The sequence below is a fragment of the Abramis brama genome, assembly GCF_963993115.1.
Source record: "Abramis brama genome assembly, chromosome: 1".
NCBI classification, from domain to species: Eukaryota; Metazoa; Chordata; class Actinopteri; order Cypriniformes; family Leuciscidae; genus Abramis; species Abramis brama.
Window position 1 is genome coordinate 47,717,009 of NC_139963.1, and position 120,526 is coordinate 47,837,534.

At 38.9% G+C, this 120,526-nt stretch overlaps 7 protein-coding genes and 1 long non-coding RNA gene across 10 annotated transcripts in view; 5 read left to right on the top strand and 3 right to left on the bottom strand.

The window, feature by feature from the left end:
* Nucleotides 1-11,301: 11,301 nt before the first annotated feature.
* LOC311081099 (von Willebrand factor A domain-containing protein 7-like) lies at nt 11,302-14,731 on the bottom strand. Its single transcript, XM_084111507.1, has 7 exons — nt 14,660-14,731; nt 14,126-14,285; nt 12,840-13,118; nt 12,551-12,644; nt 12,264-12,380; nt 11,851-12,028; nt 11,302-11,646 (listed from the first exon to the last, which is right to left on the bottom strand). Exons 2-7 carry the CDS (start codon nt 14,282-14,284, stop codon nt 11,532-11,534), a joined length of 942 nt encoding a protein of 313 aa, XP_083967633.1. The 5' UTR covers nt 14,285; nt 14,660-14,731; the 3' UTR covers nt 11,302-11,531.
* Nucleotides 14,732-16,019: 1,288 nt separating this feature from the next.
* Nucleotides 16,020-21,074, top strand: LOC311083679. Of its 2 annotated transcripts, none has more exons than XR_014606339.1 (5): nt 16,020-16,523; nt 16,752-16,783; nt 16,892-17,173; nt 17,615-17,779; nt 20,456-21,074. It is a non-coding gene; the product is annotated as an uncharacterized lncRNA (long non-coding RNA). The 2 variants fall into 2 exon arrangements; XR_014606340.1 differs by having other exon boundaries at nt 16,944-17,173.
* Nucleotides 21,075-24,492: 3,418 nt separating this feature from the next.
* LOC311097448 (uncharacterized protein) lies at nt 24,493-47,025 on the top strand. Its single transcript, XM_084137119.1, has 15 exons — nt 24,493-25,111; nt 25,220-25,315; nt 28,423-28,653; nt 28,732-28,754; nt 28,836-28,954; nt 30,318-30,840; nt 37,926-38,361; nt 38,454-38,493; nt 40,426-40,484; nt 40,588-40,683; nt 42,328-42,558; nt 42,637-42,659; nt 42,741-42,859; nt 46,301-46,801; nt 46,857-47,025. The coding sequence occupies exons 1-14, from the start codon at nt 24,716-24,718 to the stop codon at nt 46,798-46,800; spliced, it is 2,892 nt and encodes a 963-aa protein (XP_083993245.1). The 5' UTR covers nt 24,493-24,715; the 3' UTR covers nt 46,801; nt 46,857-47,025.
* Nucleotides 47,026-50,707: 3,682 nt separating this feature from the next.
* On the top strand, nt 50,708-62,516 carry LOC311079805 (nuclear factor 7, brain-like). Its single transcript, XM_084109526.1, has 6 exons — nt 50,708-51,152; nt 51,261-51,362; nt 52,110-52,340; nt 52,444-52,466; nt 52,548-52,666; nt 61,186-62,516. The coding sequence occupies exons 1-6, from the start codon at nt 50,757-50,759 to the stop codon at nt 61,677-61,679; spliced, it is 1,365 nt and encodes a 454-aa protein (XP_083965652.1). The 5' UTR covers nt 50,708-50,756; the 3' UTR covers nt 61,680-62,516.
* Nucleotides 62,517-63,232: 716 nt separating this feature from the next.
* LOC311081539 (uncharacterized protein) lies at nt 63,233-65,485 on the bottom strand. Its single transcript, XM_084112085.1, has 2 exons — nt 65,399-65,485; nt 63,233-64,080 (listed from the first exon to the last, which is right to left on the bottom strand). The coding sequence occupies exons 1-2, from the start codon at nt 65,412-65,414 to the stop codon at nt 63,275-63,277; spliced, it is 822 nt and encodes a 273-aa protein (XP_083968211.1). The 5' UTR covers nt 65,415-65,485; the 3' UTR covers nt 63,233-63,274.
* A 9,590-nt stretch (nt 65,486-75,075) lies between these two features.
* On the top strand, nt 75,076-85,406 carry LOC311097456 (alpha-2-macroglobulin-like; the record flags this gene model as incomplete). Its single annotated transcript, XM_084137131.1, has 33 exons — nt 75,076-75,113; nt 76,040-76,223; nt 76,265-76,454; nt 76,570-76,622; nt 76,748-76,768; nt 76,856-77,021; nt 77,102-77,186; nt 77,272-77,386; nt 77,466-77,586; nt 77,663-77,772; nt 77,845-78,012; nt 78,086-78,310; nt 78,384-78,596; nt 78,675-78,807; nt 79,591-79,735; nt 79,846-79,905; nt 81,968-82,193; nt 82,284-82,407; nt 82,479-82,600; nt 82,676-82,727; nt 82,822-82,905; nt 82,992-83,168; nt 83,279-83,354; nt 83,446-83,602; nt 83,686-83,760; nt 83,828-83,990; nt 84,068-84,252; nt 84,321-84,542; nt 84,620-84,741; nt 84,855-84,936; nt 85,019-85,102; nt 85,178-85,283; nt 85,366-85,406. The coding sequence occupies exons 2-33, from the start codon at nt 76,047-76,049 to the stop codon at nt 85,404-85,406; spliced, it is 4,080 nt and encodes a 1,359-aa protein (XP_083993257.1). The 5' UTR covers nt 75,076-75,113; nt 76,040-76,046.
* Nucleotides 85,407-103,009: 17,603 nt separating this feature from the next.
* Nucleotides 103,010-109,524, top strand: txn2 (thioredoxin 2). The gene is made up of 4 exons (XM_084112867.1): nt 103,010-103,160; nt 104,394-104,716; nt 106,166-106,289; nt 108,922-109,524. The coding sequence occupies exons 2-4, from the start codon at nt 104,394-104,396 to the stop codon at nt 109,036-109,038; spliced, it is 564 nt and encodes a 187-aa protein (XP_083968993.1). The 5' UTR covers nt 103,010-103,160; the 3' UTR covers nt 109,039-109,524.
* Nucleotides 109,525-115,899: 6,375 nt separating this feature from the next.
* LOC311082803 (uncharacterized protein) overlaps nt 115,900-120,526 on the bottom strand; it is an 11,964-nt gene continuing 7,337 nt past the window's right edge. Inside the window, exons 3-5 of one of the 2 annotated variants that reach the window (XM_084113901.1) lie at nt 118,212-118,851; nt 117,047-117,282; nt 115,900-116,852 (exon numbers count right to left, since the gene is read on the bottom strand). In XM_084113901.1, coding sequence (XP_083970027.1) covers nt 116,834-116,852; nt 117,047-117,282; nt 118,212-118,277 — 321 coding nt within the window. In that variant the 5' untranslated portion in view covers nt 118,278-118,851 and the 3' untranslated portion in view covers nt 115,900-116,833. Of the gene's footprint in view, nt 116,853-117,046; nt 117,283-118,211; nt 119,687-120,526 lie in introns of those variants that run through there. The other variant, XM_084113900.1, reaches the window with a different exon arrangement.

A 120,526-nucleotide genomic window follows, 5' to 3' on the forward strand; every position in this document is an offset into this window, starting at 1 on the left:
ATGTAGCTGTTAATCTTCATGGATGACCGTGAATTGGCGGTAGCCTATTGTATTATTATCTCGTAGTAACCTATGGGCTACATTTTAATGCATGTTCACTGTATAATAAGCCAAGCTCAGTCTGTTGTTAATGAAATCGAAAGAAATGAATGTTGTATGAAATCATCAAACAGGTCTATTGCCACTTATGATCGGATTTGATTGAAACTGTCAGGCAGTGTTGTTGATCTGTATTGTTGAAAACTTAAAACAATTAAACAGAATTGTGAAATATTCGGCCTCATGTTATACGAGCTAAACTATGTATTGGGGAAATAAAGTCCCAAAAAGTCGGCGTTTACTAACTCAGACTTTAACTCAAGTTAGTTAATGCCCCATGTGTACCTGTAGAAGGTGGGATCATCATTACTCTTCCAGATCTTCTCCAGCAGTTGCACACTGGCAGCGATGGCCACATCTGCAGCTTTTTTATGCAGTGAACCGTGACTGGAATCAGTGCCATCCTTATTTATACCGTCCCAGCTTCTCCTAAAGCCAGTTGTGAGGTCTAGAGTACCTCCATGGCTGCACTTTTCTGTCAGAAAATAATAATATTCAGTATGATGAGTTGATGTCCTAGACAGCAATATAGTGTCTGCCCAGATCCGGCCCACATCTGGTACACAAGGATTCCACACGTACCAGATGTGAGCGGATCTGGGCCGACACTATGTTGCTGTCTGGGGTATAAGTTGCTGATGCTAGCTTATAATTGTTCCTGTTTGTAGCCTATCTGATGATTTTAACCCTATAAAGTAATATAAATAAAGAATAAAGATTATTACCTTTTTTTTTTGCTTAATCCAAAGTATCCTGATGTCAGAATCTTATCTTGTAAAATTTTATCCTTAATTTTTGCCCCAGTGTTTGTATCTTTAGTGTCAGTTTCACAGGTTTCAGTTTTCTCATCTGGATGGAAGACATACTCATTTTATTGTATTTTACATGCTTCATAGGCGCACAGCTGCACACGCTAGGCTAAATAAATTGTATAGTTTTATAGTTATAAATACTACACCTTACCCTGATCTAACAGAATACACACACACACACACACACACACACACGTGTACCTGCAGGGTTGGGTATGTTCTCTTCTAAATTGATCAGGGCAGTGCAGGGTTCTGTGTTTTCCATCTCAATCCAGTTACTGTGACTGTAGAAATCCTTTAATTACGACACATGTGTGAGTTAATAGATGTTCAAGCTTTCAGTTCATATGATCAATTTAGTATAAATCAAACTTTTGAGGTGTAACTGAAATCTGTCAATCATAATGATCTTATATTAATGACCCACCTGTAAAGTGTGCAGGATTTGACCAAGCGTCTTTTGTGCATCTTCAAAATTCCCACTTTTCATATAAGTTGTGATTGCCTCCAGTCCCTTAATTATGAGTAATTTACCGTCCCGAAATGTCTCGCTGTCAAAATGATGTTTCGCACTCATCGGATGGTCAGTGTCTGTTTGTTGATTGTAATAGGAGATGATTTTTATGCCTGTTTCAAAGTTACTAGCAAATGCGTCTTTTTTGCAGGACCTTGCCAGTGTCTCTGTATTCAGTGGTTTTGGCTAAATAGAACACACAAATTGTCTCGTTAGTTGTCAGATTGATGTGAACATCAGATTAATTTTAAATAAGTGTACTACTTTGTTTGACAAATTGCACACCTTTTTAAAAATACATCGGTCAGCATCATGGTCAAAGTGTCTGGTATTGATTTTTTTTATTAGATTTTTTATTTACTTAATTATCACTGGTTGTTTGTTGCAATCACAGAATGCTTGTGTATTTTATACTCAACATTTGGTTGTTTTTTATTTATTTTCTCTCTTGGGATCAGTAATGCCTGGCAATAAGACTACACAGTAAAATCCCCAGTGTTAAAGGAGAACTCCGGTCAATTTTAACATTGAGCTCATTTTTTTGTACATTTGGAGTGCTGTCAATACAGAGAACAACGACAAAAATCGGTGTTGCCTACACTGTGTTATCCTCTTTTTAAAATTTGCACCCTGTTGACTTCAATGGGGCAAGTTTTAAACCTGCTTTTAGCCTCTTAACATCCTTGATGTGTCATTACAAGTGCACAGCCAATGTGAGTGATTCCTTCAGAGTGAACACGGTGAATCTGACTGCAGTAGATGTGAAAGATATGAATAAAAATGATAATAATTCAGCCAGCGCTCATACCTGTAATTACATCCTGTTTTCGGTCGAAGTCCATAGTAATCGATTGTCGAGTTCACGCGCATAGGTTTAGTACCTATGATCACGCGCATGAACTCGATAATCGATTACTTTTTTTTTGCAACTTTTTTACTCGGACAAGTGAAAGCACATGAAAAGGCTTAATGTCGAGCCCTGAGTGAGTCGGAGTTGATAGCAATGACAAAGTGCCAAGGTTATTATTCACCTTATTAGGGCTAAGGGCTATGGTTAGGATAACTCAAGGGCTAGGGTTAAGATAAGGACAACTGAAACTCAACTCGACACTACAAAAAAAAACATAATTGACAATGACAATACTTAATGATCACAATTAAACATTAGTGTACCTAATATGTAGGATGGGTAGTAAGTGGTGCTTTGCATACACCTGTAAAATCGTACAGTTATGTGTCTGTTCCTTTAAATGCAAATGAGATGCTGCTCCCAGCACAGGGGGCGGAGCTTCAACAGCTTCCACTCACACAGACATGCACTGAAAATTTCAAAAACTTTTAGCCTTTTATGTTCAAACCGGAGTCAGACAATGACGGAGAGACTCAAGAAGAAGAGACAACATGTAGAAGCAACAGGACATTTCTAAATGGTTAGTTGGTGAATTTATGGAGCTTATCTGTAGTTGTCTTCTAGTCATTGATTAGCATATTCTGTCTTTATAATCTATAAATCATGTTCAGGGGGCGGGTTTATGTAAATTTTAGGGTTGGTGATGTCACTAACCCGGGAGGAAGCTTGTGTAGTCCCTACCAGCCGTTTGTTGTAGTCCTTAAAAAGCTATTTCTTTAAAAGCAAATATCTCCTTTTGCTTTGAACTTTAAACGTTGTAACTTTGCAGATGTTGTTTATGCTCAAGCAGCAACATTACACACTAAATAAAGTTAGAAAAGTGAAATCATAATCAAAGCAATATATATAACCAAGTTATGTTCAAAATTTGATGTTGATATCACAAAAAAATTAAGTTCCTATGAGACTTTGTTCAGGCGCTGTACCACAAATATCCACCAGGTGTCACCCACATTTTTTCATTGCATTTTCCTTAAACAAATTAATAAATTATTGTTGAAATATCACTTATATTACAAACTAGTGTGTCACAAAGTAGTGTCAGTGTTCCAAGCCTTTCTGAGTATATGTGTTTTGTTAAGATTTGAAAAGGTTTTGATTATAAAGTAGTTTAAAATATGAAACCTGACGTGCACTAAGGGAGGAGCCTGATGTGATACACACAAAAAAAGGCAATAAAAAAAGATCACCAGGCGTGAAGTTTGAACATCTACTAACCCACACCTGTTTCATCTGGCAAATGAAAGGATTTCTACAGTCACAGTAACTGGATTGAGCTGGGAAACACCCAACCCTGCACTGCCCTGATAGATCCAAATGTGCCCATACCCAACCCTGCAGGTAAGTAAGTGTGTGTGTGTGCTTATATATATATATATATGTATATATATATGCACACACTGTATTTATAATTTAATTGTTTTCATATTTTGTCCAGGTAAGGATACTAAAACGTGATGAATGTACAAAAGAAAAATGTGGGGCAACAATTCTGAAGGACATTATTGACAAAAAGATACTGACATCAGGATACTTCGGAATAGATAAACCACAAGGTATTATTTTTTCATCCACAGATAGAAACTCATTCACATACAAACAGAGACAAGAATATTTGTAAACAACATGCACTTCAAATCATCATGTTTACTATTATAATCATAATAATAATTATTATTATTATTATTTCTTCTTGACAGGTAAATGTAGCCATGGAGGTACTCTAGACTTCACGACTGGCACTGGGAAAAGCTGGGATGGTATCAATAAAGACTACAGTGGTTCCAGCCACGGTGGTCAACATGATGCTGCTGCAAACCTTGCCATTGGTGCCAGTGTGCAGCTGCTGGAGAACATCTGGACGAGTATAGGCACAGAGGTGGAAACAACTTTCTCAGGTACAGAGAGGCGACATAACTTGATCTAAAGACGTCCTAGAGGACTTTTTGCCCCAAATCTTGATAGGAGATTTTGTGAAACACTTTAGTTTAGGGTCCAATTATCACTCACTCTAAACAAAAACTGTGCTAAAAAGCACTAATGGTTCATTCATTGGCTTGTAATCATAGAGGAACCACTTTAAGTGTATAGCACCTATCTATCTTTAAAGGTGAAATACAGCATCTTTGTCAAATGGTGCTATGAAGAACCATAAAAGTCTTGTGTGGGACTGGAATAATTTCCTTAAGCTACCACGTTATCTTCAGGAAATACACTGTACACTGTAAAAAAAACAAAAAAAAACAACAAAAAAACACGGTTTTCTTTTATTTTAAATTGCAGTCAAAACTATCTAATTTAACTGTAGTAAAATTAAAACAACTTGGCTGTTATTTTAAGTATTATAACATTAATGACAAATTACAGTAATTAACTTTTTTATAAAAAATATTGTATTTTATATTAATATTTTTTATATTTACACCCTCCTAATAATCCCCATCCACTGAATTGGCTCTATCACTCTCTCTCCTCTCCACCTATAGCTGGTGTGTGTGTGAGCGCACTGGCGCCGTTGTACTGTGGCTGCCGTCACATTATCCCAGTGGATGCTGCACACTGGTGGTGTTGAGGAGAGATCCCCTATGATTGTAAAGCGCTTTGGGTGTACAGTAGTATATATGAAGTGCTATAGAAATGCCTCATTCATTCATTCATTTATTCATTCATTCATTCATTCAATACAGCACTAGAATTGGTTCTTGTACAAAACTAAACAAAAACAGCCTTAAAAGTCAAATGTATCAACAATATGATGAAGTTACCAAATAATATACAAAAGTGTTAACATGTGAAAATACCATTTTGGATATTAAAGGTCTCTTGAATTTCAGTGGTTTCAAGTTTTCTGCAGCCAATAAATCACCAATATTTTTAAAATCTGATAAGCCTATTTATCTATATACACAGCCATATAGTTGCATCAAGTATGTTCTTTTTGTTTTTGTTTTTTTTGCTGACCATGGCCAATCAGGACTGATCTATTAGTTACTGTGTTTGTTCCTCTTTTTCTTTTCTTTTTTTGCAGACTGATGGGGCTTCATACGGAAATGCCAAAAGGAGAATGGAAAGCTCATATTCCTTTCATTAGCTTCAATACAAGATATCCAGATGCAAAGGATGATTCAAAAGTAGAATTTTAAAAAGAATGGTTTCAAATATCTATGTCGCTTCCTTTTATTAACCTTTTTTTTTTTTTTTTTATTTATCCGGGCCCATCTGAAATGTTCTGTGTATGTATGTATGCTCAAACTGTCACAAGTGCACAGTCCTCCTGCCCTCACACACACTCTGGACTCAATTTCCCAGCATGCCTCTTGGTTTTCACCTGCACCCAGTCAGCTCACCTGCACCTGCCACTGATCATCACCTCATCAAGACAATCATATGCACACACCTCGCCGACCCTCGTAATGCGATTATAATGGGATTTTTTTTAGCAATATTGCAACAACTTTAACTCATGAAGACACAATACTTCGATCACATGAATGCGAATAAGCTCATAGTCGTAGTTACCCTATTTGAATCGCAATTAACAGGCATGTATACACTTTAATCGCATCATTACCACTCTGACGGTGTGCATGTGCTCGTTTCTACATGGATGCTGTGTATTTTTCACACAACTTCATGAACTCTGTGACATTATTCTGATGTTTTCTCTTCTCCAAATCGCTAAACTCTATCAACACCCACTCGCTGCGCAGTCTCTGCTCTCCTATCTTCATTCAGACGGCACGAAGAACACAGCGCAGGCAATCCCGACACTGCGATGTTCCTCATGGCACTGAATAATATCCAGGACATCCATAGCAATTTATTTTGAATTTAATATGAGTAGATAAAAAAGCATATCTGAGTGTGATTATTACCATACTTGTTAGCGAATAATCGGAATAATGAAAATTGCATGTAAACTGGAGTGAAGAGTTCTGCTCGTGTCATGTAAACATCTTACTCTGATTATGAAAAACAATCTCATTATTGGTGAACATATAAACTGTAAACGTCTCGTCTCATCATTCACTACTGGTACCTGACTCCCTCTTCATCTGTGTAACCGGCCTTCCTTCTCCTCAAGCCTTTAGCCTATAGGCTACCTACAAAGACCAAGACTCTCTAAGTTAAGTCTGCCATTCTGCCTGCCATCTACTTAATCTGTTTAATAAACATCGATTACCTGCATTCCTGTTGTCTGCCTCTCTGTTACACCAACACACCTTAAATGAGCTGTCAAACACACGACTACTCATAGGGGAGAGCGGGGCACAACCTAACGATTTTTGACTTTCTCAGTTTGTGTAAACCTACTCAGAGTTCAGAGTATTGATTTTTTCCCACATCAATTTCCCACATGTCTAGTAGCCTCCAACTATGTGGTTTTGTTTCATTAATACACAGTGTATACTTTTTTCTTGAAAGAATGGAAGTGAAATGTGACAACATGCCCCATAGGTGGGGAACATTGTAACATGACCATATTACAGCTTAAAATGTTATCTGATCTAATAAAAAAAAACTAAAACTAAACAGACAAACTAAAATATTTTCTCAATAAAATACAATTATTAACTTTTTCATATAAAAAATGACATTTTTTAATAATTAAAAATAGAATTTTTTTTAGTTTGACAACAAACACACTGGAAAACACAACTATACAACATAGTTCAAAACATAATCATTAATCATTTCTGAACATTGACACTCAATCTTTGTTCACCCTTTTCTCATGATTTCTCAATAGAATTATAATCAAGTATAGAATAGCATAGTTCTAATAGGGGCATATTAAGCAAAATTAGGAACCTTTAAAATAGCATAATAGGAGCAACTTTATTTACCGAACGACCAAGGCAAAAAATGGTAAAAAAGTAAGTCTCTAGAAATCTGGTAATGATTTCAGGCCAAGTGGTTTAAAAGCAATAAGCAAACAATTTTTTGAAATCATAGTTAGTGACAATCAAACCACTAGGTGGCGCTATTATCACATAAATATGCTACAAAGTTTCATATCAATATGCTGAAGCCTTTTAAACATTTATTTATATTTTTGTCATGTCACCAACCTTCCTTTTTTACATATCAGCATGTCATGATATTCTATTTTATTAATAATTGTATTAGACAATAATATTTTGTTTTATTGCCAACACTACAGTAGGATACATTGGGGCTAAAGGTGAATTTTAAAGCTGCAGTCTGCAGTTTTTCCTCTTTGTCGCTAGCCTGGATGCCAGCCGAACTTAGCCCCGCCCACAACATTTTTAGGTCGGGAAGTTCGATCTTGACTTGATCCGTTGTGGAGCTATTATGCTCGAACCAGAGCTGTTAGGACCAATCAAATTGTCAGGGCGGGCTTTATACTAGGGCTGGGCGATTTAAATCGCGATATTCTTATGCGCATCTCATCAGTAAAGCCGGTTCCTTTATTAGTAGTAAATCACCATCACCTGCTTTCAGATGGAGCGGCATTTAGGGCTGAGGAGATAATTAAGTGATTAATTTAGTGATGATTGAGCATTATTGAAGACACCTGATGTTAACAAGCAGAATCACTGAAGAAGAAAATCACAAATTTGTAAGTTACCATTAAGGTGATGGGTGTTTGCTTTAGTTGGGCTCTAGACCATTATATGTTTACTTTAATATTTACTGTTGTTTGTCTGCTGTTATTGATTTATAACAGTTAAATGAACAAAGTTAAATGTTATCTTATAGTGTTGGTTATGTTTTGACATAATCATGCTGTGATCTGAAAAATGAAACTTATTGAGATAGTTTGATTTAACTTGTTAGCAGCAGTTTTGTGATTCTTCAGCCTACGATTATCAGTACTTTAATTCAAAATATTTAATAAACATTGTTCTGATCAAAAGATATTCAGATAAATTCATTTAAAACACAGACATCAATAATCAGCCTGTGAATCTCAACAATGGTGACAATAATAAAGCATGTTGCAGTGGCTGCCACCAATCACAACTCATTAATGGCTCCCATCATGCATTGCGGTATGAATAAATTATGATCTGAATTGTCTATGTAATTTACTTTTCCTAATTTAATATTCTGCTCCTCACCATTGTTGAGATGCATAGGCTGAATCTTGACATCTGTGTGTGCCTAAAAGAATGATTTTTTTTTTTTAAACAACTTTTAAGAAATTCTTTATATTATATATCAAAAATTCTGGGCATTTATGCAGATTCACAGTTATGCTTTAACCAACAACATAAATCGAAGTCAGAAAGAAGTTCAGTGATCTTAATCAGTTCAGTGATCAAGTTCAAATGATGATTGTCATAATATAACCAACACCATCAGATCACTTTTTTCTTTGCTCAACTGGCGATTATAAGCCAGATACAACAGCCAAACAAAATCTAAAGTTAATAATATATGGGTCAAGAGTCCAACTAAAGCAACCATTGATCGTCATAACGGTGGCTTACAATTTGAGATTTTCTCCTTCAGTGATTCTGCTTGTTAACATCAGGTGTCTTCAATAATGTTCAATCATCACTAAATTAATCACTTAATTATCTCATTAACTTAAACACTCTTGAGTGTGGACTCATACACTCCCAGGAGTGTTAATTTAACACAGGAGTGTTTGCTGTGTACAAAGAGCCGTAGTTAACTGACAAGCTGAGCCATATCGCATTAAATATCGCTGGCGATATGTCCGCGATATTGATGTGATTTGGCTCAGCTTGTCAGTTAACTACGGCTCTTTGTAGTAAATGCCGCTCCATCTGAAAGCAGGTGATGGCGATTTACTACTAATCAAGGAACCGGCTTTACTGACGAGATGCGCATAACAATATCGCGATTTAAATCGCCCAGCCCTACTTTATACGATGATGAACAGTAACGTAATCATCCACGTCACCAAAGAGCGCTTGGGTTGAATTTGTTTACAACAAAGATGACTGCCGCTGGAGAATTGAGATTTCACGAGTTCACACTTACAAATAAGTCAGATAGAATAAATGCGTATATGGCGTGCTGTCCGAGGAGAGGCTCCGGGTTTGGTATTCGGCCCGAACCCAAAGTAGCCTACTCCCCCCGTATTCCAGGCTGTGGAAGAACAAGCCGAGAGTGAGGAGACAGGGTGGTGGAGGGATGCTGAAAACTGAAAAGTGAATATATATGCTTCCTCACATGCTGATAGGGTAGACATGGTAATAGTTTGATGACTGTTTGAATAGTTGATAAAAGTTGATTGGATTGAGTATTTGAACGTGCTTCTCCCGAACTTTGTTTATGAAACATCATATGTAGATTTCGCCATCTGTTATAGAAGATATCGACAGCGCATTCATTTTAAAAGAGGAATAGAGAACCGCGATCAAGGCATTTGTCGATCGGAAAGATAAATGAAGAACACAGGTCACTTACTCCGTTGCTCTGATTGGTTGTAGGTCTATCCAATTGAGTGCAGAGGCATTTTCTTTCCTGGTTTCGGTTAAAACACGCCCCATAATCAAAGCCCAGTGGAGCAGTATCAGACTCACATTCTGACTAGAATCTGAGTATGACGACGTCAGGCTACTTTGTCGCCATCTCTGTTCGAAATCTGTATTTGCAGTTATTCGTGGAATTATCAATTTTACGTGCGTTGTGCCTTGGCATGGCACAGCGCGGATGAATCCAATGTTGTGAGGAGAATGTGTGGCTGTCAATCACCGTGTCGGTGTGGAAACTGTCATTCGGAATCACAGATTCTACTTTTTGGAAGTATGACCAACATAAGAATTTTCACCGGAAAACGTCGTCTGAACAAGTAAGTAACATCCACTTTTGTTCTGACCAACTAAGGGGAAAAACTCTGGTTTTTCCTGCACTCTGGTGCGGGTCTCTCAGCCCGTGGACGCCATTCCAGACGCTTGGTCTGAGCCCAGGTAGTTTGTACCCATTCCACGAAAAATAAACTGGTACGGCTCCCTTCTTCAGCCTCCTCAACCCCCGTCAGTCACATTAAAATCAGACTGCTTAAAATGACGACTACAGACCCGGGTGTTTTTGGTCGGGTTGAAGTCATCCCTCCGGATCTTCTGCATCCACCGCAGCGTCAACGGAGAATGCATGAAAGCTGACTTCTTTTGTTGTAATGTGACGAAACGGTACATAACGGCACAGAACAATGAAGTGCTGAGGCTGTCACCTCTAAAGGCAAGTCGCCTCTCTTGAATCCTAAAAACACTCATTGTGAAAAATTATCTCTCTGGTAATGGAACTCGGTCGCTGTTGTCTCTCGCTCTCGCTGTCAGATCACCGGAAGTTTTCACCGGAAGTACTGGCCCACACACTCAAGTTTGAATGTCAACGTTCGCCGCATTGTGCACGGAGCGATCATAAGCTTACCATTTTGAATCGAGTTAAGGCAAGCAGATAGTTTTGAACACTGGCTGGTTATGTACTTGCTAAAAAAAAAGATTTTGGATCATTTTTAACCCAAAAAAGCTACGGACTGCAGCTTTAAGGAAAATGTGCTTCTCACTACTTTTTTGAACATTAATAGAGCCACACATTTTATGTAAAAATAAATCATAAAAGTGGTTTGTTCATTAATCAATTTTTATGGTTTGTTTTTATTTTAAAGCTCTATGGTTCAATCTCTGAAATGGGATCTCAATGTGCATTTTTTATTATAAATCTCTACAATGTATTTTTGCTGGAGTCGAACCGAGTCGAACAGAAACTGTTCATCTAAAACGGAAAACAGTTATAAAGTAAAGAATATTTCCTATTGTTATAAAACAAATTAATCTAATAATATCCATGTTTTAGATTGGATCAGAGTAATATTTAAACAATTTGGCATTTTTCTTGGTGTTACTTTGTGCAGCTTTGAACAGACCTTGTACTCTTTAATATTTGCAAAGCCAATATCAATCACCTTTGCATTCAAGGAGCAAGATTAATATCTGAACTACATTTTCCCAAAAAAAAAAAAAAAAAAAAAAAAAAAAAAACACAATAGTGGAAGAGTCTCCAACGCAATAACATTTGACCTCTGTGGTATTCATGTTACCAAAAAAATTTGCCATTTTTTTTGTTCTGATTTAAACTTTTTTTAATTATTTTTCCATTGATCACATGAGGAAAAAGATGAAGACAGGAAACACCACATTTAACATATGTGCATTAAATAATATTTTCAAATGTGTTGTTTCACACACTGGCATTAAACCTCCACATAGTCATCCTCAGTTGCATGCGGATATCTCAGTATGAAGTCAAAGAAAGAAATGTGAGGTTTCCATTCACTCTTTGGCTTTTCTGAATGAAGCCCCATCAGTCTGAGAAAGAAGAAACAAAGAATGTCAGGAACAAGTAACAGGTCTGTATAAATTTTCAATTAATAAAATGTAACTAACTCTGTAAAGGAGAATGAATAGACTTTTTTTAAATATCATTGATTGTCAGATTGCCTGTATTGTCCTGATAGGATTTGCATCATTAATAAAATGGTTTTATCTCCTTAAAGTTGATAAATCCTCCACCTGAAGAAGTTGAGAGCTGGGTCCTTTTCCAAGCTCCTCCAGATCTTCTCCAGCAGCTGCACACTGGCATTAACGGAAACATCTGCAGCTTGATTATGAAGTGAACCGTGACTGGAATCTCTGTAATCCTTATTTATTCCATCGGGATAATCAGGAAAACCTCCATGGCTGCACTTTCCTGTCAAAATGAAAGTCAGGTTTTAAGAGGTCGGTCAAAGAAGCTCCTCGATTTACTAATCTATTCTCAGACTTGTGATACCTCACAGTTTTCATGACTTTCTGATGATTACTTTATACACTTCACACATAATAACAAAGAATAAGTATGCACCAAAACCTCTGACTGTGTAGTTGATATGTAGTTGTAAATGTCACTTGATTCGATACCTGTAATCTGTGATCAAAAGTCTTACCTTTTGGTCTGGATCTTCTAGTGTATCCTGATGTCAGAAACTTTCCCTTAATAACGTTTTCCTTAATATTTTCAGACAGTCCATTGGAAGAGTCATCACATGTCTCCATTTCCTCATCTGGAAGAAAGATAAAAAACGTTTTATTGCTTTACATGTTTCAGACACACACACACACACACGCACGCACGCGCACGCACGCACGCACGCACGCACGCACGCACGCACGCACGCACGCACGCACGCACGCACGCACACACACACACACACACACACTTTTACTTACTTACTTGCAGCGTTGGGTATGTTTTCTTCTGGATTGATCAGGGCAGTGCAGGGCTCGGTGTAATTCAGCTCAATCCAGTCACTGTGACTGTAGAAATCCTTTCATTTATCAAACACCACATGTGTGAGTTAATAAAGGTTCAAACTTTCAGTTTATAGAATCACTTTAGTATAAATCAAACTTTATCTCTGCAGTTTAACTGAAATTGGTTGGTCATATGATCCCATAAATGAATACTTCTATATCATATTTGCATGATTCTCATTCAGAGCAATGATGAAGCGTTTGCTCACCTGTAAAGTGTGGAGGACTTTCCCAAGCTCCTCTCTCGCGTCGTCAAATTTCTTTTTTTCTATGCATTCTGTGATAGCCTTCATTCGTCTGGTTATTGATTGTTTTCCCCTCTGAAATGTTTCATTGTCAAAATGTTCTTCCGGATTATTACCAGGAAGATTTGCTATATCTCTCATCACATTGTAATATGAGATTATTCTTATGCTCGTTTCAAAGTTACTTGCTAATTCTCTTCGATTGCAGGCCTCTGCCAGTGTATGCGAGTCCAGTGGTAGTGGCTGTGTTCAACAAAGTAAAACAAACACAAACACACATTCTTACTATACGTTCATATTGTTCATTGCCTACTCCAAGCTTATGAATAAATTTCATATTTGTCACCAATGAAATCTGACAACTTGACAATCTGAATTTATTTACAATCCATTTAAATACTTTCTTCTTTTTTTTACACAGTATTTTGTATTTGTATTTCAAATACATTTTCATGTATTTATGCCCATCTCTGCCTATAGGCACCTACAAATGACAAAAAAATGGACAAAAAACAGTGTGCATTCGACTGACACATTACTGTCTCAAGAGGCCACGGGAGAGGATTTATGAATGGAGGTGAAAGGATGCAACTGTCGCTGGTAGGTCACACGATAATGTCATGTGATAATAATAACATGGCGGATGTAGTGCATCCGGATTACATTCATACTTCAAGCATTCATGCTGTATAGAACATACTTTTTTTTTAACATTTTTGTTCAAATTCAAATATAGTACCTACTCAAACAGTACGAGATTTCGGATGCAGTTTGACTGTTCTCCAGCAACCAGAGCCTCTAAGGCAGCTGATGACTTTACCAATCAGTGATTGGCTCTTTTACTTAGAAGGCGGGACTTATTCCACCATATTGCAAGTAACACTTTCTCCCATTCATGAGTGAACCATCTTTGTACATCTATAGTCTTTGGAAAAAATCCCTTTTTTTATGATGATGATGATGATGATGATGATGATGATGATGATTCAAACCAAACGTGTTGGGTTTCTGTGGAATCTTGTTAAATAGGGCATTAAACCGTCTTAAACAGTAAAGGTGACCAGGAATATATAAGCTAAAAAGAATTATAATATTGATGCAAACTGACCTCTTCTGCTATCAAACAGTTTGAACATTATGATAGAAGCTTATGTCTATTTTAACTTTAAAAACAAAATGCAATCATTGTTAAAATGTCACACGTGTGGCTCTGCTGGAGCACAACAGATTTCTGTACAATATATTCGTACCGGATTGAAGCCTGGGTCAACACTCTCGCAGACCTTTTCAGTCACACGTAGGATGGCCAGTCTTGTGATGTCCTGATGACTTTTAGAGTTTGGCTTTTGTAGAATATGAAAGGTATGAGCACCAATCAGAAGACTCAACAGGAGAAATGTGCTCCTCATTCTCAGATGATTACGAATATGAAAAACAATTCACAATATCACAGATCTTCTGAGAAACAACATATGCAGGACGGGGTTTTTAAACAACAAAGAAAAATGTATCCATTAATTTATATTTACACTGTTGGTGCTCCTTACACATTGTAAAAAGTTGTAGATAAAACAAAGATTTGGTAACATTTTACAAGAAAATACTACTACTTTCTACTTAAAAAAAAAAAAAAAAAAAAAATCAATGTTATTTGCAGTTTCATTGTAATTATTTGTGAAAAATACTTGCAATTTCTGATTTTAAGTGGTTTCTACTTCAAAATTGTTTTTTTTTTCAGTGCAGGAAAATGTGAAAAATAATATTTCAAGAGTATTTATATTTACCTCAACACAGCATTCTCAACTCTTCCTCACACAGCAAAATCCCCAGTGTTAAATTAACACGGCTTTGTGTTTATGGGAACCAGCAGCAGGGTGTTAAAGTAACACTGAAGCAGTGCTAGAGTTAATGAGATAATTAAGTGATTAATTGAGTGATGATTGTTTGATTATTGAAGACATCTGATAATAACAAACAAAATAACTGAAGAAAAGGGAAAAAAATAAATATGCTAAATTGCTGAGTAATAGAATAATTCTAATATCAGTAAATAAGAAGCAGCAGGAAATGATTCTGAAATGAATAACCTTGGGGGTGGAAAGATTAAAGTGCACATATCAGGAATGGCAGCTAAATTAAGAGGAGTGATTTCACATGTGCTGCTGGAAATGTCCATAGAGGATGTGAAGAATGAGATAAAAGGTACTAGAAGCTAAAAGACTCAGACTAAAAGAAACAGATAGCTTGTCTGTGCTACTTGTTTTTGAAAAGATAATGCCTCCTGAAGTCCAAATGGGATGGATTAACTAAAGTTAGGCAATATATTCCACAACCGCTAAATTGCTTCAAATGTCAGAGAATGGGACATACAGCACAACAATGTAAATGGGAGACAAAGGTGTGCGAAAAGTGAAGGAGAACACGACTATGGAAAGTGTAAAAAGGATGCTAAGCTAAAATGCTATAATTGTGGAGGTGAGCATATGCTGGATATGTAGTTCAGAAACAAGCTAAAGACGTACAGCGGTACAAGGTCGTGAATAAGGTGACATGCAGAGGCATTAAAGGGTATTGGCAGTTACATAATCAAACAAAATAGAATAATTGAAATAGAGAATCAGGAAAATCTGAATGACAACGCAAGGTATTTAGTACCCCAGAGTTCAGACACAAGGACATCTCAGCCAGAAAAGCCAGCAAGCCCAAAGCAACAATGCAATCACAAGTGTAAAGTTGAGGAGAACACATTGATTGTAGAAAAGAAGAGCTTTATATATTTTATATGTAAAGTTGTTAATGTTGCTACACGACAAGAAAGAAAAAGTGATAAGATTAAGACAGTGGTGGAAGCTGCAGAGGAGTTTCTAGACATCAAAAATATAAAAGCTGCAGATATACATAATTATGTTGAGTGCTAACAGTGATGGGGGCTTTCAGAGTGTTATTTAATATGGTATTCCATCTCTTGCAATGGATATAGAAGCTTGATTGCAAAATGAGCAAGAATTAAAAAAGTTTGTTGCAGATTCTGAGGTCAAACCTGATATTGTTTGTGTTCAAGAAACCTGGCTTTGGCCTCACCTTGATTTTAATTTATTTGGGTATGAGTCTGTCAGGGTTGATAGAAGTGGAAACCAACACTGTAAAACTTTACTGTAAATTTACAGCGAATTTCCTACAGAATTGTACTGTATTTCCATAATACAGTATTAGGCTGTATATTTTACAGAACTGCTGTAAATATACAGCACATTTCTGTTTTCAACCCGATAAATTCGTAATACAGTATCATACTGTAAAAGCACTGCATTGTGGGATTGATTTCTTTCCGCGCTCAATTCAGTTCAAATGTGACGCGAACCGACAGTACAGGCAAACTTGATTTGTCAGCGGGATTCAACTGAACAGAATAATCATTCCTGTTAACAAGATAAACGTGTCTGCGAATCTGTGAGCAATTTTTAAGCTTTTGTGAGCTTCGGTTCGTGTTTCAAACATAAATTGCCTGTGACGCAGCAGAAAATGGGCGACATTAACGTGCTACATGAAGAAGGATGGAAGAATTTGTCATCTGAATAACCTGCGCCTGTGACGATTATTGGGATTTAGAGTTTGAGAAGATGGAAAATTGTTTAACTGAGTGATACGGTAAGCCAATATATTTTGTTTTTTTGCGTTCGCATTTCTACATTGTTTTCACAAATGCTTATTTGGTTTGATTTTGCGATCGCGGTTTTCTACCGCGGCCGCGCAAACAATTCACTCTGTTCCACCTGTTTACCAAGTAACGTTAACGTTAACTTCGATATTTCACATAATAGGCAACATATGCCATGTTATTTGCATGACCTGCTTTTGATATATTTTTCGTTTCAGGCTTTGTAATCTGATGACAGTACAGTGCTAATGTAAGTGCTTTTAAGTAGTGAACAGGTTTTAGTCTAACGTTATGTGGTAAAAAAAAAAATGCTGTCAAATGCTGTCAGTTCTGTGATCGTGCTTTTGAATCGTTGCAGAATTTTGCTAGCACAAGAAAATCCATGTTCCTAATGCTGTTTTCAAATGTAGTATTCCTGATTGCCATGCCATGGTCCTACAATTCAAAGAGAAGTTAGACGGTGTTATCCTTCAAGCAGATAAGTAGATGATATTCAACAAATCTCATTAATCTGTAATATGTTTTATGTTTTGGTTCTGTTGATCATGGTTGTGCTGTTCTTTTAAAAAATTGTTTCAGGAATTTGCAACCTGATGTCCAGCAATCTACATTTGCCAGAGAGTCCACGCCTTATTTCTTGGTATGTAAAGATTAAAGGGGTACTTTAAACCTTAAATTAAAAACCATCATTTACTCACCCCACTGCAAAATATGTTTTTCTTAATTAGTGTTTTTTTCTTGTTTCCAGCCCAGATATCTAAAATTCTTACATGAAGAAGCATTTAATTGACAAGTAAAAATTGTCTTGTTTTCTGAAAGAATAAGTAAAAATTTAGTGAGTTTATGCTTAAAACAAGCAAAATAATATGGCAGTGCGTTTTAGTGTTCTAACTCTAATCGATTTTTAGGTTTAATTTATTTTTAGGTTCGATTTTTAGGTTTAATTTTTAGGTGAAAATTTTAATTTATAGAACTATGAATAGATAGACAACTACATCTAACCACAGTGGAACCCACAATAGTTATTTTAATTATTAATATTATTTATTAATTCATTTTATTTTATTTTTTTCAATTACAGGTCAATCTCTAAGCAACCAGTGCTGGACATTACGTTTGTAAGGTCAAGGTGTGTGTGGAAAGGATCACAGCCTAACTTCATCACTGGCCTGGCAGCGCTGTTTGCCTCCTCCTATAACTTCAGCTTGCAGTACAGGAAGAGGCAGCACCTTGAGTTTGTTCAGAGGTTAGTCATTAGCATATTTGCCATTCATATAAATATTAGACTGAATTGTGACTTGTCTTGACAGTATTTATTAAGCTGACTACTGGTATGAACAATATGGCCCTGGTTTCCATACTGGGCTTAGCTTAAAGGGTTAGTTCACCCAAAAATGAAAATTATGTCATTAATGACTCACCCTCATGTCACTCCAAACCTGTAAGACCTCCGTTTCTCTTCTGAAGACATCATAAGATATTTTAGATTTATTCCGAGAGCTTTCTGTCCCTCCATTGTAAGTCAATGGACGTGTCACTGTTCACGTCCATAAAGGTAAAAAAGACATCATCAAAGTAGTCCATGTGACATCAGTGGGTCATTTAGAATGTTTTGAAGCATCGAAAGTACATTTTGGTCCAAAATTAACAAAAACTACGACTTTATTCAACATTGTATTCTCTTCCGGTCTGTTTTGCATCCGCGTTCACGAGTCCACATTGACGCTGCTGATGTAAGACGCTGCTGACGTGTTATCTGGTGCGTCAATGTGGACTCGTGAACGCGGATGGAAAACAGACCAGAAGAGAATTTTGGACCAAAATGTATATTCGATGCTTCAAAACATTCTAAATGACCCACTGATGTCACATGGACTACTTTGATGATGACTTTATTACCTTTATGGACGTGAACAGTGACACGTCCATTGACTTACAATGGAGGGACAGAAAGCTCTCGGAATAAATCTAAAATATCTTAAAATGTCTTCAGAAGAGAAACGGAGGTCTTACGGGTTTGGAGTGACATGAGGGTGAGTCATTAATGACATAATTTTCATTTTTGGGTGAACTAACCCTTTAAGACAGGTCTAGGCCTTAATAAAATTAGGGTATTTAAGCAGCTTTTATAAAAATGTCTAATAAAAAAAAAACATTACTGGTGTGCATCTTGAGACAAAACAGTGGCAGTCACATATTTAAGATATGTCAGTGCAAGTTGTTTTCAGTTGAAGGATTAGTGAAAATTCTATCAATAATTACTCACCCTCATGTTGTTCCAAACCTGTAAGACCTTTGTTAATCTTCAGAACACAAATGAAGATATTTTTGATGAAATCTGAGAGGTTTCTGAACCAGCCATAGACAGAAACGTCTTTGCAACATTCAAGGCCCAGAAAGGTAGTAAAAACATTGTTTAAATAATCCATGTAACTACAGTGGTGCAATCTTAATATTATGAAGCGATGAGAATACCTTTTGTGCACAAAAAAACCCCAAAATAACGACATTCAATAAACTGTACTTTTTCACATCATTCTCCTACGCTGTTGACGTAGTGTAAACAGTGTCAAGTCACCTTCATTTATATAGCGCTTTTAACAATATAGATTGTTTCAAAGCAGCTTTACAGTGATAATAGGAAATTACAGTAACAGATTGTTTTGGCTTTACAGCAGCTCTAGAATAAAGTTATTAGATCGACTATTTTTGACTGTCAAAATGCAGGCGGACACAGCTTCCGTGAGTTGTTCAAAATCTTTATTTTTGGTAAACTCTGTGTACACAAACAATGTTCTCAATGCTGGAGTTCATGTGTAGAGCCCCTGGTGATACTTCGAGCACAGTTTTATGTTGTGTCGAGCCTCCTTAGTGTTTTAAAAAATAGCGATTTTTAATGCTATCATAGTCGTGCCCCAAGCACTCCCATTCAAAAGGCAATTTGACCGAAAACGAAAATACGGTCAAACTTAAAAGTGGCGTTTCCATCCTAATTATGCTTTTAAACGAAAGTTTGCCTCGGGTAGATTAACAAAAAGACCCTAGGTTGCATTTTGCCGAGAGTTATCCTTTAATACACTCCGGCCCACTCATCCTCACAAAACAGTGTAGGAGAATGACATGTAAAAGAAGAGATTATTCAACAATGTCGTTATTTTGGGGTTATTTTGCGCACAAAAAGTATTCTCGTCACATCATAATATTAAGGTTGAACCACTGTAGTTATATGTACTATTTACTGATGTTTTTACCACCTTTCTGGGCTTTGACAGTTGCAATGACATTGATGTCAATGGAGGGACAGAAACCTCCCAGATTTCATCAAAAATATCTTCATTTGTGTTCTGAAGATGAACGAAAGTCTTAAGGGTGAGCAATAATGACAATTTTCATTTTTGGGGGCAAACATGCATTTTAGTCTGGTAAATGTCATGTTTAACATTATCATGTAGTCATGTATGCAATAAACATTGGAAGGCTTGCAATTAAAGTTAAATTATTTCTGTCACAAAGGTTTGGGCTGGATTCTGGCAATGTGCGCTCTACATAAACAGAGTCTATGGCTGCCTTTCCACTGATACTCTGATGGGACCTGATGAGGGGATGATATTAAAAGTTGTAGAATAAAACTTTAAATCTGGCAACCCCACTTCCAAAAGTTTAGTTAGTTGACAGTGCACATGTAAACAGACACATTGAGTTGATGTATTTTAACCAGGGCAGAAAAAATATCAGTTATTGATCACAACATCCAACATTGCATTTTTTTTCATGTTGTTCAGTTTTAACCAAACAGATTAGTCGTTAAAACCGATATCTGTTTTTTATTTACACATCTTTTGTGCTGTCTCTCTCTGTCAAAATATATAAACTCAGTCCATAATATTCATTGTTTTTTTTTCCTTTCTTTTCTGCCTTTTAGACGATTTCCTGACATCAATCCTGAACGTGGATCAAAAACAAAGAAAGGACAAGTAACTTCAAAGAAAACCGGCCAGGTTGTGCAAAAAAAGTACACCACTGAAAGCCTACAGGTTTCCTCACTTCTGCGAAAACTTGAAGACTTTGAATGGGATTTCATTTGCACTTGTATGGACTTCAAAACAGAAACAGCAATTCACTGCCATTATAAAGCTTGGAAGAGCCAGGACATTTTGTAATATATCTCCGATTGTATTCGTCTGAAAGAAGAATGTCATATAGACCTAGGATGACTTGAGGGTGAGTAAATCATGAGCTAATTTAAATTTTTGGGTGAACTATCCCTTTAATTAAGTGCTAAGTGTTACCTGTTTGTTGTTAAGTGTTAAAATTGCATTTTATGTTTAAAACAAATTCAGCCAACATGTTCACATAAGGCAATTTTCTGATCTTTGCTTTTAACCAAAATAAATGTTTTAAAACCCAGAAAATGTTGTTTTCTTTTTCCTAGTGTGACTACTATACAATTTATTGCTGTAGACAAGTTTAATATTGTAAAAGTATGTGGTATATACTGTATTTGGTAATTACAGTGGAGTACTGTAAATGCTGTTTACTGTACTAGTGCTGTAAAAATACAGTATGTGGCTGGCAACCCAGCTGCCAGTATTTTACTGTAAATTTACAGTACAATGTTTTACAGTACAATACTGTAAATGCTGTTTACAGTACTAGTTCTGTAAAAATACAGTATGTGGCTGGAAACCCAGCTGCCAGTATTTTACTGTAAATTTACAGTACAACGTTTTACAGTACAATACTGTAAATGCTGTTTACAGTACTAGTTCTGTAAAAATACAGTATGTGGCTGGCAACCCAGCTGCCAGTATTTTACTGTAAATTTACAGTGAAAAGTTTTACAGTGAAGGAGGAGGCTGTGCAACATTTGTAAGGGATGGGATATCATTCAGAAGAATGACTTCAATAGAAATAGAATGTGCGATTAAGTATACAAATCAGATGGGAACTTGTAATAATCAACTTTTATAACTTTTATACTTTTATAACTTTTATAATTGTAAATCATTAAGCCTAGAAATCTTAGACGAAAAAATTGTGAGACAAAGAAACAGGAAATTTGGTGTAGAGACTTCAATGCACATAATACTCTTTGGGGAAGTAAGTGCACTGATAATGCTGGAGAAGTAGCGGAAAAATTTATGGATATTGGGAAGCTAGTTTGTCTAAATAATGGAAAGGTACAATAATTGGCATACGCTCCAACACAATGTCTTGTATTGACCTTACTATAGTTTCTAATAAACTGGCAAATTCTTGTGAGTGGGAAATTATAGACAGCACAAGAAGTGGGAGTGAACACTTTCCAATAATATGCTCTATAAATGTTGAAATACATTTTTCAAGAAAGGCCTAGGCATAAGAAGTGGGACTTTTTTTTAAAAGAAATATGTTGTGAATCAGCAGAATCGATTAAAATGGAGGGAGATATTGAAGAATGTGCATTTGAAGTTTCAAAGTTAATATTAAATGCAGCATTGAGTAGCGTACCACTCAAGACAATTGGAGGAAAAAAGAAAATGGTCCCATGGTGGAACGATAAATGTACAGAAGCTATAAAAGAACGAAATAGTGCTCTGAGAATATTAAGGAATAACTTGAACCAAGAAAGTCAAATTAATTATCAGAGGAAAAAGGCTCAAGCTCGAAGAAGGATAGTAAATGAAATGCATGGAGGAATTATTGTTGTACTATAGGGAGAGAATAGGAGAGATATGGTCAACACTGAAGATAATGAGTGGAATAAAGTATACGTTAAAATACCAGCATTAGAGGATGAGGGAATAATGGCAATAACAGATAAGGAAAAGGCAAATGTGTTAGGAAAGAAATGTTCCAGTGTGCATAGTGATGACCATTTACATGATCAGACAAAATAAAGAACATTTTCTAAAAGAAAACAGGGATGTGTTTAATAAAAAAAGATTATATAAAAAGCACAATAGATGCAGAAATTAATATGAATGAACTAATGATAAATGGCATTAGAAATACTGCTACAGTAGAAGATCAATTGAGTTATGTCATGTTCCAGGAATTACCTGAAAATTGTCTGGAGATAATATTGTATTTATTTAATAAGATATTAGCCAGAAGATTTAACTGCTTCCTTGAACACAGAGGTTTATTTGCGCCATACCAAACTGGTTTCAGAAAAGGACGCTCTACAATGAATGCTGTTGTGAAAGTAAGCAATGAGAAAGAGAAAACATTTAAAATGAAACAAATAATGAATATGGTATTCTTTGATATTGAAAAAGCCTATGACTCTATGTGGAGGGAAGAGTTATTCATTAAATTAAGTAAGATAGCAATTGGAGGTAGGTTTTATAATTGGGTCCTATACTTTTTATCAGAAAGAAGATTTAGAGTTAAAGTGGGATCAGAAGTATCTGAGGAATTTGAAATTATTAATGGAATTCCACAAGGAGCATTATAAGTCCAGTTTTATTTAATGTTATGATTACTGATATTTTCCTGAATCTGGACAGAAGAATTGGGTCAGCTCTGTATGCAGATGATGGGGCCATCTGGGCAAGAGGACGAGATCATACTGGTGTGAACAACTCCACAAACAGCATTACCAGCTTCACTTATTCACTTATAACCAGATTGACAGTCTTTTTTAGAATTAGAAGAGGTTAAGATGTTACTGTTTTATTTAAAATACATTATTGGCTTCCAGTAAACATTGCGGCATGACACATGTCATCATTGTTGAGATTAAAGTCCAACTGAAATCAAAATTGACCCTATTTACTTTGTTAGCGCATATTACTAGTCTTGTGGTGAACAATTAATCCATGCAAGTTAAAACACAGAAAAAAATTGTTTGCCGTCGTAATCTTTAATCAAAGTCTGAAAAGTTACTTCCGGTCTGGAATGGCGTCCCTTCTCTGATGACGTAGGTTTGAGGACTTGGGTTGGGAAACCCTTAACCACTCCCCTCAAACCGTTAGTCTGCTATGAGTGAGAGATGGAGAGGAGGAGCGCTAGAGTAAAACCCTGCTCTCTGTTCAATATTCCGTTTCACTGGGAAATACGTCACAGCACTGGAGAAAAGTCGTTTGCAACTTCCGGTTCACGCGGACTTTAATATGTTGATTCTTGATGTCTGTGGGTGTCTTAAGGAAAATAAAATCCTACAATCTATTTAAAAATCTAAATTCAGAATGTATGATATGTTGCAAGAACATAATTATTGATGAATAACATTTATTAACAAAAAAAACAACCACTTTTGGTCAAGAAAAATATTAGTGTATTATTTTACCTTACAATGCTGAAAAATATATCACCTGATCATCTTTGTTTCTGGCTTTATTTGCAGCAAATTATGTGTTTTGGTAAACACTGTTACAAAGACCACAAACTCACATGAAAAGCCAAGAGTCAAATTGTCCAACTAAAGGAAACACAGATCACCATAATGGTGACCAAAGTCTTCAATAAAACATCAACATCTAAACCTCTGTTAATTCACTATAAGAGCTTCGGTAGACGTCTGACAGAAATAAAGTCAATCTGGTTAGTAATAAGTGAAGCTGGTAATGCTGTTTGTGGAGTTGCTTAATCCTCCTCTGCTGAGATCTTCACATATTTAATGTCTTCTTTTCTCTTCAGTTGATTTCATCTAAGTCTTTGTCTGAAGTCATTCTTGTGTTTCTCTTTCCTTCGGTGATTCTGCTTGTTAACAGCAGGTGTTCATCACTAATGCTCAATCATCACTTAATCACTGAATTATCTCATTAACTTTAACTCTGATTCAGAGTTACTTTAACACTCTTTAGAGTGGGACCAAATGTTTCTCTGAGCAGAGTTAATTTAACTCTGGGGATTTTGCTGTGTGTGGCTTTCTGTGAACAGGGATGATAGTAATAGACTTTAAGCAGAAAAGGAACTGGTCAGTGTGAGGGGAAAGATTGAGCAACTCCAGGGTCTTACAACACTTACCAGAAAGAGACTGACTTCTTATTTCTCCTTTCTGTCACTGACTTTGTCTTGACAAAAGTAATAAAGAATCAGTAGTCACTGAAGAATGAAGAAGAACAACTTTCAACAAGGATTTATGCTTGTTTCTGAACAGATATTTGTGATTCTCATGGTTATTCATTTTTGAAACCTTAATTTTGAGACATTGATTCAAAAAAGGAAGTGAAGGTTGCTGGAGCTCTAAGAGAAAATGGCTTCACTATCTGAAGATGATTTTTCTTGTCGCATGTGTAATAAAATCTTCAAGGCTCCTGTTCTTCTGTCATGTAGCCACAGTTTCTGTAAAGAGTGTCTTCAACAGTTCTGGAGAACCAAGAAAACTCAGGAGTGTCCTGTCTGCAGGAGAAGATCCTCAAGAGATGATCCTCCATGTAATCTTGTGTTAAAGAACTTATGTGAGTCGTTCCTGAAGGAGAGAAATGAGAGGCGTTCATCAGGGTCTGAGAAGATCTGCAGTTTACACAGTGAGAAACTCAAACTCTTCTGTCTGGAGGACAAACAGCCTGTGTGTTTAGTGTGCAGAGATTCACAGAAACACGTCAATCACACATTCAGACCCATCGGTGAAGTGGTTTCATCATATAAGGTAAAACGGATTTACAGATGAGGATAAAACATTTGTTAAAGCTTATGTATTATATAGTATAAGATCGTAATTATCTGGTATCTTATAGATTTTCTCTTTAAATTCTAGGAGGAGCTCAATACTGCACTGATGTCCTTACAAGAGAAACTTAAACACAATGAAAACATTAAAGGAGTGTTGGAGAAAACAGTTCACCACATTAACGTGAGTATTGATTCTTTTTACATATTCACAAATTTGATACTGACATAATTGTCTTTCTATATTGACACAAAATATATTCACACACACCCATGTTCGTAGTCTTTTGCATATGACAATAATCAAGCGTGGACTCTGTCAGCTGGTTATTCAGTAGTGGGTGGGACTAATGCGCCAGTGCTAATCCCATTGGCTAGTGCTCAGTTTCTGTGTTTTCATTTGAGGGATAGTTGCACATCGAGTAATGGTTGTCAAAAGGTACGCTGTTAAACCTTGCTGTAAAAAAGGCCACATTCTGACAGCCCAGCAGGCACCTTGACGTCAATTTGACATCAACAAACCATCATGTATGACATGCATGAATATGCATATTTTCATTATATTTTGTAATTATTTCTTTGTGGTTGTAAAGCATTTGTTAAAGCTTTGCAAGGTATCAATCTGACATGTTTTTTCTGGTCCCTACATCTCAGGTCAATATCATTAACATTAAATTGATGTTGATTTGATGTCAGGAAATAAGACGTCAAATTGATGTGAAATTTATGTCAAAACAATGTCTGCAATGTCTGAAAAAAGTATATTTATTACTCATTGTAAATCAATGTGACTCATTTTCAACATCTAAAAGACCTAGTCTGAATGATCTTGAAAGTTGTAGACCTAGGTCTATGTATTTTGCATGTGTGTTTTTATTTATTTAAATCCTAGCATATTTACCTTTAGTTCACGTTTAAAATGACAGCAGACACTATAATTGCATATACTATAAAAGGTAAATTTAATCTGATATTGGAGCTTGATATTGAATGATATCAAAATAGCATTAAAATGACATCAACATCATGATATCCTGATGTCACATGTCAAACAGGATATGGACTACAACGTCGGTCAGTCGTTGGATTTTGGTTAAAAATGAAAGTCGGGTTGACGTCTAAATCCAATGTTTGTTTGACGTCAAGCTCCAACGTTGGGCAGTCGTTGAATTTTGGTTGGAATAAACCAAACAAAAAGGTGAAATGCATGGCCGTACACTTATTACCAGCTTCACTTAAAACTAACCAGATTTACTTTATTTAATTTCCGGTTTAAAGAAATCATATTTTGCATTTTAAATTCACCATGATGGTGGTTAGTGTTTGCTTTAGTTGTGCTCTTGACCCTTGACTCTTTAAATTAAACTTTTCTCTGGCTGCTATAATTGTGTGTTTATAAAGCACAATTGTTGTAGCTAAAAAAGCCATGAAAAAATGAGATCAGATGATGTTGGCTGTTTATTGATGATGACGACGATATCATCATGTAATTGCGTCAATCCCTGATCTTATTCAGTGTCTAATGCTTTGATTATATAGGACATGTCCCAGCAGGCACAGTACGTCAATGTGACGTCAGGAAGACGTTGGACTCCAACTAATCCAACGTCAGTCAGACATCATATTTTGGTTGAAAATGAAAGTTAGGTTGACGTCTAAACCCAACGTTTGTTCCAACATCAGACAGATGTTGAATTTTGGTTGGAATAAGCACAGCAAAAAATGTGACGCATGGCAGCACATTAAATCTGTGAAGATCTCAGCAGAGGATTAGTAAACAACTCCACAAACAGCATTACCAGCTTCACTTATTACTAACCAGATTTATTTTATTTTATTTCTGTTTTAATGAAATCAATAGTTGTATTTTAAAGTCACCATGATGGTGGTTAGCGTTCGCTTTAGTTGGACTCTTGACCCTTGACTTTTCAGTATAAAGTATTCTCTGGCTGCTATAACTGTGTGTTTATAAAGTGCATTAGTTGTGGCAAAAAAGCCATGAGAAAGTTAGATCAGGTGGTGTTGGCTGTTTATTGATGACAGAACTATCATCATGTAATTACTAGTATCCCTGATCTTATTCAGGGTCTAATGTTTTGATCATATAGGATTTGTGTTTTAAATGTTGCTTTATTATAGAAGTCGTTTAATTTTACAGCATGAGAGCAATGTTGTTTGTTAAAAAAAAAAGGATTTTAAAACATTTAGCGCATGCATTAAACTTTTTCTTTTACATGATTATTTGGCATCAAGAATCAGTGTATGACTCTCAACAATGGTGACAATCAATGAAATTGCTTCATGGGTACCACCAATCAAAACTCACCCATATCTCCCAGCATGCATTGTGGCTTTAATAAATTATGCAGCTTTGATTTTCTGATTATCTGGATATTTTGTTTGATTGTCACCATTGTTGAGATTCATATGCTGTTTCTTGATGTCTGTGTGCATCAAAGTAATGCCATAGATTAATGGTTTTTGTGCACTAAATAGTTTTTAAGAATCAAGTATATTATTTGATAAACAACACTGCTAGATATGCTGTAGAATTAAATGACTTCTATTATTAATGAAACAACATTAAAACCACAAGTTCTACGTATTCAAAGCATTAGACACTGAATAAGATCAGCGATTCATCATGTTCAATAAACAGACAACATCATCTGATCTCCTTTCCTCAAGGATTTTTAAGCTTTAAAAAATTGTGCTTTATAAACACACAATTATAGCAGCCAGAAAAATGGTTATATTAAAGAGTCAAGGGCCTAGAGCACAACTAAAGCAAACGCTAACCACCATCATGGTGACTTTAAAATGCAAAATAGGATTTCATTAAAATGGAAATTAAATAAAGTAAATCTGGTTAGTTTTAAGTGAAGCTGGTAATAAGTGTACGGCCATGCATTTCACCTTTTTGTCTGGTTTATTCCAACCAAAATTCAACGACTGCCCAACGTTGGAGCTTGACGTCAAACAAACGTTGGATTTAGACGTCAACCCGACTTTCATTTTCAACCAAAATCCAACGTCTGACCGACGTTGTAGTCGATATCATGTGCCTGCTGGGGTAGTTTTAATGTTGTTTAATAATAGAAGACATTTAATTTTACAGCATGAGAGCAATGTTGTTTATCGAATAATATAAAGGATTTTAAAAACATTTATGCATTAAACTTTTTCCTCTACATTATTACTTAGCCATCAAGAATCAGTGTATGACTATGTATGTTATAAGAAACGAACCACTGACCCTTGAAGTGAATGTGAAAGTGATTTTGATTTCAGTCTCAAGCTGAGCACACAGAGAGTCAGGTTAAACAGCAGTTTGAGAAGCTTCATCAGTTTCTCAGAGATGAAGAAGAAGCTACAATCACTGCACTGAGGGAGGAAGAGGAGCAGAAGAAGCAGATGATGAAGGAGAAGCTGGAGGAGATGGATAGACACATCTCAGATCTTTCATACACAATCAAAGACACGGAGGAGATGATGAAAGCCAATGACGTCTGCTTTCTGAAGGTCTGATTTCACATGATTGATTGATTGATTGACTCATTGATTGAGTTCCTGATGATAAATGGTGTGTTTTTTCTGCAGGAGTTTCGAGTCTCAATGGAAAGGTGAGTGATCTGCTGGTGTCTCTGGTCTCTCTGGTTCTGATCCAAAGCCACTGCAGTTCTGACTCCTGAATGTTCTTCCAGAGTCCAGATCTCACAGCCGGATCCACAGATGGCTTCTGGAGCTTTGATTCATGTGTCACGATACTTGGGCAACCTGCCGTTTAGAGTCTGGAAAAAGATGCAGGACATCGTCCAAAACAGTGAGTCTGGAGAAGATCTGTGCTGTTACACACTGGAAATCACGCTGAGGTGGCAGGTTTTTTATGACACGAAAGTACTAGATTATTTCAATTTGTAGTAAGTGAATATCATAATATGTCTGGTATATATTGAATATGAATATTTTGTCCTCCCAAAATTAGTTCTTAAGATTTTTTTTACTTCATCGTTTTTGCTTTAACGTTTGATTGGGTTGACACTTGGTGACTTTTGTCACATAAGCCATGTGAACACACAAAAATCATGGACATGATTCAGATATGTTAAAGGGTCGTGAAAAATAGTCACACTTGGCTCCTTCGTGGTCAAAAATGACTGACATAGGAAATGAATGTGAAAAACAAATAAAATACAAAAATTCAGAGAATCTTTTGGTGGTATAAACTAAAAATGTCTGCACAGCTATGAAGAGGTGACACTCTAAAATATTTGTGAAATTAATAATATGAGTGCAAAATAGACACATTATACCCCCCCATATATATATATATATATATATATATATATATATATATATATATATATATATGAAATAGCATGACTATAACACAAAACAAGTTTTTGTAAATGTGTGGGGGAAAAAAAATCAGTAATTCAGCCACACACACACACACACACACACACACACACAAATGAACTGGTCTGACAGACCTAGATTGATTAAGCTGTGATAAAGCATTACTTTTGTAAAAAAAAATATTAAATTGTGATGTTATGTGTAAAAACATAAATAAATAAATCTAAACCGTGACAAAAAGTATAAATCCAAATCAACAGTTTAATAATAATAAGTATTTATGTCTAAAAACCACTAGATGATTTATAAGCCACTCTATAGCTATATCTATTGGTCACCTCATGACATTACATAAGTTTTTATTTTTTACTTCCACCCAATGGTACTAATCTACCTTCAAAAATTGGATTTTAAAGACATTGTATCTATTTTAACATGGAATACTGCTTTAATTGAAAAATTATTTAAAATTTTTTTCTTATTTTCGATGAGGAAAAATAGCTTGATAAATATTGCATAGTATCATAAAATCCCCTCAAAATTCTAAATAATAATCAAAAAAATGTATTGAACAAAAATATTACATTAGTTTTCCTGAAAAAAGTTACATTTCAATGCTTTTACATTAGAAGAAACCAAGTGTGACCCCTAAACGAAGAGGACCAGGGGTTAAATATTGTTCTTAAGACAAAAAAAAAAAAATCTTTAAAAAAGAGAAGTTCTCTGAAAAAACAAAACCCAGCAATGAACATAATTTTGTACCGTTTTATCGCCTAGGCCTAATATGAGGATCAGAATAAAATAATCTGTTGATTGTGTCTCATCAGCTCCTGTGATTCTGGATCCAAACACTGCTCATCCATCTCTCGTCCTGTCTGATGATCTGACCAATTTGAGATACAGCTGGGACGAACAGTCGCTTCCCAATAATCCAGAGAGATTTGACTTTCTTTGTGTTCTGGGTTCAGAGGGTTTTAACTCAGGAACACACTGCTGGGATGTGGAGGTCAAAGAGAGTTCATACTGGAGTCTTGGAGTAACTACAGCATCAAACCAGAGGAAGGGAGGTGTTTTCTTTAACACTGATGTCTGGAGTGTGTGGTACCAACAGAATGGACTGTCTGGGTCTGGTTTTCATGTTGAACAGGATCTTGAGCGTGTGAGAGTTGATCTGGACTATGACAGAGGAACGGTGTCATTCTCTGATCCTGTAACTAACACACCTCTACACACATTCACAACCACCTTTACTGACACACTCTTTCCATTCTTCAATTGTGATTGGTTTTCTCGTCTGAGGATCTTACCAGTAAATAGTCAGAAAAGGTCACACCAAAATATTTTTGTATGAGCTCGCCATTATGGTGATCAGTATTCCATTTGGTTGGGCACTTGGAACTTCATTATTTTTTATTGTATTTCTCTTATCTCCTATCTCTTCTGTAAGCCCGTCTAAATCGGTCTAATGGCGGTATCCGATAGAACGCATTACTGTCTTTTCCCCGTGGCAAAGTAATTTAGTTCCAATTAAACTTATCTGACTCCATTTTATCACAACCTCAAATTTGGGTTAGATTGCCAATTGGTTTTTGGTCAATTATATAGTTTAGCAAAACATTTGATTGTTCTATTTAACTCTTTACTTTATATTTTACTTGTTCATTAGGAATCTATGTTGCTCAGAGGTCCTCACGCCTTCTGTTAAACGTGGGTCTCACATTCACAAGCTCATCAGTTTTGGTCACTAAACAGAGGTAAATGCTATATACCTGAGATTGGTTGCATTCACGCTTACACAATCAAAGATACTTTGGTATAGCTCCTATATAATTACATACACTTGAATTTAAGGTAACGTTTACTTCAGGCAGAGGTATGATTACTACTGCAGATATAAGTCAACCAAATTTACTTCTCTTATAATAGCTTTGGATTGGCCATGCCGTGGTTTCCCACGTACACTTATCTAAAGTAACATTAAATTAAAACAGAGGTAAGACAGACTCAGATTTAGGTTGGTCAAGCAGCAATTTTGCTGCCCTAAACGGAAATTCTTCTTGTCTTTGCAACCACGTACACTCGAAATAGTGCCAAATATACAGATTTTGCGGTAACATACAAATCCGTTTAATCTACTTGGGGACTGTTCATTTTTTATTTAAGGTGCCACCGGAGGAGTTTTGAGATCTGTAGTCAAAAAAGACATGACCCTCCCTTCGCCAGCAATACATTTTTCTATGACCCTCCAAAATGATTGTGAAAAAAGGCATGACCCTCCCCGATAATTTATTGATTAGCCTACTTCTGTACTGGTTTGCACTTGGCAAAGATGTTCAGATAGCCATTGTATTTTTTTTTACAACCATAAACTCTTGCTTTCTCATCTTACTAGAGCTGTAACGATAGACCAAACCTACAATTCGGTTCATATCACGATTTTTGATTTTAGATTTGAAAAAAAATCATGTTTTCAGTGCTGATGCGGTGTGACGCGTTCAACATGAGTGGTGCTGCCAACAAAGCATCTAAAAGCTGTCACAAAGAACCAGCAAAAGTAATGATTATTAATATGTCATATATAGTAAGGAGACATTTTAATTGTTTATTAATAAACAAGTGTTTTCTGTGTCGACTGCAAAGATGAAGTTGACGATGCGTCGCAATCTTCTCAGAACGTGCCAGAGAGAAATGCACATTTCATAAGCAGAAAGCAGTCTGTTATATTCCTTCGTTTTGAATTGTTCTGTTTAAAAGTAGACATTTCAAGCTTTCTATATATTTCTCAGGTCTGTGAGGCAAGTAGCCTACCTTACGCTGAGTTTCGGTTCATTTATGAGACGAGTCCAGTTCACTCGCCGGCGCCTCCGTTATCTATTTCTACTATATTTCTACTATACTTCTTATTTATTAAATCCAGGCAAATGGTTGATGAAACATTGATTAAAATTAAGATACAATTAATAAAAAAACTAAATTCACTTTAAAGAAAGGCTGTGCTTTCTGTTTGAGGTCTCTGTGAAATTTTTAAAGTCGCTTTCAGAGCAGTCATGTCCATAATGGAGAACTGACACGCCCGTAACATTGTTTTTTTTTTTTTCACATAAATGCGAACACGAAAAATAAAATAAAAATAATATTTTATGTTCTGGGGAGGCCGATCTTTATTCATCCGGTGGGTAGCCTATATATCTTTTGGTTTGCACAGTGTAATTCATAGAATTAGCCTACTAAAAAATATTTTGCCACCTAAAAGTTAAAGATTTTTTGTGTCACGTCACATGTGTATTTCCCTCATATTAAATATAAAACGCATGTGTAGACTGATATTTTTCTAATGTCTTGACTCCTTTATGAAGGGAGTATGGATATATTAACAGACGTTTCAAAATATTGGTATTAAATGCATTTTCTGAGAATTTATATTTCAAGTTTTGACTGCAAATGTCATGTCCATAACGCTGGAATTGCCCAATTTTAACGAATTTATCCTCAACTAGTTTTTGGGTGTAGGCCTAGGTCTACGTATTTTATGTTAACTTAAATGATACTAATAGTAATTTAAAAATGTGTGTAGCCCTACATCTTACACATCACACTCCACTGTTATGGTGGCAATTTCAGTAGATTTACTCACTAACATTATTGTGGAAACAAAATAAGGATGGAAACTAAAATATGTATCACGCTTCAGTGCACATCAGCTGCAGTTCTGGCGCCTCAGTCCGATACTGTAAAACTCGACGTACATTCACATCATACATGTTAATGCAGCAGTAGAGTTACACTCACAGGACACTGTGCACTTATTCGCAATCACAAAAGTTCATTATTTGCTTGTGCTTCAAAGCTTTGCCGGGTAAACATTTCATTGGCGTTCTGTTCTGACATGATGCACTTTTTCTGAGCGCGAACTGAAGTGCGCGCACTGTCAAACAGGATTTTTTTTTTGATTTTCAAACTGGATTTTTGTTGGGTCAGACCCATCTGATATCGATGGGGGGCTGATAACGCGAGATCAACATGGAGCTAAATGGAAAAAAATAGCACCAAACAAGCCACTTTGAAATGTTACTGTTTTCATGAATATAAAAGTTGGATGACCCTCCCCTCAACAAAGAATAAAAAGACATGACCCTCCCCTATTTTCCTCCAGTGGTCCTTTCCATAAATACCGAACGGTCCCTTGGGAAAACAATTTCAGAGTCAGTCAGAATAAAATCAAATGTAACAATTTATTATGTCAGGTAAATGTATCATGCCAATTTAATAATCAGTTCAAAGATAATAAATACAAAACATCAAATGCTCTGGAATAAAGAAAAAAGATGTGAATCTGACATTAGAAAATACATAATGCTGAAGTCTTGGAGGTCCTTCAACATTATGGGCTGATCTGAGTTACTGAGTTCCTCAACCAGACTGCCCGGCATTTTCTAATTTCTCAATTCTTACACTTCCTAAAAAAAATGCTAAAATGTAGGTCATACACACCTTGTGAAACTGGGTTGACAATCCCTCTATATTTGTGACAATATCTCACAATTGACCATACTTCAACATTCAGCATGATCTCAGCAGAAGATTAAACAAACCGCATTACCAGCTTAACTTATTACTAACTAATTAAGACTTTTTGAGAATAACAGAGGTTTAGATGTTGATGTTTCTTTTTAAATAATAGTTTGGTTTGAAGCAGTGGCGAGGCCAGAAATATTCAAGTGGGCCTTCATACAACAGGGTGGTCAGTGTATGAAAACTGCATGCCAAATCATCAACAAAAGATACAGCGTAGCAGCATAACATTCCATGACAGCAAATAACAACATTTAATAATAGCAAATAACAACATATAAACTCACTATATATATACTATAACACACACAATACTCATCCTATTTTCTGTCAAGTAGGCCTATAAATATTTGCCTATATGAATTAATGTTTAGATTTACTTTATAAAAACGTTGAGAAAATGTTTGTATTTACATGTAAATTTAGTACCTTTACATGTCTTCCTACAATAGTCAGAGACGACGGGGCTTTTGATTAAAAACGGAGATGATCTCATCGTAATCAAATGTCAAGGAGAATCAAGAAGAGAATAGATAAATTGTTTAGGAGAACAGTACACTGTTAACCCTTGCTGTAAAAAAGGTCAAATTCTGACAGTATCATACCATTTTCTATTAAAACAGTAATATACCGTAGAAAACAATGCATTCTGGGTAATATTTCTCATTTTCGAGAAAGTAGCCTACAGGATTATCAGCGCTCCAAGTCAACACTCAGAGGATGTGTTCCAAATCACAGCCTATACCGTGATTAGGAGGAGAGTCAGATTCAGCTGCAGGTGGTCTGGCTTTATTTGTAAATTGCCCAAATTCATTGGTAGACTTGGTTTCTTCAGGTAGTACACTTGAAATATCCAATTTCCTATTATTATTATTATTATTATTATTGTTTATGAAATTATTTTATACATCAGTTTGGAAAATTACCAACTTCTGATTGTGTGGGCCACTCACCACTGGTTCGAAGTCACCATTATGGTTGTCAGTGTTTGATTTATTTAAATGTATTTTTTTTTCCTCTGGCTGTTGTAATTGTGTTTGTTATGACAAGAAAAGCCAGAGAAAATGTGATAAGACGATGTTGCCTACTTACTGATGAAAAAGATGTAATCATCATGTAATAGTCTCATTAACTGATTTCATGAAGTATAGTTTATTCTAAAGAGAATATTAATATTTTTGTTGCATTATGAAACTGACCAGAATGCTCTTGATTGACAATAATCCAAGATATTTGAAATGAACCAAGACATTTGCTTTCCTGTTTTTCTCCCCCCTCTTTCTACCACAAGGACCATTTGGAGTTCCCATAGACACAGATAGTGATCAAGGCCTGTACTTTGGGGGTCTATGAATTGTCACACATTTACTGAGGTGGGGGAAGTGTCTCACTCACTGAATGTCTCACAATTGGGTTTTAGTCACATGGTCGGGAAAGGATAAAAGAAGATTGAAACTGTTGCTCTGTCTCTTTGGTGCTCTGGCTCTCTTATTCTCTGGGTCCCTTTCTTGGGGCAATTCCTTTACCTCCTCTTTCCTCTTACTCTCTCTCTCTCTCTCTCTCTCTCAGGTGACATGACATTTTTCATATATGCTGGGTACAATTAATGGTATAAGCTCATCAGCTGATGAGTTGAATCGGGTGTGTTTGATTAGGGAGACAAAGAAAATGTGCAGTGTTGGGGTGCCGGCAGGACAGGTTTGGGAACCACTGCTCTATAGCAAAGCTCTCCCACATATTTAGGGCCCGAGCACCGATGGTGTGAGTACCTTCTTGGAATTGTTGGTGTCCTCACTGTTGTTGAAGACGATGTGGCGACAGTTAACTGCAATTCGAACATAAGGAGCATAGATGTGGTGGTGGAAGAGCAAATTGCACTTTTGAAGTTATTCAGAAATTATTCATGCAACTTGGTTCTGCAACCATTCATTCACTCAAATTGGATTGGCACTTCTTTGCTGAATGTAATAGTTTAGTTTGGTTGGACATTAACACCAACTTTAAGTTTGTCAAAGCAATACAAATGAGGTTGAGTAAACTATAAAAAGTTCTGAAGGTGGTTGCCTTAAACTTAATAATGTCTATGTAAACTTAAATTTCAATGTTAGGAAAACACCATATTTCTGGCCAACTAAAATTAAACATGTAAGTTTAATTAAGTTTGTTCAACTTAATATATTACGTTTATTACTAACCAGACTGACTTTATGTCTGTCACATCTAGAGAAGTTCTTATTGAGAATTAAGCCTTAGGAATTGAAGCATTATTGAAAAATATGAAAAAAGAAAATGTATAAACATTGTGTTTCAGATGCTGAATGTTGATTTATGAGAGTATGTATAACACTTAAACACTGTTAACTTTGTTTAAAATATTTTTTGTATCATTTATACACTCACAGATATCAACAATCTGCATATGAAACACAACAATGGTGACATTCTTCATGCCATAAAACACATTCATTCATTGCACATTCATTGCTGCATGAATAAATTATGCAGCTGAATTATTTTTTGATTGTCACCATTGTTGAGGTTTGTATAACGAGTGCTGCTGTAAATAGTTTTGGACAATCTTACACAAATGTCTTCAGTGTTACAAATGATTTTTATCACATCAATTGAGTTTATTACTTTCTTCAATAACATTACAATTTCAAAAGTGAGCAAAACTACAGTAAAATAGGTTGTTTAATTGCTTAACCACATTAATTGTGGTAAACTTGATGATCTGCTTTATCAATGCAGAAATGTTCTCCAAAACTTCTTGCAATTGCTGATAAAGCACCATATTAATGAAAGTAAAGGGTCAAGAGCCCAACTAAAACAAACACTGATCTCCATGATGGTGACCTCAAATGAAACATTTTCAATAAGGCATCAGCATCTAAACCTCTGTAATTTCTCAATAAGAACTTCTGTAGACGTGACAGACATAAAGTCAGTCTGGTTAGTAATAAGTGAAGCTGGTAATGCTGTTTGTGGAGTTGTTTAATCAGATTTTAAGAGAGTTAATGTATTTCATCTTCAGTTCATCTAAGGCTTTGGCAAAAGAAAGTTGTAGTTTGTGTTCTTATTACTCTTTCGAAATATAATTGAAAGAATGTTTCAGGAACATCACACTAACCTTTAAATAACCTTCCTGTTTTTCTGTGTGTGACTTGTGCATTTATTTCCATACATTTTCTTTTTGTGACATAATCTTTACATATTTCTCTGTATGCAGGACATGTTCGGTTCGTTCATGTTTGCATCCACATGTTGTGTATTCTGCTAGTGATCTTTTTTCTTTTTCACTTTTCACATAGCCTACATGCTTCATTGATTCACTAATGATTCACCAATCATTATTATCTTGCTTTTTTTGATTGGATACTTTTTTACTCTTACTCAAGTAGTTATTGACATTATAACTTTTGCATCTGCTTGAGTAATTATGAGTTCTTTTACTTTTACTTGAGTACAGTTTTTGTTTACTCTACTCAGCTCTGCTTGCGTCTCCAAACACTGACAATCAGCACGATAAGCAGACGTGTGTTTATTACTTGATTGTGTCAGTGTAAGTAAATTTTGAATGCATTTTGTTAAAATTTAACCTGAAGAAACCTTGATGTTCCTTTGTGACCTGTTTAAAGGTGATCATAAACTCCACCCTCTTACAACACTAACCAGGAAAAGACTGATTTATTTCACCTGTCATACTGACTCTCTTCTTTTCCAACAAAGGCAAAAAAGAATCAGCATTCAATGAAGCAAGAGAAACTCTTTCAATCAGGATCTTTGCAAAGTTTGTTTCTGAACAGACAACAGATCTTTATGATTCTTGTGATTATTAAATTTTGAAACCATCGTTCACAAAGTGAAAGTAACGTTTATATTGCTGGAGCTCAAATAGTGAAAATGGCTTCACTATCTGAAGATGATATTTCTTGTCCCGTGTGTTGTGAAATCTTCAACGCTCCTGTTATTTTATCATGTAGTCACAGTGTCTGTAAAGAGTGTCTTCATCAGTTCTGGAGAATCAAGGAAACTCAGGAGTGTCCTGTCTGCAGGAGAAGATCCTCAAAAGATCGTCTTCCATTAAATCTTGCATTAAAGAACTTGTGTGAGTCGTTCCTGAAGGAGAGAAATGAGAGGCGTTCATCAGGGTCTGAGAAGATCTGCAGTTTACACAGTGAGAAACTCAAACTCTTCTGTCTGGAGGACAAACAGCCTGTGTGTTTAGTGTGCAGAGATTCACAGAAACACGTCAATCACACATTCAGACCCATCGGTGAAGCTGTTCCAGCTTTTAAGGTAAGACAGATTTACAGATGAGGATAAACACTTGTTTTAGCTTATGTATTATCCCACATAGCAAGCGATCTTGGCTTGAATGTGTCCTCAAGCCGACACTGCTGGCCTCCTGTCGGCAACGGCATGTCTCCTGTCAGCCAGAGCTGGTTCATGTGTGGCAATGATGGCAGAGCATGATCACGGCAAACAACATGAGGCTGATTGTTGGTGTGAGGAGTGTGTGTCTCAGATCAATCCAGTGCTCCAAATCAGGATTGAGACCTTGAGCCGATTAAGTGCACTTTAATGCAGTTGACTTGACTGACTTACAATTGACTTCATTTGAAATGAAAACATTTCATCTGTTATGACTTGGCATTTCAAAGTTTAATTTTAAACAATACTAGGGGAGAGCCAGGACGATTGAAACGCAGGACGGATGAAACACTGCAATTTCCTTGAAAACCACTCGCGTCATGTACGCCAAATTTCGTTAGCACGTACAGCACGCAATGCCTACCATACTCGCGAAAATATTTCTTCTTTACGTCGTGCCGTTTTGGAGTTAATGCCGCAAAGCTGTTTTTGAGTGCGGTACTTTTTTTTGACTGACGAGTTGTATTTATTGTTTCATGTGCCATTGTAATGATAATACGGCAGGTGTATTAGTACTGAAACACACCCTTAAGTGTGCATTATCAGAGTTTTTTAGTTTAAGGGCAAAAGAGGTTTAAATGACAGGAGGCGCGGTCGGGACGGTTGAAACAAGTGTTTCAACCATCCCGACCGTGCCTCCTGCCAGTTAAACCTGGTCATAGCCTATACTGTTCATAGATTAATATACTGTTCCTAGACTTGTGTTTCTTTTAATGCAAATTCATTTTCAATTACGCAACACATGTTATCTCTTTAATAATCATCAATTGTCCAATCTTCAATCTTCAATAAATTTCATTTATCGTCTTCTGGTTGACATAGTTTTCTTCATAATAACAGGCTATTCAACTAGCAAACGCTCAATATGACTCAAGAAAGAAATGTGAGAAAATTAATTGTAAACGGATTTGTCCGTCTTCGTCAAAATAGCCTATTAAAAAGATTACAAAATGCGCATAGGCTTATCGCCTATTGTTTATTGGGCGACAGAACAAAAATGGTTAATATGAACCTTTAAATTAAAATAAATTACAAAATATGTTTGGAACAATATGTACATAAGTTACTTGTCAGGTATTGTTCACAAAAACAAGCAATAGATGAATAGTTGCCGTTTAAACTGTTATGTTTCATCCGTCCCACCCGTGTTGCAGAGCACAACTACCGTTCAAAGTCAAATTTTACTTAAATCATTCTATATTTGTACCGAATAACACATGATACTAAGAGAACACATATGTGATTTGTTGATCACAAAAAAATAAAAAAATCTATCTGTAACCTTATCTTTGAAAACAACATTTATCTGAAAAGTGTTTCAACTGTCCTGGCTCTCCCCTACAGTTACAGAAATATTATGCTGTACAAGGACAGTGTTGCTATAATTAATAAAGTTAACCTAACTCAGAATTTGGGCTCTATATGAGTTCATTGATTCAGGTCAAATGATTGTGAAATAATGGTTATGTTAAAACACAACCAACACCATCAGATCACCTTTTCTCTTTGTTCATCTGGCTGTTATAACTCAGGTATAGCAGCCAAACAAAATAAAGTAAATGGTTTAAGAGTCAACAGCCCAACTAAAACAAACACAAAATTATGGTTTCTCCTTCAGTGATTCTGCTTGTTAACATCAGGTGCCTTCAAGGTTGGCAATAAAAAATAAAGAGTTATTAATTCATCTTTGACGTCTGTCTGTTATTCAGATATTTTTGTTTAAAAAAAATTGTTGTAAATTTTACTCATTTTAAATGGTTAACTTTTAAGGAATTAATTTGATTAATTTTTACTCAATTCTAATTTGTTACATTTAATTAATAATATTGCTTGTAATCTGTTGCCACAATTTTATTGAGTAGATATAACGTATTCATTTTTACAATTGGGCCAGTTATGGCTCATGTGTGGCCCTTGTCTTTAATTCAGATCTTGGCCACTCCAGGGCCGTCATTCTTTGCGGCATGTGGGCCGAGGGAAAAGGGGCTGTGAGTACTGGAGCTGAGCCAGAAAAACATTGCTATGTGGGTACATCTAAGATCATATTACAGAAATCTCTGGTGTCTAATAGATTTTCTCTTTAAATTCTAGGAGGAGCTCAATACAGCACTCAAGTCCTTACAAGAGAAACTTCAACACAATGAAAACATTAAAGAAGAGTTTGAGAAAACATTTCAACACATCAAGGTGAGGATTGATTCTTTTGGCATAAGTAAAGTTTGATTAGAACAACTGAATTGATTTGTTGGGCATAATTACATGTTCCTTTATTGACTGAAACACACAAACGTTTGTGTATAAAGATGATCAAGCACAGTACGCCTGGTTATTCAGCAGTGCTAATGCTCAAGCACTAATCCCATTGGCTAGCGCTCACCTTCCATATTTTCATTTTAGCTAATTAGTTTGGGCAAATGCAGACGAAGGGCCCTATTTTAACGATCTGAAACGCAAGTGTCAAAGTGCAAAGCGCAAGTAACTTTGTGGGCGGGTCTTGGCGCTGTTGCTATTTTCCCAGTGGGATAAATGACTCTTGCGCCAGGCGCAAATCTAAAATGGGTTGGTCTGAAGTAGCTTCATTATTCATAGGTGTGGTTTGGGCGTATCGTGAAATAAACCAATCAGAGCGACATCTCACATTCCCTTTAAGAGCAGGCGCGCTTTGTTCTAAAGCGGATTCCTATTATAACGGCGTATTTGCCAGGCGCGCGCCAGGAGCGGTTCACAGCCAAGGAGAGCAACGCTCTCGTCAGGGACGTTGGGGATGGAGAAACCCACCCAAATTAACTTCGGTTAAAAAGGCGTATGATAATTTGGGTAAATGTGTAAGCTAGATGTATGCTTTTATAATAAATTGTCTATCTATCTATCTATCTATCTATCTATCTATCTATCTATCTATCTATCTATCTATCTATCTATCTATCTATCTATCTATCGTAATAATATATGATTTGCAAAAATGAAAACTGCTGCTTCTGTGTAGATGAGAGAATCAAAGTGTATGCCCAATGTGATTAATATTCATGAGCACAACAAACTTTCAGCGCAACTGAACTGCTGACATTGGCTGCGTTCCAGTCCAAAATTGTCATGCCCTTCACTCTCTAACTTTCCTCCGTCTCGTTTACTCGGATGTACGTCATTGCTTACGTTGCATGAGTGCTCACTACTGGCGTAACCCTTGCAATAGGCTGAATTGGAACATGCTAAGCCCTTGATCACTTAGAATCCACTATAGGGTTGATTTATTTATTTATTTATTTTTCCCTTACGAAATTGTTTAATGCAGCATTATATATGTATATAGGTGTGTTTGAGTTGTTTAATTAAAAAAAAAAAAATTATGATATATCATAGAGTTGTTTGTGGTGGGTAAAATAAACTCAATATGCATTGATGTCACAATCATGTTGCATTGTGGAATATGGAGCTGCCTGAAGTGTACATATGAAGTAGACTCGCTCCCTCTTTCAAAATCGAAGGAGCGAGCAGCGAGGGTCTGTCCATACAAACTTCCCTCGTCCACTTCATGAAGTGGAACACACTTCAAAATGGCGGCAGGGATTCCCCCAAGGGGAAGTGCTTAGAGAAGTTTGCAAGTGCGTGTCTAAAAGTGGACAGGAACGCAACCCATATGCTTCTACCTGATGATTCATTGATAATGTGTATTTTCAAACTACAGACACAGAACATCTACTACTACTGTACTAGTACTTCAGAAATGTAATGTTGTATTGAACTAACCCACATTTCCCCACTCACTCTTCAAGCTGCTCCAGAAACAGTTGCGTCTTTGAGATGATTGAAGTGAATGTGATTTGATTTCAGTCTCAAGCTGAGCACACAGAGCGTCAGATTAAACAGCAGTTTGAGAAGCTTCATCAGTTTCTCAGAGATGAAGAAGAAGCTACGATCACTGCACTGAGGGAGGAAGAGGAGCAGAAGAAACAGATGATGAAGGAGAAGCTGGAGGAGATGGACACACACATCTCAGATCTTTCACACACAATCAAAGACATGGAGGAGATGATGAAAGCCAATGACGTCTGCTTTCTGAAGGTCTGATTTCACATCATTGATTGATTGATTGATTGATTGATTGAATTCTTGATGATAAATGGTGTGTTTGTTCTGCAGGAGTTTCCAGTCTCAATGGAAAGGTGAGTGATCTGCTGGTGTCTCTGGTCTCTCTGGTTCTGATCCAAAGCCACTGCAGTTCTGACTCCTGAATGTTCTTCCAGAGTCCAGATCTCACAGCCGGATCTACAGATGGCTTCTGGAGCTTTGATTCATGTGTCACGATACTTGGGCAACCTGCCGTTCAGAGTCTGGAAGAAGATGCAGGACATCGTCCAAAACAGTGAGTCTGGAGAAGCTCTGTGCTGTTACACACTGGAAATCATGCATGGGGTTTTCATGACACAAAAGTACTAGATTATTTCAGTTTGTAGTAAGTGAAGTTCATTCTAGTTCTGGCATATAATGAATATTAACTCTTTTTTGAGAATGTTTATCTTTTCTTTATCTACTCAAGTCCAGAACAAACTCAACAGAGAAAAAGCGAAAAGATACTTGAGGCTCCATTTGTGATTCTTCAGTTTGAAACACTGAAGCTCAAATATAATATTGTGAACTCAAGAACTTAAATATGTATTTCAAGATCCTCAAAGAGTTTACATTATGTGTTACTAGAGGAACTATTGACAGTATCTCAAGTTAATGAAGAAAATAATTAATTTCATAATCTCCTCAGAAAGGCAATTTTGGTTGCCAGTAAGCCTGTAAATTTTACAAGAGTACTGTAAAACATCAACTACAATTTAACAGTAAAAATACAGCACACCTGTAAAAGCAGCAAATCAAGAACAGCTGTGCATTTACAGTTCTTTACTGTAATCTTTACAGTATGAATTAACAAACCAATTTTGGTTGCCTGTAAGCCTGTAAATTTTCCAAAAGTACTATAAATCATAAACTACAATTATACTGTAAAATTATACAGCACACCTGTAAAAGCATCAAAACAAGAGCAGCTGTGAATGTACAGTTCTTTAGTGTAATCTTTACAGTATGTTACTGTTATTAATAATGTACTGAATTAAAACCTGAAAACTCATTTCCTTTGAGGAAATTGATTGGTCAATTGCCATTAAATATTTATACTGTGAGATTATTTAATTTGAATCCACTAAGAAAAAGACTTTATGAGTTAACTAGAAACATCAATTTAACTAAATCCTACTAGTGATCATAATTCTGCTCATCCTGGACTGAAGCTCAGGCTCTACTCTTCAGCACAATGGTGACACACAAAACTCAACAGAAACCCTTTAAAATCCCAACAGATCATTAAACACTAACAGATCTCCACTATAGCATTATGTGCAAAAACACATAAAATCACACAAAGCAAATCACAGAACTGTACTTTTTTGTTTAGTAAATTCGAAAGTGAGATTTTACTGTAAACAACGGACTTCTTCTAATTTTGTAACTTTTGTAACTGTATAAAGTTAAGAATATTTTGTATTCCAAAAGTTACTACATGTGTTTTTAAGATTGTCCTCAAGACAAAACTATTTGAAAAGAATGTTTATAAAATCATAGTTATATTATAAAATAAATTGTCCAGATACACTGTGAGCAGGATAGTTCAATCAGCAGTCATTATATCCCTTTATGATCAATATATTAAATGGTTTGAATATATTAAAAATATATATGGAATAATACTGTCATGAACTGCTCTGAGACACAAGGGTTGAGGATCAAAATGCAGTTTAACTGAAGGGCAATCCAAAAACATAATCCAAAAAGAAGCGATAGGTCAAAACACAAGGTAAACAGTCTAAACAATAACTCTTAGCTGTCAATCGTGAATGATGATGACACTTGCTCCAGGGATGGAGGGGGGATGGGGGGGTCAGCAACCTTGCCGCTGGTGCCAGTTCACATGGGCGTCGAGTCCAATCCTTGAGCCGCACACTCGACCGCAGATGGAGCAGGGGAAACCAGATACCAGGGGGGTACCAGCAACCCATTGGTGTCTCTTAATTCGCCTCTTGGATCGTCGGTCTTGGTTGGTTTGATGTATTTGAGAGACTGCAGTGGCACAGGTGACCTGCCAGGCTGAATTGTCGAGTGCCAGAGATTTGAGCAGTGTGAGGGGGGATGTTCGCACGCTTCAGGAGGTCCCTGGTGTAGTACTTGTAAACAGTGACCTTAGTACTGACCTTCAGGTTACGGTTTTAAAACGGTTCAGGTTACGGTTACAAAACACAGGGTAAACAGTCCAAACAATAACAGGGTCAAAGGAAAACACAAAGAAATCCAAGAATAACAGGCAGAAGATAAAAAAGGAACAGGTTACAGGAAACCAGGAGAATACTCAGAATTGCAGTATGACATTAGACAAGACTTCACAAAGAATGACTGAGATAACCAGAATTACATAGGGTGAGCTAACAAGGCTAATGAGACACATCTGAGGAAAATCATGGATGATGAGACCGAACAGTGAGTACTGGGAAATGTAGTCCTTGATTGAGTGGCAATAGTCTGGGGTAGAGCGTGCTCTGGTGACTATCGAGGGCACTCCAGCTGCTGATCGGGAAAAATTTATTGGGTTAATGCAAGGGTCCAATGCGAGATCCACTTTCCTGCAGAGTTTAGCTCCAGCCCTAACCCCAACACAACTGAACAAGCTAATCAAGGTCTTCATGATTACTACAACCTTACAGGTACACAACAAAATCCCCAGTGTTAAATCAACACTGCTCAAGTACGCATTGTCCCAATCTAAAGAGTGTTAAAAGTGTTAAAGTTAATGAGATAATTAAGTGATTAATTAAGAGATGATTGCATTAGTGATGAACACCTGTTGTTAACAAGCAGAATCTGAAGGAAAGAGAAACACAAGAATTACAACTGTGCTTAACTACAAACACACATACCTAAACACGTGATGAGCATGTGCACGCCGTCTGTGTTTTTGAGGTTTGCGCAAAGATAATCTTTTTTTCAAAAATGTCAAGGCTTGGAACCTATTTTAGGGTTTGCGTTCTCGAGCCACCAGGCACTGTTTTGTGTGGATGAGCGGGCCGGATTGTGTTGAGTGTTTTCTGTTCGAACGGTGTCTTGTAAGCAGCTCCTTAGTTAATAACTAATTATCTTTGCAACGGAAGTGAATCAATCAATCAAAACTAACTTTAGCTGGACAATAACTTTATTCTAGAGCTGCTTTAAAGCCAAAACAATCTCTATTACTTTAATTTCCTATTTTCACTGTAAAGCTGCTTTGAAATAATCTATATTGTTAAAAGCGGCATATAAATGAAGGTGACTTGACACACACACCGTGAACAAACACACCATGAACACAGACTCGTAGTAGTGGCAGCCATATTTGGTGCGGCGGGACTGACTGAAAGTTAAAGTGCCTTGCTTAAGTGAGAGTGCTGTTCATTCACTCTGATTTAAAAGTATCTAAAACAAATACACACACATCAAGACCCATTTTAATGAACATGATAAGATGATACTGAACAGAATTTTTACAGATATGTTTTTCATCTCAACAGCTCTGATTGTATGTTTGTGATTTTAACTCGCTGATCTCATTAATAAACACTGATAATACAAAGGAGTGTGACACTAAAAACACTGACAGTGATCAGAGGAAAATGTCTGATGTGTTTGATCAATAGGATGATTTAATAATTTATAATAATCTGTGTTCGGTTCACTCTTGATCATTATATGGACATTAGAATAAAAGCAGCTGTTGATTGTGTCTCCTCAGCTCCTGTGATTCTGGATCCAAACACTGCAAATCCATTCCTCGTCCTGTCTGATGATCTGACCAGTGTGAGATGGAGTGAGAATAAACAACCACTTCCTGATAATCCTGAGAGATTTGACTGGTATCACTGTGTTCTGGGTTCAGAGGGTTTTAACTCAGGAACACACTCCTGGGATGTAGAGGTCAAAGAGAGTTCATACTGGTGTCTTGGAGTAACTACAGCATCAAACCAGAGGAAGAAACGAGTTTTCTTTAACACTGATGTCTGGTGTGGGCGGTACGGTCTGACTGGGTCTGGTTTTCGTGTTGAACAGGATCTTGAGCGTGTGAGAGTTGATCTAGACTATGACAGAGGAACGGTGTCATTCTCTGATCCCGTAACTAACACACATCTACACACATTCACAACCACCTTTACTGACACACTCTTTCCCTTCTTCTGCTGTTCTTCCTCTCTGAGGATCTTACCAGTCAAAGTTACACCTGTAGGTCTGGATTGAGTTTCTTTCTTCTTTTACACTCATCATGTTTCCAATATTTGTATGTGTAAATATTCTCAGAAATGCTCTTAAAGGGATTGTTGATTCAAAAATGAAAATTCTTTTATCATTTACTCTCATGTTGATCCAATCCAGTATGAGTTTCTTTCTTCTGTTGAACATAAAAAAAAAGATATTTTGCATCTCTTCTCCTCTGGATGTGAGGAACAGATAGAGGAAGGAACAGGATGTCTGACAGAGAGCAAGGTGACAGTGGCGGGGAATTGTCCGGAAGGAGCAGAGGGACGTGAGCGGTAGGAAGTGTGGGCGTGGGTCTCTCCTTTTTTGCTCCTCCCATTTACATACTGGCTCCGCCCTGAAGCCACGCCCACCAGAGTCATTCCAGTATCGTTCTGTGTTTTTTTCCCTCTTCCTGTCTGTTATTTCCAAACTCTGTATCCACTGGAGTTTTGACGCCTCGTCTCTGATTTTTGCATGTTTATTTTAGATTTTTTGTGTCTCCTTCAGCGTCTATCTCCTCCAAACGTCTTCAAACAAGTACTCTTCCTTTTCAGTCCTAATTTCCACGTCTCTGCCGTAGGGTCCTTGCTGTAGCGTTTAGCCATCCGCCATGATTTTTTAAATCCAAATTCAAATGATGGGTTCAGCCTGTTGTGTCATTTCATTGGTGTTACATACACACTATATTGCCAGAAGTATTGGGACACCCCTCCAAATCATTGAATTCAGGTGTGTTCCAATCACTTCCATGGCCACATTTGTATACAAGTATGAACCTAGGCATGCAGACTGCTTCTGCAAACATTTGTGAAAGAATGGGTCACTCTCTGGAGCTCAGTTAATTCAAGCGTGGTACTGTAATAGGATGCCACCTGTGCAGTAAGTCCATTCATGAAATTTCCTCACTACTAAACATTCCACGGTCAAGTGTTAGTGCTATTATAACAAAGTGGAAGCAATTGGGAACAACAGCAATTCAACCACGAAGTGGTAGGCCACGTAAAATCCCAGAGCGGATTCAGTGCATGCTGAGGTGCACAGTGCGCAGAAGTCGCCAACTTTCTGCAGAGTCATTAGCTACAGACTTCCAAACTTCATGTGGCCTTTAGATTAGCTCAAGAACAGTGCGTAGAGAGCTTCACAGAATAGATTTCTATGGCTGAGCAGCTGCATCCAAGCCTTACATCACCAAGTGCAATGCAAAGTGTGGGACGCAGTGGTGCAAAGCAGCCGCCACTGGACTCTAGAGCAATGGAGACGTGTTCTCTGGAGTGACGAATCACGCTTTGTCTGGCAATCCGATGGACGAATCTGGGTTTGGCGGTTGCCAGGAGAATGGTACTTGCCTGACTGCATTGTGCCAATTGTAAAGTTTGGTGGAGGGGGGATTATCATTTGGGGTTGTTTTTCAGGGGTTGGGCTTGACCCCTTAATTACAGTGAAAGGAACTCTTAATGTTTCAGCATACAAAGACATGTTGGACAATTTTATGCTCCCAACTCTGTGGGAACAGTTTAGGGATGGCCCCTTTCCTGTTCCAACATGACTGCGCAACAGTGCACAAAGCAAGGTCCATAAAGACATGGATGAGCAAGTATGGTCTGGAGGAACTTGATTGGCCTGCACAGAGTCCTGAACTCAACCCGACAGAACACCTTTGGGATGAATTAGAGCGGAGACTGTGAGCCAGGCCTACTCGTCTAACATCAGTGCCTGCCCTCACAAATGCACTTCTAGAAGAAAGGTAAAACATTCCCACACTCCTAAACCTAAAGACTTCCCTGAAGAGTTGAAGCTGTTATAGCTGCAAAGGGTGGGCCAACTCCATATTAAAACCTACAGATTAAGAATGGGATGTCATTAAACTTCATGTGCATGTAAAAGGCAGATATAGGCAATATAGTGTATGTTTGGTTTTGTTTGTACTGTGTTCTATCCCTGTTTTGCCTGCCTGTGTTCTCTAGTTAGTTTCCTTGGTTGTTAATTAGCTCCACACACCTGTTTCCATTGAGTTGATTACCTTCCAAATGTAAGTCCTCAGTTTCCTTTGTTTCATTGTCTGGTATCATCTTATGTGGTTGTGTGTAAGTTTGCTCCTCGATCTGCTCTGTTAATTTGTGGAATAATAAAGACGTGTTTGTTTGGATTCTCCTGCTTTGTGCGACTATTACAGCCACCGTGTGACAATTGGGTTAGTTTTAATATTTTTACTCGGGTGCTGGTTGTATATAAATAACCCAGAAATGTTTGTTTTACCCAGCATTGTTTTAGTGATGTTTAAAGGAAAAGTGATTATGTTAAAAAGAGATTATGTTATTATATTAAAAGTGATAATGATTATAAATGAGTCACACATTGAACATTAAAAAAATAGTAAAACTTACTAAAGTACAGTACTATAACAGTACGTAATGATGAATATATTTACCAAATAATATTTAGACATATTAATAATATGAATTTTTCACAGTATAAATTGGGTCTTCTTTATACACAAAACTAAATGTCTTTTTAATTTTAGGATGGGGGTCCGATTAAGAGAATAATCATGTTTGGCGTCTAAAAGATTAAAAACTCCTGTTAAACTGTCAGCAACATCCATAACTTATTTAAAATGACTGTGGTGTCCTCTGTCAACTTTATGATGACGTTGCTCAGCTGGGCAGCGACACTTGTGTGTGAAGAGAGTGAACAGCATAGGGCCGAGTACAGAGCCTTGAGGTGCGCCTGTGTTCATTACAAGGGTGCTGGAGGAGTTTTCTGATCATGATGGGATCTGCCATGAGGAAACTCAGTATCCCGTTACACAGTGCAGGAGGTTATGTAGCGCCAGGTTATGCAGCTTGGTTATTAGTTTTGAGGGCATGATGGTGTTAAATGCCAAACTGTAAACTGTAATAAATAATCAGGCACAACTGTCCTTATTTTCCAAATGGGTTAGAATTTAGTGAATGGTAAATTAAATAGCATCTGTGGTGGATTTTTTAATTAATCAACTTTAATTAATCAACTAACATTTGTTTTTCTTGCAGGGACGACATTCATATGCTTTTAAATGTTTCCAAACTCTTTGGGGAAAACTTGTGACTTTGAGTGTGTGTGTGTGTGTTTAAATAACAATTAGGGGAAATGAAACTAGACAGATCGATGACTAGTTCTCAAACCTTGTGATAAGTAATCATAAAAACAGAGTTTGCTTGTGCCAGTGACAGAGGAAAAAGGTTGGGGCTTTTGAACCAATTGAACCAATCATATTGAAGGTGACGTCTTATTTGTTTTCTCGATTCTATAAAAACTGTTGTATCCGTGTTTTCTGGTGGGATTCTCAATGGAATTTGTCTGAGATCCTCCGGCCTTGCTTCTTGGGAGAGATTTTGAGAGATCCAGGGGACGTCGATTTGTAGACGAGACCCAGATAGACTAAACGTTGACTAAACATTTGGGGACGTTGATTTGTAGATGAGACCCAGATAGTTAGGTTTAGGGAAAAATCTACCACACATCCTATGTGGATGTATTTGTGCTGTACATAACCTGCAGTGAGTCAAAGGATTCTGGATTGGTGCTCAGGATGTGTTTCTTAATAAAACAATTCATGAGATCCGTCGCGAGAGCCGCTGGTCTGCAGTCATTAAGACAAGATACTGTGGCTTTCTGTGAACAGGGATGATTGTGGTGGACTTTAAGGAGAAAAGGAACTAGTCAGTGTGAGGGGAAAGATTGAGGAAACAAACTCACATGATCAGAACAGACTTATTATATCTCCTGTCTGTCATACTGACTTTGTCTTGGCAAAAGCAATATAGAATCTTGGATCAGTGAAGAACAAAGAGGAAAAACTTTGTGATTCTCTTGGTTATTCATTTTTAAGACCTTGATTCAGAAAGTAAAAGTAATTTTTTTATTATTATTATTGTTTTTTTGTTTGTTTTTTATTGTTGGAGCTCAAACAGAAAATGGCTTCACTATCTGAAGATGATTTTTCTTGTCGCATGTGTAATGAAATCTTCAAGGATCCTGTTCTTTTATCATGTAGCCACAGTTTCTGTAAAGAGTGTCTTCAACAGTTCTGGAGAACCAAGAAAACTCAGGAGTGTCCTGTCTGCAGGAGAAGATCCTCAAGAGATGATCCTCCATGTAATCTTGTGTTAAAGAACTTGTGTGAGGCGTTCCTGAAGGAGAGAAATGAGAGGCGTTCATCAGGATCTGAGAAGATCTGCAGTTTACACAGTGAGAAACTCAAACTCTTCTGTCTGGAGGACAAACAGCCTGTGTGTTTAGTGTGTAGAGATTCACAGAAACACGTCAATCACACATTCAGACCCATCGGTGAAGTGGTTTCATCATATAAGGTAAGACGGATTTAAAGATGAGGATAAACACTTGTTTAAGCTTATGTATTAAAAAGATCATATTAAAGAAATATCTGGTGTCTTATAGATTTTCTCTTTAAATTCCAGGAGGAACTCAATACAGCACTGAAGTCCTTACAAGAGAAACTTCAACACAATAAAAACATTAAAGAAAAGTTCACTAGAAAGAAAACCGTTCAGCACATCAAGGTGAGGATTGATTCTTTTGACATACTGTATTTACAAATTTGATTAGAACAACTGAATTGATGTGTCTGACATGTTCCGTTACTGACTGAAACACACACACACACACACACACACACACACACACACACACACACACACAACCATTTGTGTATCAAGATGATCAAGCGCAGTGTCAGCTGGTTATTCAGCAGTGGGCGGGACTAATGCTTCAGCCCTAATCCCATTGGCTAGCGCTCACCTTCCACATTTTCATTTTATCTAATTAGTTTGGGTGAATGCATTACTTCAATGAGCTCATTGTTTCTGCACTAAATTATTACATTGTTTAAATAAAAAATTTCGCCAACTGCGATTTTGTATATGTACATTTCTGAAAGACATGATTACTCTAAATTGTAATGTGGCATTTCTGTAAAGCTACTTTGAAACCATGTTTATTGTGAAAAGCGCTATACAAATAAATGTGGATTCAGTTGAATTGAATGCAGATAATATGATTCATTCATTAGCGCAACAAACTTTTAGCGCAACAGACACTGAGCTGCTGACATTATGCTTCTACCTGATGATTTGATTGATAATGTGTATTTTCACCCTACAGACACAAAACATCTAGTACTACAGTACTAGTACTTCAGAAAGTTTAAGTTGTACTTAACTAACCCACATTTCCACACTCACTCTTCAAGCTGCTCCAGAATCAGTTGCGTCGTTGATATGATTGAAGTGAATGTGATTTGATTTCAGTCTCAAGCTGAGCACACAGAGCGTCAGATTAAACAGCAGTTTGAGAAACTTCATCAGTTCCTCAGAGATGAAGAAGAAGCTACGATCACTGCACTGAGGGAGGAAGAGGAGCAGAAGAAGCAGATGATGAAGAAGAAGCTGAAGGAGATGGACAGACACATCTCAGCTCTTTCACACACAATCAAAGACATGGAGGAGATGATGAAAGCCAATGACATCTGCTTTCTGAAGGTCTGATTTCACATTGATTGATTGATTAATTGATTGATTGATTGATGATTGATTGATTGATTGATTTGAGTTCTTAATGATAAATGGTGTGTGTGTTCTGCAGGAGTTTCCAGTCTCAATGGAAAGGTGAGTGATCTGCTGGTGTCTCTGGTCTCTCTGGTTCTGATCCAAAGCTACTGCAGTTCTGACTCCTGAATGTTCTTCCAGAGTCCAGATCTCACAGCCGGATCCACAGATGGCTTCTGGAGCTTTGATTCATGTGTCACGATACTTGGGCAACCTGCCGTTCAGAGTCTGGAAGAAGATGCAGGGCATCGTCCAAAACAGTGAGTCTGGAGAAGATTTGTGCTGTTACACACTGGAAATCACATATGGCTGGGCAGGTTTTTCATGACATGTTTTTCAAAGAAGAATGTTTCTTCTTTCTTCATCTCCTCAAGTCCAGAATAACCTTAACAGTGAAAAAATACTTGAGGCTCCATTTGAGATTCTTGTGGTGTTGTGCTGATTGAACACTAAAGACATATATCCACAAAAAACTTTTAATCTCAAAAGGTGAATACAGAAGATTACAGTTTAGCACTCACTCGGAAGAGTAAGCTAACTAAAAAAACCAGCCCATTTATAATAATATAGTCCCCTCTTGTGGCCATTATGTGAACTGCACTCCGATATAAAGTATTGTAGTAAGGATACCACATTTACTCCCCCCTCCCCCATTTTGATGGTAGGATATTACTAAATATACTAAAATACCCACCAGAAGTAACTTTACAATTTGAGAAATAAAAGGAAATTATTTTCCTATAACATTTTAGAACAGAACAGTTTTTCAAGACGTAAGAATGCAAAAGCTTCTCAGAAACATTCTGATAGCTCGTTACAGCTATGTTTTAAGCTATTTAACATAGTCCTGGAGATGAATAGGTGTGTGTCTTTCCCTTGTAGAACGACGCAACTGTGGTAAAGCTGGTGTGTCTAACTTGTCAGGCGAGTAAAGCTCATCCTCAGCAACTGGCTCTGTTGTATTCTGGCTTGAAATTACTACTTTGGGTACTGTCTCTGTTTTAGTAGAAGAGGGAATATCAGGTAGCTGGGACCCTTTGTCAGAGGGTACTGTTAACTGGGTGGAGTCCTGAAACTTGTCCATATGTCAAATTTGGATTTGATCAACATGCCGCTTCAGGATTTCTCCTCTTCCAACAGCTACTGTATAGGAAACTGGACCCGAGGAATTCACAATAACAGCAGGGATCCACTTGGGACCGTAACTGTAATTACCCAGTAACACATCATCTCCAGTTGTGAAAACTCTCAAATGTGCATTTTTGTCATGAATCTCTTGTTGTTTTTGCTGCACTTTGGCTTTACTGTCTGGCCAGAGAAGATCAAAAGTAGATATCCGTTTCCTTGCTATAAACATCTAGGCTGGCGACACGCCTGTTGTAGCATCCGGGGTGATGCATTAGTTAAACAAGAATCGTGACAGCCTAGTTTCCAAGGTGTCCCCCTTCGCTTTCTTCATGCCTTCTTTGAACGTTTGGACAGCTCGCTCTGCTAATCCATTAGAAGAAGGGTGGAAGGGTGCAGATCTCAAGTGACGAATCCCATTGTTTTTCATGAATTTTTCAAATTCTGTGCTTCCCAGTGGGCATTTGATGTCAATTTAACATCAATGTGACATCAAACATTGATGTCAAAATTACGTCACGAAATAGGTCAAAAATGAAAGTCATACTGACGTCAAAGTGTCGATGTCAATTTGATGTCAAGATTTTGACCTCTGCTGATGTCATTTTGATGTTATTTTGATGTCATGCTTTGTTTGTTGGTATTTGATGTCAATTCAACATTTATTTGATGTCAAGATGTCATGATGTTGTAAACTGATTTAACTGATTCTATCTTAAATTGATCAATTGCCATTTCATTTTTATACTGTAATCTTATTTCATTTGAGTCCACTAAAAAAATAGGTTTCTAAAAAATGTAATTCATTTAAATGAGTTAACAAAACATCAAATTAATTCAATCCTCTTGCAGATAAGTGTTAGTTAACAACAGCGCACATGAATGAGTTGAAGACCTTAACTAATAGATCATCAATGCATCAACAAGTATACAATCAGGGTTTCTCTGCTCATCCAGAACTGAAGCTCAGGCTCTACTCTTCGGCACAATGGTGACCCACAAAGAAATAATGACAAAATATAATGAAAATATGCATATTCATGCATGTCATACATGGTGGTCAAAATCTTGACTATTTGTTGATGTCAAATTGACGTCAAGGTGCCCACTGGGTTGTGAAGCAGGAGCCATTGTCAGAAACTAAGATCTGAGGTAATTCGAAAACACTGAAACTTTAGCGAAGTTTATCAATGGTAGCTTGCGATGTTGATGAGTTCATGGGTTCTATCCACTTAGAATGTGATCTACAATCACCAAAAAAATCATTTCCAAGAAGGGGCCTGCAAAATCCACGTGAATACGGGACCAAGGGGTCTTTGCATCCATTCCCATGGATGCAGTGGTGCTACAGGAGGCACTTTACTGTGCTTCATAAATTTTTCACAAAGTTGGGACTCCTTCTCAACCTCCATATCCATCCCAGGCAGCCAAAAATAGGATCGAGCCAAGCCTTTCATTTTTGCCATCCCTGTGAGCGATTGGTGTAACAGTTTCAAAAGCATTGCCCGACCCTGACTGGGCATAATTAATCTGGCTCCCCAGAGTACACATCCATCACGCACACTTAATTCCAGTTTCCTTTTGTGGTAGGGGTTGAATTGTGGATCCACTTGAGTTGGCCATCCCCTCAGCACATAATTGCGAACTTGAGACAGTAGTGCATCTTTATTTGTCCAACTTTTGAGTTGCGAGGCACTGATTGGTTCGAACTCCAGCATGTCCAACATCAAAATTTGACATGACTTAGATTTTGTTCCACTTCCAAAAGGGGTAGTCTGCTTAAGGTGTCTGCCTTATATATATATATATATATATATATATATATATATATATATATATATATATATATATATATATATATATATATATATATATATACACCATTGTATATTCATAGGCACTCATCAGCAGAGCCAATCTTTTCACTCGAGGGGAACTCATCTGTGGAATGGGGTTCTTTTCTGCAAAGAGAAAATCAGGGGTTTATGGTCTGTGCAAATAGTAAATTTCAAATACATATAAATACTTGTGAAACTTTTGAACTCCAAAATTGATGGCTAAAGCTTCTTTATACAACTGGGAATTTCGTCACTCAGCTGGTGTCAAGGTACGCAATGCGAAACCTAGAGGTTTCTCCTTGTTATCTTTCATTTGATGTGAATGCACAGCTCCCACACCATAGGAAGAGGCATCACACAAGATAATTAGGTATGTCTCTGAAGAATAGTGTGCCAACACATCTGTGGATTGCAGGAGTGATTTTGATTTCTGGAAAGCTTTGGTTTGGAATTCACCCCAGACCCATTTAGTGTCTTTTCTGAACAGGCAGTGGAGGGGAGCTAGGTAAAAACTTGTTGTAGTAGTTCAGCAATGCTAAGTAGGCTTTCAATTCCACGTTATTAGTGGGACACGGAGCCTCCGTCAAAGCTTGCACCTTGTCTTTTAATGGGTGTAAACCCTGGGCATCAACAAGATGACCTTGTCACAAGCTAAGCTTGGTGACAAATAAGGAATTACATGGACTTGACACACATGTACACATCACTACCTCATTTTGCCAGCATTTACCATCTTTTAAATCATAATGGTGTTGTGTAATTGTTTTCTCTTTTTGAAGTGAGTCTGATATATATTCCTTTTTTTTAAACTTCACAACCAAGTTTAATTTCAGTCAGATTTAACTTTTATTTCTTGTGAGAATTCCCCCCAAACCTTTTGTTTTGGCTGTTAGCCTTCCAGTCTCATGTTACACCATCAAAGGTCCATCTGGATCAAACATGTTTTTGTAGCATTAGCATACCCCAAATTTGACTGAACCATTTGTAGTTTTGTCTGGGGGAGGGGGAATAGGAGCTAAACAATTCTTTCATTTACATTTAGCAGACGCTTTTGTCCAAAGTGACTTACAATTTAGGACTAAATAAAGCGAGTCATCGTGAAGAGGCAAAAACAGCGCAAGAAGTGCTCAAAATACGAAGTTCAGGCATTGTTCAGAGTAGCATAAGCCCGAAAGAGAGGATTAAAGGAAAAGGAAAGAATATTTTTTTTTATTATGAGGTTAAGTGCTCATGAAAGAGATGAGTTTTCAGTAGTCTTTTGAATGTTGTCAGGGATTCTGCATTCCGGATGAGGGTGGGGAGAGCATTCCACCAGCATGGAACTGTGAATGAGAATGTTCTGGAAAGGGATTTTGTGGCTCTCTGTGATGGAACCACGAGCCGTCGCTCGTTGACTGATCGTAGGCTTCTGGTAGGGATGTAGACTCATAGGAGTGAGTGAAAGTAGGAGGGAGCTGACCTTGTGATAGATCTGTAAGCCAGCATCAATGTCTTGAACTTGATGCGGGCAGCCAGTGGTAGCCATGAGAGATTAACAGAGTGACGTGGGCCCTTTTGGGCTCATTGAAGATGAGATGAGCTGCAGCATTCTGAATCATTTGTAGAGGTTAAAGGGATACTTCACCTCTGGAAAGATGAATGTGTATTTAAAATGGGTCATTTATGTAGAAGAAATGTGAAATTATTTTTGAATTTGGAGCTTTCTAGACTGAGAAAAAAACTGAAAATGTATTTTTGGCTTATGTGGATGAAAGACAACAACTCCCAGAATGTACTTGCTTCGCAGCCCTAGGAGGTCACTCCCAAGCCACGCCTACTGGTAAGAGAGTGCAGTAAATAACAAGGCTAGGCTACTAGTGAGTCTCCATGGTGATGAGTCTGCCTGGGATTTCGAGATCGCCCAAAATGTCCGGGATTCGGCTTTTGCGTTCTACAGTCGCCATTCATTTATTAGGCTATGTTTACTGTGGCGAGCAGGACGAGGCTGAGGGGTGCAGGAGAACGGCGTGAGGCCGGTGGCGTGATTACTGATGAGCAACACGAGACACACCGGTCTCGTATCTCTCACGGAGGAGCAGGAATTTTCTTAGCAATGTTAAAACGCACATCAACCGATCACTTGTTCAACATTCATGTAAACACTACATTTCAGATTCACCAATCGGAATGAATTCAGTTAGATTGAAACAAAAGGTGTGCATGTAAACAATGAATGGCGACTTCAGAAAGCAAAAGCCGAATCCTAGACATTTTGGATGATCTCGACGGCCGGACATGTCCGGGAAAAAGAGGATGGTAACCCCTACTACTCAGGTTTCTCCTACTACTCGGCTTTCTCCACAGAACAAGAGCCTGCTAGCTTAGCTTCCAAAGAAAGACGGCTGACACTATGTGTAAATTCTGTAAGAGTGAGAGTGAGATCCCACCCTCTATGGGCGGGTTGAAAACATGCGGGACAGCCTCTCCTACTGGCTGTAGTCTTTAGCCTCTGGCCAAAAAATCCTCAGATGACGCAAAATGACGATTTTTGCGTCATCAGAGGAATTTTTCCCGACAAAAAATACATTAATCTCTCGTCTCTGGGGGATATGAGGGTGGAAAGCACGGTAATTAGAAAACTATGGGTTTTCTACTGATACAAAGCTTAAAGGGATAGTTCACCCAAAAATGAAAATTCTGTCATCATTTACTCACCCTCAAGTTGTTCCAAACCTGTATGAGTTTCTTTGTTCTGCTGAACACAAAGGAAGATATTTGGAAGAATGTTTGTAATCAACAGATCTCGGTCCCCATTGACTTCCATAGTAGGAAAAAAATATACTATGGTAGTCAATGGGGACCGAGATCTGTTTGGTTACAAACATTCTTCCAAATATCTTCCTTTGTGTTCAGCAGAACAAAGAAACTCATACAGGTTTGGAACAACTTGAGGGTGAGTAAATGATGACAGAATTTTCATTTTTGGGTGAACTATCCCTTTAATGCTAAATCCTGAAGTATCCCTTTAAGTTGCACATGATGGAAGTCCAGCCAGAAGATCATTGCAGTAATCAAGCCTAGATATGACCAGGGCCTGGACGAGAAGTTGTGTTGCATGCTCAGTTAGGAAAGGCCTGATCTTCCTGATGTTGTGCAGTGCAAACCTGCATGATCAAGCTGTCTTTGAAATGCGGTCTGTGATGGTCAGCTGGTCATCCAATATTACTCCAAGATTTCTGACCGACCTTGATGGGGTGATTGATGCTGAGTCTAGCTGGATAGTGAAATCGTGTTGTAGAGATGGATTGGCAGGGAGGATGAGAAGCTCAGTCTTTGCCAGGTTGAGCTGCAGGTGATGTTCCTTCATCCATGCTGAGATGTCCGCCAGACAGCTTGAGATACAGTGCAGTTACTTTGGGATCATCTGGTTGAAATGAGAGGAAGAGCTGTGTGTCATCAGCATAGTAATGGTAAGAGAAACCACGTGCCTGTATGATGTGTCCCAGTGATGTGGTGTAGATGGAGAAGAGGAGGGGTCCAAGAACTGAACCCTGAGGAACCCCTGTGGTCAGTTGATGTGCTTTGGATACCTCGCCTCTCCATGCGACCCTGAAGAACCTACCTGTGAGACAGGATTCAAACCAGTGGAGGGAAGTTCCTGTGATGCCCAGTGATGAGAGGGTGGACAGAAGGATCTGATGATTCAAAGTGTCGAAGGCAGCAGACAGATCCAGGAGAATGAGAACTGAAGATTTGGAAGCAGCTTTTGAGATCAGTAGGGCTTCTGTGACCGACAGTATTGCAGTCTCGGTTGAGTGCCCTTTCTTGAAGCCGGACTAGTTGACTTCCAGCTGGTTGTTCAGAGACAAGAAGGATGTTACTTTTTTGTTGTTATTTTTTGTGTGTGGTTAAGTACCCATGGGTTTACACAGAGTTATTTGTGTATATATTTAATGTTTCATTATTTGTACTTTTGTGTATAATTTATTGTATGTTTGGTCCCTGCTTGTTCATTTGATACAGGCTAAGGGTGGAGCTAGCCCTTATAAATAGGAAGCTATAGAGCTTATCAAGTCAGGTATTTTGGTAGCCTAGAAATCTAGACGCACCCTAGTGGCAGCAAAATTTATTTTGCAGCCAGGGTAGTCTAGCAACTCTCCATTGACTTTTGTGCTGGAAAAGCCTAAATTGGGTCAGGCCAATCACATCGTGTATAGAGTAGGCGGGGCGGGCTAAACATAATGATGACAGAGTTGCGACGGTTCCCTGCTACTTGAAAACAAAGAATGGCGGCTGCTGCTGGAGAACAGTCTTTCGAAACGGCTTTGGCTGCGACTCTGGAGGACTTGGAGTTAAGCTTTTCTTTGAGAAAAGAGCATAGAATGGCACTTAAGTCATTCTTAAAAAAGGAAGATGTGTTCGTAGTTTTGCCTGCCAGATTCAAAAGTTGAATCTATCAACTAACGTTAGCTCCGCTGTTGGGAAAACGCTCTGGTTGGTTGAAGTGCTGTCCTATTACGTGCAGAGGGAATTTGAAAGACAGCCGTTTATCCCGCCCCTCGGATTGAGCCGTGTCTATGGTGAGTTGCCAGACCTAACATCTTGATGTGGGTCTGGCTTGCCAGGCTAGTATTTTGGTATGTGACCATGTAATTATATATATTTTTTTTAATTTATTTAATTTGTCCCTTTTTAGTCACAACCAAGCATGTCGTAGCCGAGTGAGCATGGCATCTAAGGTTTGCAAGTGCTTTTCATCAGTTACCCCTGTGACCTATTTGTCATCAAGGTAGTCTGCAACATGAGTTAATCCTTGCAGCAACCTTTCCATGGTCCTTTGAAATATCGCTGGCGCAGAACCCACTCCAACTGGAAGACGATTGTATGTAAACATCCTCTTGTGGGTGTTAATGGTGAGATACTGCTTGGAGTTTTCACCCATTATAATCTGCTGGTAGACATGACTTATATCCAGCCTTGAAAAAGACGAGCACCCAGACAAGGTTGTGAAGAGGTCTTCCACACGTGGAATGGTATATTGTTCCAAAGCTGAAGCCTGGTTTATAGTGAGTTTATAATCTAATGGAACCATCAGCCTTGAGGATACGACAGGCGCTGCCCACTTTGAGTACTTCATAGGGGTGATTATGTTTTCGTACAGCAGTCTGTTCATTGCCACATTGATCTTAGACCACATAGCAAAATGTACAGATATGTGATGATGAAACTTTGGCACTGCCCTAAGTTTAACATGTATTGTCGCTGTCATCCCCTTGAGAGTTCCAAATTCCTCCCTACAAACTTCCTCATGACGTTCTTCCTCATGAATTGCAGTATTTCTTGCAATTTCGCTTGAAGCGTATCCTCATTTTCCTTTATTCTCACATTTTGGATTTCTTTTTGAGGTGCCCGAGGAGCGATAGGAAGTTAAAGTGCCTTGTTCAAGTGATAGAGGAAGAGAGTGCTGTTCATTCACTCGGATTTAAAAGTATTTAAAACAAATACACACACATTAAGACTCAGTTTAATGAACATCCTCAGAATTTTTACAGATACAGTTTTTCATCTCAACAGCTCTGATTGTTTGTTTGTGATTTTAACTTGATGAGACACAAATATTTGAATCACACATTTAATGTTTGTCGCTGATCCCATTAATAAACACTGATAATAAAAATGAGTGTGACACTAAAAACACTGACAGTGATCAGAGAACAATGTCTGATGTGTTTGATCAATAGGACGAGGGTCATAATTTATAATAATCTGTGTTTGGTTCACTCTTGATCATTATATGAACATCAGAATAAAAGCAGCTGTTTATTGTGTCTCATCAGCTCCTGTGATTCTGGATCCAAACTCGGCTCATCCACGTCTTGTCCTGTCTGATGATCTGACCAGTGTGAGAGACCGCGGGAACAAACAAATTCTTCCTGATAATCCAGAGAGATTTGATGATTATTTCTGTGTTCTGGGTTCAGAGGGTTTTAACTCAGGAACACACAGCTGGGATGTGGAGGTCAAAGAGAGTTCATACTGGAGTCTTGGAGTAACTACAGCATCAAACCAGAGGAAGGGAGGTGTTTTCTTTAACACTGATGTCTGGAGCATGGAGTATGATCCGTATGGACTGTCGCATGGTTTTCGTGTTGAACAGAAGCTTGAGCGTGTGAGAGTTGATCTGGACTATGACAGAGGAAGGGTGTTATTCTCTGATCCTGTAACTAACACACATCTACACACATTCACAACCACCTTCACTGACACACTCTTTCCATTCTTCTGGTGTTGGATTGACTCTCTGAGGATCTTACCGGTCAATAATCAGTAAAAGTAACTCCTGTAAGTCTGGATTGACATGCTTTCATCTTTTACAGTCTTCATGTTTCCAGTATTTGTATGTGTAAAACTTCTCAGAAATGCTCTTAAAGGGATTGTTCATTCAAAAATGAAAAATCTTTCGTTTACTCTCATGTTGTTCCAATCCTCTATGAGTTTTTCTCTTCTGTTGAACATAAAGAAAGATATTTTGAAAAATGTGAGTAACTAACAGTCTTTTTATTTCATGCTATTATTTTGGGGGACGAATTCTAAAGCATCATGAAGTGCTCATCACACATGTTCCTCTAATAGGGTTTATGAAGTTTGATTGGTGAATGTTTAGAGTGAGAATCCAGATGAAAAAGAAACTCAAATATTTTTTTTTACATTTGTCTCATACATTTTGATCACTATCATTCCCAGACTTCCATTTGTGTGATTTAAGAGTTTCCCAATGTGGTAATAATAATAATAATAATAATAATAAAAAATATGTGTCCAAACTTTTGCCTGTATGTTTCATTTAAGTATATTTCATATTTTCCACTTGCAGTAAGTGACAGACAATGTCAGTCATGTTGAGCAGGTGCGTCTCCTCTTATCTGGATGCAGGGGCGTCGGACTGGGGGTAAAACCAGTACTGATTACCAGGGCCCCAAAGGGAGAGAGGGCCCTTGAAAAGTCTGGAATATATTTTATGTTACCTAGATATTTTCATTTCCTAATTAAATTTCATAATGAATGTCAGATGAAATGTAAAATTAGTGTATTGGCTGAATAACTTTGTTGATTGACTGACTGGTCCCACCCCTTGCTAATGCGCCAAATGGTTTAGTCCATCTGCACGCATTTTGTTTATGTTAGTTAGTTCAGCATCTGGAGGAACTTCAGGAACTTCTACAAACTTCTGCTGTAGAAATGTCTTTCTCAAAGCAAGGCAAATCAGGCCCTCCAAAATGAAAGGAACGACATTAGAAGGAAAGAAAACAAAATGAGGGGAAACAATTGGTAACTGACTTATTTTCAAAGAAAGGTGAGCACAATCTAGAACACGAAATCTGTAGTGCTAAACTGCTTGAATATCTCCGCGATCGTAAGTGCTAAAAATCAACTGAGACAACCCACTGAAAGAGCAGAACATACACTTTCAGATGATAATTTGGTTATACATGTAATCTGAGGAAAAGGCTAAATAAATAAACTACACTAACAATGCTGTTTGCACAACACACCATTATAATAGCCTAAATTGAAACCTGTTTAATTTTAAATTAATAGGCTATAATATCTAAAATTAGCAATAATTAGCAATTATATAGCCTGCGTTGAGTGTTATATACAAAAAAAATTGTAATATCATTTAGCTTAAACTTAGTAACCACAGTAAAGTAGGCTAGAGAATGTTGAAAGGAGGTTTGAAATGTGTGTGCACACATGACAAATTATCAGGCTACGCTAAGCATTTACAGTTAATAGTTATTACACTATAAATATCTAGGTCTACAGATTCATGTGTGCAGAGGCCATATTATTATTATTTTTATTTTTTTTGAGGAACATGGGGGCCCATCAGGACTGCCTATGCATAGGGCCCGGGATCTTGTGTTACGCCCCTGTCTGGATGTGAGGAACATATAGAGGAAAGAACAGGATGTCTGACGGAGAGCAAGGTGATGGTGGCGGGGAATTGTCCGGAAGAAGCAGAGGGACGTTAAGCAAACAGTCGCTTTGAGTGAGGGGCGGCAGGAAGTGTGGGCGTCGGTCTCTCCTCTTTTGCTCCTCCCATTTACATACTGGCTCCGCCCTGAAGCCACGCCCACCAGAGTCATTCCAGTATCGTTCTGTGGTTTGTTCCCTCTTCCTGTCTGTTATTTCCAAACTCTGTATCCACTGGCTGAGCTCTGATGCCTCGTCTCTTATTTTTACAAGTTTATTTTTGTTTTTTCTCGTCATCTTCGGCATCTGTCCCCTCCAAACTTCTTCAAACAAGTACTCTTCCTTTTCAGTCCTAATTCCCACGTCTCTGCCGCGGGTCCTCGCTGTAGTGTTTAGCCGTCTGCCTTGATGCCAGTGCTGAACGCTGACCGTTTGCAACTGTTTATTCATGGATGTCTCATCATCTTTTTGAGGTTTTGCACATGAAATTTTGGGTAATTGCCTGTCTCGTGTCTGAATGCATTTGAGTCCGTTTAAGGGTGTGTTTTGGTGAGATCCACCTGTTAACGGGACAGAACGGTCAACAGATTGACCCGATATGATTCGGGTCGTGTTTAAGACTGAACGCAGGCGACGATGGGGTGGTAAACTACCCGACAGACCCGTCAGACCCACCGTACGGAAGAGCGGAGCAGGCCGGAGGTTAACCATGCGATGCTTCCCACAGTCCTCGCTAGTTTGATCCATGCTGGAGTCTGGAGCAAGAGCAGAGATCAACATTTTCAACTCCACAAAATCCATGTTCACAGATTAAAATTATTTAGATTAAAATAAATAGGGGTTCTCCTTCACGGTAAAAACACCATTATTTGTATTATTATATTTATATATTTGTACCCCAAATGATGGGTTCAGGCTGTTGGGTTATTTCATTGGTGTTACATGTATGTTTAGTGTGGTTTTGTTTTCACTGTGTTTTATCCCTGTTTTGCCTGCCTGTGTTCCCTAGTTAGTTTCCTTGATTGTTAATTGGTTCCACACACCTGTTTCTGTTCAGTTGATATTTGAGTTCTCAGTTTCCTTTGTTTCATCATCCGGTATTGTCTTTGCTTTATGTGGTTGTGTGTTAGTTTGCTCCTGCGATCTCACGTTGTAGAATAATAAATATTGGTTGTTTAGATTCTCCTGCATTGTGTGATTATTACAGCCACAGCATGACAATTGGGTTATTTTAATATTTTTTCCCAGGTGCTGATTGTATATAAATAACCCTAAAAATGGTTGTTTTTAACTCTAATTTTTTAGAGTGATGTTCAGACAAAATAATCACAATAATAAAAACTAATATTATAATAAAGGAGTTACACATTAATAAATAAATAAACATTAGACATTAGTAATGATGAATATATTTACCCAAAAAAATACTGAGACAATAATATTAATTTTTTTACAGTATAAATTGATTCTTGAGACACGCATGTCTTTTAAATTTTAGGATGGGGGGTCCGTCACACGAGGATGATCATGTTTGGCATCTAAAATATTGAAAACTCCTGGGTCGAACAGTTAGCAACATCCATAATCTATCATTTAAAAATAGATTTGTTATTAAATAAATTTCGATTTGTCTATTGATTAACTAAGAAGGAAAGGACTTTTCTTAGATTGACTTTAGTTGCAATTATAAAAAGCACCATGGTATTTCAATGTTTTTATGGGCATATAGTACCATGTTAAAGCCATTTTTAGAGTCTGATGGTAATAATGTAAAAAACAATGATACATAAATATGGTAACCACACAGTACTGCGGTAAACATAGTATTACCATGCACTTTTAGTAAAGTGGTGTGACATTTCTGAATTAAAATGTTCTGGAAGAAACACCATCAATGATGACAAGAATAAAGCAGGTTCAAACAGTCAACAGAGAGACACAGCAATAGATGAGAATGAAATCAAGAGAGAAATAGTTTGGTTTAGAAAGAGAAGCTGAATGAGAATCAAACATCTACCTGATGATGATGATGAGGTCAGATTTACACACAGATCAGTGTGAAGAGCTACTTACAGTCTGACGGCTTCATCTCTTATCAAACACACTCAGCATCTGTTGCCATGGAGTCCTGCAAGACCAATCAGCATCTCTCAATCTCCCTTCTCTCTCTGTCTCTCTTTCATGTCGTGCCCTTCACCAGCATGAAGCATGTGCAGCTCGCCTCTCTGTCTGTCCATAAATTATGAAACAGACGGCAGGACAGAAGCTCTGACCAACAGTGAACTCACTCAAAATCCACGATTACTGACTGACATCCACATTATCTCAGTCAAGAAACAGATTAAAGATAACAGATAAAATTAAAAGCAGTCACTGCCCAATATTTTATTTTACATTTATTATTTTTTATTGCATTTTATTTCCAACTTTCATACACTCATTGTTTTTTTTTTTGTTTTTTTTTATCTTCCTTGCATTGACAATCTTCATTCATCCATGCCTGCAAGGGAGAGACTTTCAATTAACAGCTAAGTGGTGACTCAGTGACTTTCTCTGATAGTTGTGGCTAAACTGATTCATTCCTTGTGTTTGCACATTTCAATAAAGAACTTTTGCATCTGCTGTCTCATTTTCTGATAGTGACAGACTGTCACAATCCACTCATAGGAAAAGAGGAGAAGATCCAATAGCAGTAAGTAATATTTATTGGGTATATTTAACAGCTGGGTACAATGAACAGTGATGAGTGCAGACAAGGATTGTGGGAAATGCAGTTCCTAATGAGAATGACCCCTAGGGGGAAGTGGACCTCTAGTGGACACCAAGGGAACACAAACCGGACACTGTGACATAACCCCCCCTCTACGGAGCGGCTACCAGACGCTCCAAGATATAACAAAAAAACAACTCCACCATTCCACCTCCCTCCTGGACTTTTGTTGAGGATCAGGGGGAGGGATGGAGGGCCAGGACCATGGAGGGGAACATAAACAGGGGGTGATGGCTTAGCCGGCGGCCAGGGTGAAGCAGACAACCCATCGGGCGGCCAGGGCGAAGCAGACGATCCATCAGGCGGCCAGGGCGGAGCAGACAGTCCATCAGGCGGCCAGGGCGGAGACTTTCTCTCAGGCGGCCAGGGTGGAGCAAACAGTCCATCAGGCGGCCAGGGTGGAGACTTTCCCTCAGGCGGCCAGGGTGGAGCAAACAGTCCATCGGGCGGCCACGACGAAGACGACCCCTCGGGCGGCCACGGCGGAGACGACCCCTCGGGCGGCCACGGCGGAGACGACCCCTCGGGCGGCCACGGAACAGACACCGGCTCAGGAACAGACACCGGCTCAGGAACAGGAACAGACTCCGGCTCAGGAACAGGAACAGACACCACCGGCTCCGGCTCAGAAACTGGAACAGACACCACCGGCTCAGGAACCACCCCCCGGCTCAGGAACTGGAACGGACACCACCGGCTCAGGAACAGACACCACCGGCTCAGGAGCAGACACCACCGGCTCAGGAACAGACACCACCGGCTCAGGAACAGACACCACCGGCTCAGGAGCAGACACCACCGGCTCAGGAACTGGAACAGACACCACCGGCTCAGGAGCAGACACCACCGGCTCAGGAACAGACACCACCGGCTCAGGAACTGGAACAGACACCACTGGCTCAGGAACAGACACCACCGGCTCAGGAGCAGACACCACCGGCTCAGGAGCAGACACCACCGGCTCAGGAGCAGACACCACCGGCTCAGGAACTGGAACAGACACCACCGGCTCAGGAGCAGACACCACCGGCTCAGGAACAGACACCACCGGCTCAGGAACTGGAACAGACACCACCGGCTCAGGAGCAGACACCACCGGCTCAGGAACAGACACCACCGGCTCAGGAACTGGAACAGACACCACCGGCTCAGGAACAGACACCACCGGCTCAGGAACAGACACCACCGGCTCAGGAACAGACACCACCGGCTCAGAAACAGACACCACCGGCTCAGGAACTGGAACAGACACCACCGGCTCAGGAGCAGACACCACCGGCTCAGAAACAGACACCACCGGCTCAGGAACTGGAACAGACACCACCGGCTCAGGAGCAGACACCACCGGCTCAGGAACAGACACCACCGGCTCAGGAGCAGACACCACCGGCTCAGAAACAGACACCACCGGCTCAGGAACTGGAACAGACACCACCGGCTCAGGAACAGACACCACCGGCTCAGGAGCAGACACCACCGGCTCAGGAACTGGAACAGACACCACCGGCTCAGGAACAGACACCACCGGCTCAGGAACTGGAACAGACACCACCGGCTCAGGAACAGACACCACTGGCTCAGGAACAGACACCACCGGCTCAGGAGCAGACACCACCGGCTCAGGAGCAGACACCACCGGCTCAGGAACTGGAACAGACACCACCGGCTCAGGAGCAGACACCACCGGCTCAGGAGCAGACACCACCGGCTCAGGAACAGACACCACCGGCTCAGGAGCAGACACCACCGGCTCAGAAACAGACACCACCGGCTCAGAAACTGGAACAGACACCACCGGCTCAGGAACAGACACCACCGGCTCAGGAGCAGACACCACCGGCTCAGGAGCAGACACCACCGGCTCAGGAACTGGAACAGACACCACTGGCTCAGGAGCAGACACCACCGGCTCAGGAACAGACACCACCGGCTCAGGAACAGACACCACCGGCTCAGGAACTGGAACAGACACCACCGGCTCAGGAACAGACACCACCGGCTCAGGAACAGACACCACCGGCTCAGGAACAGACACCACCGGCTCAGGAACAGACACCACCGGCTCAGGAACAGACACCACCGGCTCAGGAGCAGACACCACCGGCTCAGAAACAGACACCACCGGCTCAGGAACTGGAACAGACACCACCGGCTCAGGAACAGACACCACCGGCTCAGGAACTGGAACAGACCACCGGCTCAGGAGCAGACACCACCGGCTCAGGAACTGGAACAGACCACCGGCTCAGGAGCAGACACCACCGGCTCAGGAGCAGACACCACCGGCTCAGGAGCAGACACCACCGGCTCAGGAGCTGGAGCAGACACCACCGGCTCAGGAGCTGGAGCAGACACCACCGGCTCAGGAGCTGGAGCAGACACCACCGGCTCAGGAGCAGACACCACCGGCTCAGGAGCAGACACCACCGGCTCAGGAGCAGACACCACCGGCTCAGGAGCAGACACCACCGGCTCAGGAGCAGACACCACCGGCTCCGGCTCAGAAACTGGAACAGACACCACGGGCTCAGGAACAGACACCACCGGCTCAGGAACTGGAACGGACACCACCGGCTCAGGAACTGGAACAGACACCACCGGCTCAGGAGCAGACACCACCGGCTCAGGAAAACAGACACCACCGGCTCAGGAACAGACACCACCGGCTCAGGAACCGACGCCGGCTCGGCGGTGATCATCCTCTCCATCTTGTCTGAAGACACAGGCTAGGCAGACGTGACGTGAACAGGCTCGGCGGAGACCCTCTTGTCCGCAGACACTGGATCCGGCTCGGCAGCGGCCATCTTGTCCGAAGACCCAGGCTCGACGGCGGCCATCTTGTCCGACGACACAGGCTCGGCAGATGTGACGTGAACAGGCTCGGCGGCGGCCATCTTGTCCGAAGACACAGGCTCGGCAGATGTGACGTGAACAGGCTCGGCGGCGGCCATCTTGTCCGAAGACACAGGCTCGGCAGATGTGACGTGAACAGGCTCGGCGGCGGCCATCTTGTCCGAAGACACAGGCTCGGCAGACGTGACGTGAACGGTCTCTGGATCGGCAGACGTGACGTGAACGGTCTCTGGATCGGCAGACGTGACGTGAACGGTCTCTGGATCGGCAGACGTGACGTGAACGGTCTCTGGATCGGCAGACGTGACGTGAACGGTCTCTGGATCGGCAGACGTAACGTGAACCGTCTCTGGATCGGCAGACGTGACCTGAACACTCCTGGGAATCTCTAGGATCTTGGATAGCATAGAAAAATAATCCAATAACGTGTCAGCGGCCATCTTGTTCCGAAGACACAGGTTCGGCAGACGTGACGTGAACAGTCTCTGGATCGACAGACGTGACGTGAACAGTTTCTGGATCGGCAAACGTGTGCCTCCTCCACCTTCTCCGTCCGCGATGGCGAGACAGCGGCTCCGATCCGTCCCTCACGAGTCCAGGGTCGAAGGGGGACCATGGCGGAGAGTGATGTTGGCTTTCCTCTCGACCACTCACTCCTCTGCGACCTCCCCGGGTCCCACGGAAAATGACTAGGCGGGTTCCCTCAAAACCAATCCTTCTCTCCCGCTCGATGGCTGGGGAAGAAACACCGGAAAACATACCGCTGGATCCTTGGAGACGGAGTCCTTCTGTCACAATCCACTCACAGGAAAAGAGGAGAAGATCCAATAGCAGTAAGTAATATTTATTGGGGAAATCCGTACTCGTAAACAGTCCAGGCAAAGGTCAAACTCAATGTAAGTAATCCAAAAATACACGAACAGAACAAGACACAGATGATCAACAGACCTCAAAGGTGGTGTGACGAATAACAAGGACTGTATAACAAACACTAAAACAGACAGGGTATAAATACACACAGAACTAACAATCATGATGGGGAACAGCTGGGTACAATGAACAGTGATGAGTGCAGACTAGGATTGTGGGAAATGCAGTTCCTAATGAGAATGACCCCTAGGGGGAAGTGGACCTCTAGTGGACACCAAGGGAACACAAACCAGACACTGTGACACAGACGACCAGAACTAAATCAAAATGAACTCAGCTGGAGTTTTTCCTGAACCTGAGTCTTCTCTCGGCACAATATATCAAAATGGCAGGAAAATAGATGAGTATGTGGAGGAATTCCTGAAGTACTGTTACCTTAAGGTGTGGGATGATCGTATCCTTATCAACTGCTTCCAAGATGGATTAGATGACAATGTCTGCATGCAAACTGCTGTGAACGAAAAACTGATGTGTGACACAATTTTTGGACCTCATACTGTGGTGGGGTGATGCATCAAATACAGCTGAATCTTTGGTTTCATCATTTTGAGACAACAGTGTGCTCCCTTGTCTCCGCCCGTCCAGAGTCTCTAGCCGCCATGGCCGCCTCGCAAGAGTATCCAATTATTCCCCGATCCAGGAAAGCAACACTCCAGCCTTTCCCCTGGCGTGGAAGGCTGTGTCCAACAGTGCGGATCTTACATAGAAATCAGCGGATCCTCACCTCATGTCCGTTAGGGTGACCCTGAGAAATCACTCCACTCTTCGGGTGCCACATCCAGAGTCCGTTCTAGAAAAAGAGATTCAAGAATCCGTTCTATAAAAAGAGATTCCAGATTCCGTTCCAGAGAAGGAAAATCCAGAATCTTCCACATCCTCCAGACTCGAGCCTCGGTATTGACTGCTGCTTTCGAGGGGCCACTTTAGATTGGGCTAGAAGAAAGGCAAAGTGGAGTTCTCCCTGGTGACCTTCTGAATACAGGTAAGCAACAGCCCCATATGCTCAGAGGCATCACTGAAAACTTGAATCACCAGGCATACATCTGATTTATCCATATAGGAAAAGTTATAACACCTAGGGACTGTTACCTGTGATAGAAATGTAAGCTCCCCTTTCCAGTCTGTCCATGCTTGCCTGAGCTCACCTGGGAGTTGTGGATCATCCCAGTCCCGGTGGTTTAGCCAAAGCTGCAGCACGATAACCTTGGCTCGGGTAGTATATGACACCAAGGGGGTCGTACTGACTCGTCAGCACCCGGTAGATGCTCTGCATCATCAAGGCATTGAATGTAACAGGTCCATGTTTGAACCCAAGATGATCCAGCTCGCAGTGCCAGCTCAGGCCCAAGGTTGACTCTTGTGTGCCGGCTTGGTCTTGAGAAAGCCACAACTCCAGCTTAGGGGACCTGGCTTCTGGAGGTAGGTGACTGACAACTTCCGCTATATTACTGGCCCATTGTCGGATGTCGAAAATGCCAGAGAATAAGAGGGCACATAACTTATCAGCTAACAGTCGTGCTTCTTGAACAGAACTCAAACTATGTAGACAGTTGTCCACATAGAACCAACCATCTGTCCACAGAGAATCTTACATCCTCGTCAGGAGAACTGTGCAGTGCCACGTGTCGCTGGAGGGTGAAGGATGCACAGCAGGGGCTGCACTTAGTCCCAAAAGGAAGTACTTGCCACTCTTAAGTATCTGGAGGGTCATCTTGATGCAGGTCACGTCATAAAAATTTAGAAGTGGTCTGTCATCAGGCAGTAGCGGGACCTAATGAAACATCCCACGTATATCCCCACTTATGGCCACACCATGCTCCCTGAACCACAGGAGGACACCCAGGAGAGAAGGGCTCAAGACTGGACCAGGTAGTGAGGAGTTGTTTAAGGTTCCAGTCTTGTGATATAAACTCACAATTGTGAGATATAAAATCCGATTCTAAGGAAAAAAAGACAGACTTTTTTTTTTTTACCTCAGAATAGTTTATATCTCACAATTCTGACTTTATAACACGCAATTGCGACTTTATATCATGCAATTCTGACTTTATATCTCCCAATTGTGTATTATAGAGTCAGAATTGTGAGATATAAACATGCAATTCTAAGAAAAATCGTCAGAATTTCAAGTATATTTCTCGCAATTGCGAGTTTATATCTCATGATTCTGACTATATATCATGCAATTGCAACTTTATATCACGCAATTCTGAGATAAAAAGACAGAATTGTGAGATGTAAACTCGCAATTGTGAGAAAAAAAGTCAAAATTGTGAGATTAAAAAGTCTCACTTTTTTATTTTTCACTCTGTGGCGGAAACAAGCTTCCATAGTCTGCTGTTAGCTGGCAGATCATTTGGCTTCATACACATACAGCTAGCAAGAAACGTTGACAAACGTACTCTTCTAATCATTACACTGGGTATCTAGTTAATGCAACTTTTGATATAGAAACTCAAACTCCTAATATTTTACTATAAGCAGTTATGGAGATATAAACATAATCGAAGCACTTACAAGATTTTCATTCAGGATTTCACTCTTTGTGTGGTTTCGTTTTGCAGCGTATAGCTAGTGCATGTCTGCGGGAGCACCACAACAACAATCTGACGCTGTATAGGAACTTACTCGGCTAATAGCTGCCCTGATTGCTGCCTCACGCTAGGAAATAAATTAATTACTGTTATAAATATAAAACGTCACTAAAGACCTATAATTTTCACAATAATTTTTGTTAAAATATATTTGTTGGGGACCCCCCAAAATCCAAAAATAAATTCTTATGGGGGGTTCCTAATTACTTATGGAGGGTCTGGGACCCCCCCAGACCCCCCTCATTTCGAACCCTGATTGTGGGTGATTTAAGGCAGCGAAGGATACATCCGATGCATCCCTCAAAACAGGCAGAATGAAGGACGCGAAACGAAGGCTGCCTTCCAAGTATCCTTCAAATTGAGATGGCCTTCAGCGTCGCTTGATGACGTGGCAGCCGAGATATGCTGCCTTCTGTTTGAGAAACACCCTAACAGCTAATATTGCCACAAGCCATTGCACTTTGGAGGAGGATCCCATTCAGAACTACAAACTAATTTAACAAAAACTTAAAAGAGTTCAGAAAACTACAAAACATGGCAGATGTCCGTGGCCGACGGTTAAGTAGAGAGGTTAGATCAAGGGAGGAGTGTTAAGCTTGCTGCATATCTCCACACATAGTGAGGGCAGTGAAACAACAGGACACGTGACAGGATGCGTGTAACTAGCGAACTATTTTATGATATGATAGCATGTCCCAAAGCTTGTCTACTATTCTGCTACACACTCAAAAGTACGTACTTTTCTTCATAAAAAGAGTACATACTTTTAGGGCGTAGTATTAGTACACTGTAAACCCAAATAAGTTACCAGAACTCAAAAAAATTGAGGCAATCGATTGCCTCAAATTTTTTGAGTTCTGGTAACTTATTTGGGTTTGGTGAATTGAGATGCAGCACTAGACTACACAAACCTGGATCAAATTAGTGGGATTGCGTGAACTTCAATTACCTTTTATGAAACCACTCCAGCCCTAACTTATTTGTTAGGTCTGCTTTTCTTAGCATCTTTAATGAAACAGCCCCCTGGGTCCTGTTTCAGAAAGGTGCTTAAGTGAAAACTCTGCGTATGTTAACCCTGAAATAAGGAGGGAATCTCTGGGTTTTCCGTTTCAGAATGGGAGGTTTGTTAAACCCGAGAAAGTAGGGTAAGTCAAGTCCATTTCATATCATCAGATTAGCCTCAGTTAAACCGATTTCTACACCTTTGACCTGCAACTGTGTAAAACTCCTCTTTGATGGCTCTCACGGGTTTGTGTCCAGGAAACGACACAAAAACTCTCAGAATGAGTGCGAGAGCGAGGCACATTTTCCTTCCCGCTCTGCATCCCCGATATTATGTAGAAAAGTGTGCAATGAATTAATGGACTGCACTGCAAAAAATGCTTTTCTTACTTAGCATTTTTGTCTTGTTTCCAGTCAAAATATCTAAAGATTCTTAAATCATTTTTTACATAAGAAAAACGGCATAAGGTATTTAGTTTTTCCTGGGGGAAAATTTGCTTATTTTGCAAAAAATCTGCCAATGGGGTACAAAAATGTATCTTATTTCCCAAGGAAAATAATGCAAAATATCCCTTTGCATTAAAGGGATAGTTCATCCAAACATAAAAATTAGCCCATGATTTACTCACCCTCAAGCCATCCTAAGTGTATATGGCATTCTTCTTTCAGGCGAATACAATCAGAGTTATATAAAAAAAAGTCCTGGCTCTTCCAAGCTTTGGAGTGAATGGCTGTATATTTTTTGAAGTCCATAAAAGCGCATCCATCATGATTAAGTGCATCTATCCATTATAAAATTGCATCTATTCATCATAAAAATGCTTCACATGGCTCATGGGGGGCTAATAAAGGCCTTCTGAAGTGAAGCGATGTGTTTGTGTAAGAAAAATATCCACATATAAAACTTTATCGTCTTGTGGTTGAAATTGAAAAAAGTAACAATGCTTCGTTCGCACGTCAATTTGACGCCCATTGGAATGAATGGAATGCGAAGAATGCTTCAGTACACATAGAAAAACCTAAAAAGCTAAAAATTCTAACTAAAAATGCTAAAACTTTACCAAAAAAATGTTTTATAATGTCTACATGTGTATCTGAATGCATACTGAAGAGAAACTGACTTTAGGCCCAGTGGAAACTGTTCATTTGCTCCATATAGACCTATAAGGTCATCTAGTGGCAAGAGTCATGAAATGTTATGTTATATTATTTTTTTACCCCACAGGAGTTCGGCAAAGACACACAATCTGTGATTTTTTTGAGCTGACTTAAAAGGTTTATGCATGAAATTGTGAGCTATTTTGAATTTAAGTTGAAATAATGTGAGGAATGTGCAATTACTATTTATTTATTTATTTATTTATTATTTATTGATCAAATCTAGTAATTTAAAGGTAAATACAATTTTAAAAAAATAAGAAAGAATGAAATAAAATAAGCTTTCTGAATATATATATATATATATATATATATATATATATATATATATATATATATTATAAAATTATATATATATATAATTTTAGGGTTTCGGGAGGGAAGGATTTGTTACCAACCGCAAGGGAGAAAACTGTGTTTCAGAGTTGGCAACCCTGTGATTAATTACCGGGGCTCCGCCCTAAAGATGTCCAGATTGCCTGTGAGTGCTAAATCAAGCTGTTCTGAATTATTAAGAGCGTTTAAATAACGCTGGCATCAGTGCAGCTGATTTAGAGTTAAGCTGTAGAGCAGTGTGGATCTTAACAGAAGTGCTGCAGGGTTTCTGAAAGAGACTCTTGATTTCTGTCTATTGTAGTCTTGGATGATTGCTCTTCATGGCTGTGAGGGAGATTTGTGTTTGGAAAGGGCTCATTTTAGTCCTTTTCCTCTTTGCTGTTGATGGACAGAAAAAGCCGTGAGTACCATGGGCTTTGAAGAGAATAGAAGCAGCCTAATGTTTATGCTGATGTAGTTTTAAAGATGGCTACATAGAACAACATACAACCTAGAGGTGCATGATTAATCGCTAAGAGATTGTGATTTTTTGAACACCCACACAGCCTTATTCCTAAGTGACAAAGATTTGACTTAATTAAACCTTGGACAATCAAACGGAACATTCAAATCTGCGTTGGTGCTGCTGAGCCAGAGAGAGCAATTGTCATATAAGAAGTTGTCGCTCCAAATGATTGTTTTGATTGTACACCACTAGGTGGTGACTGGTTAAAATGTCATTGAATCATTCAAGGAATTCACTCAAAGCTGATTCATGCAGTAATGAAACAAGTGAAGTATTTATGAGTCATTCAAACTGATTTCCCCCCCCTTTTTTTAAATGCACTGCATCAATTAACATTGTTTGAACTTCTAAGTTGCACAACATTTTGTCCAGAATCGTGCAGCTCTAATACCACATCTGCTGCCCACTCCAACCCCTCCCTGACAGATGATTTATTTGAGCTATTTTTGATGCATAGACTTGGCAACCCTGTGGTAGCCACTTTCTGTGGACGTTCAGCCAACATGTAAATGTTCTGACTGGATTCCCTTTGGTTCCTGAACCTAAACTTCATGCTGTTTACACAGGTTATTCATGGTGACGTTCCCTGCAGTGATTGAAACTGGATCTAATGCCAAATTGTGTGCAAGTCTTCTGAAACCCCAAGAAAGTCTCACGATTACAGTTTCTCTGCTTGATGAGGAAAATGGGATGACTCAACTTGTGCAGCAGGTTTCTTCAAAGCCATTTCACCAGTGCTTTTGTTTCCAGGTCTGTTTTTAGATGCTCTTTTGTTTTTGTTCTGTTTGTTTTTGTCTGGTTTGTTGGTAACAGTTTCTCTACAGGCTCCTCAAGTAGATGCAGATTCTGTGCAGACGATGAAGGTAGAAGTCCAAGGGAAGGTCTTTAAAGCGACTGAAGAGAGGAAAGTCATGTTTAGACGCTACCTGCCTTTGACCTTCATCCAGACAGACAAACCCATCTACAATCCAGGACAAACAGGTGAGCTGTGAATGAACCTTGGTTGACTATTAGAGATGTATAGTCCACTACACTACAAGTTCTGATCGTTTTCAGTTGCATTCTGCAGTGTGAGCCTTTATTGCTGTTTTTGCAGTGAATTTCCGAGTTGTCACCATGGATAGCAAGTTTTTGCCTCTTGATCAGTTGGTAAGGCCTGACCATGAACAAATTGCATGTTTGCATGCTTAGTTTTGCAATTTGAATTTCTTTGCATGATTGCTGCATCAGTATGTTCTTTTTAAATGCTTAACATTCCTGTCTTTGTCTTGCAGTACAGTCTGGTGGTGGTGGAGGTGAGAATTCTCTGGTGCAATGGAGACAATGCTTTTTTTGCACTTGCTTTGTTTGCAGTATTTCTGAGCTGTTCATTGTTTTAATAGGACAATAATAATAACAGAATTGGTCAGTGGACAAACATTTCCTCAACGGGTTGGATATTGCAGCTTTCTCATGAGCTAAACCCAGAAGCTCAGATAGGGATGTACACACTAAAGGCTTTTATTGGTGACCAAATGATCTCCCATGTTTTTGAGGTGAAAAAATATGGTAAGTTATGAACCCTTTGTATATAATGTGCAACAGTTCAATGACAGATCTGAGGTTAACACTTCTAATTTCTGGTTTAGTTTTGCCCAAGTTTGACGTGACCGTAAACGCACCACAGACGTACAGCGTTGCAGATGTGGGACTGAAAGTTGAGGCTTGTGCCAAGTGAGTGGCCGTTATTTTCTTGTCTTGTGGTTGGACAGTTTTGTGGTTGGACAGTTCTTGATCTTGTTCCTTGTGATATTTCCAGATACACATATGGCCAACCTGTACCCGGTCAAGCCTTGGTGGAAGTATGTCGTGAGCCATTTCCATATGCTGTGGTTCCTGAGTTGACCCATTGGTGCTTGACTAAAACCGCAGAGGTGTGACTCCTGACTTGCAGTGGAGGGTTTTTCTTCTGCTTGTACTTGACTTAAATGTAACCCTTTGTTCTGCTACCAGATGAGTGCCACCGGCTGCGCCTCCCTTACCGTCGACACATCAATGTTTTTTAACACCAAATTTGAAAATAATCTGAAAGATGCGCTGCTTGTAAATGTGAATGTCACTGAGGAGGGAACAGGTGAGCTATTGGCTGATCTGGACCAATGACGTGTACGAAGTGAGTTGACTTGTTTATTCAGTGTGTTTTTCCCCAGATGTATTGATGTCGAAATCTGCAACAGTGTCCATTACATTTGAAGTCGGCAAGGTCACGTTTGTGGACCTCCCAGATTATTTTGAACCTGGATCAACGATTAAAGGAAAGGCAAGTAAAAGTTCTCCCTTTGTCGCAGAAGCCTTTACATTTGTTCCCTTTCCTAACCTTGATTCCCAACAGATATCTGTGTCTCGTTTTGATGGTACTCCAGTCGCAAATAAAGCGGTTTATCTCCTTGATAACCGCTGGCCCAACAAACTGCTGCAGAATCTGACCACAAACCAGAAAGGACTGGCCTCGTTCTCCCTCTGCACTGCTAGTCTTCCTAAAGCTGCTCTGAATCTGATGGTACAATTTGCTCTGTTTTTTTAAATGGACTTCTCACAATTGCTAGAAACCCATTCCATTCGTTGTTCCCCAGGCAAGTGCGACTCCAGCAGTTGTCAATGGTTACAAATCGCCATACTTCACTGCAGATACAAGGGTTGTTCAGCTTCTCCAACCTGATGCTTCCAGTAACCCATCTAGTGAACTGACTATAGTGAAGCTCGAGCAGCCACTCAAATTTGATTCTGCGTTTCCAGTGACAGTGAAGTATTCTTTTGTTGGCGAGGCTGGTGACTACAGCGTTGACATCATCTATATGGTGAGTGGACATTAGGCTTTTTTTAATAAACATTGCACTCGCCTGTTTTTATGCACCTTTTTGTTTTTGTCAGGTCTTGTCCAGAGGATTGATCGTCCTCCATGGATTTCAGACTGTGAAAGCGAGGGCTTCTAATATCGTCACCAGCGGCTCTGTGTCGTTCCAGCTGTCTGTCAGTGTTGATATGGCTCCAGTAGTGCAGATTCTGGTCTACTGCGTTCTGCCCAGTGAGAATTTTGTTGTTGGTAGTGCATTGTTTGAGACAGAAACTCGTTTCCAAAACCAGGTATGATGTGCGCTAGCATCTTTTGCCTTCAAGTGGGGTATGATGACATGTCCTACAGCGTGTTGGTCCTTGTTCCAGGTGTCTCTACAGTTCTCTCCTGCTATGGCCGTTCCTGCTGAGGAAAATGTTCTGACTGTCTCTGCTGAAGCAGGCTCTCTGTGTGGCATCAGTGCTGTAGATCAGAGCATCTGGATCTTGGAGCCAGGAAGACGTCTGAGTGCTAAAATGGTATCCATGTGCAGTTTTAAATTGTTTAAATTTAAATTGTTGGTCTTGATTGACAGTATGGTTCGGCTTTAGACTGAGTAATGCTAATGGTTCATTGGACAAACCTATGCTATCATGTTATAGCAGTTTTAGTGTACATTAACACCTATAAGCTGTGACCACCATACAAAACAATGGGTTTAGTTAAACATGTGACATACTAACACTGATTTATGGTTCCAGGTGTTTGACTTGCTCCCAGTGCGATCGCTATCAGGTTACCCACAAGGTGTTGAGGATGAACCAGAGTGTCTAGGTTTTTTCCCCCGTCTAGCTTTTAATATAGATTCTGCCTACCCTGCTCCTACAAATCAAGCCTACACAACCTTCAAGGTAGAAAACCATAAATGATCATGTAGTCACTGAATAATGTAGTCACTGAATAGTATGGAGTCATTGACTTTAAATTGGTCTGTTGACTTGTTACTATGACAGAGCCTGGGAATGAAGATCGCAACAAATCTTGCTGTACAAGCCCCTCCATGCCCGCTGTATCGTAGAGGTCCAGAAAGTAGGTCTATGCAGATGGCCAGTTCTTTCCATAAACCATTTTGCATGACATGGTGAACTTGCCTTGTTGTAGGAGGTTATTCCGCTTGCTTTGTGGATGGACAAATTGTTTGTTAAAATTTCCATAATTGCAATGAGGGGCAGTTATGAACAATGCTTATTCTACAGACACTAATACTGTTGATGGTAAATGGGTGAAATAACTTTTCTTTCTCAGTAATGATATTGAATGGTCCTCCTGCTGAAATGGCTCTTCCAGAAGCAGAAAAGCCTGGACCCGACACTCCCTCTTCAGAAGGGACTGTCAGGACTGTCAGGACTTACTTTCCAGAAACATGGCTCTGGCAGCTTGCTCAAGTGGGGTTAGTGAATTCCTTCTAAAGCTACTTAAAGCTGCAGTCGGCAAGCCTGGCAGATTGAGGAGACTTAGCCAAAATTTTTAATGTTTACAACTCTCATGCTGCTCTCCCAGAACTACCGAGCACCCTTCCATTGAGTTTGTGCTCGTCAGTGCGTGTGCACCAGATTTTCTGTGAACGCGCCCGTCTCTTCAGTGTTGCTTTCGTCAACAAATTATGATGAAATATTGTCGTCAACGAACTTATCACCTGACAAAAACGAGTAGAGACGTAAATGCTGGTCATGTGACTAACTAAAATGCATGTATAATGCAATATCGTTGATGAATAAAAACAAGATTAAATGTGGTTTACAAAATAAAAACTATGCTAAAATGTCTTCATTTTCGTTGACCAAAACGAGACGAGATGAAATGCTAAAACATCAGGACAAATGAGTTGTGCGTGAACCCATAGCTTTGTGCATGAACCCATAGCTTTGTCAACTTTAAATTCTGGTTTGCGATCTGTTCACCCGATTATCAGCGACTTTAACAATATTACTCCATTAGTTATTCTATTAAAATGTCTCATTGATATATTTGACACATTCATAATCATTACTTTTGCCGGTTCTTTGTGACAGCTGTATGTTATTGGCAGCGTCACCCTCCGGTTACATGAACGCGTCACTGCATCAGCACCAGAACATGGAGATTTTATGAGAGAATAATCACACAACCTATCCGATATTCTATAATTAAACTAATCGAATATCCAAAAATCGTGACTCATCCCTGCATGGAATCTGTTTCTTTTCCCAAATCTTCACTCACGTCTCACCCATTTTCTAAAGGGATTATAAACGTTTCTTCACTGGTTCGCTTTTAATTAGGCCTATTATATTCATATTCTTTACTGTGGTAAAGTAGAAAAACGCTGTAGGACAGAGCCTACATTTGTACTTGCATGTCAAATTCTTAACACAGTTTGTGCTTGTTATACTAGACATAGGGTGCGTCAAGTTTAGTTGTAAAGCGTGTTTCACACGCGGGTTTAAAAAATTTAGTTTCACTTTCTCTGGCAGCGCAATCTCAAACAGCCTAAATATCTCGCCCTTGTGGAGGATAAAATTAATTTGTTCTTCAGACCAATTTACATCAAGTAGAAAACACGAAGATATCATAAAGAGATCGATGTCTCTTTCCTGCTCGTGTCCCACATCTCTCTCAAAGCGCAGAGTGGTAGGCTATATCACGCATTTTTGTGTGGAAATATAAAACGAGTTTTTTTTTTTTTAAATAAACCCCCAACCACCGCCGGTAGTTGGTCCATTACCGCGGTGGTAAAAAAAACTGCCACAGTCACAGCCCTAAATATAATAAGACAACGTTGTTTGAAATTCTATATTGCCTGGGTTAAATAGAATTGCATTACTAAAAAGAGACTAAAATACAATTTTCATTGACTAAAACTAGACTAGACTAAAAAAAAAAAAGTATGAATGTGACTAAAACTAATAAACTAAAACGACAGCTTGACACAAAGACTAGACTAAAACTTAAATTAAAACAGGCCGCCAAAAACACTACTCTTCAGCATCCTCAACACCAAGCATACTTGAATTACTTAACACTCAGAAATAGTCAATGGTTGATAAAGCACAATTACCTGTCCAGATGAAATGTGGCACGCTCTGCATCCAGCTTTAACCCTTTGAAATACCGTAACTTGGATCCCTCCACCTTTCAAATGCCAATGTTGATCCTGGTTTTATTACAGGCACAGTTGCTTTCTTTGTTTCCTTTTCTACAGGTGTCTTTCCTCAGTTGTTTTGGACCTCGTAGCTCTGGTTAACCGAGGAAATGGAAGCTTGTTAGTAGATTTTCTCTACGCCACCACGCTTTTGTACAATCCAACACACCTGCAAACTTCAGCCATGTGCACGTGATATTGTAATGTGCAAGAGGGGGGAGGGGGTATCTGTGGCGTGTGCATGACCTGTGATTGACTGTCAGATCTCACACAGCCCCGTGCTGATTGGACCAGAAGAACTGGGAGTGAAACTGGAGTTTTTGCAAAACAAATAACAGGCTCTAGGTGGAGGCGCAGGTTTTTTTTTCTTAAACTGGCTGATTTATGTCCTGTAGGAGCAGTGTCTGTTTCATTGAATGTGATAAAAAAAATCTTGCCGACTGCAGCTTTAACCACTTTATACTTCTGTTCCTCTTATCTTTCTCTTGTGCTGTCCTTCAGAGACACTGGATCCACACAAGTTCCTCTCACTGTTCCTGACACCATTACCACATGGGAGACTGAGGCGTTCTGCCTTTCCTCAAAAGGTTTCGGTCTGGCTCCTCCTGCCCTCCTGACAGTCTTCCAGCCCTTCTTCCTGGAGCTCTCCCTGCCGTACTCCATCGTCCGTGGGGAGTCTTTTGAGCTGAAGGCCACAGTCTTCAGCTATCTGTCCAAGTGCATCATGGTCTGCAATGTTTATTTTGATATATCTATAGAGATAGATGTGTATAGAAGTTCATGTGCCTTTGCTCCATGTGCTCGGTTTCCTTGGCAGGTTAAAGTAACACCAGCTTCATCCACGGCCTTCACTCTTAAACCATATACTGATCCGTATTCATCCTGTCTTTGTGCCAATGGGAGAAAGACCTTCAAATGGGTTCTCTCAGCTTCGGTTCTAGGTCAGTTTTGGACTGTCTCTCTCTAAATTAGACCGGAAGTGAGCAATGCCTAAATACACTTGTCACTGCAGGAACTGTCAGTGTGACCGTCAGTGCTTCAGCTGAAGCATCCCGGTCTCGATGTGGCACTGAAGTCGTGACTGTGCCTACGAGAGGACGCATTGATGAAGTCACTCGAAGTCTTCTTGTCCTGGTGAGTGTTAACCAGCCTACTGGAGTTTGATCATGGAGATCATGCTGCTACTGATGTGTTTTATTGCTTTTATAGCCTGAAGGAGTTGAAAGGACAAACACCCAGAGTTGGTTACTATGTCCAAAGGGTTTGTTAGCACTCAATGATTCCCCAATACATTCTCCCTGTACAGCTAAAATTTAGCCAGTGCTTAATTCTGATCCGTTCTTTTTGGTCTGCAGGAAAAGCTCTTTCTGAAGACGTGACTCTGACATTTCCAAAAAATGTGGTTCAAGGATCAGCCAGATGCTCTGTTTCAGTCCTTGGTAAAACCTTTAATTGAGTAGAAATTGACATGTGAAGGTTGGTAGAATAACTGTTTCTGATGTGGGTTTAATGTTTGACCTCATAGGGGACATAATGGGTCGTGCACTGAAGAATCTGGATAGGTTATTACAGATGCCGTATGGCTGTGGAGAACAGAATATGATTGTTCTTGCTCCCAATATTTACATCTTGCTGTACCTGGAAGTCACGGGGCAACTCACCGCAGCCATCCGAGAGACCGCCACAGGCTTCCTTAAGAGCGGTATGGATGACCAAATCCACTTTACCTTTGTAGGAGACTAAATTCCAAAGAGGTTTAGTCCTTCAAACTAACTCCCTGACCAATTTACATGTGGGTTTTGCCCCAATCAGGATACCAAAGACAATTGAACTATAGACATGGTGATGGTTCATTCAGTACATTTGGTAATGATGAATCAAATACATGGTGAGTTTCGCTCTGTTCTACTGTTGTGTGTAATCTGTTGTGGCACCGGCAGTTTGTAAGTTCTGTTTGTCACAACCTTTTTCACGACCAGGTTGACCGCCTTTGTCATGAGGTCTTTTGGTCTAGCGAGGCAATTTGTCTTCATTGATCCACATGTCCTGCAGAGTGCAAAGGATTGGTTGATCAGCAAGCAGGGTTCAGACGGCTGTTTCATGCAGCAGGGAACTCTGCACCACATCGACATGAAGGTGCAACACATGTTTCTTAAACTATGCCTTACTCAATTGACTTGAGATGAGTCAATTCTTCTAAATCAAATGTGGTGTTTTAGGGTGGTGTTGGTGACGAGGTGACCATGACTGCCTACATTGCTGCATCACTGCTCGGACTAGGCGTCCCCACAACGGTAAACGCATCTGCAGTAGTTCTGTGAGCTCCTTGCAGATGATTTCTGATATTTGTTTTGGTTTCAGGATCCCGTCATTACCAACGCTCTGTCATGCTTGAGGCCTGTCGTTGGGAACGTGGGAAACACTTATGCAACGGCTCTGCTGGCCTACACCTTCAGTCTGGCTGGAGAGACCACCACTCACTCACAGCTTTTAGCTTGCTTGAACAATCTTGGCATTTCTGATGGTGAGACTTGCCATCCTCTTGATGTTTGTTCATCAGGTTCTTTGTCATTAACTTTCTCCCCTCCATCTCATCCTAAGGCTCTAAGGTCCATTGGTCTCAGACGACATCTGGTGACACTCTGGCAGTGGAGATCAGCTCTTATGTGCTGCTAGCGGTTCTTGCTGTTCAGCCTCTCACGACAGCTAATCTAGGTTATGCTAACCGCATTGTCAATTGGCTCGTGACCCAGCAGAATCCCTATGGAGGGTTTTCCTCCACCCAGGTGCCTCTGACTACCAAACATGAGTGCAATCATTTATGAGGAGGTTTTAATCTGGTGCTTGTTTTTAGGACACTGTGGTGGCTCTTCATGCCCTGTCTGTGTACGCTGCTCAAGTGTTCAGCTTGGACGGCACCAGCACTGTTACCGTACAGTCCTCAGTAGTAGGAGGAGACTCTTATAGCTTCAAAGTGAATCGGGACAACAGGCTGCTGTATCAGGAGAAGCCACTGAAGAACATTCCCGGCAAATATAGTGTTAAAGCATCAGGATCCACTTGTGTGTCTGTGCAGGTCTGTATCTTCAACCCATTTATGTTGTGCACATCCAAATCTTACTGTGCTGTGTTTGCTCTGCACTCATACTATAGGTTGCGTGTTTCTACAACATCCCAACACCCGTTAAAGCCACCAAAACGCTGAGTGTTGAAGCAAAGGTGACTGGAGACTGCCAACCGCTTGGAGCTGATCTCATGTTGAACTTCATGGTGAAGTAAGAACGGCTTTGAATTTGTGTCCTAAAACATCTAATTTTTACGTTCCAAAAGGAAGCTGTTCTTGATCCTTTTGACTAAACCTCTTTATTCCCCCATCACCCTCATTCAGATACGACGGTGGAAAAGCAAGCACTAACATGGTTCTAGTGGACATTAAGCTCCTGTCGGGCTTCACAGCAGACACGTCACTGGTTCGTAGGTTTAAGATTTTAGAAAGTCACAATGCTTGAAGCTCCATATGTACTTGTCTGTAAACGATTGTCTTTTCCTCAGCTCGGTTCTTCACCCCAATCATTCGCCCCGCTAGTGGAGCGGGTTGATGCTGAAGATGATCATGTCCTAGTGTATCTGAAAGGGGTGAGACTGGGTATATTACTAGCTGCCATCTTGAGTGCGGTGTATGTGCTGCTGTTCATCCTTTCTGTCTTGTAGGTTCCCAAAGGTGTCCCCATGAGTTACACACTGCAGCTGAAACAGGTTCTTGCAGTTAAAAATCTCAAGCCTGCAGTCATCAACGTTTATGACTACTATCAGACAAGTATGCTTTCATCCGAATTATGCTTTGCTCTGGCTGAATTCACTGTTAAAATGATCCAGCTCATTTTCTCTTCCTATTTCAGATGATTCATTTGAGACCACCTACACGTCCCCCTGTCCATGATTTGATTCAGTACTGGCTGTAGGAGACTTAAATAAAACTGCTTTTACACAATCAGTCCTTTTTGTTGCCTGTTTGTCATCTGACATTAGTTTGAAGCAGGAAGTTGCAGTGTTCATGAGTTTCTATTTGTCCTTTTACTTCAAATCTTGTTTGACTGAAATGTAGTTCACTCATGCTGGGTACACACCAAAAGATAATCGGGGGAAAAAAAAAAAATATATTCAACATGTTAAATATTTGATCAGAAGTGTTTGTGTGGGGAACAAGAACAACGCACACACGCTCTGGAGATATCATGTGAAACAAAACCATGTACAATCAGAAAGTGAGATGATGGAAGACGGAAGCATAAATGTCAGTCATGGCGCAACAGTGAAATTGTAGACAGCAGAAATGGAGGATCAGCTTGTTGATGATTTCAACAAGTATTGTCGTTCAAACAATCATTCCAAAACTAACTAACTTTTTTTCCTGCATATAATTCAGTATGCTTATTCTGAAGATTTTGTGAGATTTCCTGTTCAGTCAAAACTGGTTGAAAATCTATATGTACAATTGCAATTAGGTGTTTTTTTTTTTAAATATATGAATGTACTCCACCTAATGTCCACTGTAGCCAGTATTACTATAAAGAATGCAATAAACGATACTGGAATGCATAAGTCATTATTCAATGACCCTGTCAGTGAAGCAGTTTTTATGTTCTTTAAGAAAATATGTAATTAACAGTGGTAGATATGTGCAGCCCCCCTCCTTGAACTGCCACCTTACCGTGGTGGAGGGGTTTGAGTACCCGAACGACCCTAGGAGCGATGTTGTCTGGGGCTATATGCCCCTGGTAGGGTCTCCCAAGGCAAACAGGTCCTAGGTGATGGGTCAGACTAAGAGCGGTTCAAAAAACCCTTTATGATTGAATTTAAATCAAGTACCATGACATCGCCCGGCATGGTGCAGCCAGGGCCCCACCCTGGAGCCAGGCCTGGGGTTGGGGCTCATATGAGAGCGCCTGGTGGCCGGGCCTCCCCCCATGGGGTACTGCCGGGCTCAGCCCGAAGGAGTGACGTGGGGCAGCCGTCCCGCGGGCTCACCACCCGTAGGAGGGACCGTAAGGGGCCGGTGCTTAGAGGATTGGGCAGCAGTCGAAGTCGGGGGCCTCGACGACCCAATCCCTGGACACGGAAACTAGCTCTAGAAATGTGGAATGTCACCTCGCTGGTGGGGAAGGAGCCTGAGATTGTGCATGAGGTTGAGAGGTACCGACTCTCTAGTCGGGATCACCTCCACACACGGCTTGGGCTCTGGAACCACACTCCTGGAGAGAGGATGGACTTCTGTGCTAGTTACAACTTGTCTATAACGAACACCATGTTCAAGCATAAAGGGCGTCCATCAGTGCACGTGGCACCAGGACGCCCTAGGCCGGAGGTCGATGATCGACTTTGTAACCCTTTGTTGATGGGTACTGGCAGGCCAAGCGGACTGCAGCCCGGGTGGTTGTGGAGGCAAAAAATCGGGCTTGGGAAGAGTTCGATGAGGCCATGGAGAAGGACTATTCTGGCAAACCGTCCGGCGCCTCAGGAGGGGGAAGCAGTGCCATACCAACACTGTTTACAGTGGAGATGGGCAGCTGTTGACCTCAACTGGGGATGTCGTTGGATAGTGGAAGGAATACTTCGAGGATCTCCTCAATCCCACCGACACGTCTTCAATTGAGGAAGCAGAGGCTGGGGGCTCAGGGGTGGACTCGTCCATCACCCAAGCTGAAGTCTCCGAGGTAGTTAAGAAGCTCCTCGGTGGCAAGGCACCTCAAATCTCTGGATGTTGTGGGGCTGTCTTGGCTGACACGCCTCTGCAACATTGCATGGCGGTCTGGGACAGTACCTTTGGGCTGGTGGTCCCATTTTATGAAGGGGGACCAGAGGGTGTGTTCCAACTACAGGGGATCACACTTCTCAGCCTCCCCGGGAAAGTCAATGCCAGGGTACTGGAGAGGAGAATACGGCCGATAGTAGAACCTCGGATTCAGGAGGAACAGTGCGGTTTCCGTCCCGGTCGCTCACTGCTTTATTCAGCATGCGTGGGGCAAATGCTATTGGCCTTTCTTCTCCTGAAAGCATGATGTGGGAAATCACAGCTCCCACACCATTAGGTGACGCATCACAGGCTAACTGCAGGGGAAGCTTTGGATTAAAATGGGTCAGCACACCTGACTTCACCAGAGCTTTCACACATTGCTGTGTCCATTCCCATGACTGGTTACTACACAGAAGTTGGTGTAGTGGTTACAACAGTGGGGCTAAGTCACTGATGATTTGTCCATAGTAATTTAGAAGACCTATGAACGAGCGGAGCTGGCTGGTGTTCTGTGGTGCTGGGGCCTATAGTATGGCTCTTACTTTTGAAGGTGCCTTGTGCAGTCCATCAGCATCAATCACATGACCAAGATATTCAACTGACTGCTTGAAAAACTCTTTTCTCACTCTTAAACCATATTCCTTTAGGCGCTGGAGTGTACTATCCAAATTACTCAGATGCTCCGCTTCGGTTTCTCCTGTTATCAAGATGTCATCTAAGTAGCACTGCACCCCAGACAGGCCGCTTAACACCAGGTCCATCATGGCCCTCTGGAAAAGCAAAGGGGCCGATGTGATACCAAAAGGCAGACGCTGGTATCTGAAAAGCCCCTTGTGTGTGACAACTGTCAGTAACTCCTTAGAGTTCTCATCAACTTTCACTTGTAACTCAAATCAAGTTTGCTGAACTGCTTCCCCCCTGCCAAGCCAGCAAACAGATCATCAATGAGGGGAAGTGGATACTGGTCAGGAGACAATACATGGTTTACTGTGACTTTAAAGTCACCACAAATTCGAATGGAACCATCCTTTTTAGGAACGGGCACTATATAGCCCACTCACTGTTACTCACTGGTACGATGACTCCACTGGTTACCAGATCTTCCAGTGCGGTCTCAACTTTTTATATATGGTACAGAACGGGCTTTGCAACACTTGGCCTTACTATCAGGCTTAATGTCGAGCTTGGCTGTAATGTCTTTCATCGTGCCCAATTCATCCCTGAAAACATCAGCATGTTTTTCTAGAACATCCCCGAGCTCCGTGTTTCCCTTTGAGACCATCCGCACCGTCGGCCAGTCCAGTTTCATTGTTTCCAGCCATTCTCATCCAAGTAAAGCTTTTAGTTCCCTTTTACCACATACAGTGGCAGCGTTGCTGACTGTCCATTTAATTCCACTTCCACATCCATTACCCCTCTTATAGTCACAGCAAGGTCAATTGAGGTAAAAATTAGTATTAGTATGTACAGTATGATAAATATGTTAGTATTTTATAAACTAAAATTGAGTAAAATGTAGTTTTTATACACCAAAAACCTAACTGTCCACTTATGTGATGGACATCATGCAACAGTGGATTCAAATTGCATTAAGTCTGATTTCTCTAACCTGCTAGTATATCTGTTCTATTTTTGCAAAGATGATACGGATTGTCTTATATTGTGATAAAAACTAATATATCAACATAACCATTCAAAATGACATATTACGGCATTAAATGGCAACTTTACACATACACACTGATACAAATTTGCATTTTGTCTTCCAAACAGGGACAGCATAGATCAAGCAGACAATAAGAATATAAGTTGTTACAATCAGCAGTGAATGTTTCCATGAATTTCCTATATTTCCTATATTGCTACTTGGGCAGTAACGATACACGATACTAAACCGAAATCACTACACTCATATCCACTAACCTGTGTCGCGGTGTGAGAAGGCAGAATCGCAACACACTCCTTCCAACTCCCAGAGTTATCCTTCCCGTCCAGATCTAATGCTACCACATCTTTAAATTACTATTGGGCAATTCCAGCGTTACAGACGTGACATTTGCAGTCAAAACTTGAAATATAAATTCTCAGAAAATTCATTTAATACCAACCAAGCTAACACAGTTATGTTGTAAAGACGTAACCGAACCGGACCATATTTGTTGTAGCAACGTACCATATAATGTTCCAGCGACGTAACTTTGTGATTCCCATAATCGTTGTGGCGACGTTATAGTGGTATGTCGCAAGAACGTAATGAGTACGTCTCAATGACATGTTGTGAGGACTTAACATCAAAGGACCATATTAGTCGGTGTGACATGCCAAATAACGTTCCAGCAACATGATTTTGTGAATCCTGTATTCGTTGTGGCGACGTTAACTGTACGTTGCTGGAGCGTGGCAGGTACGTCCTAACGACCATAATACTATGTCCGCATATATTATTAATACAGTTCTCACCTTTATGTTACGTTTACACTTGGATGGCTATATTCATAAAAAGACATTTCACCCCTCTTCTTTTTCAAAAATAACATTGTGCACACAAACCCGTGATGTCAAGAGCATGCCAAACTTGTAATGAGAAGCTCAAGCCCACGTTAGCCAATCAGAATCCCGAAAATAGTCACATTCTGTGACGCCTAAAACTCAGTTTTTCTCAGTTTAAATGCAAACATGCAAACAAAGGTTTCCAAAATCTTCACTCTGGCCGGAGTTTTTAGAAATAATCAAAGGGAAATGTGTCCGTTTTTCAAAATAGCCATGTACGTGTAAACTAGGGCTGGGCGATATATCGCACGATATTGTTAGGCACATCTCATCAGTAAAGCCGGTTCCCTTGATTAGTAGTAAATCGCCATCACCTGCTTTCAGATGGAGCGGTGTTAAATTAACACTCCTGGGGCTGGGAGTGTATATGAGTCCACACTCAAGAGTGTAAAGTGTTAAAATATGAGTGTTAAATTAACACTCAAGAGTGTTAAAGGTAATGAGATAATTAAGCAGAGGTGGACAGTAACAAAGTACATTTACTTGAGTACTGTACTTAAGTACACTTTTTGAGTATCTGTACTTTACTAGAGTATTATTTTTTCTGGAAACTTTTTACTTTAACTTCACTACATTTGAAAGATAAATATCGTACTTTTTACTCCACTACAATTCTGTCAAGGTCCTTGAGTAGAAAGTAACATCAGTCAGTGGATGATTTTGGTTGCAGGGGTTGCATTTTGGTTGGAAATGAAAGTCGGGTGGACGTCAGAATCCGACTGATGTTGGTTTCTGACGTCAACCCGATTTTCATTTTCAACCACAATACGACGTCTGTCCAACGTTGGAGATCAACGTCAATCTGACATAAACCTGATTTTCATTTTCAACGTTGGGTTTGGTTTTCTAAATGCACATTTTTTCACTTTTTTGGAGCACAATAGCTTATAGATAACAGTAAGGCTAACATATTCATACTAAAAGCCAAAAAACTTTAAATATGGCACTATTTGAGGGAACAGCCATTTGGGTGTCCGAAACCATTGTGGACGTTATTAAATGACTTATTCAATCTCACATTCAATCCCACATTCAATCCCACTACTGGAACTGTGAAATAAATTTTAAATTTTCTAGAAATAAATTTGATATTGACATGAGGGTATGCAGGCATAGATTCAGAGGCATACGGTACTTTAAGTATTACATACAACAATGCAACAATAATAAAACAATGCATTGACTTTTACTTTTGATACTTAAGTACTTTTAAAAACGAGTACTTCTGTACTTTTACTTAAGTAAAAATAGGTCTTTACAACTTTTACTTGTAACGGAGTAATATTTGACCAGTAGTATCTATACTTTCACTCAAGTAAGGAAGTTGTGTACTTCGTCCACCTCTGTAATTAAGTGATTAATTAAGTGATTATTGAGCATTATTGAAGACACCTGATGTTAACAAGCAGAATCACTGAAGGAGAAAATCTCAAATTGTAAGTTACCATTATGGTGATGGGTGTTTGCTTTAGTTGGACTCTTGACCCTTTTATTATTAACTTTAGATTTTGTTTGTCTGCTGTTATTGATTTATAACAGTCAAATGAACAAAGAAAAGTGTGATCTGATAGTGTTGGATATGTTTTGACATGCTGTGATCTGAAAAATGAAACTTATTGAGATAGTTTGGTTTAACTTGTTAGCAGCAGTTTTGTGATTCTTCAGCCTATGATTATCAGTACTTTACTTATAATTCAAAATATTTAATAAACATTGTTCTGATCAAAAGACGTTCAGATAAATTCCTTTAAAACACAGACATCAATAATCAGCCTGTGAATCTCAACAATGGTGACAATAATAAAGCATGTTGCAGTGGCTGCCACCAATCACAACTCATAAATGGCTCCCATCATGCATTGCGGTATGAATAAATTATGATCTGAATTGTCTATGTAATTTACTTTTCCTATAGGGAAATCAAGTTGAAACAACAAATGTTCATTAGCTAGATAACTTGTAAAACACGACATTTTGAGTTGAAACAAAGAATATATTTAAGTTGAGTTAACTCATGTTTTTAAGGCAGCAGGTGAACTTTCGTTTCTAAAGCCCTATTCGGACGGGACTAGTTTTCCAAACGACGTTTGAGTTACAATTCTTATCAACCTACGTCTGTGATTTCATGTACGGATTCGGACGGGACTAACATCTCCGTGTTTATTACCGAGGTAGGAGTGTCTGTTTTACATGTGGGCATTGCAGAAGATCACGTGTTCAGAATGCGTGGATTGCGTATGGTCATTTGAAATTAAGTACTTTTAAAATTAAGCACTTTGAAATATAAAGTAAAACGTCCTAACGTATTTAGTGTTTTGTAAACCTTTTATAAAAATTGTAGTATAAAAAAAAAACTAAACATAGATTTATCATCATGATTTTATAGAACTGGGTTCTTATAATAAACCCACCGGAATAAAAAGTTTTAACTTATATAATTTACACGTTATGTAATTAAGTGCAGAAATGAAAGTAATCTTACCTTACCTTAACTGATATTACAGTAGCCAGTCTTAACAGTTTACATGATTTGGCTCTTCTTGTTGATTTCATTTTTTATTTTATTTTTTCTTCGCAGTGTAGGCTACCAAACACATTTACATCCATTATCGGTGCGCAAAAAGCAGAAACTTGAATACCGGCGCGATAGCGAGAGATTGTATGGCAGTCCACGTTGACCAAAACACATAAGAAAAAGCGTTTTGGAAAAAAAATGTCCGGTAATCACAGACATTCGCATTCGGACGGGATTAGATTTCTCTGAGGACCGCCGAGTTTGACGAAAAACAGTAGGTAATTTGCTCTGGAATTTTTACAGAGGTCGTGTGAGAAAAAGACAGACATGGCAGATTCGGACAGGATTAAAATCTCAAAGTACGTCTGTGAAACAGATATTTCTCTAACGTCCCCCTGTGAAACTAGTCCCGTCCGAATAGGGCTTAAGTTTAACAGACTTGAAATGTTTTACAGTGTAATTGAATACTCTGCTCGTCACCATTGTTGAGATGCATAGACTGAATCTTTATGTCTGTGTGTGCCTAAAAGTATGATTTTTTTTTTTTTTTTTTAAACAACTTTTAAGAAATCCTTTATATTATATCAAAAAATTCTGGCCATTTATGCAGATTCAGTTATGCTGTAACCAACAACATAAATCGAAGTCAGAAAGAAGGATCTTAATGAGTTCAGTGATCAAGTTCAAATGATGAATGTTATATAACCAACACCATCAGATCACTTTTTTCTTTGTTCAACTGGCAGTTATAACTCAGATACAGCAGCCAAACAAAATCTAAAGTTAATAATATAAGGGTCAAGAGCCCAACTAAAGCAAATATTGATCGCCATAATGGTGGCTTACAATTTGAGATTTTCTCCTTCAGTGATTCTGCTTGTTAACATCAGGTGTCTTCAATAATGTTCAATCATCACTAAATTATTCACTTAATTATCTCATTAACTTCAACACTCTTGAGTGTTCATATACACTCCCAGGAGTGTTCATTTAACGCTGGAGTTTTTGCTGTGTACAAAGAGCCGTAGTTAACTGACAAGCTGAGCCATATCACATTAAATATCGCTGGCGATACGTCCGCGATATTAATGCGATATGGCTCAGCTTGTCAGTTAACTACGGCTCTTTGTAGTAAATGCCGCTCCATCTGAAAGCAGGTGATGGTGATTTACTACTAATCAAGGAACCGGCTTTACTGATGAGATGCGCATACTTTTATTATGCCCAGCCCTAGGCCTTAGTCCTGCACAGCAAAATCTCCAGTGTTAAAGGAGAACTCCGGTCAATTTTAACATTGAGCTCATTTTTTTGTAAATTTGAAGTGCTGTCAATACAGAGAACAACGACAAAAATCGGTGTTGCCTACACTGTGTTATCCTCTTTTTAAAATTTGCACCCTGTTGACTTTAATGGAGCATATTTTAAACCTGCTTTTACCCTCTTAACATCCTTGATGTGTCATTACAAGTGCCATTAGATGATTCCTTCAGAGTGAACACGGTGAATCTGACTGCAGTAGATGTGAAAGATATGAATAAAAATTATGTTAATTCGGCCAGCGCACATACCTGTATTTACATCCTGTTTTCGGTCGAAGTCCACAGTAATCGATTATCGAGTTCACGCGCGTGATATTAGGTACTAAACCTATGCGCGTGAACTCGACAATCGATTACTATGGCCTTCGACCGAAAACAGGATGTAAATACAGGTATGTGCGCTGGCCGAATTAACATCATTTTTATCCATATCTTTCACATCTACTGCAGTCAGACTGACCCGCGTTCACTCCGAAGGAATCACTCACATGGCTGTGCACTTGTAATGACACATCAAGGATGTTAAGAGGCTAAAAGCAGGTTTAAAACTGGCCCCATTGAAGTCAGCAGGGTGCAAATTTTAAAAAGAGGATAACATGATGTAGGCAACACTGATTTTTGTCGTTGTTTTCTGTACTGGACAGCACTCCAAATTTACAAAAAAAAAATGAGCTCAATGTTAAAATTGACCGGAGTTCTCCTTTAATTGAACTCTCCTGGGAGTTTATTTGGCTACAGATTCAAGTGTGTTAAAGTGTTAAAATATGAGTGTTAAATTAACACTCATAATAAAATGTGTTCATATTAGTTTACAGTGCATTAACTATAATTTTAACAGATACAACTGGATCTTAAAAATGTCTTAGAATATGTTGAGCTTAACATTGAGATTAATAAGTACTGTAGAAGTAATTGTTCACTAATTGTTGGTTCATGTTAACTAAAGCTAACAAAATGAAACCTTAAAGTGTTAAAAAATTTTAATAAAGAGAGAGTTGGCCATATGAGTATAAAATTCATTTTAAAAGTTAAGGAATCTTAAACCGGTTCAAACTAGGCTACTGTATTGTATATGTTTGATTTATGTTGAAGTGTTTGGGACATGGATTATAATGGTGAGCCTTTTGTTTATGTATTCAGGCTTTCAAAGTAGCCTATATCAAAATTTGCATTTAGATTTATTGTGGATATCGGATTTCAAATATAAAGTATTATCAGTATCGGTTATTCAACTGACTTTAAGGGGTTGCCTGACATTCATGTTAATACTAGGCACAAATGGCATTATAACACCCCTATAGTTTGCCCTCCAGGTGGGCGTTCCTAGGTTAATCGCTGCATAGGCGTGGTTGCTGTATGACGAGTGGATAGTGCCACGGATAACATACCGAAGTCGACAGTCGTGTACTTTTACGTGACAGAAGGGGTACGCCGTACCACAGACGCGTGACACCAATGTGTGACTCCAACGTCGCACCACAATAAATTAATATCTATTTTTCGCCCTAGCTTTTCTTATCTTTCCTTTGTTGTCTTTCTAACCAATCATTCTTTTCTTGTGTTCTGCTGACATTGAAAATATAATTGATACAAATTGTGTATTGTATACAAAGTTGTGTATGTCATTAATGTCATCTCTGAATGGTTTACGAACAGAATTTTTTTAAATAATTCACTCACTTTCTACTGGATATGAGGACTATGCAAATTATACACCAATTAATTGTAATCTATAAATATAATATTCTGGAATGTGTCATTCTGAGTTTTTACTTTTGAAGGTGGTAATAATTTTAATTAACACAGTTGACCATAATGGGCGAATACACAATATGAAACTATTCACAATATTGTTTATAGGAGAAGGTGACAAAAAAGTATTTTAATAGCCTATTATTTTAAAGAATCAACAATGAAAAAGTATAAGACAGGGAAATAGTCTTTTACTCACAAAATACAAAACAATGCAGGTTCATGTTCAAATGTTCAAAACTAGGGCTGTCAGTGTCGACTATTTTATTTTTGGTCAAAAAGAGAGATCTGAAGTGAACAATAGCCTTTAGTATGACTTAAATACATATTACAAAGGCAATTGGTTCAAATAAAGTATTAAAAGTAATTAATTATATTGTTTTATTTAACAACACTATTAAAATACATGAATATGCCTTTATCCACATACAACTGACAGCCTATCACGCCTTTATCACACTTCTACGTTCAAAAAGCTTAAGCAAATAGTAGCAGCCCCCAATCAGGCAAAATTAATCAATGAGGCCATTTTTTAAAATGTATTTTATATAGGCCTATAAGTTTTTTTTTATATAATAGGCCTATATTATATATAGCCTAAGATTTATTTGTGTTAATAGGCTATATCTTCATTACCTAGAGATATAATTAAACAAAAAGTAGTCAAAACACATCTAACAGAACAAAGTTGTTTATTTTTTACATTGTGTTCTTATTTTGTTTAATTAACGAAATGTCAACCTTCGCCTTTATAACAGAAGATACAATACAAAAATCTTCAAGATACAGCCATATACAATCTTCACATGTAGGCCTATAACGGATTGTCACCTTATAAACAGTCCTTTGTGTGGTGGAATAAGCAATGCTATGGTTACCGGTAGTATCTTAATTTAAACTTTATTTTATTATTTTATTAGTTCATTAACTATTTATGCTAACTCAACTAATTTAATGTAAAGAGCTGGATACTAATTACTATATAAATAATGTCAAATATTAAATGTAGGCTATTGATTAGAGTTGCCATAGACTAAAGGATTTTTATAGACTAGTAGTCATTAATTTAAGCAATTAGGACTAGTTTATATTCAATCCTGGGTGTATGTAGGCTATAGCCTATATTATGCGCTCAAGCGCATGCTTAAAACTTGGCGCAAAGCACCGGCAAAAGTAGGCTAATGATATAATAAATGTGTCTGAAAAAAATAATGAAGCATTTTAATTGTTTATTAATGAACTAGTCTTTTCTAAATCAGTGTAGGCTGCCTGCAAACATATACATCTCCGCTGTAATGTAGGTGCGCCTTTCATACGGACAGGATAAATCAAATGGTACCGTATTTGCTTTCGATTTGATTTTTTTCGTTGATGGATATTTTTTTAAAAGCTTTTTATAGATAGTTATATTTCTCATGTCTGTGAGGCTTGTCTATACACTGTTTTTCAGTTCATTTTTGAGACGCGCTCCAATAGAGATCATGAAAGCGCGCCCTGTTCGTTTTATTTTATTTTACAAAAGCACAACGTTTTCTTGTTGTTGTGAGTTTACACAAAACAAAAAGTAGTTGCGACTGATGTATTATTATTTTCTGTAAGACCAGAAATGATGGAGTATTTTAAGTTGTTTCCACTGTTGATAGGAAAATGCAAGTGATGGCACCGGCGCCGTCATGCAGTGCGCGCTCCACACTCCGCACAAACACTTGGATATGCGGATATGCGCTATAGCAAACATTTATCCAGGTTAACGTTAGAGAGAGCGGCCATGCCAGACGGATAAGTCCTCTTCGTGTCTAACAAATCAAATTATGTTGCATTTTCTTGCGCCAGTTTGAAAAGGGTGGCTGAAACACTTAGCCTAGCTTATACAGATAAACGCCCAACGCTGGTGTTTTACTTTAAATAAATTCGTTTAGTCTTTAAAATAAATATTGTTTGTGGGATAATTAATGCCACAATAATTTGTTTATTTTATTGGCTACTTTTATTTTTCATTTTTGTTTTGCACTGAATAGCCTACCATTTAATAATCCAGTTTGATGTGTTCATTTAGACTGAATTTTGGCAGTTAAATGACATCTATAGATACAGATTTTATTATTCCCATCATTCCAGACCTCAAAACCTATTGATTTAGTGATCACTTGATCTGTTTTGTAGCACTATGATGTAGAAATTCCGTTTTACACGTCAACTTTATTTTGTTGTTGGCATATAGGCTATGTGCAGTTATGTTAAAAAAAAATCTGCTGTTTTCATTGTTTTGAGATGATGATGTTAAATTATTTTAATTAAAAAGTTAATATATATTTAGTTTTTTTTAAATCTGTCATTAATTTTACAATAAAAATACATTGAGAATGTGTAAAGGATTGCCCCTGAGCCTATTGCAAATCCAATCTTACTCATGCTATTCACTTTTCATAATCAACATGGGAAAAATAACATTATAATATTGGGACGACGTGTGTATCAGGCGTCTTATTAGGCGACGTACTGAGGGACGACGTGTGTATCAGGCGTCTTATTAGGCGACATTAGAGTTGGGGTACTCGAACTCGGACTCGGACTCGAGTCCGGACTCGAGTCCAATTTTGAATGAACTCGGACTTGTCACGCACTCGGATGAATTTGTACTCGGACTTGACACGGACTCGGACATTTTAGACTCGGAAAATTTGCCGAGTACAGTCGAGTCCGGGCACTGGAGGACACAATATTATTCAAAAACGAAACGAAACGAAACTGCTTACATTGTGTTGTGTCAGTGTTGAGCATTGTAGCCAATCACAGATATGTATATTAAGCGCATGAACACAGTGGCCAATCAGAGGCGTTTTGAGTCACCATGCGGAGAAGTCGCTCAAAACGTATGTTCAGAATCAGCGCGAGCTTTATCCTTTTGCAAATCTCCTCATAAACAACATGCAAAGTCTAGACGCGATATAAATAAGAGATTCGCTGTGCAGTGCGGACAACTTCAGTGTTTATGACGAGAGTTTCAGTGAGAGTGCAGAACGCGGTAAGTGATGGCTTAAAGTGAGCGCTATTGACAATAAATAATATATTTTTTCATGCTTGTAGAGGACCAGTGGTTACGTTCACACTGTAAATTAAAAAGAGTGATAACTGCATTTAAATGTGGGAGAGAATCCGCAGAATTTTAGTGAGTCATGAAGTTGCGATGATTGACACAGTAACCATAGCAACATGAGAACGTGATAACCAAAGCAACATTTTGGCGTCTAATAATGTTATGATTTCTGTTACATTGATTTAGCCTACACTTTAGTCATCGGTTTACATACACCTTGCAGAATCTCCAAAATGTAATATTTATTTATTTTTTAATGAGGATGATCATAAAAACATTGTTTCTATTTATTACTGCCCTGAAAAATCTTTTTCACATAATGGATGTTTAATAGCCTAGTCCACAAGAAAAAAATACAAGACAAATTACATAGGCTTGATTTTAATATTGTGTTTCATTACCTGAATGATCCACAAGTTTTTATTTATTTTTTTTTATTTTTTTTTTTATGGTTGTTCATGAGGAAAAATCCTCCAGCTCCTGCACATTCTTTGCTTTTCCAGCATCTTCTGCATATTTAACTCCTTACTAGCAGTGACTATGATTGTGAGATCCATCTTGTCACACTGAAGACAACTGATGGACTCATACACAACTATTACAAACCCTGCAAACATTTAGTGATGCTCAAGAAGGAAGCAACCATTCGGAGCCAGGGGGTGTACATTTTTGAACTGGATCATTGGTGTAAATTGCTCTTATTTTATTTAAAAAATCATTAATTAATTTAGCCCTGCCCTGCCATTTAGAGGCTAAATAAGATATTAGCATGTAAAACAAAATAAGATAATCAAAATAAATAAAAATTAAAAAATCAACGTCATCTTGCTCAAAAGTTTAGCCTACTCCTGGCTCTTAATGCATCGTGTTATATTCTTGAGCATTACCTTGCAGAATCTGAAAGATGTACGATAGGTAAACGTATGACTGTAACTATACATTGGAATCATTTTGTAAGGTTTAAAATATTAATTTAAGAGCTCAGTGTTGAGACCTTTCACTGGAATTTGATTGACATGCGATCTGACCAATCATAATGCAGATACCTGTCATTTTTGTCCGACAAACAAACCAAACCAGATAGTAGATTAAAGTCATTGGACTTGAACTTGAAAAATGCTGTGTATTGATTTCTTTTTGCAGTTCTGATGTTCATTCATATTTAATTCGTGCTATAACTAGAAGATATTATCAGTTCATGTGCTGCTTGAGTTGAGGCCTATATTAAAGCACCACAAAACGGTGTGTATTGTTTTAATTTCATAAAAATTACAAAATTTGAAAGCTGAGACTTTATTTCATACCAGAAGTAGCCTTGTCTTGTAGGGGTGGGGAAAAAAATCGATTCTTAGATGAATCGCGATTCGGGACGTGGACGATTCTGAATCGATTCACAAATGTCAAAAATCGATTTTCTAAAAAAAAAAAAAAAAAAAATCTAATAACGTAACATTGAAGGAACGCAAAAGGCGGAACTCTGAAGCGGACGTGCAGTGCACGGACAGTCTGTGGCGTGCACATAACAGAGACGCGCACATAACAGACGCATGATGGCTGAGCGCCAAATCCGAACGGCACCAGAGAATAGCTGTGTCTGAAATCGCTCCCTATCCACTATATAGTGCACTATTTAGGGTGTCGGCCATTTTGTAGTGGTGTCCGAATTCTGAGTGAACGACATCATTCCCTACATTCGTTCACTACTTTTACCCACAATCCTCTCTGAATTTGAGTGTACATCCGATGTACACTTGCTGAGACACTAGCTGTGTCTGAAACCGCTCACTCGTTCACTCATTCACTAATCCCTGCATAGTGAATGGCAGTTGAGTGCACTACATCAGCAAAGAGTGAACGAAAATGAGTGAGCGAATTCGGACGCTGACATAATTATCACGCGCCAGAGAGCTCGGACAATTTCGTCATAAACATTACCTACCCATCTTTAATATTTCCTTTTTTGGCTGTATGAATTGTATGTAACAATTGTATGTATGTATTTTTCACGTTTATTGCGTTATTTGATAAAAAAAAAAGATAATAAAAACACTTATCATATTTATTTACTTTTTACATTTATATGTGAAAATAAAAGAGATCAAAACACTACACAGCACATTTGTTTATTCAAATATAGATATAACGGTATATATATAAATAAATAACCAGGCATCTGGTCTTATAAATGATTGTTTTCTATCTCGCGTGCGCCGTTGCCATGGTGACATTTTTGTTTATTTTTCATTCGCGCTCTATCGCCTTATCGTGTTGGATTGTGGGAAATAGTGTCTCAGCAAGTGTACATCGGATGTACACTCAAATTCAGAGAGGATTGTGGGTAAAAGTAGTGAACGAATGTAGGGAATGATGTCGTTCACTCAGAATTCGGACACCACTACAAAATGGCCGACACCCTAAATAGTGCACTATATAGTGGATAGGGAGCGATTTCAGACACAGCTACTATTTCCCACAATCCAACACGATAAGGCGATAGAGCGCGAATGAAAAATAAACAAAAATGTCACCATGGCAACGGCGCACGCGAGATAGAAAACAATCATTTATAAGACCAGATGCCTGGTTATTTATTTATATATATACCGTTATATCTATATTTGAATAAACAAATGTGCTGTGTAGTGTTTTGATCTCTTTTATTTTCACATATAAATGTAAAAAGTAAATAAATATGATAAGTGTTTTTATTATCTTTTTTTTTATCAAATAACGCAATAAACGTGAAAAATACATACATACAATTGTTACATACAATTCATACAGCCAAAAAAGGAAATATTAAAGATGGGTAGGTAATGTTTATGACGAAATTGTCCGAGCTCTCTGGCGCGTGATAATTATGTCAGCGTCCGAATTCGCTCACTCATTTTCGTTCACTCTTTGCTGATGTAGTGCACTCAACTGCCATTCACTATGCAGGGATTAGTGAATGAGTGAACGAGTGAGCGGTTTCAGACACAGCTAATGTCTTCGTTAAAAGCTAACGTATGGAACATTGGCAATTTCATTGTGATCTGTTTAGTATTTTTTTGTATGAGAGCTAATTTCTGTATTGTTTAGTTTTCACATCAATATGCTGTGTAAACCGATCTGATCTGTATGCAATATGTGCAATGCCAGTCACAAAAAGTTACATTTTGACTGTAAGTTACTCTCTGCAGAATGTTCATTCACTTTCTTTGCTATTTTTGATTGTGGTATACAGCAAACATTTCAAGTCATAACTCTTTATTATTTAGTTGTGTATAAGTCAAGAGCGACTTTGTATGTTACTAATTATTCAGAATATGCATAAGTCCACAAGCATTATACGTTATGATAGCTTCTGGTACATAATTCTATATTTTTGAACGAAAACTGTTTGTGAATTTGCTACAGCAAAATGTTTTTTTTTGTCTGAAGGATTATATTGCTCATTGGAAATAACAAGAGGATGTTGGTTAGAAGTCTATTATTAAATGCTAGAGATTCAGAATATGCTGAAGTTTGTATTAATTTACTACAAGTATGCTGCTAGTACAGGCACACATTTATTTTCCTGTTGGTTCTCAGCAATGTTGGGACATATGCTGGCAAATGTAACCTTACAGTTGACTTGCCAAATCACTTCCATTTGTTTTATTAATACAATTAATATAGGAAGTATTGGAAGTAAGTTCGTTATGGGTCATCATAAATACTTTGCTTTAAAAGTACCAAGTAAAAATATTTTTTCAATGTTTTTTATAAAAGGCACTTCCCTGAGAATTGAACTTAATAAATGTGAAAAAGACACTTTAATGTCTCCGTTTGTCATTCTGTATTGCAAAGCAGATGAGAGTAGATCATGATCAGAAACCTGATTAGAAATCATTATGAATAAAATCGAATTGTTTTGAATCGAAAATCTTTTTGAATCGAAAATCTTTTTGAATCGAAAATCGATTTTGAATCGAATCGTGGCCTCAAGAATCGGAATCGAATCGAATCGTGAGATGGTAAAAGATTCCCACCCCTATTGTCTTGTCTGTTGGCGCATTGTCAGTGTCCTCTTTGCTCTGCAATATATATTTCACTGTGTGAGAACATGTGGAGTGAGAGCGGAATGGCTTGTCGGACGTAGCGACAGTAAGAGGGGTGGGTCTTTGTGAAAGGCCAATTTAAAACTATTTAAATCTTTGTGGACTCGGCCGGACTCGACTCGGACTCGGATGTTAAGGACTCGGACTCAAGTGCGACTCGGCCCTCTTTGGACTCGGACTTGGACTCGGACTCGATTGTTAAGGACTTGGACTCGACTCGGACTCGACAATGGTGGACTCGGACCCAACACTAGGCGACATGCCTGGTTCTTATGATTTTTTATACATTTCTCACGTACGCCGTCGCCACGTCGCCGTAAGGTATACGTTACTACTGTGACGTCGCCATGACGTCGCCGCCGGTCTGTCGTTTGACGTCTCTATTAATCCCATTCAAAAATAGACACGGACAAAAGTAGACTGCTCCTTCGCCTTCTTCAGTGTAGTCTTAGAAAAGTCACTATCCACTCGTCATATTGCTGCAGTTCGTCTCCGCGCCGCGGGCTGTCGCTGTGACGCATCATTCCTCCACGTGAGCGGAAGTACGTCAGTGGTCCGTGTGACCATAGGACTGTAGAGCTTACGGTAAGAGTTTATTTTACGTCTCATAACTATCATAAACACATAAAACAACATTGAAGCTGAAATAATCCGATTTGGCGCGTTACATACGCGTTCATAAACTCACTAGGTTTGTTATAAACGCACACACGCAACAGATCAGAAGCTCAAAGTCACATGGAGGTTAAAAACCACACAGATTTACACAACCGCAGTTAAAACATGAAGAACAGACATACGCAAATACACGCGCACAGAATGAGCGATGGGTATATAGAGACTCCGTGTCGGTCAGACTGTCAACAGTGTGTCTGAAACTGACTGTCATTCAACACTGAGTTTACATTCAATAACATATAGCAGTAGCATTACTTGCTTCTTATTTCTACATTATATTTGTCCAAAACACGCTAAATTGATATTATGTATGAAGGAAAATATGTTTAGTGCCTCCATATGAATGTGTGTGTTTTGCCCAATTAAAATGTAAGATATTATACAAATATTAGCCTATGATAAAGCATTATACACTTTAAAATGTGTAGGCTATATACAATACCTGACAAAAGTTTGGAAATATGTTTTTAATTGTGAAGAATTATTACAATTTAAATAGCTGTTTTCAATGTGAATATATTTTTAAAATATAATTTATTCCTGTGATTTTTAGCATCATTACTCCAGTCTTCAGTGTCACATGATCCTTCAGAAATCATTCTAATATGATGATTTGATGCTCAATAAACATTTATGATTATTATCAGAAGCAGTTGTGCTTTAATATTTATGCAGAAATGGTGATGCTTTTTTTGGGATTCTTTGATGAATAGAAAGTTAATTGCATTTTGCAAATTTTTTTTTTTACATTTATTTAAGTATTTGTTACATTTTAAATGTCATCACTTTTCATGTCAATATAATGCGTCATTGATGAATAAAAGTATTAATTTCTCTGTCTCTCTTTTAAATTTGACCACAATTTTACCAGAAATGTCTGAATGGTATCACAGTTTCCACAAAAATATTAATCAGCAGCACAACTGTTTTCAACACTGCTAATAATCATATAGTTTCTTGAGCATCAAATCATCATTATTAGAGTGATTTCTGAAGGATCATGTGACACTGAAGACTGGAGTAATGATGCTGAAAATTCAGCTTTGATCACAGGAACTAACTATATTATCCACACAGAAAACGGTTATTGTAAAGTGACGTGTTGTATGATATTGACTGTAATGATGTGTGTGTTGTCAGATGGCGTTCAGGCTCCTGGTGAGGAGAGTGTGTGGAGTGTCTGTGCGAGATCTCCAGCGTCTGCCGGCCAGCGTGTCGTCGTTCTCCTCGTGTCTGATCCCGTCTCCTCCTGTCCTCTCCCGCTCGCTCCCGTCTCCCTCCTGCAGGAGTGTGTCGTTCTCCTCGTGTCTGATCCCGTCTCCGGCGCCCCTCTCCCGCTCGCTCCCGTCTCTCCCGCTTCTCTCCTCCCGCAGGAGTGTGTCGTTCAGCGTGCAGGACCACGACGACTTCACCGAGAGGGTCATAAACAGCCAGCTGCCCGTCCTCATAGACTTCCACGCACAGTACGTACACACACACACACACACACACACACACACACACACACACACACACACTCTGATGGAGAGAGATCATCTGATTCAGGGACTGCAGACGTAAAGAGTCTATGAGTTATTATTATGATATTATAAATGTTAGGATTGATATTAACGCTGCTTTTGGAAAGGGTTTTTCATAGATGTCTCTGCTAAATATAGTCTGCAGAATTAATATTATTATTATACGGCGGTTTCAGCTGGTAAATGGTAAAAAATATTATTAAATTAATATTAGGCAAGGCAAGTTTATTTATATTGCACATTTCATACACAATGGTATTTCAAAGTGCTTTACATAGAGACCGAATTAAAATAATCACAATATATGCATAAGAAATAAGAATATCATGCATAAGAAATAAAATTAACAATCGTATTTAACCCGAATCACTAAATTTTTATGTTATTAATATTAAAGTAATATTATCACTTGTTGGTTTCAGTCTGCAAATGATAATTTATATTAATATGATTAAAGTTATTAATATTAGATCAAATTATTATTATTGAAGAAGTTTCACTCAGTAAACCATAGTTAATATTAATAATAATGATAATTAATATCATTATTAACACCATTAATAATAATATTATTAATATCACTTTATTAAATTGTATATTATTTAATGGTAGTTACAGTAGGTAAACTTTAACTAATATAATATTAAATTTACTTATTTAAAAAGATGATCATTAAATGGAAGTTTCAGTCGGTAAACAGTAATTCAAATATTTGATTTTGTTTTTTGACAAACAGAAATTGTGATGAAGGAACAGATATTTTAAAAATATAAAATATAATTCAATAATTTAATATTATTTAATATTTAATAGTTTCAGTCTGTAAATTGTAAGTAAAATTAATATAAAAAATATTACTTAATGAACATGAATATTATTAAACAGAATTTTCAGTCAGTAAACACTAATTTATATTTTTCTTATTAATTAATATTAAAAATAAGTTTTTTATTAAAGCAAACTGCAGTTAGACTAATGATCTACAGTATATAAGTGGTGGAAGAATTTTTTTTATTCTTTATTCTATAATTTTTAATTTTTATTATTAAATTGTTTTAGAAAATTCTATACTTAAAAAAAAAAAACTATACAAAAATTTTGTCCTGTATTATTTCTAAAATACATTCATAATTTTTTACAAACAGTGACACTATGATGTATTAAATATCAATTGGGAACTGGGTTTGTTCAGATTATAAAATGTCACGTGGTGCGACTCACCAAAAACCTAATATTTATTATGAATGAATAATTTATGATGTTTTCATTTTTCGTTTTTATGTCAGTTTCTGCGAGCCTCAGTCTGATGATAGTTCTCTGAGATGTAGATATGAAGTGTGTGTGGTAGGGACCGTCAGATCATCTGATTGCAGGTGTGTGTGTGTGTTGTAGGTGGTGCGGCCCCTGTAAAATCCTCGGCCCTCGGCTGGAGAAGGCCATCGCTAAACAGAAGGGCCGAGTCGCCATGGCCAAAGTGGACATCGATGAACACACAGACCTCGCCATCGAGTACGGGGTACGACACGCGCTTATTAACACACATTTGTCAAAGCTGAGATCAAATAAAATAAAAATAGGTTAGAAAAACTTAAACTGAACTAAATGGTGCCTTGGTGACTGACTGAAATAAGTTTAACCTGAATTTTGTTGTTTTTTTTTCACTTGTTTTATTTATTTATTATTAATATTTAAAAAAAATATATAAAAAAATGACAAAAGCTTAAAACAATTTACAACAAATGACTAAAATGTTTAAGCTAAAATGAAAAATAAAAGTGAATTAAAAAAAATTAGTGTATTAATATTACTGTTTCCAACATTTCACTCCTTAGATTTTTTACTGTTTTATTTTATTTCCACTCATTAGATTTTTTTTTACTGTTTTATTTTATATTTGATTTCCAAAACTAAATACACACACTAGATTATATTCTATTCCCAGGACTACAGTCAGTTGAATTGCAGGTGTATTGCATATACATATATCACATATTCTGCATATATAGTTTACATTTATTTAGATATTAATATATACTCCTTGTATATTAATATTACTAAAAATAACACTAGTATGAGACTGGCAGCTCAGAAAAAACACACACACACACAAAAAAAGCACACACTTTCATTACTAACTTTACAAACAAAATGATGTATGTATTTTATTTAGTGCCAAGGCAGTTTAACTCTACAGTCCCTGACAAAAGTCTTGTCGCTTATCTATTTTGTAGAAACACCTGCTATTAAACTGACTTTTAATTAATCAATTGGTGTTAGAAATAGCTCATATAAAAAGCTCAAAACCCTCCCAAATGATGTTTAATGCACTGAAATAAATTAGTTTCCTGAAAAAAGTTTTATCATTTAATCAAGACAGAAAGGTCAAATTTTGGCAAGACAAAAGTTTTGAAAAATTGAACAAATTTACTGCAAATACAAAAATATGTCAGCAAATTAAGTAGTGGTGCTGTGAGATCCAAATTTAATATCTTGTATGACTTCCATGAGCTTGAAGGACTGCATCCATGTGGTTTGGCAAGGATTCATACAATTTATTGATGAAGTCATCAGGAATAGCAAAGAAGTTCATCAATATTCTTTGGTTTCGTCTTCCATGCTTCCTCTTTCATCCTACCCCACATATGCTCAATGATGTTCATGTCTGGTGACTGGGCTGGCCAATCCTGGAGCATCTTGATGATCTTCGCCTTGAGGAACTTTGATGTGGAGATGGAAGTATGCGATGGAGCACCATCCTGCTGCAGAATTTGGCCTCTTTTATGGTTGGGAATATAAGAGGTAGCTAAGATTTCTTGGTATTTTAGACTATTGATGTTGCCTTCCACCCTGCAGATCTCTCGCACACCCCCATACTGGATGTAACCATGATTTTTCCGCCACCAAACTTCACTGTTTTCTGGGTGAATCTCGGATCCATGCGGGCTCCAGTAGGTCTCCTGCAATATTTGCGGCGACTGTGGTGTAATTCAACAGAAGATTCATCTGAAAAATCCACCTTCTGACACTTTTCCAGCGTCCATCCTTTTAGCAGGCTGTGGGCCTTGGCAAATGCCACACGGTTTTTCAATTGTCTTTTGTTTAGTGCTGGCTTCTGGGCACTGATTCGACCATGGAGGCCATTTCGAGACAGAATCCGACAAACTGTTCTGGTTGACACGGGGACTTCAGGTGACCAGGTCTCGTGGAGCTCTGCTGCAGTGGAAAATGGGCTGGCCTTGGATTTTCGAGCCAACAAACGGTCCTCTCGAGCAGTTGTCTTGCGGGGTCTGCCTGACCTGGGCTTGTCAAAAACGTCTCCAGTGTCTTCAAATGTTTTTTTTATCCTCTGTACTTGACACTTAGACACATTGAAGGTGTCTGCCACATCAGCAGTGGATCTGGTCTTCAGCCTCTTGATAATCAAATCTTTAGTCTCAGGGTGAATCTTAGGCATGTTTGCAGAGGTCTAGTTGCAGTTGATGTGAAGGTCTAGTGTACTGGGGTTGTTTTTCAATGGGTTTTACCAAGCTGTGAATATTAGAATACTTTTTGACAGTTTCGTTTTGCACTGAAACATTATTACAAAAGCTGTTGGGATTAAAATGAGCCATTTCTTGTAGAAAAATCTTGATTAGAAATATATTTCAGTGGCACTTCAGGTCAATTTGTACACAAGCGACAAGACTTTTGTCAGGGACTGTAGTTCAAGTTAAACTAACAAAACTTATCCGCAAATACAGATTAATAAAAACATAGACAAATGACCAAAAACTTGAACTAAAATAAAAATGACATCAGAAAATCTAAATATTAATATAAACCATAATAGTGTCTCAATGATACAAAAATAGTAGTGTTTCTCAGAGACCACAGGAATAAAATCTAAATAGATTCATAGTTTTTTTCACATGATAATCTTCTCTGATATATAGAAATACACTTCATTTCTCTACAGTGTGTTTTTCCAGATGTCTTTTATTATTTCTCTGGCATATTTGACTCTGATTGGTCAACCACCACGGCAGTCAGATGTTTCTGATTCTTGACTCCTACGTCAAACAAAAAGGCAATGAATGAATCACAACAACACACGGGAATGATTCCTCCGATTATTATGGGATGCTGATTGTTCCTGATGTGCTGTATAGGTGTCGGCCGTTCCCACGGTGATCGCCATGCGGGGCGGTGATGTCATCGACCAGTTTGTGGGCATCAAAGATGAAGACCAGCTGGATTCCTTTGTGCAGAAGCTGATTGGACAGTGAAGCTGTCAGTCACGCCACTCTAGCCCCGCCCACCTCCCTCTGGAAACGCCATTACATCTGATTACAAACACGGACAACTGCTGCAACCTGGACCGTCTTCGCTTCACCGTCTCTCCTGCTTTCATTGACTGTGTCTGTGTCATCATGTGCTTTTTAGAGGGCAGTGCTTTAACCGTGTTTACCGCGGTACAAGTGTAGTAAAGTGTTGTCAGAGAGCTGGTCGACTCATCTGGGCCACACGAGGGTGACCTTCCAGCGTTTCACACCTGAATGCCTATTAATGTGTAAGTGTGTGATGATTACAGACGTGTGTGTGTGTGTGTTTGTCTCCGTTTGCTTTTCTTTCTTTTTTTGGATATGACTGTGAATTTTGTGCAGAATGCATGAGTTTGATGATGGTTTTGTTTAGACTTTAACTCAAATAAACTGTAATATAACCAACTAGTCAAGTAAAATTATGAATAAAGAAACTGTACAATATTTAAATCGGACTGATGGCTGGTGTTGAACATATATATATATATATATATATATTTATATATATATATATATATATATATATATATATATATATACATATATATACATATATATACATAGATGACACAATCTCATCTCAGCACTTTTTTGATGAATGGCTACACTTTTTGTGTCTCTGGAAAATATAGTGATCTATAACATTATAATATAGTCTATATGACATAAGTTTTATGTGTCTGTTAATGAGGGATTTGTGGACACATTAATGTTTTAAGATTTGTGGAGTAAAAGTTTTTACAGTGAGGAAAATAAGTATTTGAACACCCTGCTATTTTGCAAGTTCTCCCACTTGGAAATCATGGAGGGGTCTGAAATTGTCATCGTAGGTGCATGTCCACTGTGAGAGACATAATCTTAAAAAAAAATCCAGAAATCACAATATATGATTTTTTAACTATTTATTTGTATGATACAGCTGCAAATAAGTATTTGAACACCTGTCTATCAGCTAGAATTCTGACCCTCAAAGACCTGTTAGTCTGCCTTTAAAATGTCCACCTCCACTCCATTTATTATCCTAAATTAGATGCACCTGTTTGAGGTCGTTAGCTGCATAAAGACACCTGTCCACCCCATACAATCAGTAAGAATCCAACTACTAACATGGCCAAGACCAAAGAGCTGTCCAAAGACACTAGAGACAAAATTGTACACCTCCACAAGGCTGGAAAGGGCTACGGGGAAATTGCCAAGCAGCTTGGTGAAAAAAGGTCCACTGTTGGAGCAATCATTAGAAAATGGAAGAAGCTAAACATGACTGTCAATCTCCCTCGGACTGGGGCTCCATGCAAGATCTCACCTCGTGGGGTCTCAATGATCCTAAGAAAGGTGAGAAATCAGCCCAGAACTACACAGGAGGAGCTGGTCAATGACCTGAAAAGAGCTGGGACCACCGTTTCCAAGGTTACTGTTGGTAATACACTAAGACGTCATAGTTTGAAATCATGCATGGCACGGAAGGTTCCCCTGCTTAAACCAGCACATGTCAAGGCCCGTTTTAAGTTTGCCAATGACCATTTGGATGATCCAGAGGAGTCAATGGAGAAAGTCATGTGGTCAGATGAGACCAAAATAGAACTTTTTGGTCATAATTCCACTAAACGTGTTTGGAGGAAGAAGAATGATGAGTACCATCCCAAGAACACCATCCCTACTGTGAAGCATGGGGGTGGTAGCATCATGCTTTGGGGGTGTTTTTCTGCACATGGAACAGGGCGACTGCACTGTATTAAGGAGAGGATGACCGGGGCCATGTATTGCGAGATTTTGGGGAACAACCTCCTTCCCTCAGTTAGAGCATTGAAGATGGGTCGAGGCTGGGTCTTCCAACATGACAATGACCCGAAGCACACAGCCAGGATAACCAAGGAGTGGCTCTGTAAGAAGCATATCAAGGTTCTGGCGTGGCCTAGCCAGTCTCCAGACCTAAACCCAATAGAGAATCTTTGGAGGGAGCTCAAACTCCGTGTTTCTCAGCGACAGCCCAGAAACCTGACTGATCTAGAGAAGATCTGTGTGGAGGAGTGGGCCAAAATCCCTCCTGCAGTGTGTGCAAACCTGGTGAAAAACTACAGGAAACGTTTGACCTCTGTAATTGCAAACAAAGGCTACTGTACCAAATATTAACATTGATTTTCTCAGGTGTTCAAATACTTATTTGCAGCTGTATCATACAAATAAATAGTTAAAAAATCATACATTGTGATTTCTGGATTTTTTTTTTTAGATTATGTCTCTCACAGTGGACATGCACCTACGATGACAATTTCAGACCCCTCCATGATTTCTAAGTGGGAGAACTTGCAAAATAGCAGGGTGTTCAAATACTTATTTTCCTCACTGTATTTTGAAGTGAAAAGAGAAAAGTAGACCCTTGGGGTAAGATGTGCCACACAGAAGGGCCCGAGCAGCATCTTATTACTATTGTTATTATTTTAAAAATGAGTACTTATTGCAATTAATGGGGTTATTGTTTAATATTTCTGTGAACTAGATGTACATATCAGACATCTTCACTTTCATTAAAACGTATAGGTTAGTTTGTTAGATTTGCATTCATAGTGTTGCTATTAAGACATATCTACAATTAAATTATGGGCAATTAAATATGTATATATTCATGTGCCTGTACATATGTCATAAAATAATTTCACCTTTCAGATTAATATCTTTTACTAGCATTCGGATTTGTCGGATTCACCAGTTATTATTAAATCATTATCAACTAAATTGTCAAAATAAAAATTGAAATAGATGATTTAGTATTTTATATTAATGACACTTTTAAAACATATATAAATATTAATAAGAATAATATCAGAGGTAATTTATACATTCTGTAAAACTTTAGCCTTGGGGCTTCTTACCCCTTTTTTAATATTTGACATTTTGTGCTATAATAACTACTAAATTATCAAATGTTTCTAATAATTTCCTATAAGAACACATTAGCACACATGCTAAACTTGTATCTAAATATGTTACTGTTTTAAAGTAAATCCACATTGTTCTGAAAGTGGCATCTTCCCCCATGTATATGTGTGTGTGTGAGATAATGGTCGATATGATAACTGTTTTTACGGTCTGTGTGTAGCGCGTGTGAATCTCCAGAGAGGCCGGTCTTGTTTTAGTTCAGCCTGAGGCTCTTTTTAACTGAAGGATTCATAACCTGAATAACTGTGGCCTGGGGATCATATACCTGTCTGTCATCTAAAGCCAAATACCATTCTCTCTAATAGCAGAGCAGTGATGATGCAACTCAACAGGTGTGTTTAACTCATAAAGGTCTATCAGCAGCTGCCGTTACTTCATCATCATCAACTGGAGCTTTTTCATGACTCAGACTCCATCCAGACCCAGATTTAGTTTTTCTAGGGCTCTTAAAAGTGACTTATATTTCCTGCTAAGGCAGCGCTCTCTCTCTCTCTTCACCTCTCTCCCTCTCTCCACCTCTCTCTCTCTCCACCTCTCTCTCTCCCTCTCTCCACCTCTCTCTCTTCACCTCTCTCTCTCTCTCTCTCTCTCTCTCTCATGACGTCACGGTGTCCGTCTTGATCGAACATCTGAGCTGCGGTTCTTTAATCTCGCCGCATGACGTCATCCAGCAGAATTCCAGCCCACCAATGATAGCCTGCTATTACCTGACCGCACATGACATCATCATCACCTCACATCATCAACCACGAGCACTTCCTCTCAAAAGAGCTCAGTGTTATTTTAGTAGCCTACCATTGAGATTCTGTCATCATTTATTTAAATTTTCATATTTTAATTAGTTGCTATATATATATATATATATATATATATATTAGTTTTAGTTAATGCTCACGCATAAAAAAATAAAAAAAATCGTATGAATTATTCAATAATTTATAAAATTCTCGTTTTTATATTTAGATTTTGAGGTGAAACAATTTATACATCATTAGGTCTCCATGAGCTTAGAAGAGCAATCTTCTGATTAACGCTTTTGTGTGAAAGTGCTGGATTAAGTCTCTGACCTCCACATCTACAATATCCTGGATGACTGTGAAGTGATTCATATTTTAATTAGTTGCTATAATTAATATATTTTTAATATGTCTTTAAAGTTTTATTTTATTTTAAGTTGTATAGTTATTTTAGTTAATACTCGCGCCTAAATTGCCTACAAAAAAAGAAAGAAAAAAAGAAGAAGATACAAATCAAAAAGTCTTAATATGCAACCTATTTATTGTTTTTATCTTTTTATTTTGAGGTGAAACAATTCATACAACATTAAGTCTCCATGAGCTTAGAAGAGCTGATTAACCCGACGCTTTTGTGTAGGAAGTGCTGGACAAAGTCACTAAACTCCACGGATCTCCAGTATCCTGGATGATTGTGAAGAGACTTATGAGCTGCTGAGAGGCGCGTTGTCCGCGAGCGACAAACAACAGGGCACGAGGGCAGAAGTGAAAGAATGACGGAATAGAGAGAAACTCAACACCTCTTCCGCTCTGAAACCACAGACCACACCTCCACCTCTCTCTCTCTCTCTCTCTCTCTCTCTCTCTCTCTCTGTGACCATATAAGGCAAAAACACAGAGCATGAACAGAATTCCTCCGCGCTCTCGTTTCTTTCACACTCCGTCACTTTTCCCTTTCTCAAGTTTAATTATTTTTTCTCTCTCAGGCTGTTTGACTTGAAAGTAAAAGTGTGCTTATTCGCGTTGTTCGTGCTCTGCTACATACCTCAGATGCTAGTAATAACGTGTGTGTGTGTGTGTGTGTGTTTAGCTGAAAACAACTTTCAACACTCAAGCTCGTCGCATTTGACATTAATATTATATCGTGACAAGTAGCCTACTCAACACTTGGGCAACTTTACGACAGTTCTTCTCATACTTGTATCAAAGCTGACCAGTCTTTAAGTGTGCGCAGGAGAGACTGAGGGGAAATAATGAACAACAGCCAATGATTGCTGCAGTGACGTGGACAATAGGATTTATTCCATTATGGATTATTGCAGAAAATAAAAAAAATAAAAATCGCGATTAACATTAATCGCATCCAACATAAAAGTTTGTGTGTGTGTGTGTATATATATATATATATAATTTATTTAAAAATATTTAAACGTATTATGCGTTTAATTAATTTATTGGTTGATTGATTTAAATACAAAATATCATAAGATCTTTCTACATCTAGATGACAAAAATATATAAATGATCTATAAATAAAGTAGATAATGTTAGCGAAGTGTTTGTGTGTGAGAGAGAGTGTGTGTGGTTGGGTGAGTGTGAGTGTAAATTTACAGTAAAAAACTGGCAACTGTGATACCGTAAAAAAAATACGGTTGCAACATTTTAGGTTTTACAGACTTAGTTAAATTTACAGTAAAAAACGTATTTCATTATCTGATATAATGTTAATTTACCAATCTATTGCAGTATTTAAATCTGCTTTGTACCATTGTAATACACTGACAACCACCAATCACAGTGGTGATGAGAGTCACATGACAAATCATAGCTTATGGCAAGTTAGCCTGATCAGTAATACCAGAGCCCGTCTACGGAGAGCCTGCTCACTCCCTATTAAGTTCTATTGTACCGAATTTTGGTTGTAGTTCCACCAGAGTTCCACTGGGGGCGATCGCCCATGAGTGCAGAATGAATGGGAGTCTATGGGGCTATACGGCTAAATTTGTCTCTTTCACCTGATTGCCGTTGAGAAATCTCAGATTTGATTGTAGGTTTTGCAAGTTCAACATGGGTTATAGGTTGAAAGTTGAATGAACGAGTACTTAAGTCCTTTTGATTTCTTACAGGTTGAGTTGTTGTTGCCCATAACACACTAGCATTCTGCTAATGAACGCTGATTGGTCAGTGAAGGACTGATTACGACCAGAGATGCTGCTTGATGGCATCGTGGCATCCGAAGCAGGACCAGAAACAAACAAAACAAAAACTCTTCTAGCACGTGTATTTACCTGTGTCAGCTGTGTTGTCGATGCCTCGAGTGAAAAGAAAGTGCAGAGCGCGAAAGCACCAAAGTGACTGAAGGATTGCCGTAAAGCAGTATCTCTGGTCGTACAATTTGTATGACGTCATTGACATTTTAAAATACTTTTTAAAGCAAATAAGTGACTCTAAAAAATCTAACACCCAGCATTGTGTAATTTCTTTGCATCTCCTTTCGAATACAACATTCAAATTACTACACAAAAAATTATATCCTGAGAAAAGTGGATTTTGATGTGTATAGCGCCATAGACCTCCATTCATTCTGCACTCGTCCTGTGAGCGCCCTCATATGGAATCAGAGTGGAACTGCAACCAGTTCAAAAGCCGGAAGTGTACTGAGAGTGAAACTTCTCGCCTTATTAGACATTCTCTGGTAATACCAAACTCTGCTACTTCGCTTTGCTTCGTAGAGTCTGGCATGGCATAATTGAAAAGCGTTTTCTTTCTCGCGGGGGGGCGCTTGTCTGAAGTTTAAAATCATTGGTTACCCGTAAGCCAATCACATAACGTTTGGCGTGTGTTATGCGCATGCTCAGCTGCATCTAACTTCCACTGTAAACACATGTATGATGCGAAAACAAAACAATCGAGGGAAATACCGGAGTGAACATGGCTGTGAACGACTTTTGCAGATTATGTGAAGTAAATCTACGCATCCACGGTACAATCAGCGTCTACGTCACGGCTCTCAGCCCGCCCTCTGTTCGTTGATTGGCCGGCTGTTTTGAGGCCGGAGGAAAACAGGGAAAACGGTCACTATCTCAGACTGAGTACAGAAGCGGCAAGTTGCTTTTTCTCAAGAAAATTAATAGTAATACATAGAAGCTGAATAAAAAATAAAAAATAAGAAAAACTATGAAGAAACAGTAATTTCAACAAAAATACATCAAATGCAGGGAATTGTGGGAATCTCAATTTATGTTTTTTTTCTCTGTAAATTATACAATGACTTGTTCTTTTTCACCTCCAAAAACTATAAATTTAACGGTATTTTATATTACATTTACATTTATTCATTTAGCAGACGCTTTGAAAATGGTGAAATTTTCACCATTGAAATTAAATGACAATTTCCGTTTCTTGAAAGTGGCTACGGACTTATCCACTCTGGTTGAGTTGGGCAGATCATTCCACCAGCGGGGAACAGTCATGGTAAAGGTCAGAGAAAGAGATTTTGTGGCTCTTTGAGATGGCACCACAAGACGTCATTCACTTGCAGAGCGCAAGTTTCTGGATGGCACATAAGTCTGAAGTAATGAGTTTAGGTAAAAGGGAGCAGAACCAATGGTTATTCTGTAGGCAAACGTCAGTGACTTGAATTTGATGTGAGTGGTAACTGGCAACCAGTGCAATTTTTGTGAGGAGAGGAGTGACGTGTGCTCTCTTCGGCTCATTAAAGACCACTCTGGCTGCAGCATCTGGATCAGTTGCAGAGGTTTGACAGAGCAAGCTGGAAGACCAGCCAGGAGAGCATTACAACAGTCAAGTCTGGATAGTACAAGCGCTTGGACAAGGAGTTGTGTAGCTCTGATAGGAAGGGCCTGATCCTCCTAATGTTGTACAAGGCAAATCTACATGACCGGGCAGTTCTAGCAATGTGGTCTGTGAAGTTCAATTGATCATTAATCACAACTCCAAGGTTCCTGGCTGACCTTGATGGAGTTATGGATGATGAGTCTAGCTGAATGGTGAAGTTGTGGTGAAGTGTTGGGTTGGCCGGGACCACGAGTAACTCTTTCTTCGCAAGGTTAAGTTGAAGGTGGTGGTCACCGTCGGATCGTCAGGCTGGAATGAGAGGAAGAGTTGTGTGTCATCAGCGTAGCAGTGATGGGAAAAGCCATGTTTCTGAATCACAGATCCTAGTGATGTCATGTAGATGGAGAAGAGAAGTGGTCCAAGCACTGAGCCCTGAGGCACTCCAGTAGCTAGATGTTGTGTCTTAGACACCACACCCCTCCACGACACCCTAAAGGACCTACCTGAGAGGTAAGACTCGAACCATTGGAGTGCGGCTCCCGAGATGCCCTTCATCTAGGATTGACAGGAGGATCTGGTGATTAACTGTGTCAAAGGCAGCAGACAGATCCAGCAGGATGAGAACTGAGGATTTGGAAGCAGCTCTTGCCAGTCTCAGAGCTTCAGTTACCGAGAGCAGTGCAGTCTCAGTTGAGGAGCCGCTTTTGAAACCAGACTGATTGTTGTCCAAGAGATTGTTCTGTGTAAGGAAGGAAGAGATCTGGTTGAAAACAACTTGTTCAAGTGTTTTCGAAACGAATGGAAGAAGGAATTCCGGTCTTTAATTTTCCAGATGTGCTGGATTTAGAGTGGGTTTCTTAAGCAGTGGGGTTACCCGAGCCTGCTTAAATGCTGTGGGAAAAGTACCAGTGTGAAGAGAGGTGTTTATGATGTGCGTGAGTGTGGGTACAACCGAGGATGAAATGGCTTGAAGTAGATTAGTGGGAATAGGATCAAGCGGACAGGTAGTAGGGCGATTGGAAAGGAGGAGATTGGAGACTACTGCCTCTGAAAGTAGAGAGAATTGGCCGCTAATGGTGGTTGTTTTCATTATGAAAAATGTTGGCAAAAATCGCCAGCTGTTAGGGTTGATGAAGGAGGAGGAGGAGGAGGAGGAGAAGGAGGAGGAGGAGGAGGAGGAGGAGGAGGGTTGAGAAGAGAGGAGAAGGTTTTGAAAAGCATGCAAGAGTCTGAAGAATTGTTAATTTTGTTGTGATAGTAAGTTTTAGCAGTAGAGATATTAGCAGAGAAGGAAGAGAGGAGGGATTGATAAAGGCCAAGGTCAGTAGGATCTTCTGCGGGGTGTGGCGCGGGCTGGCCTGGAGGAAAAGGAGCAGAAGTTGTCCAAGCAGGATGTTAAAGTGGAGAAAAGAGTATCAGTTGCACTGTTGGTATCTAGTGTTGAGAGCTGATCAGGTGGAGGAAGTGTGGATGAGACCAGAGAGGATAGGCGAGAGGGTGAGAGTGAGCGTAGGTTTCGCCGAAAGGTGACCTGTGGAGGAGTGTGTGTTGTATTCTGGGGCAGGTTGAGGTTGAGAGTGAGGAGGAAGTGATCTGAGGTGTGCAGTGGAGTGACCAGTGTATGGTCAGTGGAGCAGTAGCGCATGTAAATAAGGTCCAATTGGTTACCTGATTTGTGAGTAGCCGCAGTAGATACTCGTTTGAGGTCGAATGAGGCAAGTAGAGTGTGGACATTTCTAGGTGGATGTTGAAGTCTCAAGAACAGACCATGAGCAGACCAGTTCCTCCACCCCTACCAGTCAGGCAAGGGATGTGTGAGAAAGTGAATTTAGTGGAGAGGGCAGCCGGTGTGGCAGTGTCCTCTGGTCTGATCCAGGTCTCAGTCAGGGCCAGCAGGCTGAGACCTGAATGACTAGAAATAGATGTAATGAAATCAGCTTTGTTTACAGCGGACTGGCAATTCCAGAGACCGATGGGAAAAGAGAATAAAGTACTATAAGACATCGGAAAGGTATGCAGGTTGCTAGGATTGTGCTGCCTCTGACGTGTGACATTTGATTTACGTGTGTTAGTAATAGTAGGGATTTGAAAACACACAGTGAAAGAGAGGTCACAAACAAATAGATGAGAAGAAAAGTTTTGTAGAAGAGAAAGTAAACAAGAAAATGATACTCAAGTGCCTTGTCGGTGTGTCTTTGCTTGGTGGAGTCGCACAGGTAGAGTCGCTGGTCTTTACACTCTTCGGTCTTCAAACGATGAGGGCTTCACAATAGTGCGGCCGGGGTGCACTAACCAATTATACACACGCCTAATACCTCGTTATTGAATTCAGCAGGCCATGCCCAACTACTTAGCATAGCGAAACTCAAAAGCCACGCGAGATGCATGACAAACAAACAAGCGCGACTTCAGCACGCGTTTTACCACGGTAAGCACAGTAAACAAAACAACGTTTCCTAGCAACACTGTAAAAAATGTTTGTAATTTTAACTGTAAAAAACTGTAAAAAAGCAACGGAAATTTTTTTTTAATTCCTTAACGGTATGTACCCTTACTATATACAGTGAAAAACTGTAATAGCTCTCACGGGACATTTCATGTAATTTTACATTAATATACTGTTAAATGTACGGATTTTGGAAGTACACTGTAAAAAAAAAACTTACCGTTGCATTTACCGTACCTTACCGTAAAAAATACGGTATAAATATTTATGTTTTACGGCATTGAACTAAAGTTTACGGTAAAAAACTGGCAGCTGGTTGCAGGCGTTTTACCGTAAAAAATATGGTAGTAATATTTTAGGTTTTACGGCAGTGATCTAAATATTACAGAAAAAAACTGGCAGCTGTGGTTGCCAGTACTTTACCGTAAAAAATACGGTAGAATTTTTTTTGCTTTTACGGCACTGAACTAAAGTTTACGGTAAAAAACTAGCAGCTTGCAAGTGCTTTACCGTAAAAAATACGGTAGTAATATTTTAGGTTTTATGGCATTGAACATTGAACTGAACTTTTATATAAAAAATAAAAAATAAAAACCTGCCAGCTGTGGTTTCCTGTAATCTAATTATTGAGAATTACCAGAGGTTCAGACGTTGATGTTTTATTGAAAATAATAAAGTTTGAAGTTACCATTATGGAGATGAGTGTTTGCTTTAGTTGGGCTCTTGACCCTTGACTTTTTAACTTTAGATTTACTCTGACTGCCTTAACTGTGTGGTAAGAGTTACACAAACAATAACACAAACGATATGGCATGAAAATCAGAGAGAAAATGTGACCAGGTGATGATGGCAGGTTAATGATGACATAATCATCATATTGTGGCCTGATTCACTGATCTCATAAAGAGTCTTATCTCTCACTTTATGAACAAAGTGATAATATTAATTATAATATTAAAAATAATATTTCATATTATTGAGTATAATATCTCTGTGAGCAACAGATAATCTGAAGAACTTTAAAAATACATGGTGTAGAAAAAAGGTTTTGAACTACTGCTCGATTTAAACCAACACAGACATCAAGATTCAGCGTATGAATCTCAACAACGGTGACAATCAACACCATAATCAGATAAAACATCACAAAACAAGCTACTAAAAAGCTGCAACAAAAACAACATCAAAAATAAAAGCAGATATAATAATAAAAGAAAATACTAAGGCAATTCAGCATAATGTATTCCTGCTGCAATGCATGCTGGGAGATACTGATGAGTTTTGATTGGAGGCTCCATCAAGTGCATTGCACTTTTATCATCACCATTGTTGAGATTCATACGCTGACTCTTGATGTCTGTGTGTGTCTGAAAGATTGTTGTACACAACCTTTATTGTACACAATGTTTTAAAAATTCTTCTGATTATCACAGCAATGATGGGTCACATGCTGTAGAATCATAGGGCTACTACAATCAATAATGTAAAATTAATAACACATATAATCAAAGATAAGACTCTATAAGAGCTCAGTGAA

What these genes read in the sequence shown, in the direction of transcription:
- LOC311081099 (XM_084111507.1), bottom strand. Translation starts at nt 14,284, where the DNA reads ATGAGGAGCACATTTCTCCTGTTGAGTCTTCTGATTGGTGCTCATACC. An exon ending in TTGACCCAGGCTTCAATCCG is followed by an intron (nt 13,119 to 14,125) that starts GTACGAATATAT and finishes TGTTGAACACAG; the next exon opens with CCACTACCACTGGACTCGCA. An exon ending in AAACATACCCAACGCTGCAA is followed by an intron (nt 12,381 to 12,550) that starts GTAAGTAAGTAA and finishes TCTTTCTTCCAG; the next exon opens with ATGAGGAAATGGAGACATGT.
- LOC311097448 (XM_084137119.1), top strand. Translation starts at nt 24,716, where the DNA reads ATGGCTTCACTATCTGAAGATGATTTTTCTTGTCGCATGTGTAATAAA. An exon ending in TTTCCAGTCTCAATGGAAAG is followed by an intron (nt 42,660 to 42,740) that starts GTGAGTGATCTG and finishes ATGTTCTTCCAG; the next exon opens with AGTCCAGATCTCACAGCCGG. An exon ending in GCAGGACATCGTCCAAAACA is followed by an intron (nt 42,860 to 46,300) that starts GTGAGTCTGGAG and finishes GTGTCTCCTCAG; the next exon opens with CTCCTGTGATTCTGGATCCA.
- LOC311079805 (XM_084109526.1), top strand. Translation starts at nt 50,757, where the DNA reads ATGGCTTCACTATCTGAAGATGATTTTTCTTGTCGCATGTGTAATGAA. An exon ending in AAACCGTTCAGCACATCAAG is followed by an intron (nt 51,363 to 52,109) that starts GTGAGGATTGAT and finishes ATTTGATTTCAG; the next exon opens with TCTCAAGCTGAGCACACAGA. An exon ending in GCAGGGCATCGTCCAAAACA is followed by an intron (nt 52,667 to 61,185) that starts GTGAGTCTGGAG and finishes GTGTCTCATCAG; the next exon opens with CTCCTGTGATTCTGGATCCA.
- txn2 (XM_084112867.1), top strand. Translation starts at nt 104,394, where the DNA reads ATGGCGTTCAGGCTCCTGGTGAGGAGAGTGTGTGGAGTGTCTGTGCGA. An exon ending in CTCATAGACTTCCACGCACA is followed by an intron (nt 104,717 to 106,165) that starts GTACGTACACAC and finishes TGTGTGTTGTAG; the next exon opens with GTGGTGCGGCCCCTGTAAAA. An exon ending in ACCTCGCCATCGAGTACGGG is followed by an intron (nt 106,290 to 108,921) that starts GTACGACACGCG and finishes TGTGCTGTATAG; the next exon opens with GTGTCGGCCGTTCCCACGGT.